The sequence below is a fragment of the Canis lupus genome, chromosome 4, assembly GCF_003254725.2.
Source record: "Canis lupus dingo isolate Sandy chromosome 4, ASM325472v2, whole genome shotgun sequence".
Lineage (NCBI taxonomy): Eukaryota > Metazoa > Chordata > Mammalia > Carnivora > Canidae > Canis > Canis lupus.
The window spans coordinates 66,767,979-66,894,437 of NC_064246.1; the positions used below are offsets into that span (position 1 = coordinate 66,767,979).

The window sequence follows — 126,459 nt, forward strand, 5'->3', positions numbered from 1 at the left end:
GCAGAGTTAGTAATAAGTTAGAATACTGGAATGGAATGAGGGAAAAAAAAGGAAAGAAATCCAAACTTAATTAAATTGACATTTTCCATGATTGTTTTGTGACTTGGGATATATCAATCTTCACTGGTAAGTGAAATGTGATGAGAAATGTCAAGAATGCTAATATTTTTTTGAGGGCTTACTATTTGCAAGGCACCATTTTAATCTTTTATATATATTGTCCCAACAGTCCAATAAGGTGGAAATTATGGCACCCTCATTTTCTAAGATGAGGGAAAGGAAGTTTAGAGAGGTGAAGTCCCAAGATTACACAGCGAAGAAGGGGCAGATCTGGGGTAAACTCAAGCAGTAAGAATCTAGAGGCTTCTCTTTCAACTCCTACTCTTCAATGGCTCTAAATGAAAGAAAAAGAATATTGCCTATCAAACCACTTAAAATCTAGGCAATAACCCATTTCATGAAGTAACACCATGAAATGATTACTCTCATCATGTAACAATTTAAATGGTTTTGCTTCCAACCAAAGATCAATGCTGTATTTTAAGGAGAGGAAAGAGAGTTTTTTAATTCAGTAGGTTTGGACAGTTAGCCCACAAAACATTCAGAATTTGGTGATTATTCTTAATGAGTATTTTTTTTCTTTCAAGAGCTTAATATTTTTACCAAAAAGGAAGATGAAATTTTCTCCAAGTACTCTAACAACTATAAAGGGCTGTCTTAAATTTTTCTAATTTTTCATAGCCTTATTCTATTTAATTCACAAATTTCCCCCTTGCTTTCCCTTCAGTGAATAAACCACTGAACCCAATCTTTTCCTAATTGGCTCACAAGCACCATCTAGTGAAGAAGCAGAATAATTACAGAACAGTTCCTGCTGATGATCACGATTTAATCTGTACTAATTAAGCCTAAATGAGCACCATTTTACCACTGTTCTAAAACAGAATGAGATTTGTTAAGTGTAAACATAATAGCTAAGGTTAAAAATAAGCATTTCAAATTTTGTTGTTTTGAATTTTTAGAAATTGAGAATTAGCTTTCTTTCTTTTTTTTTTAAGATTTTATTTATTCATGAGAGACTGAGAGACAGAGAGAGACAGAGAGGCAGACAAGGCAGAGAAGCAGGCTCCATGCAGGGAGCCCAATGTGGGACTCTATCAGGGGTTCCCAGGATGAGGCCCTGGGCCAAAGGTGGCGTTAAACCACTGAGCCACTGGGCTGCCCCTTGCTTTCTATTTTCAATTCCCATTAGCCTTCCTACTACCAAAGACTATAGGTCTTCAGCCAGCATTTCACTGTACTGATATCCCAGGAGGTGGTTTTGATATTTCATTTTCTATATTCATGCACTACTTTTTTCCTCCCTGTTTTCATTTATCACACTAAAATGACTTTTTTTTTTTTTTAATTCATGAGAGACACACAGAGAGGCATAGACATAGGCAGAGGGAGAAGCAGGATCCTCACAGGAAGCCTAATGTGGAACTTGATCCCAGGACCTCAGGATCACAACCTGAGCAAAAGGCAGACACTCAACCACTGAGCTACCCAGAGGCCCCTAAAATGCCTTTTTAAAATATATTCACCTAACCATTATCAAGAACAACCCCTGCCCTCAAGAAGCTTACCATCCAGCAAACAGACTTTAGGGAAATAAGGTATTACAGATGTTATGATAGAGTCTATGAGCACATAGACTATGTTAATTAGGACAGCGGTCTCCTAGAGAAGAGGCATTTTCCATAGTGGCTGGTCAATGGTATCAATTATTACAGAGATGTCCAAGAAAATGAGTTCTGAGATTTACATTGGGTAATCAGGAGATTGCTATTGACTTTTAAGAGAGTGACTTTAGCTAAATAATTAGGGTAGGAGCCAACAACAAAAGTTTCTGAGGAGTGAAGAGGGTGTGGGCACAAGTAAATCACCCATTTGAGAGCTTGGATTGGTAAAGAAAATAGCTTTTAAGTAGAGAAGATAAACGAATGTCATATCAATGTCTTCTTGTTTCATTTTTCTTTTCTTAGTTCTCTTGTTTTAGAAAACCTTGATAACGTTCCACGATTTAGAGCAGATAAACAAAACTATAATTAAAACCCAAGAGCATATTGGTTAGTCTCCTTAGACTATTATAGAGTTTCAGTTATGCTCTGCCTCTAATAATCAATACATTTTTATATTTAATTTTAATTTTACATTTATTATATAAACAAGTATAGAAAGACAAGTTTATGGGTAACATAGAGGAAGTAGAATGTGGTTTAGCAGAATTATTAGGCTAGTAAAAAGAAGAAAGGAGTCTAAACTATGAGAAACTGCAGAATGAAAGACAACTTTCTGCAAAAACTCAATAAGCTCTGCTATAAAGAAGCAACCACTGTAGGGAACATGGACCATCAGAAGACAAGGAAGATCTCAGACAATAGCAAAGAGAGGACCAGAAATAGAGGCAGGATGGAGATTGTGTGTGGATATGAATAGCCACACCATTAAAAAAGAAGAAAGGAAGAAAAAGAAAACTCAGGAGCAGTCCTGCCCTTAAAAGCAAGTAGGCCATGTCCTAGGAGTGAAGCATAGGGTCCTTCTCACGGGACCACACCAAAACAACAGATTCTGTATTTCCAAAAGGTGAAGAAGCTTTCCAGAAAAATCAGAAGGCTAAACACATGCGTGACGTACATTAAACTGTATTTCTTTGCTTCTTTGTTTAGCAGCCCAAGAGTTCACAAATTACCAGTAGTTCCCAAATTATCAAAGTGTTGTTATCTAAAAGCTAGTTGGCAAATCAGTTCTATGACAACATAGTATTGTGGTTCAGAGTAGAGCCAGACTGCCCAGGTCCAAATTCTGACCCTGTCACCTACTTAATTCATTGGACTCTGAGATTCTACATCTGTAAAATGGGGCACCTACTCAAAGGATTGTTCTCTTTTTTTAAGATTTTATTCATTTATTCATGAGAGATGCACAGAGAGAGGCAGAGACACAGGCAGAGGAAGGAGCAGGCTCCCTGCTGGGAGCCTGATGCAGAACTCCATCCGAGGACCCTGGGATCGCAACCTGAGCCAAAGGCAGATGCTCAACCACCGAGCCACCCAGGTGCCCCAAGGATTGTCCTGCTGTGATTAATGAATTATCACATTGATAGTTTTTACAGTCATGCCTGGCACATAGTGAGTATTCAACAAAGATTAGTTATTATTATAATTAGCATGCTGATAGGAATAGGAGATAGTAAGTAGTTCCTAAAATAGGAGGATCATAGAGCTGTGATTCTGGAAGAGGCCAGGAGAGAAATATATCACCAGGCATTTGGTAAATATATAGGCATACCTTTCTAAATACTTTAGAGAAGACTTTCCTCTAGGGGTTTAACAGAGCACATTTAAATTCCAAAGAGCACAAGAAGCTAAATAAATAAATTAATAAATAAATAATAAATAAATAAATGCTGAATTACATTTTTAAATTCAGTGACCAGATAACAGTAGGAAATGCTATATATTACATCCTTTCTTCTTGGAGCTTTACAATGAATGTTGTCAGTCCCTGTAATTAGAAAAATACCATTGAATTCTGTTTAATCCATCACTTTTGTGACCTTTGAAACCATTTTTCTTTTACCTGTCATTAGCACCACATTTTGAGAAATGTTTCTCCAGGTCAATTACTTCCCAGATATTCTAAATTGAAGAATAAGCAGCAATTAGCCCTGAGGAAATAAAAGTAGAAGCTTTTGATTTCACAACCCTCAGAGGATTATAAAAACGCTATTCATAAATTGAATATTGGCTAAATCATGATTGCCATTCTTGCTCAACCCATTCAGAGTCAGAATAGCAATGTTAAAATAAAACATAAAGCTCCAACACTTCCTTTTTTCTGCTCATGTTCGTAAACCCACTACAAATGATTTTCTGTTTAAGTTAATTATTACATATTTTAATGAAGATAAATGTGAGAACTGCAAAGCTTATTAAAGCATTATAGTTCTGACTTAACTATGGTGATCATTTTGCTGTGTATACAAATATTAAATCCCTCTGCTGTACACCTGAAAATAATATAATGTTGTATGTCAGTTGTACCTCAATTAAAATAAAGTGTTACAGTTCTTTCTTAATAAAGAAGCTTTTAACTATTATTGCATGGAAAAACAGAAATAATATTTATGACAGGAGCCCAGTGATGTTTTTACAATGCATGCTAGTACTCATGGGAACTCTTATTAGTTTTCTTGCTTCTGAAAAGGTCTTTATCCAGGGGTAAGAATTTAAATGGCTGAGGCATTGTGAGGGAGACCACATGCCCTAGTAAGTCTTAGCTTAGCTTCAGCATAGCACTTTTTTTCAAGATTTTATTTATTTATCCATGAGAGACACAGAGAGAGAGGCAGAGACATGGGCAGAGGGAGAAGCAGGCTCCCTGCAAGGAGCCCGATGTGGGACACTATCCCAGTACCCCGGGATCACGACCTGAGCCCAAAGGCAGACGCTCAACCTCTGATCCACCCAGGCATCCCCAGCATAGCACTTTTAACTTTGATTTCCCCTTTTGAAACATCTCATAGAGCTTTTAGAATGCCATTGGCCTACTTTCTTGCCTGCAATACTAGTAAAACACCCAGTCCAGGGCAAAAATGACTAAAGTAAGAAGGTAAAAGAGAAGGTCACTTGTTCAGAATCCCAGTTCATCCATCCATTCATTCATTTCTTTAACAAAAATGTATTGAACACATTCCATGCACCAGAGTATATTTTGTATAAGTATTGAGAGTATTGAGAGTGCTACTGTGGGCAAAAATAAACAGGATCTCTATCTCCTTGGAGCTAAAATCCCAGGTGATACAAATATAATTACATGGAAAAAAAGTTGAGTTGAAATTGCTCTGAAGAGGGTATTGGGTTCTATGAGCACCTTTCCTAAAATAGACTTACTCAGGGGGTTCCAGGACACTTCCCTAAGAAAGTATTAATGGAATTGAGAACTGAAGGAAGAGAAGTAGTTAATTGGATGACAAAAGAAGAGGAAAGACTTGCAGACAGATGTGAATGTGTGGGCAAGGCCCTCTGGCAAGCCAGGGCCAGTTCCTCTCAGCCGCTTCCTAGGAGAGCAACTAACAAACTAACCCTGGCTTCATGGTGAATGACGGAGAGTAGTGTCATGTGTCCAGGGACAGTTGCACATTCGCCCTTGGAGACGGAAATTCCTAGCTTAGAAGAAAAAAAATCGTTATTTAAATAATGTTGAAGTTTCAAGTACCAGGACAGACTGAGAAGAAAGACATCCTGGGGTAAACAGGGTTTCTGTCTGCCAACTCACGCCACCTAGAAGAATGACCACCCGTACTTGCACAAGGGGAATAGAAACAATGAAAAGTAAGAAGAAGGAATTTAAGGAAAAGCGGAAAGGAGACATTGTCAGAACTAAGTCAATGCATATTTTTTCCTTAAAAAAATAATAATAAAAGAAGAAGAAGGAACAAAGTCTGTTATTAATGCTTTGTCATAGCTGTTTCAATCTTCCATTGCTGTATAACAAACCACCCCCTAACTACAAGCTGTTATTCCACAGAATTCTGTTTATTAGGAATCCTGGCAGGGTTCAGCTGGTGATTCTCCTGTTACATGGATATGGCTCATGCAGCTGCCTTCAGCTGCTAAATTCAAGACAACCCCTAATCCTCCAAGACTCTCTCCAGATTGCCTCTCATGATTCAGCCCAAGGTTCCTTAACACATGACCACAAGTTCCCAAAAAGGAACTTCCCACAAGGCCCAGCCACAATGCACAAGCACTTGTCAAGCCTCTGTCCACATGCCACTTGTTAATGCCCATTGGTCAAAGCAAAGCACATGCAGCGAGAGTCAAAGAAGGATTGATTCACAAGTGCAAAAACAAGAGCTCTTGGAATTTCTAAAAATGGTGTCAATCTTTCTCTGTACATGTGCATATTCTATAACCAAAAAAATCATTAAAATTTGTAGCCTGCTCCTTTTATCACACCTGCACACATTCTCTCCACACACCTCCACCCTATGCCAAAAAAGAAGATGGGTTTTCCAAGTGCTTTAATCCCCCATGGCACTAAACTGTGCTCTTTGGAAAAAGCATTAATCTATATGAAAGAATCATTTACCGAATTCATCATTCAAATCATTTGCAAAGTTGGTGAAAAGTGAGTCAACTAATTTTGATATTTGTTGGGAGAAATGGTTGAAATAATTAAATGAGATTTTTAAAAGATTTTATTTATTTATTTATTCATGAGAGACACAGAGAGAGGCAGAGACTTATAGGCAGAGGGAGAAGCAGGCAGTTACATTAGCATCATGACGTGTCATGAGGGAGCTGTATCAGTTAGGTTTCAGTCAGGGAAGCAGAAACACTATGAGTGATAGGAAAGAAGTTTACTACGAATGCACCTTGACACAATTGTGGATGCTGGAGAAAAAGTGAAAGCCTACGAAAGGCCATTGGCTCTGCTTCTGTTCGTGGGCTGAAGTGATCATCAGTGAGCAGGGTTGACAGCCCAACATGAAGTGGGAGAGAGGGAGGACAAACTGGAACCCTACCTGTCTCACACTTAATAACACAGGTGTCTTGCAGAAGCTGGTACTCTTGCCTCAGTCCAAGCACATGGGCTTTGCCCAGAAAGCTAAGAAATTGAAGAAAGGGATACAACAAGAGTGAGAGGAGCTGAGGTCCCAGCTGGTATGCCAAGTCGACAAACAGGCCTAGAATCAGTCACACAGGGTTGCAGCAATACCTGGGAGCCCTGAACAAGCCTCCAGAGTGATATGGCTACTGCTTTGCCTCATCTCCCAAATTTCATGAAATTAATCTTGGGGCCAACCTAGAATCAGACAAGGAAAGAAATTCTAGGAACCGTACTTCCACATTAGCTAAGCTGACACAAAACCACACTGACTGTGGTCACCACCCATCAGAAACAGGCTTGCTTCTTGCCTCATAGACTGACCTTCTGAGATCAACCCAGAAGGCAAAGAAAGCCCCAGACCTTGGAAAAAGATCGAGAAACTAGTACTACTGTGTTACCACTGCCCAGTTTCAAATGATTTCACTATTTTTTTGGAAACGGAGCCTTCCATAATGCAAAGAACAGAGTCCCTCCTTCACTCATGCTCTGACAAAGATGGGTTAAGGAACAGATTGTGAAAAATACTGGCAATGTTATTTTCTTAGTTTACTTTTGAGAGCAGCGTGAGGAAAGCAAGACTCGTCAGTACAAAAATTGACAAATGACTATTGAAAGGCTGTAGAAAAATTTAAAAAATAATAATGATTGTTCTAAGAATCATGACCCCAAGCCTCCTCCCCACAATAACCTGGAAAATGACAGTCCTTTAGCACCAGACTTTTCTCTAGAACATTAATAACTATGAATTAAAAATCTGTGTTGTGTTACATATTTGCGGAGAATTACTTCCTTTGAAATGTCTTATTCAGTTAATTTTCACATGCTATCTCCTCCATTCAAAATGCTGGTTCCTATGTGTCTAATCATATCTTATTTCTCTTCCAAAACACTTCTCTGCAAAAGCTCCCCAGAACTCCCTTCTCGTACCAGGCAACAATAATCATTCTCTTCTATAAGCTACCTCCAGAACTTGCAAATCATTTAATTTTTGCACTTCCACCAAAATATAATTTTGCACTCCATACTTCACTGCAAGGGAACATGCCACATGTATCTATCTGCTCGCTAGCACAGCACATGGCGCACAATAAATAATAGTTAGGCTTGTCATTGCCACTTGATCATATATTTTATAGATAGGAAACCCAATCGAGTCAGTGGTGGGGGAACAGAATTCAAAACATTTCAAACATAAGCAATTTCTTATATCACCTTGTAATCTAGAAAATGACATCCGTGCTACCACTAACTTTCTATGGCATCTTCCAGTTTATTTTTTTTAATATTTTATTTGTTTATTCATGAGAGACACAGAGAGAGAGGCAGAGACAAAGGCAGAGGGAGAAGCAGGTTCCCTTCAGGGAACCCCATGGAATCAGGCCCCTGGAATCAGGCCCCAAGCAGAAGGCAGATGTTCAACCACTGAGCCACCCAGGCATCCCAGCATCTTCCATTTTAAATCACAACTCCTTACTCCACACTTCCCTTTCAAAAATCTCAAGCCAATGATCTCTGGTTCTTTCTTTTTACATCCCCTTCCTCCATACTTGGAATCTAAAAGAACTAGCATAGTTTGGGTTTCACTCATCTCATGAATGTTCCCTTGGTCTCTCCTCTCGGGATTTTCTTCCCCATCTTCCCCAGGCTGAGCAGTGGCCATTTCACCCCTCTCACCCTCTGTTCCATCTGGACAAGCCAGACTCTGGTACATTGGGAACACCTAGTATGCTGAGCTCTACCTGAATGCCCCACGTTGTCCCTTACAGTCTATTCTGATTTCATTCTCAAGTGGTGGCATGAAAATATTAAATCATGGCACTTTTGAACATAGTTATTACCTTCTTTGTTCAGTGTTGCTCAACTTCCTTCATTTCTGGCAGGGTGAGAAAAAATTATTCCAGAGGAGCAAAAGGCTTATGCATAAAATGGGATTCATGGTATTTATTGAAATGACCAAGCACTTGTAATTTAAGAAGAAAAATAGTTAATTGGCAGAAGATATAGTTCTTGTTGTTCCATCTGCCACAGGGTAATTAGAGGAACACTGTGATGTTTTGTGCTCCAATTTCCCCAGTGAAAATACAATTAATAACATACACAGAAATCACTATTTTTCAAAAATATTTCATCAGTACAAAAAAAATTAGACAGGCTATAAATGCTAACTTGTGTTCTCAACAAGACAATAATTATCAAAAGGGCTGTTTGTTGACCTTTCTTTGTTTTAGATGTGCTCCAACTCTGAATGAATGATTTAACTTTTTTGGCTATAGGTTTAATAACAAAGTACCACTGATAAACTGATAGATTAGATGACAGAGCACTTTACATTCCTCACAGGGCAGAGGCCCAAATGAAAAACCTTCCCCAGGGGTGCCTAGGTGGTTGAGCTCAGGTCATGATCCCCAGGTCCTGGGATCTAGTCCTGCATCGTACTCCCACAGGGAGCCTCCTCCTCCTTCTGCCTATGTCTCTGCCTCTCTGTTTATCTCATTAATAAAAAAAATAAAATCTTTTTTAAAAAGCTTCTCCAAAACAACTCAATATCTAAATTTTTAAAAATAAAGGTCTCTGAAGCTCATATTCACTTGGTCTCAGGAGAAATAATTAAGTGGCTCTTCAGAACTTCTTTGCTTGAAGCATTTTAATCAATTCGTTGTAAATTATTTAAATACAGCATTTACTACTTTCTTTGTAGAAATAACATTAATATTCTGTTCTCGGGATCCCTGGGTGGCTCAGGGGTATAGCGCCTGCCTTCGGCCCAGGGCGTGATCCTGGAGTCCCGGGATGAAGTCCCACATGGGGCTCCCTGCATGGGGCCTGCTTCTCCCTCTGCCTGTGTCTCTGTCTCTCTCTCTCTCTCTCTCTTTCATGAATAAATAAATAAAATCTTTTAAAAAAATATTCTCTTCTCATACAAAGGGCTTTAAAAGTTTCACCTCACATATAAATCATGAGAAATTTGCCAAAAATACGTTGAGATTATCATATCCTCCATCTTGTGTATTTCTTCCTTCCCATTGCTATATTGCTTTAAACAATCTTGTAACTTCTTTTATTTCATTTAGGCCAAAGAGATAATCAGAGAATGTCAGTGTACAAAGATATTAGTAACCAAGACTAAGTAAGAGGAATAATACTTCAGAGGATACCAGACTGGACAGATGAAGACCAGGGACCCGACCCACTCCACCCAAACTTTGCTCACTGCTCTCCACCCCAATTTGCCCCTGAATAAAGATGTGCCCCATGAGTAGGAGACAGAAATATCCTGAATTAAGGTCCAGTTTCCATCAACAGGAAAAATGGGAGCTCAGGAAAGGAATTCAGTTCAGTTATAAAGATTTTATTTATTTGAGAGAGAGAGAGAGTGAGTGCATGAGTGGGGGGGGGGGGCAGCAGAGGGAGAGGAAGAAACAGGACGTTTCCCCTGAGCAGGGAACCCAATGTGGGGCTTGATCCCAGGACCCTGAAATCCTGACCTGAGCAGAAGGCAGATGCTTAACCGACTGAGCCACCGAGGTGCCCCTTTAGTTCAGTTATAAAAAATAAAGTCATATTTTGGTACATCTGAGTTTGTGGCTTGGGAGGTGAAAATTCACAGCAAAAAGCTTTGGCCTGACTAGCTATCAGGTAGAAGCTGTGAGAGGTCAAACAGGCATGGAGATGCAGTAAGTAGAATTCTGGAAAGCAAAACCCACAAAGCGTTTTTGGAAATTTTGCTCCAAAGGATCCTTGATGCTGCTCCTAAGTAAGAAGCAACCCCAGGATTTAAGCTTTCATGTATGAGGCAAATGGCAGCAGCTGCTTGGAGACAGAATGGGTAGAGGGACAAATCATGACCAGATAAGCAGCAACTTTTGTCTCACTGTGTAAAAACGGTTGTCACTTTTTTCTTCTAAGAAATTCACATTTCTTCATGTCATTTTGTAAGTGGTTGGCATCTTCTCGCTGAAATTTCAACTGGGTTTTTAAAAAATATATTTAAATGGTTTAGTATGACATGCTTCCTCCCTTTCATAAGTACCATCCTTCCTTTAGCTATTTGTGCTTGACAAACATCCACAGAGCAGTTAAGTGGACCCCCACTGCCAGCCAGGCCTAGGGTGCCATTTGCTATTGTAGGAGGCATTTAAAACTCACAGGATGTGGACAGGGTGGTGCCTAACACAAAATGAGTACTCATTAACTAGGAGCTACTATTACTATTACTCATTGAGCTACTAAAATGAGTAAGAGCAGAGTCTTTCTATTTGGAATTAAAAAAAAAAAAAAGATTAAGATAAACTTCCAGGCAATGAGTCCTAAAGACGTACACGTGGAACACACACAAAAATGCACTTTCCTCTCTCCCTCCCTTCACACTGCATGGTAATATACTTATTAAAATGCCTTTAGGTTTAATTTAGCAAAAGGTGAAATGCTCCAGAAATGTAAGCATCACCAAAAGTGATTCATTATGTAGAAAACAGTAACGCTTTTCATAGTGATGCCATCATCCACCTACTTGTCCTATATTCATCATTAAAATCCACCCATTCAGGATGCTTATGCAGACAGCATTCTGCATGAGATGCATTACAGCAAGGACCAAAGCAGTCCAAGTACCCTAAAATTCTTACGTGTAGAATAAGATTTTCATAAGATTTTCTGTTATAGCCTTTGAATGTTCTATTTGTTTCATTTGCAGTGATGATTCTAATCTTTATATGCCCATGTTTCCAAGTTACTATAATTATACCCAACACTAATGAAGCAGTTATCCCCAATCAGACACAAGGGTGTGGACCTAAAGTATGTCTAAGCTTTCATGCTTATATATACCCCAATGGGACAAAACCACAGAGTCTGCTATAATTTGCAAGAACAAAATTTTCCATGAATCAGTAAAGCCCTGAAAGCTTTAAAAGGCCTTTTCTAGGGATGCCTGGGTGGCTCAGTGGTTGAGCATCTGCTCTTGGCTCAGGGCATGATCCCAGGGTACTGGGATCAAGTCCTGCATCAGGCTCCCACAGGGAGCCTGCTTCACCTTCTGCCTATGTTTCTGCCTGTCTCTCTGTGTCTCTCATGAATAAATAAATGTTTTAAATCTTAAAAAAAAAAAAAAAAAAAAAAAAACTTTAAAAAAAGCTTTCTAGAAGGAGTGATTTCTGAAGCAGTGTTCCAGGAAACTCAGAGAGGAGTGACAAAACATTCTAAGATAAAGCCATGACACTGTTTCATCCCTCTGCAGAAGTTATCTCCTTCCTGCCATAATATAAGACAGTCAGACTTTCTCTGATTTCTCTAGAGGTTTAGAGGTGCCCTTTCAGTTCAAACCCAGTTGTGTGTGTATAGTAGAAGACTGGAATCACAAGGCCTGGATAGAATTAACCAGGCACAGACCCTGCTACATCACTTTACCTCATGGAAGGTGCACGCCCTAACTGGGAGAAAGGGCAAAAAGCCAGGCTGGCTGTTGATGGCAGTTCACTGGCTTTTGGAAAATCAGGTCCATGGGGCACCTGGGTGGCTCATGGCTCAGTGGCTGAGTGTCTGCCTTCGGCTAGTGCGTGCTCCCAGAGCCAGGATCGAGTCCCACATCAGGTTCCCCACAGGGAACCTGCTTCTCCCTCTGCCTGTGTCTCTGCCTCTCTCTCTCTCTCTGTATCTCTCATGAATAAATAAATAAAATCTTGAAAGAGAAAAAAGAAAAAAAAAGAAAATCAGGTCCTGAAAAGGGCTAATTTAGATAAAAGTTCACTGGCTAAATCTAGTTCTACACCTTACCGGAGAAGTTTCCAAGTTTTGTTTTCCCTGTAGTAAGCCAAATCCAAAGTAGGGTGTTATACTATGTGTTGGCAAATCGAACTTCAATGAAAACAAATTTTAAAAATAAAAAAAAAATAAAACCACCTTCAAAAACAAAACAAAAAAAAAAAACCAAAGTAGTGGATGGGGGGAAAAATGGCCTCATTGCAATTTCTGAACGGTCCATTTCATGGGTTTTTACTATTCCCTATATATCAACTCACATGGCTGCTGCGTTTTTCATCTTCCCAAAAGCAACAGGAAGGAGGAGGAGAAGGTTCTTAGATCTTCCTATTCTGTCTTTACAATAGAGGAAAAAGGAACCCCTCCAACCCCTTACCCGAAGTTCTCACTTCTTTTTTCACATCTCTCCATTGTTGGGGAAAGGAATTATCCACCATCATCCCATGTGCCACCTGCATACCCCAAATCCACACCATCTCGATTATTCTCAGTCTGTAACCACTTCTACGACCTGCCATTCTATGGCTTCAACACATACTCCCCCCAAACTCACGGTCCCTAGGTGAACTGGATCCCTCTTCCCCCTCTCCATTCCAGTACCTTTGTGTCACTGTTATCCTCAAGGACCCACACAACGCAGCCCAAGCACCCAAATCTCTGAAGGTCTGATTTGGTCTCAGAGTGAAATTTGAAATATCCAGGGGCAAAGTGGACCCTATATCCTTTAGGCTATCTTTTCATTCATATTATTCTTCAGAAATAGGCTTTTGGAAATAATTGGAAAGCAGAGTTCAAAGTTGTGATCTTTGGCCAGAATATGAAGTACAAATATTGTATATAGAATGAGGTAGTCCTATGCTTTCACAATCCACATGACAGAGATGTAGTATCACCCCACTACTTACAGTTCAAGCTTTTAAAGTTCTCCATAATCATAAGCTGCCCTTTCTCTACCTAGACAATATGGTTTTTCACTCTTCCCCAAAAAAACTATCTAAGACCCAAATATCTTTTTCTACCAGTATCTTAATCATTATACATCAGAGTTTCAAATATTCAACATTCTAATTACTGTCTCATCATCTATATTGCTATTTTATCCAAAAGATTTCCAACCAGAATTACAGTATAACAGGTAAATGTCCATATAACCATGTAAATGGTAAACAGTTTAATTCCTTAGCCCAATATGTAACTACTAAAAGTTTAAGAACAGCAATCTTAAGTGCTTCAAAAATTCAACTGTTAACCATTTCTGCTCCTTTACTAAACTAACCCTTTAAAATTTTCACTTAAAGTTTTTTTTTTTCCTCCTTGTTAATTAAATTAATTCTTCTTTCCTTTGAGAATCTAAAGAGCAGCAGGAATATACAAGTTGCTGACACTGGAGTATAGAGTTTTCGTTGTTTTTTTTCTCTTACCATTCTGACCCAATATTATTTGTTGGCAAACACTCTCAAAAACTGGCAAAAGCTATAAATTAGACATTTGAACTATTCTCCCCTAGCTATCCAAAAGACCTGTCCAACTTTCCAGTACTAAAATGCTTTAATTCACAAGACTTAGGCCTTCAGGGACTTGAAAATTTGCCTCTCAGTCAGATGAACACATGAGTTAAGAGTTATTAATTATACATAATAAGGCTCTGGGATAGGATAAATTGAACTAAACCCTAAAGCTGACTGATACATAAGATATCCCATATTTACGTTGGATGACAAAAGAGCAAAATCTAAAAAGTTAGGGCCATGACTTGGATGGAATCAAAAAAGCCAAGACCCATTATCCAGATTCATTACCAGATACCTAATGGTTACTCTCTGAGTCCATAAATGCCTGAAACGCTCACTGCAGAAAAAGATCAGTCCTCTCTACTCCAATCCCTAGAAAAAATGTAGAGTGAATGATAAAAAGATTTATATGCCAGAAAACTGTCCACAGTTAGACAGAAACATATAATGTACTAAAATCTACACATTTACTTATATACATTTTTTACTTAGATACAGAACTTAAACACAAACTTAAGACAAACTTAAGACAAACAAGAGAAAATAAAGGATTATTGAAAAGGACTAAAAGAGACATCAACATTAGTATTTCACTATCCCCCTGTAATTTTTTTTGGTAACAGCCTGTGGGGTACAATGGATTTTTTTCATTACTTCTATTTTAATAGCAATATATATACTGTGAGCAATACAAGAATACAAAGAAGTCATATCTTCCAGTTTAGCAGAGAAAAAGGCATCTATAAAATGGATAGATGCTTATTTTTGTTGCTATTAGACTCCACTGTAAATAATCCAAGGCCACCAACCTTTAAGAGTATTAGGAAATTATGTATCAAAAAATCAGTTAATATTCTAACCAATAAAGTAAAGTAAAACCAACTGGACCATAAATTTTCAATTCAGTTCTTACAACTGGATGACAAAGGATTAGTGAGCAGCAAAGAATGAGGTCCTAACTTCTGAAAATACAGAAAAATACTATGAATAACAATAAATTCAAGTGTAATTATTTTTAGTTTAAGCTGAATGCAGGAATTATCTCAAAAAAAATCAAATCGCTGCTTTCCAGATATATCTACAACTACTTTGAGAAATGGAAAAGGACATAAATGAATATACTATTTACTTTTTTCTAATAGAGCTTTCATAATATAATTCAGATGAAGTTACTAATACCGGAGATCCATTAGCAAACTGCATTTATCACTTAAAAATTAAAAAGAAGTGTTTTCTGCTTTAAAACACCTGTACACACAAAAAAAATAAAAAATAAAAAAATAAAACACCTGTACACACACACACACACACACACACACACACACCCCTTAATCTCAGGCACAGCAAAACCGAAGCTGGTCAACAAACCAATAGGTACTCTGAGTTGTAAACTGAGTAAACATAAGCACTACAGTAAAAAAAAATTTCACACCAGTTATTTCTTTTTCTGATTCAGAGATAGTTTTTATGTGTTTATAATGATTTCAAGAAACTTAGTACCAAATTAGTTATATAGAGAGACAGATATCCCAAGTATCCATCATACATTCACCCGTGTAGAACTTTTGGCACAGTAGCAAAGTCACAAAGAAAATCTACACTTTTATTGCAAAAAGACATGATCTTTACTGGTGCATAAACAAAGAGGTAGCTAAAAAAAAAAAATGCCACCATTTTTCTCAAATGTTATCAATTACAGAAGACCTCAAAACACATTCTGATTTGGAAAAAAAAAAAATTCTTGCCAACAGTTAAGAGATGGACTAATTTCATCGCTTTCATAGTAGCAAGTCTTCCCCAGATATTAGTTAACAAGCAGAACTATTCCCTTTATCCTTTTGTTACCAGAGATAATTGCTACATCTCTATGCAAACATGATGAACTCATTTTATTAGTCAAATAGTTGAATTACATTCAAGTGCACTTAATACAGTAATACACATTATAAATTGATTAAAATCCAAAAAAGATCTCTGATTGGAAATGGGATTTTCAAAAATACAATACTGATTTCAAATTACACGTTTCATTGGTGTCCTGATGAAACATACAAAGCAAATGATTTGTTTCCAGCATCTCTGAAAGATTATCTAGTCTTTTAATGTATTAAAATAGAAGGCAGAAAATATATCCCTGAAACCTAGAATTGAAAGTACAGTTTGAAAAGCTGAAGCCAATTTGATATGGTTAATTCAGACTATGGTTAAATGGTAAGAGGATAGCTCAGGAGTTGACAAAAGTTTCAAATCAGTAACATCTGTTGAAAAAACATAAATGAAGGTAGCTGTAATGTTTACAGGGTCAGATTTTTCAGATCCACATATAGAATTTAAGTCCTAAGATCCTAAAGACTTGATTTCTTAAAACCCAGCTGACTATTGAGGAAGAATTTTTAAAAATCCAAATGGAACATAACTAAAATGAGGCTGTTCTTTCTCCTTTTATAAAATACTTTTAGAATTCATTACACAACAACTATGCACAGAGGGACATGTAGAATTTTCCATCTTTTTTCAAAATTGAGGCATCAATTCTCCTGAAAAATCCCCGTTTGCTTTTTCTTCAGTCTTCCTTTTCTTCCAAGAACTTTGCTACAGATGTCTATCAGCTGTATCTAATGATCCTTTATTTGCCTGTTCCCACAATGGAAAGAGGTGGCTTTGTCAGACCACAGCTTGGTCTTTAAATTTTACTTCTGGTAGGATTCTCTCACTTTCGCCTGCAGTGCGTCACATGTCTTCTTGGCATCACCTAGAAGCATGGCCGTGTTAGGTTTGTAGAAGATTGGATTGTCCACTGCAGCATAGCCAACACCCAAGGACCTCTTCATAACGATGACCTAAGGAGCAAAGATGAAGGGAGTGAGGGTATTTCACAGACCTGACTAGGACATGACAGACATGCCAACACTGCCTTGCCCTAACTTTGAATAAAGCATGTACTACTACTAAGTCCTGAACACAGAGACTTCTAAAATACACGAGGAGTAGTTTTTAAATGTATGTTTACACTATATTAGCTTTAATTTTTTAAATGTGCCCATACTTATATCCACGACAGAAAAATCATGTTAAAAATACTTTATTGGGATCCCTGGGTGGCTCAGCGGTTGAGTGCCAGCCTTCGGCCCAGGGCGTGATCCTGGAGCCCCAGGATCGAGTCCCACGTCGGGCTTCCTGCATGGAGCCTGCTTCTCCCTCTGCCTGTGTGTCTCTGCTTCTCTCTATCTTTCATGAATAAATAAATAAAATCTTAAAAAAAATATTTTATTTATGAATGATTAAGATTCTGAGTGATTTTCTTCATGCTTTTCTCTATAAAGATTGTGTAACATTTTCTAGTCAGAAAAATAAGCATCTCTCTCTGAATGGGCTTAAGAGAACAAACTGCGTGCATAAGCTTCTGCTACAAATCCTAAGATAAATGTAACTGAGTGGGGAAAATGGTATGATTCTTATTCCATCACTTTAAAGTGTATCAGAAGGTTCCAAGACCAAAGCGCAAAGAGCAATCGAGCCCATCACAAGATAGTACTAATAACTGATATTATGCTCCTACAAAGTAAAATGGAAGAATTAAGCCCATCTCACACACCGGTGTATTATACTCACTTGCAATTACATGAATTATGGATGGTGCTAATCAGTTAAATATCAAGTCAGTTCTCAAGGCAATGAAATACCTTTCTATGGTAGTCTAGGACATGCAATCTATCCAAAAATGGAAGCAGTTTAAATTTACTCACACTTCACACAGCCTTAGTACAGTAATACATTCTATAAACTCTCAAATATTGATGACCAATGCAATAGTTTTTCATCTACACATGAACAAGTGCACATCACCCACAACAAATGTCAAGCTCACATATTTATAATAAAAAGAAACAAAATTAAAGGGAAATGTACATAATCATGACTATTAAAATGCAGATCTGACCTGAGAGCAGTAAAGAGACCTGCCCTCTGCTGAGGCAGTGGATGTGTACAAGCCTGAGTTCTCTATAACCCAGCAGTTAACTTCCACAGAGGTGATGTGCATGAGCAGGCCTTGCTTCCTTATGCCATGTTATAGTTTGGATTTCCAAATCACCTTTCTTCTAGACACTCCATAACAACAACAAATTCCCTTTCAAAAAAATTAAATGAAAAAAATGTGCTCCTCTCCATATATGAAGGCGATGATACTGACTCACTGTCCCAGAGGGAAGCCATCTGCTTCACTGGACTCTATCTGGAAGCCAGCCAGACTCATTCCAAAAACTCACAGCTCTTTTTTCAGCTGTGGTTACAGATTTTGTTAATCCACCCAGATAATATCATCTAGTTCTAATGGTGAGCAGGGCATTCTCTTGGGTTCTCTGATGATCACCAAATAGACAGAAGCTGGATAGCGAGAGCACTACCCCTGCTCTAGCTCCTAGTACTCCTAAGAGGCATCAGCATTTCTCACCAAGTGAACCAGGACAATTCTGTGTGCATGTTTTAAGAGATACTTGATTGTTAGAATGAAACACAAGTCTGAAACTTTACCTGCTTTGATTTCCAGACCTCGAGGACTGGCATGCCTGCAATAATAGAGTTGGGGTCTTCCTGAGCTGCTGAATTCACTGTGTCATTAGCTCCAATCACAAGGACCAAATCAGTGTCTACACCATAAAGGAAAAAAAAGAGAGAGAAAATATAAAACTCAAATGGGTCATTTTCATTTTTTCCAGGCAAATTATAGTGATCTGGACTTCTGGACTCTGAAGTAACAGTAACAGAAGCCAATATTTATAGGACACACACTTATGCCAGGCACTGTACAAAGAGCTTGATTATCAGAGAGGCTCAGTAACTTAGCATGCCACACAGCTAAAAAGCAGTAGGTCCTGCATCTGAACCTGAGCACCCTGACTACAGCTTGCATTATTATACTTCCCCTCCCCTGCATCTGAACCTGAGCACCCTGACTACAGCTTGCATTATTATACTTCCCCTCCCCTCAATGGATCTGACTAATCTAACTTTACAGTTTTTTATTATCTCAAAATGATCTTGCCAGTTATAAGATTTGCATCCCATTTTCATCTTTTAAAATAACCACATAGGATGCTATTTGATGTCTAAAAGAAAATGGTCTAAGCGTCTGTACTGTATTAAAGCTGTGTCCATAATTCCTGGAACTGGCAGGTTTCATACATAATTTAGCAACAGTGAAATCTGAAAGGGGGCATAAAATTAAAATGGCCCAAATTCCCTCTTTAAGGACTACAATATAAATTACCTTAGAACTTTGCCAAAAATGCCATGTGAATGTAGATATACATACAACTTCATTATTTTCCTCTAATAAACAGTATTTTTTTAAGTTTACAGTGGATACTTGCCAGAGGGAACTGGTTTAATTTTAACAAATTGATCTTGAGCCAAATGTCATTAACATTCAACATCTACCCAATGACAGCCAGAACGCACAGCACCTTAACCAGTGAAATCCTAGTACTTTAAGAGAAAACTACTTTATTGATAAGGAATTGGTACAACTGGAAACCAGTAAAATCTCAGATGTCAACAAGAATTAGGCATTAAATTGTCAACAGAAGCAATTTTACAAATGTGGAAACTGAGACTGAGTATCTAGCTCCAAAAGTGAGAGTCAGAACTCAGGTCCCAGGCCAGGTCTCTTCAGAGTCATCCACAACAAGCTCCACTGCCTCCCAAGATTTTTACCACCCTCCCGATCTCCTCATAGGCACAAAACTACCCATGCCGCTTACAAACCAGTTGTACCTTATTCCATTGTCTGTCATTTATTTAACCTCAACTGCACACCTACTAGGAGCAGGTTACTCTTCATCTGACTAGGAGGTCTTCAGTAATCCCACAATCTATGTTCTAAGACTGGCCTCACTTTATTCAGACTAAGAATAAACTTCGCCATCGCCCCCACAACTTACCTGGGAAATCATGGTTGATCTCGTCCATCTCCAACACAATATCATATGGCACCCCAGCCTCCGCCAGCAGCACATTAAGCTGACCAGGCATCCGGCCTGCAACTGGGTGAATTCCAAACCTAGACATGAAACAAATGAACAGCTGTCCTTACATGATGGGCCAAAATGTACAGAGACCCCAACATCACCTCCAAATCTGCACACTTTGTTCTTGGCGCCTCTGCTTTTCCTGGTACTATCTGATCTCTACATGCAGGGCTCAAACTAGTCCGGATATATGATCAATCTACAAATATTGAAGTTGGAGGTTTAATCTCTCAGTATACACAAATGATAACTCCTCTCAAAAAGTAAGTGTAACCTTAGAACCTGACTCTTCATAAGTTTTAAGTACAGTGAATTTCCAACATTAATAAATAATATCACCTTACATTTAATAAGCATTATGTTCTCTCATGATACTTTCTGATAAATCTTGCATCTTTAAAAACTTATGTAAGACAGCCTGGAATTAAACACTTGCCATGAAAAATCAACATTATTCCATCAAAAGCTGACTCCACATTCAACTTTAACCTCTACATTCAAAACTGGAGTAAAATATTATCATGTACAGGAGTTAAAGGCCTGCAATCTTGCAGAGGATGATATGAAGCATTACTCCACTCCCAGGAGAAATGTGATAGCAACATGCTAAAGAGAGAGTAATACACAAATCAGAGTTCCACATTTTTATTAAGGCAAAATAAATCAAAGCATTAAGCAATTTCTTTCAACCACCACCATAATGAGATCTTTGGAGTCATTTCATCCAGGCTCTTGCCCCCCGTATTGATCTGTTTCCTCAGACTAGGCACAGTGCTTGATACATAAGAAAGGCTCAATAGAGAGAGAGAGAGAGAGAGAGAGAGAGAGAGAGAGAGAATCCAGCAAAGAAACGCATGTTATAGTGGTTCTTGGCAGGGATCCATCCAACCTCAGCTTAAATACTTTCCATAACCAGAAACTTATTCCTTCCTGAGGTCTATTCCTTTACTAGACAATCCCAATAATTACATAAAACACACACACACACACACACACACACACACTCATATTCAGCCAAAGGGAACCCCATCTTATTGCTTTCCAAGGTCTATAGATTTGCCATCTGGAGCCTTAATGAGTCTATTCCCTCTTTTATATGTGGACTCCTTTGAGCTAGCCTAGGATGCCTACTAAGCAATCATCCTCAATTCTTTCAACTTTTCAATGCTGACAGGACCTACTGCTGTTCTAGTTGCCTGTTTCTACATTGTCAACATCCAACTCAAACCTCAGTCCTCCAAAGTGAACACAATACACTGGATGTGATCTAGATCCATAAGGCACAGCAAGAAAATCATATCCAGAGATCTTTCGTTGACAATCCCTAAGGCTGCATTAGCATTTACAGCCACCACAACAGATTGCTGGCTCATATAAAAGTTATGGTCCTTTAAGATGCCCTGTTATTTTTCACAGTAACTGCTGCCAAACCAGGCCTCCTCGATTTTAACACAGGTCCTGCTAGAAAGAGATTAAAGCAACACAGGGATTGACCCCTCCCAAAAAGCAGACCTGAAAAGAGCTTTAAAGGGGCCACTTAGGGACACCTGGGTGGCTCAGTGGTTGAGCATCTGCTTTTGGCTCAGGTTGTGATCCCGGGGTCCTGGGATCAAGTCCTGCATCAGGCTCCCTGCAGGAAATCTGCTTCTCCCTCTGCCTCTCTCTCTCTCTCTCTCTCTCTCTCTCTCTCTCTCTATATATATATATATATATATATATATATATATATAATGAATAAATAAATAAAATATTTTTTTAAAAATGGCCATTTATATTGCCCAAATAGCTAATAAGTGATTTTCTACATCTTTAAAAGTGATAATGAAGAGCCTAAATTAGTGGGGGTCTTACAATTAGAGGAAAAAAGACATCAAGTGACAAATATTGTCTTTTACCAAATTCACTTTTATATCATCTTCCTTCTGGGATCACTGAATGTTCCTAAACAACAATTTATGTTTAAAAAAAATAAAAAACAGAAATCTCATGTTAAAAGGAAACAAAACAGTTACTTCTAAGCAGTTATACAACAGATAATCATTTTATTTCTCCCCTTTTTAAAATATATTTTCCCAATTTTCTAAGAGAATGTATACTTTTGTAGGGAGAATCAAACCATGTCATCAAACTTCCAAGGGATAGGAGGACAATCAGATCAATGTCCTTGGCCCAGCAGGATCCTCCCAGCTTCAAAGGCACCAAAGGGAATAGAATGTACATTTTTTATGGTGGAAAAAAATTAACTTCATTTAAAATGAGTTAACACTTCATGCTGTTATATGGTTTTACATTCTACAAATGGATTTTCATATATTATTTCATTCTACCTTTAATCATCTTTAAAAATCTCCATCAAGGAGGGGACGCCTGGGTGGCTCAGCGGTTAAGCACCTGCCTTCAGCCCAGGGCGTGATCCTGAAGTCCCAGGATCGAGTCCCACATCAGGTTCCCTGCATGGAGCCTGCTTCTCTCCCTGCCTATGTCTCTGCCTCTCTCTGTGTCTCTCATGATTAAAAAAATAAAATCTTTTTTAAAAAAATCTCCATCAAGAATAAAATGTAGACCAAATGACACAAGCCCAGTCCTCAGTTAAATAAACAAGGCTATAGAGCTGTATTCCTGTATCTAACAAAAAGAAGCAAGAATGTAGATAAGAGGGGACTGGCATATATTTCGGCACAATGGCTAATGCTGGCTCTTCATGATATGCTAATGTAGTTTGTCCAACGTTTTTAGCACATAGTTAAGCTGGGATTCAAACTCAGAGGTCTTTCTGCCTCAAGAGTCTGAATTTTTAGCTATTACATAATATAGTAGTAGAGTCAAGCAATTGAGAGGTATTTTTGATTAGTTAACAGCTCTGGTTTACTAGTTATGTCGATGTTGGGCCAACTCTCTCTGTCTCAGTTTTCCCACAGAATAGTAACCCATTATTCCTATAAGCCCACATCCTGCCAAAGGCTAGAGAAAATTCTGCATAGAAGAGGCTTGAGAAATATTTGTTTATCTCTGCTTGAATGAGTGAAATAAAGAGTTTCGAAAATCCAATTCACAGTGTTCTTTGAGAATAATTAAGAGCCCAGAAAGTTTCAACAATGCTATGAGCTATAAAACAAAAAATAAACATTTGCGTGAATAGACATAAAGAGAAAAATAAGTCTCAGTATGCAAAGTATCGACCACAGTGTAACACCCAGTACCTGCTGAATGCTTGGGAAGTTGATTCTGAAAAATTACTAAGGGTGGGAATTAGAGATTACCTGAACAGAATGAACTATTTCATCTCTTTCAACTACTTCATCATCTTTCCCCTCAGTAGGCTAGCTGTAGTTTTATTCTAGTGAAAATAAAATTAAGGGCAGTCATTAGTTCATTCCAGACCATTGTCACCCAAACTCACCACCTTATAAAGGTTTTCAGTCTTCTTTTGTTTCATTTAAGATTTTATTTATTTATCTACTTATGACAGAGAAAGAGAGAATACGCGCGTGTGCACGAAGGGGGAGGTAGGGGCAGAGGGAGAAGCAGACTCCCTGCTGAGCCGGGAGCCCCGTACAGGTCTCCATCCCAGGACCCTGGGACCATGCTGTGAGCCAAAGGCAGACACTAACCAACTGAACCACCCGAGCATCCCAGGGTTTTCAGCCCTTCAACCAAAAACTCTTTCATCATTTTGGAGACTATAACAATTTGACACTTGAGTAAAATTTCAAAATGTGCTCTGAAAACAAGCTTTCTTTTTAAATGAGATATTGTTATCTTAATATCATATTCTATACCAAACCAGGGTTTTCAATCAATCTGAAAAACAAAAGTAATGCAAAATACTGACAACTTATGTTCCCCCTCTCCCTGTGGTAATGCAAGCTGTATTCAGTACTGTGTCTCTTTTCAAATGGCCTCGGAACAAGCATTTCTGCAATGTCAAATGGACTCTTTGGTTGAGGTACCTATTTTAAAATTTTAGTGTTTTTTATATGATTTATATATAAAAAATTCAAAAAAATTCTCCAGGAACCAAAGTATATGCTCAATAAATGGGGCTTGTTATTACTGAACCTCAAATATGAATATAAATATCATTTTACTACTTCAATAATAATATAGTATTTTAGGGTGCCTGGCTGGCTCAGTCAGAAGAGTATGCAACTCTTGATCTTGGGAAATGAGCTCGAGCCCCATGATGGATGTGAAGAGACAGAGAGAGAAGGAAAGAATAATAATATAGTACTTTCAGCATGACTATAAAAAACAGACCTAGAAAGCACATTATATTGAAATAACTAAAATATACTCCTAAGTCTGCTGCTTGCATGACTTCAGAAAAAGACAAGTGGAAGTTTCAAAGGTACTTGATTTTGTGAACAAGCACCAGAGTTTTCGAATCAGGACTTTCAACTTTTTCTTCTATGGTGAGGATGGCTGAATCATCCCTTAGGTTCATGTGTAATAACAGAAGCAGTAAAGAAAAGATAAAGCAGACTTAGAGAAGGTAAATCTCACTTAAGTGTAATAAACCATTCAAATTAAAAAAAAAAAAAGGGAAAGACTGAATTTGTGTAATTGCAAAAAGTAAAAAAAAGGACAGAGCACAAAGCAAGGATATGTGGCTTTTAAGGGACACATGACAGTAAAGTATGTAAGAATAATTCAAACATCAAAATAAATAAGGACAGTAATAAAAATTTTAAAAACAATTTTAAAAATATGGATGGTAATAGATTATAACTCACTGGAGAAAATGGGAATTCATAAGTCAAGACTGATGACAGATTCATAAATTGAAAGGGAGGCGGGGAGGGTAGACAGTCCACTGATAAATGTGGTGGGATTAAAACCACCATTTTGTAACCACCATACTAAAGACTGGCTCAGATAAAAATCATCAGCACATGTTCAAACTAGGGAGTAAAGCCTGATGAGGAACAGGATATTTGCAAGATCTTAGAGAGCTCAAACTAGTTTGCCCCTGTTCCCATACCACAACAGGGATACTAAAAAAAAAAATAAAAAAATAAAATATTGGGGGTACCCAGGTGGCTCAGTCAGTTAAGCATCTGCCTTTGGCTTAGGTCATGCTCTCAGGGTCCTGGGATGGAGTCCCACATTGGGCTTTCTGCTCAGTAGGGAGTCTTCAAATGTCTCTGCTCCCTCCCCTCTGTTCATGTTTTCTCTCTCTCTCAAATAAATAAAATCTTTAAAAAAATATTTTTAATTAAAAAAATAAAGACTTCCAAAGAGAAAAAAAAAAAAAAAGACTTTCAGAGAGCTCCTTTACTGAAACCAGCCAATAAGAAGAATGAGTAGTTAGAAATAATTACAGTAGTTAGAAAAATAAGTACATTTTCATCAAGGAGCATTTGATTAAATGGACAGAGTCCATGTTTCTCTTTTCCCAGCTAATAGTTCCTTATAAATACCTAATAAAATGGATTACCAAGATTTACCAAATCTCAGCCAGGAAGAATTTAAATGGAAACCATTATTATGTATTTTAATGCACTGTTTGGTATACACAGGTACTGACGGAGTATTTTAACTCCATGTTCTAAATATGGTATGGAAGACCTAAAGGAGTATGTGCCTCAATAAGGACAGAGATTCCGTAATTAAATTGTGGAGCTGGGATGTGTCATTGTTTAGTAATGACAGAAGAAAATAATTTCAAAAAAAAAAAAAAAAAAAAAAACCTTGTCTTGAAATAAAAAATTTTAGTCTGAAAAAGCCATTTTCCTTTACAAAGACTCTTAGTAATATATCTAACATATCAAATTATATTATCAATCACGATTTTCAATCAAAGTGAATACCAATTTATATTCCAATAATGTCAATTTCAAGCCAATGGCAAGATGGTTCTCTCACATTCATGAAAAGGTACTCTTACTTCTATCACTGACTAGACTCTAAGCAACTAGATTTAGTTCTGGCTTAAAAGGATCAGAAGGTAGTCAGCTAAGCTTCAAGAGAAACACAAAATACCTAATGACTTAGTAAATAACATACTCTTAAGTGCAAAAAGATCAACTGGCTTGAAAAAAGGCAAAAGGTAAAATAAAACGGAAGTTGACCAAATGGTCCTCATTTTCATAAAGCAAAAGAAATGGTCTTCAAATGCACAGAAAAGGATTGGAATTTAAAAAAAAAAAAAGGATTTTCTGTTAACTATTTAAAAACAAATGCCCCAGCTGGAGAAAGTTTCTGTCTTCTTTTCTGTGGTCAGAGAGAAGCTCATTAATGTGAGCTGATGGACCAACCACCAGTTTAGTACAAAAAGGATTCAAGAGTATCTCCTATACGAACACAAAGAATGGCTGGCTGGCTGGCAGTGAACATCATCAAGATAGCTACGGCAGCTGAGATAGCCCTTCATTTAGGGCAGGATCTGGGTGGATTGATTAAAAGCAATGGTCTTAACCACTAGTAAGAGAAAGCAATGAAACTCAGGATTTCCAAAACAACTACAAGAACTCTCTACCTCAATCCAGTGGTACTAACTGCCACAAGTTACTCATTTGTGCTCCCCTGAAATGTTAATAACAAATCTTAAATACCAAAAATTTCTCCTTTCTCCCAATCTTACTGATCACCAATGTTTCCTCCTTCCCCCAGGTCCCAACCTCTCCCCAAAACCGGATTCATAAGACTTAAGAAAGACTTAGAGTCACTGCACTACATGATTTTTAAGATCTGTATTAGCTTCCTATTGCTGCTATAACAAATTACCACATATTTAGTAACTTAAAACAACACAAATTGATTATGTTATTGTTCTGGAGATCAGAGCAGAACATCAGTTTTGCTGCACTAAAGTCAAGGTGTTGGCGAGGCTGCACGTCTTCTGGAGGCTCTAGAGGAAAGGTCATTCCTTGTCTTTTCCAGCTTTTGGAGGCGGCCCCCTTTCCTCAACTCGTGGCTGCACCCTCTGACTTCTGCTCCATTGTCATTATTGTCTTCCTCCGATTCTTTCTTATGACCTCTTCCATGACTCCGACTCCTTCCTCTCTCTTCTGAGGACCCTAGTGATTACACAGACCAACCCAAATAATCCAAGATAGTCTCCCCACCTCAAAATCCTCACCTTAGATCTACAAAGCCTTTTGCCATGTGAAGTAACATGTTCACAGGTTTGTAGGATAATAGGTAGAGTGTTCAGTGCCATTATTCAGCCTACCACAAGCTTCCTTTCTAGTCCTAAAATTTCATGAACCAGGGTTTCTATTTTAGCTGAATAAACAATATATACTGTGTAAATTACTTTTGGATTTCAATTCTGTATGCCTCCCTATTCCAATAATTTTTTTTTAATTTTTAAATTCATTTGTTTGTTTTTAACACTGCCCTCACTTATCTTTAATTGATCCATCTGGCTATCATCTTTATGCTTTAACTGACGTGTCTTGAGCCAAATTTGAAATCAAAGACTTCTAAATGTATTTGTTGTTATTGTAATATTTGATTAGCTACAGACTGCATAAAGACATTATTTCTGTTGAGCTAGTTGTGAAGGCTAAATAATCACAAAGCTAACCAATATGGTATGCCAAATATCCCAAAGGACAGATCATTTTATATCTGTTAGCATAATAATTTATTACACTAAACGTTAAGACTCTAAGATTGGAGAAAAACACATGCAAGGCTCTTACAAGAAAATGCCAGTGTTTTGAGAGAAATAACAGAACACATTGAATTTGTAGAAATATGTATGTGCACATTGATAAGTCATTGTGAGTTTAGAACTATTCTGGCCCATCTAACTGGCTAATCTCCAAAGTATGTATTAAAGTTAATTACAGCAGACATTGGTTTGGCCATGACCAACAATTTCCAGGAACTAATGGCCAAAGCTCATCAATGATCCAACATCATATGAAGAATATCCAGAATTTCAAAATGCAAAGCCTACTAGCCTTTTAGTTCTTCCCTTTGAGCCAGGAAAATTATCTTTATTGTACACATGCTTAACAAAGCAGAATCTGCTGTCCCTGTCCATAAGAAGGTTCTACAGAAGGAAAATAAATACTAAAATGAGATTACACAAAGACTTTCCATGCTCCCAGAACCCTTTCTTGCTGTACCTCCTCCTTATGATGCATGGAACTTGTTTACATGACTGTGCTCGCCAAACTGGGAGCAACACTGAGTACAGAAACCATGTCTCCTTTATCAGTTCCTACAGCAACTGGCACTCCTTATGAGGACTCAAAGGGAAGGACGGAAGAAACGTGTTTTAAGGAACACAGTGTGCCCAGTAAGGTATACTCATAAACCTTCTACATCTCTTTTTAGAGGAAGAATTTAAGGAAGTAGTAAAGAATAGCAGTGAAAGCTCTCGAGTGCTACTGCCCATATTCAGAGCATTTGGACAGTTGGCTTCTTATGCCTCCCTTTACTCTGTGCCCAATGGGATAGAAAATAAACTTCTTCAAAGGATTATTGTGAGATTTTAGTGAGATACTTCATAGAAAGAGTTTTTTATACAAAATACTTTAGACCAATGCCAAGCGCAATAAAACTTTAAAAAGTTAACCTGCAACGGTAATATTCTATTCAAGGACATTTGTGTAATATAAATGCGTGTGTATATTTTTGCAAATAAAGATACATTTTAATGATCATTTACATAAAAATAAATATACATTTTTACATTTAAAAAATTGGTTTGATGTCACTGTTTTCTCAGTTGGTTTTCTAATTTTTAACCCTGAAATTCCAGTAAATATCAATGTAGTCCTAATAAAAGCCAAAAGTTCTTTGCATTCACAACTACATCAAAAGACTAAATAAATTATATAGTCAGGGACACCCAGGTGGCTCAGTGATTGAGCATCTCCCTTCAGCTCAGGTTGTGATCCTGAAGTCTTGGGATCGAGTCCCACATCAGGCTTCCTGCATGGAGTCTGCTTCTCTCTCTGCCTATGTCCCTGCCTCTCTCTGTGTGTGTGTGTCTCTCATGAATAAATAAATAAAATCTTAAAAAAAAGAAATTATATAGTCAATATAGACTGAGGCCAGCAATTGTGAATACTGGACTCACTGGGAACTTAGTCAGAACTAATATTCAGATATACACTTACTTGATAAAGTCAAATTTCCAAAACCATATTTAACCCTTCCACAGATACTGTTACGCAAAATAGTATTGTTTTCTCACCTAACAGATACAACAAAGGTCATCATTCTTTGCTTTAGAGCAAGAAAAATTTCAACACTTTTTTTTTGCTATTTTCCTCTCTCAAATAAGAAAAAGACAGTCTTTTGTGAAACTCTAAAAAACTTTTAGTAATAAAAACTAAGGCCTCAGTGTCTGATTAGAAAATAGACCCAGGCACAGTTCAAAAAAAAGTGGAATAATCTACTCAAATAAAAACAACCCAACCTTCAGAGCCTCTTAAATTAACCAAGAAAGAATAAAAACAAATGAGAGTGTATACACAAGCTGTGTGTAAATATTGTGTGAATTGGATAAAACTCGGTAAAGAAGCAATTCAAAAAAAAACCATACTTTTTAAGCTTCTTTTATAACACAAGGATATAAACCCCACTCTTACACTTTTTCGCAACTTCACATTTCAGACACCACATGTTCTAAAGGGGACACAACAATGTGAATTCCCATGACCGTGGGCCATGGAGACAACATGTCCTAACCAGGGTGCGTTACAGCAGTTGTTCTAGGACATGTGGGACTAGTAAAGAGTATAAAACATTCGCCACATGGATCCTACCACAACTGTTCACATAAACTACATTTTTCTTCTTGCATTATGGAAATATCCAGATTTGGTTCAGCAATAAAACATGAAGAAGAGCCAAGTAACCCAATTCAGCAATAAGCAAAGAAACTGCAGAGTCAACTGGGCCCTTTTCTAGTATTTAGAGTGTTTTCTCCATTTTCCAGCCTCTCACTATTAATAAATACTGCAGAGGATCTGCACATTAAAAAAAAACACAAAATCTTTTTATAACCTTCAACTATTTGGTCCTATGTTTTGCTAGTCACTAAGCAAAATGTGTTTTTATACTCAAGATGTTCAAAGGGTTAATTTCCTTTCTTGTATTGTGTTTTATATTTTCAAATATACATTGACTGCATTTGGGAACTCTGCCCTCCCAATACCATCTTCTCAAAGTTTTCCTAAATATGTTGTTCTAAGCTCCTACGAAGCTGACAAATTAATGAGGAAAAAGACCTAACAAAGGGAAATTTTTTTTAAAGTTTCACTTGTTGAAAGCCTATTTTTTCTTCCCATTTTTAACCATAAACATTTATAAATCAATAAAATCTTAAGAGTCAAAACAGAGGGCTGGGGCATGGGCATGGATGGCTGGCAGCTGCTAGTCAGCCCAAGAACCAGGCGGAGGGATGGCTCTGGGCCTCACTCTGCTGTCCTGGAGCTGCTGCTCCCTCTTGCAGTTACAGACAAGGCACGGTCAAGCTTCTAGACTCAGAACGGGTTTCTGGGAGTCACTTCATTTTTCTCCTTATTCCTCTACTTTAGGATTTCTCAGATTTCTGTCACTTACCAGCCAAAGATCTCCAGTAAAAGAATTTTTTCAAGAGTGATAATAATGATGACATTTCTCAGGGAGAAAGCCATTCAAGTCCTTGAACAGGAATGTCTTAGTCTGTTTGGGCTATAATAGAATATAACAGAATATCATAAACTGGGTGGCTGAACAACAGACATGTCCAGCTCACAGTTCTGGAGGCTGGGAAATCCAAGATCAAGGCCTTAAGAGATTTCTGCCGTGGTCTGGAACTCAATCTGTAATATCTCCAAGCAAGGGAAGCCAGAAGGCAGTGGAATAAAATCTTCAAAGATTGTTAAGAGAATAATTGTCACCATGGAATTGTAAGGTATATAAAAGAGAACCTTTCACTATAGAACTTTTAAAAGATATGGTATTTTTCTCAGACTTATTTCACTTAGCGTAGTATCCTTTAGATCCACCCATGTCATTACAAATGGCAAGATCTAATTCTTTTTGATGGCTGAGTAATATTCCATTGTGCATATACACATATACACCACATCTTTTTTTTTTTTTTTAACACCACATCATCTTTATCCATTCATCAGTCGGTGAATGAGGGCTGCTTTCATAATTTGGCTATTGTTGATAATGCTGCTATGAACATCAGGCTGCACGTATTCCTTTGACTTCGTATTTTTGTGTTCTTTGGGTAACTGCTTAGTGGTGCAATTGTTGGATCGCAGGGTAGTTCTATTTTTAACTCTTTGAGGAGCCTCCATTATGTTCTCCAGAGTAGCTGCACAAGTTTGCAATCCCACCAAAAGTGCAAGAGGGTTCCCCATCCTTTGCATCCTAGCCAACACCTGTTATTCCTTGCATTGTTGATTTTAGGCATTCTGACAGGTATGGGGTGATACCTCATTGTAGTTTTGATTTGCATTTCCCTGACAAACAGTGCTGTTGAGAAGCTTTTCATGTGTCTGTTGGCCATCTGTATGTTTTCTTTGGAAAAGTGTCTATTCACATCTTCTGCCCATTTCTTAACTGGATTGTTTTTTGGGTGTTGAGTTTTAGAAGTTCTTCATGTATTTTAGATACTAACTGAAACAGATTCTTACTTATAGAGAATTGGCGGTTACCAGAGGGGAAGTGGGTGGGAGATGGGTAAAACAGATGATGGGGATTAAGGAGTGCACTTGCTGTGACAAGCACTAGGTGCTGTATGGAAGTGTTGACTTGGGACACCTGATAACTAATATGTACACTGTATGTTATCTAACTGGAATTAAAATAAAAACCTAAAAAATTAAAATAATAAAAATTAAAATTAAAAAAGACTTGAAATAGATCCTAAAGATTCTCCAATCCAACTATTTCCTAAGGCAGGACTCTTCTATTTAGAATTACACCAACTATGTGTGCACTGTATCCTGTCACAAAACAGGCAGGGAGCTCCACAGCAGACATGATGAAGAGTCACTCATTTGGGCTACATACACCATAAGAACTCTTGGATTCTATGTTTGCACATGGCAATGCTCCATTCTGAGGAGGGTCCATGAAGGTAATAAAAAGATGTTACTATATTCAATTATTTTTGTAATCTTACCGTCCATATCACCTGTGAAAAATATGGTGGGCTCTAAAAAGGCAGGTTTCTGTGGTTATCACATTCTCATCAGAACTTCTGATTAACAGCTACAAGTCACTAATTAAAAGCACAAGTTTTGTTTTGTTTTTAAGAAATAACTGTAGTAAATGCAGTTTAGAATAAAACCTTATAAAACATGAAACAGAGCAAATGTTACACAAATTATCCTTACTGGCAAAAAGGCTGGGACCAGCTGGGTAAGGTTAGCTTATTCATCTGAAGAGAAACAGTGGGGGAAAAAATCCTCCTGACCAGACAATTGCTGTCCACCAAAACTAATTAATGAGAAACACTGTAGAATTAACTTTCTGGTGAGGCTTCTTGGGCAAAAGGATAGACACCCACCTCTTTGAAATTGTGAAAGTTCTTAGAAGTGGTGGTTCAGAAGAACTCACTTATACAATTCTGAATAAGAAAAAAAAAGTTCATTTAATTTCCTAGAACTTTCCAACAGCCAGAATTAGAGAAACTTTATGTATCTTTCTTTCTTTTTTTGAAGGCAAATAAGGACTGAACTGCTACTCTGATCTGAAATCTGGTGCTCACATCTATGGCCTTCCCTTCTTCAGGAAAAAAATTATGAATGTTAAAGAGCTTACAAAAATGTCTCAGGGGCACAATTTTTCTAATATAGAATAATGGAAATCTGCTCTATGACTGTGAATGAGAAAATGTTTGACAGAGGGCTAGCATCACATTTTCCATTATATGCATGTAGCCTGTGACACTGAGGTCACCCAAAGAATGAGAAGTCATCTAAGGAGGATCAGGTCAGACAGAAGTGCAAACATCAATGCAGCCCTCTGCAGAACCACATTACAACACTACCCAGTCCCCTCTGAGGATGTTTTTATAGATTGTGCCCAACTTTGGTCTTTTTCCATCACTGAACCAAATCCAGCAAACAAGCCCCGAATAGAAGGTGCATGACAACTGACGTGCTTTTTATTTCAAAATAACCAACAAGACTATGAAGAATGATATCACAGGAACAACTTAAATGCTATTTGCCACTCATGTTCTAAAATACTATATTGTGGCATATTACAGAGAAGTGGTAAAAATCATACATAATTTCATCTTCCCGTCTGAATAAGCCTAATGACGTTGCTGAATGGCTGCTGAAAGGCAATGGCTGGTGAACACCATAAGATGGAAATTGCATGCAAGATACTGAAGAACTGGAACACAAAATGAGCAAAGGACTTTTATTTATTTATACTCTGCCACACGTACGTGAACCTCATTGAAGAATCTCAGCTCAAAAAAAAAAATTTAAAAATTAAAAAAATTTAAAAATTTTAAAAAAAAGAATCTCAGCTCAGAGTTTATTATACCAGAACAAGAAGCCAAAAAATACGCTGATGGTCAGAGGTGCCAGTTTCATCAGAAGCAAGCCTTGCTCCCTCAGACCACCAGAATGCCTGTGACAAGACAGTGAAAGAAATGAGTCCTGGAATGAATGGTACAGCAGAGGCTGTACAAAGCACCTACATCACTCGCTTTCTTTCCACCACACCGATATGCTGTGAGCAGTATACACAGAAAGCCAAAGGTAGTCTGGCCAACAGTCTGAATCTGGGAGGAAGAGGGTTGTTTTCAAAGAGCACAACAGACACCTCTGATCTGAGAAATTACTGGCAATTCTATACAATAGGCTGAACACAGATGTGAGTGGATGTGCATACTTTCTTTTGTTTTCCTCTCTTCCACCAAAAGTTTCATTCATACAACTAATTCCACAAATAACTCCCATTGTAATCACCTTCCTCACACTATGTTTTTCAAAAAGACAGGCTCAGAACAAAGTGCAAAGAAATACATCATATTGTTTCAGAAAACCTGAAGCACTGGCTAATTCATCACCTAATAGTACCAGTGGTAACTCTGAAACTCTGATGCAATAATCTATGCTACAGTTGTCTGTCGTCATTTCAACTAGCATCTGAGCTGGAAACACAATGGGGCTCTAAGTATCTCTGAATCAGAATATCTTAAAGCCTATTAAATAACCTCCCAGGGAAAGTACACTTCACAGGGTCAGGAATTTTCATCTGTGTATTCACAGATGTATTCTCAGGACCTAGAACACTGTCTGGCACAAAACACTGCATAATTATTTGTCCAGTGAATGGTCGTTAACATGAAGAGTCATGTTTAAAAAGAAGGTATCGCAAAGCTGTCATGAAAATGCTTAATAATGTCTTATTTCTTTACTCAAATATGAAATCTTTCATCGGACCAGTATCTACTCTCTTCAGAAGCACATGTGCCTTTATTACTTTAAAAATTTGAATATTCTATCTCTTCCTGAACCCCAATATATAACAAATCTATGAAGGCTAAATTCTGCTTACTTGAATTTAAATTTAATCCATGAACAAAGAAAATCCAGTTAGACTGACAAAATCTATCTTGAAATATCTTCAAGGAATGGATTCCTTAGCAAAACTAATGTATATTTAAACCTGTAGCCATGTCACATGAGACTGAAAAACACTATTAGACCACAAATACCATTGGCAGCTAGATGTATTTAGACAGAAAATGAAAAAAAAAAAAGATTAAATGTTTTTAAAAATCTGCCAAAGAAAAATAAAATGAGTAGCATAAACAGGTTAAAATGTCCCCTGGACAATTAACTGCTCCTCTCCTTTGCATTCTGACCCTCCTTCTACTCTACTTTTCCTAGCACACTATCACATTAAATAGAATGCATTCACGGATTCATTTCTTGATAGGTTTGTTTTCTTGGAAACCACAAACTTTTGAGAGTGGGACTGGGCTTACGCATCCTTTTATCTCAATACCTAGCAATAAATTTCTATCAACAAATTATTAATAGAAAGATATAGTTGAACATTAACAGGAAAGCAATGTGTAACATCAATTAGTCAAATCACAGAAATTGAAAGGTGGTTTCATAAATTCAAAAGACTTGCAATTAATCACTGCTTGATGCTTCAGAAAGGATTCTGAAAAGAAAATCAAGCAGTGATTAATTGCAAAAAGAAAAAAATTTACACATCTTTCCAAGAATTACTCACTGGGAACACCATCTCTGCTTTATAATAAAAAGCACATCCTATCAATCCAACTATTGGGAAATAAAGAGAAAAAAATGCCTGCAATCTTATAGCATAAGATTTTTGTAATAAAATGCTTTTAGAGATCAAGCATAAGTTAGGGAAGTTATAGAGGTGTTCTGGGCCACTGGGAAGCAACAATATACTGGCCACTAAAGAAAGTCTAAGTCCGTGAGCACTCATGAGCCCCTGTCATGAAATGTCATGTGCTTCATTATGTAATCTCAGCTCCCGGTGAGCATGTTATGACTATAGCCAAAGTAAAGGAAAACAAGAGTGTCTCTAAATCAATCATGGGCCATGAAGCCAGACAGACTGTATGACAGATGCAATTTTTCTTGGCACCACTTGGGCATAACTAATTGATGACAATCGTATGTCCACACTGGCACATTTCCATGGGGGATGTGTGCGAATATGTCACCACATCTGGATGCTAGGCATGCTGGGTCCTGAGGCACAAAGATCTACTAGAACCAGAGGCCCAGCAGCTGCGCTCAATGAACACCATGGGAGCTCCACAGGGTGATGAAAGGACTAAATTACTGCAAACTGTAAATACAGATTTATTTCATTAAAACACGAGGTAATGCTGCAGCGATCTCTTGTGCAAACAGACATTCATCTCAAAAAAAAAGAAAGTTAGCATCTATGGATAAACATATTCCTAACTTCATCAAGGAAATCTGCATTTCTCCTAGGAAAAGATAACAATGCACATCAGACAAAAATCAAGAGTTTCTATCACTCCCTTTAAATAAAAAGTCTCCACTCAGAAACTAGAAAGGGAAAATAGAATAATCTACTGTCACTGTGTTAGCAAGAACACTTCTGGAATCTTCCACTTAATACAAACGTGAAATCTGCATAACTTGTTACAAAGCCCATGGAAAATGCAACAGATCACAGTAAAAAAAACAGTGATATGTTAATATATAATTTAATCTTTATTATGAAATTGATCAATGTCAGCTAACTTTTCCTAACTCACAAATAGAGAAATTAGACTGAACAATTTTACTCTGATCCTACATAATAAATTAATAAGGTTATTACTAAAAAATTATTTGAACTATGACAATTATGTGAAATGACGAACACTCATATAATGTCTCATGTTCTGTGCGCAAAATTACTTCAATAAAACACAAATTATAATTGAGATACTATTCATATATGTTTCATTAATACCTCCCATACAGCTTAAGTAATTATTTTTTCCCACACAAGGTGACAGAAATCATCCTAAAATAGCAATTTATGTTATTATGTCCTCATGATCAAAATGAAATCTTAATCAGGTCAGAAACTGCAATTTCATTTGTCTCATCCCTTTTCCTTTCAGGTCATTTTTGCCATCCCTCTTATTCCTTTCCCCTCACATCCTGCTTCCATCAAGCTACCCCACAGTCATGGTGCTCCCCAACATTGCATCCACCTCACCCTGATCTGATTTTCCAAAATGTTGGGTTAACATGGGCTCATCAGTGGGTAATAAGAGAAGTATGTTAGATTAATCATCCCCTTCTCAAAGGATAACTAGGACAGGAAAGGCATCTTTCTCTACTTCATTAAGATTGCCACTCATGTCCTAAATATTAGTGATAATAGAAGGCATTACTAATACATTAGACTTCTCACATGTGGACTGAATAAAGAAAAACAATTTCTTTTTAGGAAAATCATAAAAGATTATTTAACACATTCTTGTGTAGGTCTGCAAATGCTTCAAGTGGCAAGTGTGTGGTTAAAAGGGCAGGCCCATTTAACACTGGATAAGAAAACAGGAACTAGGGACCGAAATGAGACCTTGTATGTGAAAATCAAAAACCGAAGTTGGTGATTTTTCTCATCTTCTATCTTCAATTTTCTAAGATTACACTAAACATAGAAACACAGAAAAGCTGGTCCTACCACAAAATAGTATTTTGACTCTGTCTTTGAAATGCACTAAGGATAGCAGGAAGGCAGAGTGGGGAAGGAGGGAGAGAAGAAAGGACGGAAGAGAAAAAATGCAGCTGCTACTAAAATAAAATGTTAGACCCACTTGAGGCACGCAGGGTGGGGGTAGGGGGGCATAGTCAGCTAAGCACCAGACTCTTGGTTTTAGTTCAGGTCGTGATCTCAGGGCCCTGACCTCAGCTTCATGAGATCAAGGCTCATCAAGGCTCTGCACTCAGCATGAAGTCAGCTTGAGATTCTCTCTCCCTCTCTCTCTCTGTCCCTTCCATTCGTGTGCTCACTCTCTCTCAAATAAATAAATAAATCTTTAAAATAAAAAAGTAAGATGTTAGAAGCACTTATTTCATCATCGAAGTCTCTTCACCACTCTTAATAGCTGGGACACGCAGGATTCTGCACCCAGTCTTGCACAGACACTCTAATTCTGGGCACATGGTTGAGCTTATTTTCTTATTATCTGCCCCAGAAAAAATGCAAGATAGGTGTCAAAAAGGAATTTTCATTAACAGACACTAACACTTCTGTCAGCATACATTAACATTCTGGTGAACAAACGAATTTTATTTAATAATAGAGTTAGCACGTCTCTCTGACTTGTGGTACCATGTCAACGAAAGTGCTAAAGAACCAGCTTCTCTAGCAAAGAAGCAGCAGGTATCCTCCCAGGGAATAACTCCAGACAGTCCCTTCACTGACTGTGCACAGGTCAGATGCAAAGTACTACAACGGTCTGTCACCACTGACCCCATCTTTACATTCCTCAAATCCTTCATCCAAAGTCATGGGGAATAATCTGGAAATGCAGAGTCCTCAACTTCTCCCCTGAGCTCAAGATCCTCCCAAGAGCACAGTTCTGTGCCCAAATGCCAGGCAGCAGGCACGGCGACTGCCCTAATTCTTATTTCAAAAAGTGTATGGTGTTAGGAAAAGAACATCTGCAACAGTTTTTTTCATGGAAGAATAGGAAAGTGAACCCAGTCAGACACTCACCAGCACACAGGATCACCACTGGGTCTCACTCACCCTTCAAAAGACCTCTCATTTGAGATATTTTTCTTCAATCCGAATGAACACAAGAAACCAAAAAGATATATCTTGATGTGGTTTCTAATGCTTTATTTGACCTCCTCCCCCAAATCCAACCAGAAACAGGACTTTTGTTTGTTCCCATTAGTAAAAATCCTGAGACCCAGTATAATAAAGTTTCTCTTTCTGAGATGAGCCTGTATTTAGGTTCTGTGGTCTGAGAGACAGCAAAACTAGGTCACAGGATTGAAGGTAGAATAGGGTTTTTATGACTCGGTTTACTTGTGATTCCATATGTAAAACTCCATCGTAAGAACGTCATCTAAACGCAAGTCCTCAATTTTCCTTTTCTTAAACACACACACACACACACACACACACACACACACACACACACTGCAAGCCTCACACCCCCAGCACTGACCTGACTTTCTTGCCCTGTTCGGAGAGCATCTTCACCAAGTCGGCGATGGGGTACTGCGCTTTGGCTGCACAGAGACCATAGCCTGCAAAGAATATTAAGGACACAGAACAATGTGATTCTTTTATTTTGAAATCTTAGGAACAATAATTTCTGCCTTGATCAAAACATCTTTTTATGCCCAAAAAAAGGCAATCTGTTAACAGGACCAGAAATGAAAGCAAACTTCTGAACTTAAAATATTGGCCTAAATTTCATATTCAAATTCATCTTCTAATGGTCCCTTCTCAATCTTCTGCATGGTCTGTTACTGCTCGGCAGCCCCTCCCCACACACACCATACCACACACACAATTGTGTCTGCACACACACTCAGAGTGGGGGGGGGGGGTTGTGGCTCACGTAAATGTTTTCAAACTATCTTCATACTTGGTTTTGATAACACTACAGCTCCCTGGTTCCCCTCCTTTGTTACTATTCTTCTTTCACATCCTTGAATCCATCTCCTTCTGTTTGCCTTAAACAACAAAACTCCCCAGGGCCTTGGTTTTGCCCCTCACACTCTCCTTGGAAAATCTCAGCCAGTCCCCCGGCTTCAACAAGCATCTGATGACTCCCAATCTGTGTCCAATATCAGCCTGTTGTCTGAGCTCCAGGATGGCATGTCCACTCTCCCATTTCCACCTCAAACTTCATGTCTCCAAAAAAAAGAACTTAAAAATCTCCCCCTCTGCCAAAAGAACTAGAAGCACTCCCTATTTCTGCTGTTATTACAGGTATGACCACAAACTTCAGTCCCCTTCCTTCTCCCTTAAACCCTACTTTCCATCCATCCCCCCTGTACAATCAGTCACACCTTCCCCTGCTGTTCTGCCCCCTGCTTTCTAAATGCCAAGTCTCTGCCCAAGCTGTTCCCCCCGCCTTCCTTCACCCCCAACACCATCTATCCTCCAGGCCCAAAACAAACCCTCACTTCCTGACAACCCTTCTTCACTTCCTCATGATTAAAAACAAAGTGTGTCTACACAGTCCAATTTAGCCCTGATCATAACCCACCTTGCATTGTTTATTGATCTGACTTCTTCCCTAGATAGAAAATGCCTAAAGGGAAAAGAGTATATCCTTTACATCTGTCTACCCCTATACTCCAGCCGTGTTTCTCTAAACCACCTCACATGGGGACAGGTTCATGATGCAGGACTATCCCAGGCAATATAACATATTTGGTTTGTCTGCTCCCACACACTAGTGGACACCAGCATGTCTGCCTGTGAGACAAAAACCCAAAACCACATGCTTCAAATGTCTCTAGAAAAAGATACTGCCCCAGTTGAGGAAGCTTGCACTTGAACATTCAATTCCATGGGTGTCAGCTATTTACATCTCAGCATACAGCAACCAGCAAACCACTCACATGTCAAATCAATAGATTTCCTTTATAGAAAACTCCTATGTAGCATGAGAGAGTTAGGATCTTAAACTGAATGCAACGTATTACCTGTAATATCAGAGCATTCTGTGGTATGATTAAAGGAAAACTGATGGCAGGATGAGCACTGGGTGATATGCTATATGTTAGCAAATTGAACTCAAATTAAAAAAATTTTTTTTAATTTGAAAGATAGAGGAAAAAATTAAAAAATAAAGGAAAACTGAGTTAACCCTCAGAGAATCAGGGAATCGAGGCTGGGAGAGTCAATGACTTGGTCACTGTCACGTCAATTGTTAAGAGGCAAAATTCAGAACAAAACTGAGGTGTTGTCACTCCCAGGCCAAATCCTTTCTACTAGGCAGGTTACCTCATCGTATTGGAAACCACATGGCTCTCAATGATTTTTTAAATATTTACTTTTGAAAAGAAACAGATTAAATTTACTATTTACTGAGTGAGTCTAATGAGTGAACTAGATACTTTCATACACTATATCTAATTTAATATTGACAATAATTCCAAAAACTATCAAGGAGAAAAAAAAGCAAGACTCAAACATGACAAAAACATACATACAGAATCACAGGAAGACATGGCTTGAGCTGGACTACCTTGATTTGTAAGATCTCTATGTAAGTCCTGAAAATATTAACCTAGGCCAAAGATGCTCAACATTTTTTAGTTGGTAATCACAGGGTTGCTTCGATGTTTCCATTATATTTCCAAAACTGAGTAAGCTCCAATTCAACTTTTTCCCTATGATAAAAAACTGTATTAACATAACCAATTCCAGGCAGCCCCAGTGGCTTAGTGGTTTAGCGCCACCTTCAGCCCAGGGTGTGATCCTGGAGACCTGGGATCGAGTCCCACGTCAGGCTCCCTGCATGGAGCCTGCTTCTCCCTCTGCCTGTGTCTCTGCCTCTCTTTCTCTCTCTCTCTGTGTCTCTAATAAATTAATTTAAAAAAAAATAACCAATTCCAACAGCTATTACAGGTTATTTGCTTTTCTTGTTTTTTGTTTTTTTTTTTTTTACCTGGAGTAATAATAATGCTATTAGCTTCTCGAATCATGTCAATTGCATTGTCAAGGTTGATTTCTGTATGTGTGCCAGAAATTTCCATGGGTTTTCCACCAGCTGTTGAAGTGGTGCCATAGCCTCCAAGAATCACATTAGCCAGGGAGCGATTCATTGCCTAGAAAGCAAAATTATTAGCTGTGAGAGTATCCATATAACTTTTTGAAAGTGGTATGAATCCTGTGTATATAAAATTCATAATCATTTTATGAGGTTTACCTGATTATCTAAAAAAAACAAATCACATGGATCACATCTATAAAGTCAACTGTACATGGATATATTTTCAGTAAAAGTTAATTTTTAAAAAAACTTTAAAAAATAATTTAATGGAAAATGACCAATAACATTAAGAAATGAATGAAAAATTCCAATCCATTACTACTGTCTGTGTACTGATTAAGCAAGTTCTACCTCCATAATTACATGTATTTCACCAGAGTAAAAGAGAATGGTATCTATGAGAAATTTTATAAGGTGACTACAGATCCCTCAGGTGAATCTTGCTACCGGCTACAAGCTGTCAAGAGGCAAAGAGAAGGAATTAGAGAGCGATCCACAGCAGAAGTCTGCTGCCCTCTGTCGTCAAGAAAAAGAGAAATGTGAAGTTGATAAGGTCTTATTTTCCAAATCAACTACATACAGCTCCCAGAAGCTGTAACAGAAGCAACTGAGTTCATTATCAGGCTCCTAAAATATTTACTTCCAAAAGGGCAGATGAGTAAGTTGAGACACTGTTTCATTAAAATTCATACCCGTCCTTTTAACTGGAAAAACAATTGGGGGAAAAAAATAAGAATAAGGCATGCTCATTTACAATCATCCAACAATGTGCCACACAAATGCAACAATTGAAAAATGTGACAATAGCCGCACTGGTGTCTAGAACAGTTCATCTGTAGACCTCTGGAGCTGTGGTGGTAAAAGACAAGACAAGAAGCTAGATGGGGGCAGCCCCGGTGGCGCAGCAGTTTAGTGTCGCCTGCAGCCTGGGGCGTGACCCTGGAGACCCTGGATCGAGTCCCACGTCGGGCTCTCTGCATGGAGCCTGCTTCTCCCTCTGCCTGTGTCTCTGCCTCTCATTCTCTCTCTGTGTCTCTATGAATAAATAAAATCTTTAAAAAAAAAAAAAAAGAAGATAGATGGTTTGAGCAATCAAGTGCTTTTAAGAATTCAAATCACTGTACCTAAACAAAGCAGACATTTTTACATGATAATTGGATTTCTCATTTCAGAAAAAAATTTCAAAAAATTATTAAATCCTCTTTTAAGAGCTATAATAAACATATCATTGATCCATTGTTTATACCATGGAAAAGATATGTGTCAATCTATTACTTTAAAAAAAAAAAGACACTGCTTTATTATTAAAGAACAAAAGCACCTGGAGATTTTCAATGATAAGTAACATGTTGGGAGGAAAAAAACTCATGACCATTCATCCAAAGACGGCCAGCCTGCTACCATTATGGAGACATGGACACACACTTGCTGAAGTGGACAGAGGTAGAGGCAGGGAGGAAAAAGAAGCAGAGAAGATGAACAAAGAGCCATACTTGATTAAAGGTAACGTATCAATAACTTAAAGATGATGGATCAAAATGCTGTCAGAATTTTTTAAATTGTTCTTTTGACTTAAACTTATTTCTGGCATAGCATTCATATTTTACAGAACCTAAACGCTAGTAAACTTGTCTAAGATTATTACATACAAAATAAGTATCTTTTTTTTTAAGATTTTATTTATTTTTATTCATGAGAGACACAGAGAGAGAGAGAGAGAGAGAGAGAGGCAGAGACACAGGCAGAGGGAGAAGCAGGCTCCATGCAGGGAGCCCGACATGGGACTTGATTCCGGGTCTCCAGGATCAGGCCCTGGGCTGAAGGCGGTGCTAAACTGCTGAGCCACCCGGGCTGCCCCAAAATAAGTATCTTTAGAATACCTTTACACATTTATGAACAGATAAGAGGATCAGAGAAAAACAAATAATGCTTTTAATTAGGTACACAGTCCCAATCTGACATGAAGACTTAAATTCTTTTTTTAAAAAAGATTTTATTTATTCATGAGAGACACAGAGAGAGAGAGAGAGAGAGAGGCAGAGACACAGGCAGAGGGAGAAGCAGGCTCCATGCAGGGAGCCCGACATGAGACTGGATCCCAGGTCTCCAGGATCAGGCCCTGGGCTGAAGGCAGCACTAAACCACTGAGCCACCCGGGCTGCCCAAGATTTAAATTCTTAACCCAATGTCCTATACTTAAAACCCAAGTCTTACAGAAAATCCAAAGAGCCATACCTGAGACTTCCAAACACTCAATATTTGTTGATTTTGACAAATCCTTTTAGTTTTGAATTAGAGGATTCTGAAATTAAATTACTAGAAATATGTTCTACCAAATGTTTGCCTTAAAAACTAATTAAAAGGACTATTTCAGACAGTGACATATTTCTGTCATAGATAACTTCTTTTAAAAAAGTCAAACAAAGCGGCTACATCACACAGTCCTGCAAAAGGATAGATGACAGAGCAACATGATGTAGAGGGGCAGATATACAAAGATATGACCACTTTATTCCAACTTGGCTTAAAAGGAACCATGCTACACAAAACTAGAGATTCAAAGGGGCACTGGCCCCCTCCAATGTTATAGCAGCATTATTCATAATAGCCAAACTATGGAAAGTGCCCAAATGTTCATCAACAGATGAATGGATAAAGTTATGGTACATATACATAATGGAATACTACTTAACCATCAAAAAGAATGAAATCTTGCCATTTGCAACAACATAGATGGAGCTGGAAAGTATAGTGCTAAAGGAAGTAAGTCAGAGAAAGACAAATACCATATGATTTCACTCATATATGGAATTTAAGAAACAAAACATGAACATAGGGGAAGGGAAGAAAAAAAGAGAACGAGGTGCACACCATAACAGACTCATAACTGTAAAGAACAAACAGGTTTCATGGAGGGAGATGGGCAGGGGATGGACTAGATGGGCGACGGGGATTAAGGAGGGCACTTACAATGAGCACTGGGTTTTGTATATAAGTGATGAATCACTAAACTCTACTCCTGAAACCAATATTACACTGTATGTTAACTAACCAGAATTTAAATAAAAACTTTTAAATAAATAAATAAAAATAAAAGGAACCATTCTTCTCTCCCTGTAAAACTGAATGGAGAAGAAAAGAATTTTTGAGAACATTTAATTAATGTTTACCCACTATCTAATGGCATTTTTGGGAGAAAAAAAGGGAACCACACAGTAGTTTAACAATCAAAGTCAACTTGTTGAACACATATCCACAATTATATCACCATTAAGCTGATTCCATGTGGTCTCTTAAAAATGAAATTATTTTTCATCTCTGAATTTACCATTGCAACATCATATTTTCAACAAATGTTTAGGGTTTATTTAGATCTTTGTTCTGTTCTTCTTCTTCTTCTTCTTTTTTTTTTTTTTTTTTTTGCTTGCTTAAGTGATTAATGAGACTATCCTGTGACCACTGATCCACAGATTGAGGAGTTCCCAGCTTCTAAGACAAAGTATTCACAACACTGTCCAAGACTGTTCCTTTTAAGTTATTAAGCCCAATAATGAAAATTGTATGCTACATTAAAGAGAGCCTTAATTCATATAATTCCTAGCAAACTCTAAGAAAAAAAATCTGAAAACAAAGGAAAGCTCATAAAATAGACAAAACCAAAGCAATAATAATATATACTCCATTTACTATCATCTCTCATTTCAATGCTTTGTGGGTGCTGAAAAATTGACTGCAAAGCAAAAAAAAATTATTTTTGGTTTGGCTTTGATCCACTTCATTCTGTTCTATTTTCATTTGGAAACAAGTAACAAACTGCAAAAATTTGGTCTGAAAATGCTGTTCCATTTTTGCAAGGCCTCTATTTCCCAGGCAATTTGGACACTATCTCAAGTAAATGGACTGTAAAATCACGAAGAGGTTAATGCCTGTAAGACATGTGGACATAAAGTGAATCATTCATTTGAGTTGGTTGCCTGGACACTATCGACATTTTTTGGTTTAATATTGAATATTGTATAACCAAACATGTGGCTCAGAAGACACCCAAAAGAATTCTTTGTCAGAACAAAAATTCAATTTTAGGGATTACCAATTAGCCACTCAGGGAGCATTCCACTGCCTCTCACATAATAAAACCACTCTGTTCTGGTTTGGATTTGCATGTTTCCTCAATAAGTAATAAAATAACAAAGCTAAACACACTAGTAATAATAACAAGATATTGATATATGGTAGTACATTTGTTACCATAACCCATCCAGAGAGGATTCCAAAATATGAAATGAGCAACCAACAAAATATTCATCTAATGTTCACTTAGCAATTATTATATTCATATGAGTGGGCTAGGTGCTCGGTCAGCCTCCATAAACACAAAGGCAAGTAATCAACGGGATCTTAAAGTATCTTCCTTGACAAATTGAATTTAAGTGAAAAAATAAAAATAAATAAAAACATAACAGAAAAAATACATACCTTCCTGTAAAATGAGAATATTTCCTACTCCCAGAATTAGTGTGGGGTTAAATGAACTAATATTTGTAAAGCGCTGAGCGTTAATGCCTACAGTATGTTCATGCCTACTACTATGCCCAATTACAAGCAGCTGTTTTATTTCTACTATTATTATGAACCACTCTGAGCTGCTAAAACACCAGCCCTGAAGAAACAATTTCTTGTAATAAACAAGCACAAGCCAAGAATCAATGAAGATTAATGTGAAAAGTCAGAAATCAGGACAATTTAGAAGGAAAGAAAATTTCTATCTTCAAAATTGAAAAATACAGTAATCTTGTTTTTGTTGTTCCTTTTTTGTTCTGTAATAAGATGTAGGAACAGAAAATATACAGTAAAACAAGCATCCCACACACCACTGGTGAGAGCCTAGCCTGGAGAGTCCTTTGCAGAATTCAGTTCATCGATACGGACAGCCAACAAAAAGCTCTTAGTCCCTTTGGCCAAGTAATTGTACTTATAAAAATGTTACCTAAAGAAATAATCAAAATGCAAAAGGAGGCACGCTGAAGAAAAAAAAAGTACCAGTGAGATAATTAAGCAACGCAGAATGTATCTGAACATATTCTTATGAAAAAGACCAGAATCAGAATATTAAATTTTAAAAGTTAAGTGGTAATGGCATTACAAATGATTTATCCTTTTCTACTTTGTTCCAAATTTCCCCACATTAAACATCTTTTCTTTTGGTAATTGAATTTTTTTTTTTTTGAAAATTAAAGTTTCAACTGTCTTTGAATCTAAATTAATACAGGTTGCTATTATAAACAGAGTGTCTGAACCAGAGTGACCCTTATGGTCACAGGCAGCTATAAAAAGATATTATAGACTATAGGAATACAAAGTATCTGTGGTATGCTGCCAGGAAATGGCATGCCTGAGGTGATGGAAACAGAAAGAAAAAAAAATACAGAAAACATATATAAGAAATATGAAAGAAAAAATATGAGAAAGATGATATAGTTACAGAGGTGCACAGAGAAAAAAGTATCTTCAACAAGTGCCTCTTACTACCTTATTCTAATTTCTGTCACAGAACTGCTACTGTAAGTTTCTGTAGTTGCTATAACCAATAATAAAAGAAATAAGATGAAGAAAGGGAGGGAAAGGAAATAAAAAACCCACAAATCTGGAATATACTGCTGACACATTTAAGAACCTAAGTAAAACCATTTAGGAAAAAAAACAAAGACAAGAAGGCACCATGATGACACTCTGAGAACTAGACACAGGTCCTCCTCACCTCTCCCCCATATCAGAATGCCACTGGCTTTGGTAAAATTCAAATCCTCCCATTTAATTTTAAAATCCAAGTTCTGACCAACCACAAGTTTAAGTAATAATGAAAATTTGCTGCCCCCTGCTGGTCATTCAAATTCACCATATGAAGCAAAGCCAAACTAAGGGTTAACGGTTCATTTTTAGATGCTAAGTGAAGTCAGTCAGTCAGAAAAAGAGAAATACCGTATGATTCCATTCACATGTGGAATTTAAGTACCAAAACAAACAAAGGAAAAAAAGATGACACAAACCAAGAAAAAGACCCTTAATTACAGAGAACCAACTGATGGTTACCTGAGGGGGAGGTGGGCAAGGAGGTGGGGGAAATAGGTGATGGGCACTTATGATGAGCACTAAGTAATGTACAGAATTTTTGAATCACTATATTATACACCCCAAATAAGTAGAACACTGTATGTCAACCATACTGTAATGAAAACAAAAAAATTGGGACGCCTGGGTGGCTCAGCGATTGAGTGCCTGCTTTTGGCTCAGGGCGTGATCCCAGGGTCTGGGATCAAGTCCCACATCAGCCTTCCTGCAAGGAGCCTGCTTCTCCCTCTGCCTATGTTTCTGCCTCTCTCTGTGTCTCTCATGAATAAATAAATAAAATCTTAAAAAAAAAAAAAAAGAAAAGAAAAAAAGTGGTATCTACCATTTGAAAAAGTTTCCTAGTCAAACCTTTAATTATTTGCAAGATATCTTCTTGCCATCCAGAAGAGAATTAGAAACAAAAAGAAAGCTAGGAAATATTTGTTTTCTTAATTTTCTTTTCTTTTTTAAAAAAGAGCATGCTGACCACAAAACTTCAAGAGAGGGACCCTCACAGATGACCAGTGGGAGTGTAAATTGGAGCAAGTTCTCCGGAAACAACACGGTAATAAGTAGAAAGAGCTGATAAAAATGAGCATACTTCTTTCACTTCAAGGAATCGATCCAAAGACAAAAATCAGAAGTGCCAAAGATGTACTTATGTACAAAGAAAAATTAAAAATTCAAACATCATAAAAAGTATCACATTAGAGAAATATTAAGTACATTTTATATATCCATATGATGGATTCATATGAAGTCCCTTAAAATAGTATTTAAAAAGCATTTTGAACAAGAAAATGACAAGAATATAGTAAGATTAAAAGAATAAAATGTAAAACAATATATAGTATAATCAGACAAGTAAATACACAGATGTGTAATACAGAAAGAAACAGAAAGAAAGAAACCAAAATCTGTAGTGCCTATCTCCAGACGGAGGGAGGCAGGTTTTTTATCCTTGTATTTAACTTTCCTGATTATCTACATTTGGGTACTTAAAAAGCCATCTTGAAAATGTATTCAAATGAAACACTGAGATTTCTACTGAAGAAAAAGTAAGAACTGACATAGTCGTTTTTACTGCAAATAAAATAAACATCCTTCTTTTCAGAACACCATTTCCTCTTTGTTCCAACACCTGTTTCTTACCACACACATGATGTAGGACAGGATGGCACCCGAGGAGCCTATGAGCGCCCCAACGATGGTCAGCAGGTTGTTGTTAAGCAGGAAGCCCTCGGCACACAGAGCCCAGCCTGAGTAACTGTTCAGCACAGTGATGACCACGGGCATGTCGGCACCCCCGATGGCAGCTGTTAAAGTCACACCCTAGGATGAAATCCAAAGCAGAAATCAAAATTAATAAATTAAAAATAAAACTTCTGAAACTAGACATCTTGGATCTTAACCATTCTGGTTTTCCAATTAATATATTTACCTTGAAGCTCCACTGCTGGTAATGATGAAGTGCCTCCTAGCTGATCAAGTCTCCCACAGATATAACAGGTGTAAACACTGAACCACTCCCCCTGCCACCCTCAGAAATGGCCCTAAATCCCTAAGAGGCAGTGATGAAAAGCAGACAGAAACTAGAGAGGGGTCTGTGCTCGAAAAAAAGTAACAGCACTGAGCAAATCTCCCAGTTTTTACAGCGTTAACCTAAGGCAGGCCCCTGGTGCTGCCAAAAGAAACAGCTAAAATAGAAATATAAGTCCATAGCTTTGCTATTTGAAGATCCAAGGGTAGGATTTAGGATTACTACCGCAGTTGGAAAGTGAGAAGAGAAACTGCCGAGGAGCAGGCTATGGAGAAGGAGCCCCAAAATCTATGTATGAATTCTGCCCAAATTTCTGGCTCTTTAACTATGCATATGTGGGCAGACTCCGAGCAATCTTCTTAAGGATAAATAATAGATTTCAGCTGCCCCCACCATAAGGGCACCAGATTTAAAATCTGAATGCAGCCAAGTTAGCTGCCTACAAAAAAAAATAAATAAAAAATAATGTTCAAAATTCTTTGGAGGAATACAACAGAATCGAAAGTCTCTCTAGTGCAACCCCAAATCAATAAACATGGTGCAACCCTAAACACAAACATAGAATGATGGGGAGAAAGACTTTTGCTTTTTATTCCACATACATATTTTGAGTTTAAGATGTGAATGTATTCATGTGCCTCTTAAGTCAAAAGCAGTTAAAATAATCCACAATGTATTTTATCTTACTCATTCTCATATAAGCATAAAGTACCTTTAAATATCAAATTCACCTCTTCTCAAAAATAGTAATTCTTAAAGTTTTACGTTCCTATGCTGTTGGTTTTGAGACTTTTTTTTTAATCTCTTCTGCTTTACTGGATAAAAAAATGCCAAAATCATTTTTTTTTCATTTAAAATAAAAATCAGTGCAATACAAGTCAGAAAAACATTGTACTGTCAGTATTCATAAAAAGAATTTTAAGTTACTTTTCAGACTTCTCTTTTGTTTAAGTAGGCTCCATGCTCAGGATGGAGCCCAACACGAGGCTTGAACTTACAACCCTGAGATCAAGACCTAAGCTGAGATCAAGAATCAGATACTTACCTGACTGAGCCACCCAGGCACCCCTACTTCTCAGTTTTTTAAAGTTTCTCTGTCAAAATCAGGCCTCTCAGGATTACATAAAAATAAGTATTATGTTTAACACTGTAAATCTTGAATCAAGCAGCCATCATGTGTTTGATAAGCAATTACTGTATGTCTAATTTTGTGCTAAGCACTATAAATTATTTTAAAAACCTAAAACATAAACCTTGTCTACAATGTAGACTCCAGACTAGACAAACATGAAGGCATCAGTGAATAACAGAGTTGTTCTGCAAAGGAATAATACACTGATATGATAAAATGCTCCATTGTAGCATATAGACAACTGAGAATACTGTATGTATCAAATTACTAAATGTAAAAATTAGAGAGGGAGAAGAGGACCAAACCTATCATGAAGGGCTTTGCTGAACTCCCCCACTGAATTTTCAGGGTTTATTAACTGCATCTCATTTTATGTAATTCTTTAACTTGGTAACATAGCTTCCAATAAATGTGAGCACAGCTAATGGGCAGGGAGTATCTTACGCTTATTGCATAAAACCCAAAGTACTATTTTGTGGGCCTTGTCACAATAGGTAGGCACCTAGGGACACCTGGGTATCTCAGCGGTTGAGCGTCTGCCTTCAGCTCAGGTTGTGATCCCGGAGTCCTGGGATCAAGTCCCACATCGGGCTCCCTTTGTGGAGCCTGCTTCTCCCTCTGCCTGTTTCTGCCTCTCTCTCTCTCTCTCTGTCTCTCACTAATAAATAAAATCTTTAAAATAAATAAATAAATAGGCACCTAATGAACAGAACTGAAACACTTGGCTTTTTAAAATTCCTATTCACCAACACCAGTGAAAAGACCCAGAGCAAAAAGATGTCACACAACAACTTTGAAAGGAACCATTAAATGGAGAGAAACAGTGATTTTCCTCTTACCCTTTTCTGTATTTTCCAGATCCTAAAAAGAACATGTAACATCATTTCAAAACATGTTTATTTCATCAAGGGTCTTGAAGAGAGAGAAATAAGATTAGACCATAATCTAACAAAATACTGCCAGTGCCTGAGTGCTTTCCACTCCTAACTTTCTTACCATGACAGCAGAGAGAGCTGACACAGAGCCCAGACAGGTAATGCCGGTGGTAAAGCTAGGGTCCATCATGAATGGGATTATTCCACCCACACTAGCAGCCAGCAGGCCTGCATTAAGTGCGTGCCTTCCAGGAAGCAGAAGCGGGGCGGATTTCAGGATACCTAGGACCGTGCACAAGTCAGTCAGAACCTAGCACATGTCATTAAACCATTCTCCCTCCCCCGTTCACATACACATACACATACACACACACACACACACACACACACACACACACACACTCTTAAGTGCATGTCATTTAATCCTAAAATACCAAACTTTAATATAAGAATTTTTTAAAAAGGTCCTGAAACATAAAAGCAAAGTAGGGCTCTTACATATAACAAATATTAAAAGTAGGAAAAGAATGGCTCAGCTTAACTGTTCTTTACTTTGATCCCACAACAATTTCTTTACTCTTTGTCACAGAATCTTTAAAAATTGTTTTTTTCCTGTATGACCAACACAGAAGTTAAGTGTGGTTTCATTTAAAACTTCAAAAGAGAGTCCTAGTCCATTAGCATTTCTGATTCTATCAACTGAGCCCAAGGGAGAAGAGCCCTGGTTTGCTAGTTGTTCTTAAAAACAAAGCATGAGACAAGAGCATTGTAAGCTTTCAAGCATTGTAAGCTTGAAGTTCTTTGGTGATCCTTAAGTTTCATGGAAGTTCTCTATTTAATCTTAATGGCTTGATTACTGAGAGGCAGGACCAGATTTTTTAATATCACAAGCCAGTTTCTCTACAGACTCACTTACTCATGAAAACACAAGAAATGGCCTCTGTGAGGTCAGGGGTTTTTTTCCCTACTTTTATTTTCATGGCTGACCTTGGCAGTAGCAAGTTTGCCATACTAGAGCCATAAAATGATTATGTTTTCAAACTAAGTACCACAGAGCGATCTCACAAACTGACCCAACAAGCTTCTCTGTATTCTGGAAAACATATAAAGTTCATTTCTGCGAACTCCACACAGGCATCTCTAAGGATTATGAAGACGTAGTTTTGCTCATATGTTACCAAATGTCAACTAGTCCCTCTACATGAATTTCTGTGCACTTATTTCCTCCACTAGCTGCCTGCAGAAGAAATGGCTTCACAGCTCTGTGAGATTCTTAAGCACCAATAAAGGGAAGCAATCTTGACGTGGAGGAGTTATGTATTCCTGAGTGCTACACAAATTCTTCACGTAACAGGTTCTGGAGTGAAGAATTTTTTTTCATCAATGCAAATCTCTGTGAATGTTTCACTCATCTTGAATCTGTTTTACAATAATGAAGCCATAAAGTTTGAATGATGAATGATGCAAAACATTCATTATGAACTATAACTTCTCTATTAAAAGGAAAGCTGGGAGAATGAGAAGCAGGCAATCAGTTGAGGCTCAAAAGGTCTTATTTTATTTGCTTTGCAGTTTTTGCTGTTGCTTTCAAAGAGCACTCAGCACATGTAAGACAGCACAGAAGCCATCTTCTGACATTGAAATGGGCCCGGAAGCCCCCTACACAACAGCTATTTACCTCTCTGTCACGCTGAATCACTTACCCTGCAGCTTTCCATAGGCAACAAGAGAGCCACTGAATGTGACACCACCGATGTAAGTACCGAGGTAGGCCACGATCTTGGTGAGATTTGCTGCTGAGTCCACAGCAAAATGTGGATATTCTACAATGTACTCAGCAATGCAAGTAAGCACAGCTGCCAAGCCCACTAAACTGTGGAAAGCAGCAACTAATTGAGGTAAATCAGAAATCTGGATCCGTTTGGCAATTGTCAATCCTGTTGGGAAATGAAGGTCAAAGAGAAATTAAAACTCAACAGATCTTTGAGAAGCAACTACAATAAAGACTACACCTGAATAGTATATTCATTAATAAAAAAGACGGAAATCTTGCCATTTGTAACAATACTAATGAACCTTAAGGTAACACTAGGTGAAAAAGAGAGAAATACCGTATGATCTCACTTATAGGTGAAATCTAAAAATTAAAAAAAAAAAAAGAAAACGGGGCATGTGGATGGCTCAGGTGATCCTGAGCCAAATCATCAGGTTTCAGCTCAGATCATGATCTTGGGATTGTGGGGGGAAAAAAAAAAAAAAAAAATCGATGCTCAGCGGGGAGTCTGCTTCTCCCTTTCCTTCTGCTCCTCCCCCTGCTCACTGGCTTGCTCTAATAAATAAAATCTTTAAAAAAAAAGCTCATAGATACAAAAACCAGACTGGTGGTGGCCAGAAACAGGGGATGGGAGGTGGGCAAAATAGGTGAAGCTCTCAGTTACAAAAGAAGCCATAGGGATATAATGTACAGTAGAGTGACTATAATTAGTAATACTGTATTGCCTATTTAAAGTTGCTAAGAGTCGATCCTAAAAGTTCTCATCATAAGAAAAAAAATTCTACAACTATGTATGGTGACAGATGTTTACTAGGCTTACTGTGATCCTTTTGCAATATATACAAATACAGAATCATTATTTCGTACATCTGAAACTAATATGATATTATGCCAATTATACTTCAATTTTAGTTGTTTATTTTTAGAGAGAGAGAACCCAAGTTTGCGGGAAGGGGAAAAGTGGGGGAGAGAGAATCCCAAGCCAGCTTCACGCTCAGCTCCAACTCAGGGCCTGATCATGACCTGTGCTGAAATCAAGAGCCAGACGCTTAACCAACTGAGCCACCCAGGGACCTCAATTATATCTCAATTAAACAAAAAAAAAAAAAAAAAAAAAAAAGACCACGTTTAAGGGTTTCCATCCTTGTCACTAGAAATTATCTGCTTCCTACTATGGGCTAAGTATTCTCTTACAGGGACTACACAGAAGTTTAAGGACACTGGCTATGCATACCCTTTCAAAACAGCAGGTTTTTTTCAACACACCTAAACACGGTCCAACTCCAAAGGTCAAACACTAGCAGATGTTTCTTCTATCACAACCTGCAAATATTCCCCTGACACTTCTTCAGATTACTTGAGGCTCCAATCAAACCCTTACATTCTCCCCACTGTATGAATAACCCAAGCTCTCTTCTCCACAAGCCACCACCTGTTCCCTGAGCACATAAGAAACAGCTGGAATATGAAGAAGGCCTGGGTTTTCAGGTGGGTGGGTGGAAGCCAAGTCCCAAGGCAAAGAAATGCAAATGCCTGGGTAGTAAATGTCCAAATGAGGAGACTGTGAAAGAGCTGCATGGCTCTAAGTAGGTGATATAGGAGGAGTGCGCCTCAGAATATTTCCTAAGATCCTGTCTAAAGGTTTTCCTGCCATGAACCTACAGTACAAACACTCCCCTTCCAGTTTCTGTCCAGGGACTATCAAGAAAGGGCACAAAGCTTCCCTGGGGAAGTATAAAATGAGGCCTAAAGATACTGTCATACTGGTGAATATACAACCACCAGCTCCTCGGGATAAAAACATATGCATAGGGATCCCTGGGTGGCGCAGCGGTTTGGCGCCTGCCTTTGGCCCAGGGCGCGATCCTGGAGACCGGGGATCGAATCCCACATCAGGCTCCCAGTGCATGGAGCCGCCTTCTCCCTCTGCCTATGTCTCTGCCTCTCTCTCTCTCTCTGTGTCCATCATAAATAAATAAAAAATTAACAAAAAAATTAACAAAAACATATGCATGTATAAATATGTATATGAGTTTTTAATGATACAAAGTAGCACATAATTTTCAAATAATAAAATATATGATACTCTTTATTATAAACTCCATGTTGCCAATTGACTTTCACAGAACCGTACTTGTTGACTTTTGCCAAACTCTTGTATCTGTCACGAACCCAGTGTTTGCAACTGATGAAATGAGTGTAGTTCCTACGGGAATGCTGGCTGACATTTTTGCTTGCATTAACAAGACAAAAGTGAAACAAGATAGATGTGAGAACTTCACTCATTGTCAACAATGTGAGCAACAGCTTGAATCTGATAATAGTTTTCAAATATTGGAAGAATATCTGCTCAATATTTTGTAATAGTCACAATGTAATGGCTCCAGACACAGCACACTTTTAAGTTTAAGCTGCATTATTAATATTTTCTCCATCACTTTCTTAGGTCTGGACAATCAACAAAACAAGAAATGAAACCCAGATTTGTAGCATTTGTTGATTTCCATGGTAAAAATGCAACTACCATGGTCAACTTCAAGCTACCAATGTTACGTCATTAAATACAGAGTTGGGAAGACATAGACATAAGCTCACCTTTACACAGTATTTCTAAAAACATAATGTAGGTAATCTCAAAAGCATAGAAAATAGAATCTAACAAATTAAAAAGTTATGAATAATATCATTAGCTGTGTCTAGCATAATTATTTTGGTGAAGAATCAGAGTTGGTAGAGTCCTCATTAAAATACACCCATTTTGAAACATTTAACACTGAGTAACCGTACCAACCATGTCAAAAGAGTGAGCTAAAAAATGGGTATGCGTTCACATGAGAGCAGAATCCCACCAAGTGCTTACCAATGGTCCCGCCCAAAGCCATTGCTCCAGACATCTGAGCTAACAATTCTGGGGATGGTTTTAGGCCTCCAAGGGTGGCTGCCAGGCCTCCAGCCACCCCAATCATGCCCAACGCATTGCCAAGACGAGCTGTTCCCTGGGTGGAAAGGCCGGCCAGGGCACCAACACAGCACAGGCCTGAGCCCAGATACATGATCTTTTTAAATGAAAGAGAAGAGAAAAGAGAGAGAAAGACTATCAAAACTTTTAGTCTATTAGTGAACGGAGGACTTCTCTTGAGAAAACATGATTTCCTAAGAACAATTTTAAATTCGGACTATAATAGAGGGACCAGTATGACTTCTTTGAAAACTTCAATATATTTTCCTATCCATTAGGACTATTAACAAATCAAATATCTTAAATTTGCACTTGCAATTTATGTATATTGGTTTCTTCCAGCTTTGATAGCATGCATAAATGCATATAAAAGCACCTATATTTAAACAGAGTTATCATGGGATCTAGAGCTGACCAAACACTGTAAAGGAGCCACCCCTGATGCTGTAAATGTCAGGGACTGTGCCATATACTTCACTGATGTTATAAGTCAGTCCCAAGAGACCCACAGAGGTTGAAAGAATCATCATGCTCATTTTACAAAAGAGAAAACCAAAGTTTAAAAAGGTTACATAATTCTTCCAAGGCCAAAGATCAGAGAATAGCCAACATGGGATTCAGACATGGGTCTCTATCATCTACCTCTCCAACTCTTCTCAAAAAAGATCTTTAAAAGATTTTTTTCAAAAAAAAAAAAAAGATTTTTTTCATGCAACAAGTAAGAAATGTTGGAAACAGCAGAAACCAGGGGAGACAGGATTCTTCTGCTGTCAGAGCAGTTGCATTCTCGTGATAGTCACTGAAAAGTTCAACTTGATTATTTCCACTTTTCTATATAATATTCATTTTTGCACTGTCTTTTTTAAATGAACTGACACAGTATCTGATTACAAGAGATGATGTACTGAATGTGTGGGGGAAGAAAGTAATAAGTAAGTAGGAAAAGGACTAATAGTATTTAGCAGAAAAATTTCAAATTTTGTTACTGATTATTTCACTGCATGCCTACAACAATCCAGCCAGGTACATAAAGAGGATAGTAATAACCTTCTTGCCCTTTTTACATGTTGAAAAATTGAGAAACCAACAGGTAAACCCATGCTAGCACATTCAGTTAGCAAACAAATGTTTCTAGAATCCAGGGTCCTGATTCTTAGAGGACAGGCATGCTCTATTTGACCAAGACGTTTCTAGAATTATTATTTTATTTGCTTGATAGAGCCTGAATTTTGGTAATGATCATGTTAAATCTAGTTGGAAAGAAAACACAGTGACAAAAATTTAAATTCTCAAAACAGCCTCTTACTTGTTCAATGTTATAACCACTGTAGAGGGCAGCTAAATATCCTCCAACAAAGGTACTAGCAGGGAGCAGATACAGGTAATTGTATTCTGGGGGATCCGTGGGACGCTTGAACATATCCAGCATTCTCTGGGTCACCAGAAAGCCACCTTATCAAAGTAAATATAAAACAGAAAAGAGGTATTTTGATCAGCATGATTCTTAAACAGGTATATTCTATTTTAAGCATATCTTTATCACCTAGGGATAAATATATTAAGTAACAGTTTAGGACCTCAAAATTAAAACTTATTCTATTACTCAAGCCAGTTTCATCGAATGTGAGAACCCTTTATTCAGGAATAAAACTTGCAATCAGAGTCCAAAACCAACGATTTCTGCATGACAAGTAAATCGGCATTCAAACAGCTTGGGAATGCAAAAAATCAAAGGCTAGTATTTTTTTCTAATAGGTTATTCCATTTGTTAAACCTACAGTAAGTGATAAAAGGGAAAAAATGCCGTATCAACAGGCACCAGATTTCTTGGACACATTAAGTAATTTTTAGCTACAAAATAGCATTGACGGAGTTTACATAAGTGATGTGCTAGGCTTTCAGTTTTCAGAAACATGGACTAGGATAAGGCAAAAAGCTAAAATTTTATCTAAAAGCATACTCATTTACAGATGTTATGGTGATAACTACAAGTTAACTTAATTCAAAACTATGCATTCAATAACTTTCCAGTTAACTTGTAGCAAGACAATCATTTTGCTTGTTTATTTTGGGGCATTAGGAAAGAAGGTGTTCTTTTATCAAATAGTTTCTATAAATTACAAATGGGCAAAATAATTTTTCTTCACAGAGAGCATTTATGGTCCAGGTGAAACAATTTTTAAAGGCATGATAAAATTCTCAAAATCCAAATGTCTAAAAAAGTCCGTATGTCTATTCTATATGAACTTATATTTGCTTCTCATGTCTTCATTAAAAATAGCACTCTGGGGGCACCTAACAAGCTCAGTAGGATGGGCATGTGAATTTTGATCTCAGGGTCGTGAATTCGAGCCCTACACTGGGTATAGAGCTTACTTAAATAAATATTTTTTTTTAAAAATAGTACTCTGGGTTCTTTTACCACCATTGCCAGTGTACCTGCAATGTTGACTGAGGAAATAAATGTAGCAAGAGCAGCAAGGCCCTGAGAAGTTGTGGAAGGATACAAATGTCCTCCCATCAGCGCCAGTCCACCAACTGCAGTCAGCCCTAGGAAGAAAGAATCAAGGTGGTGAATAATAGAGATGAGGCCACATTAAATGTCACAGCTATAGGGATCCCTGGGTGGCGCAGCGGTTTGGCGCCTGCCTTTGGCCCAGGGCGTGATCCTGGAGACCCGGGATCGAATCCCACGTCGGGCTCCCGGTGCATGGAGCCTGCTTCTCCCTCTGCCTGTGTCTCTGCCTCTCTCTCTCTCACTGTGTGCCTATCATAAATAAATTTAAAAAAAAAAAAATGTCACAGCTATAGGATCTCACGTGTATAGACACAAAGGAGAAAGTTCTCAAGCGCTATTGTCACTGAAGTACTATTGTGGTCAAAGAGTTAACAAAATCTTTTCCCCTTTTGCATAAAAATTTGGCCTTCTGCTAACTTTCTAGCCCTGTTTTCCCTGATAAAGATATAAATCAATTATGTTATTAGAGAAGAATTAAAAGGGGACTGCTGGTGGATAAACTGCTTCTGCACTCAAAGGAACTACGCATGAACTCTAAGTATATGATGGTGAAGCCATAACTTGGAGCTTTCCCAAGTACAGTGCCATTGGAATTAGCCATGGTCCCCTCAGAGACCCTGGAAGCTGTGCGAGTGAGGCTTCCAAGCTAGGGCAGGTCCCACACCTGCCTGGTGTGAGTCTCCTGCCTCAGATCTGAGCATTCCTGGGGGCCTAAGAGACTAGCTCCCGAGCAGCTGTGGGGACCGTTGCATGGACCACTATGAAGACTCACGCCAAAAAGAAACACCTGACGCTATGCTACCCTGGCTGTCCAGCTGCGTTTTCCATTCCAAAGGCTTCACAGTGAATCTGATGACAGGTATGGCCTCCTGCAGACTTGCTAGGCTGAATGTTTAGATGAATCTAAGAAGAGCCCCTAAAGGATGCTGCACTTATGATTCTGTGGTATCAGAGGAATCCTTTCTCTAAAGTTAATTACAATTGAAAGAAATAACAATGGCTCGGCACTGCTTGAAATAAGAGCAGCCCAACGGCCTGCCACATGGCTCAGCCCCTCACTTCTAGCCTCACCCCTGCCTCCTCTGGGACCCCAAATCACCACAACCACCACCTCAGATGCCAAGCCATACAACTTGTAAACAAACACTTTTAGAAACCCCATTGAAAGTAGTTGGAAAGCTGAATAAGCCCACGAAAACCTAAGGTGAGGGAAAAAAAGCGAGGAACAAACCTGAGATTGCGTTAGTCACAGACATCAGTGGTGAGTGGAGGGCAGGGGTCACTCCCCAGACAGTGTGGTAGCCCACGATGCCGGCCAAGCCAAACGTGGTCACCATCTGGGAAAAGGCTAAATTGGGCGCCACAAGGCCCAAACCCAGTATCCCAGTGAGACCTACAGAGAGAGAAGAGTGTGAGCTGACATCCAATTATCTCAAGATTAAAAGCACACACACCCACACCACAAACAAACATGTGAAATAGTCAATGCTTTTAAATTCTACACCCAATAATGAGATTTTTTACACATTTCACAATTGGGTTCCAGGCGAAGGTGGGGAGGTTGAAGGTATTACGAACAAAACTCAACTTCCTGACCACGACCTCCCAAAACAAAATGAGCTGTAAGGATCTAGTAAAATTTATGAGTCACCTTAGTAACAATTTCCCCATTGTCCTCTTCCCTGTTTTAACTTTCACTGACAATGCCACATGTGTTTATACAAGTGTTTTCGTTCCAGAATTATAGACCTATACAGGATCTACGAAAGCATTTTCTACTTGGGCAAGACACGACCTTTACAAGACAGGACTTTTTTGAAGCCAATTTCACGTCACTCAGCTTTGGCTGAGGAAGAGGGATTTTAAAAAGAGTAGGAAGGATTTCATTCACTCCAGCACCTCCCCAAAACATATGGCTTCCACCCACCCGGGACAGAAGTTTTGCAATTGCTCCTGAATCTGGACTGGATTGCTGGCCAGGGCAGTCAGCTCCAGCCTCAACACCAAGTCAGCAAACAGGGTTTTACAAAGAAAAGGAAAAAAAATACAAATTAAATTAAGAATGTGCAGAATACAAACAGTCAGCTCCGAACATACATCTTTAATTATTGCCTTTCCTAATAGCAAACATGTGGATGGCTGTTCTGCAACAGAAGGAAGGGTTACCTAGTGGTCAGTAAAAACAGAATGCTAATGGGGGACCAGGGAGATGGAATTCAACTTTCTTGAATAATGTACTTTTTTCCCTTGATGTAAAGTATTTATAAATGGCACACTAGGGGCACCCAGGTGGCTCAGTGCCTGAGCATCTGCCTTTGGCTCAGGTCATGATCCCAGGGTCCTGGGATCGAGTCCCGCATCGGGTTCCCCACAGGAGCCTGCTTCTCCCTCTGCCTGTGTCTCTGCCTCTATGTGTCTCATGAATAAATAAATAAAATCTTAAAAAAAAAAAAAAAGGAATATTTTTTCATAAGCCAGACTGCCTCACTCAAATCGTGGGCCTACTGCTTGCCAGCTATGTGATCTCAGGCAAGTTACTTAACTTCTCTGTGCTATAGGATCATCATCTGTAAAACTATTAACCCTCTCTGTCCTCATCTGGAAAAAGAAAATAATAATATGCCCACCTCACTGAGGTCTTGTAAGGAGTAAACAGGTTAAGGCATATGAAGTCTTTAGCACAATGCCTGGCATTCATGAAATGACCATGTTAATCCAGAAGCACTAAATTATCATAATCTGGAGTCCATTTTTTGTTGGGCATCTAAGAAATCACATATCTGAAGGCTTTTTATCAACTCTTTAATAAACTAATATCTTTTCTATAGCATGTTTAATAATGTCTAATATGCTATTTCTACAGTCTTTATAACAAAGGAAAGAGATAACAGGGTCATCTCCCCACCATCTCTTGTGTGCTCAAACCATGCCTGAACAGTAGACACAGGTAGAAAGATTCCAGCCATTTCCTTAAAGGCATGTGTGCTGGCTTCCTATAAGCCACCGTGGAGCCCATTTGTTTTACAATCTTGTCTTCTAAACACACACATACATATTCATGATCTGTATCCTGTGAGCTCAATAATTCATGGCTTACTGACTTAGGTTGATGGATGGAAGTTTTTTTGGGGACTGGAGAAGATGGAAATTTTGAGATGCCGGGAGCAGCCACGTTTGTGAGTCACCCTTTCACTGTGACTCTGTCTGTGGGCTAGGTGGGCTGGGACCCTCTAGGGCCCAGTTGGGCTCCCACTAGCTAGGGATGTTTTTTACTTTTATGCTCAGTAAAACTTGTGACTAAAGGTTAAAAAAAAAAAAAAAAAAGGTAGAGAAAAAAAGGGAAAAGAAAGCAAATCATATTCTTTGAAGAATGCTATTCAAATAGATTCCTAACACACACATAAAAGAAAAATACTGGTTTTTATTATAAAGAAGGAAGTTTAAATATAAGGCCATTCCTTATTCACTAAAATATGCTAATGTCCTATCTATTAAAAAGCAATAAACCTTGACTTAACAAACAAGGGAAAAATCTAGGAGGAAAAAAAACCATCAGATGTGCCTCACTGTATATCCTTACCAAGAGCAAAGAGAAATGGAAATTTACAGTCCTTTCAAGAATCCTCGGCAGGTATAATATAATTATCTGGTTTCTTTTTTTTTTTTTTTTTAACAAGTTAAGTGCAAGTAGGGACACTGCCCCATTTATTCACCATGTTCGCAACTAGAGGCTTTTCAGTCATTTTGCTGAGACTTGCTCTTTATTCAGGAGAGTTACATATTTCTTGTTCAAACATCTGGGCTCGCATGGGAATTTGGAGAATGCTGAGGCTACAAGAATTGTGTGCCTGGTGCTGGTCCTTAATGCTTTATAGTTTGCTTTTGTTTTGTGTTTGCTTTGGCTCTAAGTAGATCTAAATACTTTTAATTCATTCTATGAGGAGAAGCCAATTTAAAACCAAATGTCCATATTTCACTCTAACAATTCATAACCAAAATGAATATTTATCACTATTTTACAATGACTGTGTAATGTGTTCATACAGATGAACTAAAAAGCAAAGAATCTGTGTTAAATTGTGAAGAAAGAAATGAAAACTTAAAAACTGAATTTTTTTACCAGGTGAAGAACTTAGGATGTTAGACCATCAGTCAGGGCTATTCCTGTCTCATACCGTTTACTCTTCAATGCAAACATGTGGCCCCCAGTCTTACCCATGTGCAGATGATCACAACTGATTTTTATAACTCGTAAAGATAAATAAATAACCACATTTATAGGCACTTAAACACAATCTGGCACACACTCGATGTATTTGATGTAAGGTAAAACTATTAACAGCCATATTTGAAATGTTTTCTATGAAAGAAAAGCATTAACAGCCTGTATATGCTTTTACACATTCACTCTAGTAACCAGCAAGTGCCAAGTGCCTGTATCTCTGGGGTCAACCATCAATGCAGTCTCCAAAGCTGTGGAGGACAGACTAATAACACATTAACAAAAACTTGTTTCCACCAGGCCCACTTCCTAATGGAATCCAAAGGAGAACAACAGGATTTCATTCACCAATTTTGCCAATTAATGCATTTCTTACAAAATCCAAATAATCAGGACTCAACCCTCATGAATGTGGTCCTCACCTGCTGTATATCCAGAAGCCGTAGACATCGTCTTCCTAAAGGGGGTGACGGTAGCTGCTTTCTCAGCTTCCAGCTCAGCTACCGTCTTCGGTTTTACTGGGGCACCTTGAGGAATATTTTTGGGGGTGGGAGCGGGGAAAATCACTTCACCATCCTAATAGAAATTAGAAAAACAGAATTTTTTCAACAGTCAACCCAGCATTTCAAAAACACAGAAGATAGTGACAGTCCTGGGGGGGGGGTGTTGCTCTTTTTAAATATAATTTTTTTAGGGTCAGCCCTGGTGGCTCAGCAGTTTAGCACTGCCTTCAGCCCAGGCGTGATCATGGAGACCCGGGATCGAGTCCCATGTTGGGCTCCCTATATGGAGCCCGCTTCTCCCTCTGCCTGTGTCTCTGCCTCTCTCCCTCTCTCTGTGTCTCTCATGAATAAATAAATAAATAAAATCTTTTAAAAATAATTAATTAATTAATTAATTATTTTTTTTAAGATTTATTGTTAAGCAATCTCTATACCCAACATGGGGGTTGAACTTACAACCCCAAGATCAAGAGTCATACGCTCTACTGTCTGAGCCAGCCAGGTGCCCCTTAAATATAATCTTAAATAAATTCATGACATTTATAACTTACTTTATAAAAATACATATGTATATATAAATATTTGTTTGTTGCATGCATAGATATACAATTTCTATGTGCACAGAACATATATGGAAAAATATAGATCAATCCCCTAAAAGATAATAGGTAGCAGAGGGAAAGTTTAATTTTTACTTTATTAAGTTCTGTTTGTTTCTGTTTTTCAAAAGCAGCGCATATTTTCGATCAGCTCATGTGTATCTAAGCCTCTGTGATATTCTTACTGATTTTCTCTGTGAAATTGTTCTGCATTTCTAAACAATTTTCACTGGCATAAACCCAACAAATGAACACATTACTAGATGATACCTCAATTCCAAAATAGGATCCTTTCATAAATAGAAGTCCTAAAACTCAGGAAGGAACAGGTCTCTTTACTTACTTACCTTCATCACTACAGTTCCTCTAATGACATGACCCATTGTACCAAAGTCAAAGTCGTCTTTCACTTCAAAATAAAAATTATCTTTGTCAGGGCTGATGGCCTTCAGGAGCTTGGTGATGTTGTTGGAATACAGGGTACTGGCCTGAGTGGCCATTCGGCTGGGAAGGTCTGTGTAGCCTATGTGAGTAACTCCCTACATGAACAAAAATACAGTCAGAAAGGTCTAGTTCTATCAGTTCACATTCCTTCTAGGATACTTCTCAGTCATAGTCAAGGCTAAATTGTGAAATTATAGATCTTTATAAACATATACACATCTCACAAGTACAGATTTCAAAAAGAGCTTTCTTTAAATATGCCTATTTTTAATTTTAAAAATTTTCAGGCCTCAGTTTCTCTGAATCCTTAAACGAATAAACACTCTCTTACAAAGCACTAAAGACATGGGAGTTACTTTATAGATAGAAGAAGCTGTTTGCTGTACCTTATGAACATAAAGTTCTCCTGGCTTAGTAGTTTCAAAGTTTCCGCCAGCCTCAGCAGCCAAATCCACAACAACTGAACCTTCCTTCATTGACTCAATCATTTCTTTACTAAATAAAACTGGAGCTTTTTTACCTAATAAAATCAAAGAAAACAGTACAAATTATACTATACTTCTTAAAACTCTCCTAATTATTACTGTAGTCTCTGGATACTCAAAAATTTAACATCTGAAATTTTAACTCTTTCAAGATACCCCAAAAGTTCATCACAGAGGTGAAATCGGTCATCCTCCTAGGAGGAACTACAGTAAGTATGAACTCCAAAGTCAATATGCAGGAGGGAGCCATCTAGCCAGCAAGCCAGCCTTGCCGTTTACTTACTCAGCATGGAAATCCCAGCGCTCTTCTTCCATACTGGTTTATATCCAGGACCACTCATGAAGACAAACATTTTGTCTATTGTTTTTTTTTAAATGCATAACAGTAAGCTATTAAAGAAGCTATGCGCACCTAAATTGGACAATTCATAAAGCTCACAGATGTCAAGGGAATATTCAATAGTAATTTATGAATTACAAAATGGAATATTTCCAAATATCATAACAAACTTCACCATATTTTCCTACATGTTATATTAATCTTCATTTAACACAGGATACAGTCAAGGAGAGACAGGGAAATGCCATAAAATGAAGACAACAGGAAATCCCAATTTGGGATTGGGATTGGAAAACACTCATATACTTTTTTTCCCCCTTAACACTATTTATTCGGCTTCTGAGGAGTCAAGCCCTGGTGCTCAGAATATACTGGCAGGTAAACAGAAAAGATCCCTGTTCTTACGGAACAATCTAGTCATGAGATAGTTCACTTTTTAAATTTATTCACTAATTCTTATATAGAAGATAAAGCACCAGGCAGCCTGGGTGGCTCAGTGGTTTAGCGCCACCTTTAGCCCAGGGCGTGATTCTGAAGACCCGAGATTGAGTCCCACATCGGGCTCCCTGCATGGAGCCTGCTTCTCCCTCTGCCTGTGTCTCTGCCTCTCACTCTCTCTCTGTCTCTCATGAATAAATAAAATCTTAAAAAAAAAAAAAGAAGATGATGATAAAGCACCAAACACAAGGATTTTTTAAGCTAAAGTATATTAGTTATGTTCAACGTGGCCCACACTGTCAGTATATTACCATGTTCATTTCACAGAACGATACATACATCAGCCAAAAGACAAAGGAAATAAACTTGAGACTGACAGTAGGAAAGCAGATAGTTAAGAGCCAAAGTATCTTATCTCCTCTTTTAGAAAGTTTTCAACTCTGTGTTTACAGGATTTTAGTGAAAACATCACCAATTTTATAAATGAAAATTAACATACGATAAAATTTGCACTATAATAATCTGCTTTTCAATCTACTTGTTTGGAATACATGCAATTCAAAAAAGAAAAATAAAGATTTGTAGCACATGTGGGAAAAAACGTTGTAAAGGCACAAATGGGTATTTATATAGTATCTCTCTCTATCTCGATGCAAACTTCATAATTACAAGTTAAAGTCCAAATCCCAAGCCTCCTATTACTGAAGGCCTTCCTCCCTGAGTATAAGCATTCTTTCTCACATTCTCTCTCATTACTACCCCACTGGACCTTCTGCTCCAGCCACAAGGAGCTAGCTGCCACATGGTTTTTTGGATAATCTTTTGGATCACCATGAAATTTCAAGAATGAGAAGATATTTTCCCCAAAGACAACACTCTGAAGTCCTAGTGGTTTCATCACTTCTCAAAATTCTCTGGAACTATTCCTTTCCTCTACTCTCCACACTACAATCCAACAAAGCCATCTTGAACATTTAAATTTCACTCAAACATGAGAATTTGGGGATGCAAACAACATACGTCTGAGGACTCTTCCCCTCTCACCCCTAAAAAGGGCAGGCTGCTTAGCTCCACAACAGTTTAAAGCTAGGACCAATTGGTTGCATCCAGAGAAACTGGCAAATTTAAAGTGCCAATGTGTACTTTCTAGATGTTTACAATCATCTACCTTCCCCTTCTGCAGTCCACAGCCTCTTCTCCATTAACCACCCTCTTGTTTGCTACAGCATCTCCTCACATCTAATTTTTTCCCTCCGGTCTTAGGCTGATATGATTTAAAGCATATTAACCTGTGATTTAGGTCCAGGTCCACCCCCCTTGACTTCTAACTGCACCAACTTTACAGCCATCAACTTTGCAAATCTGTTTTGGCATCTAATCCTCCTGTTCTAAAAATTCTGGATTCCTTCTTCTTTTCTGCCCACCTATAGCTAAGGATCAGTTCCTGGACTGTAATCCTACTGACTTCACAAGACCTCAAGTGCCCAAAACCATTCAGGCTCCCTAGAAAACATCTGATATACTACTTACTTGTCTTCGATTTTACTCACTCAACCTTCACCAAACAATTATGCGGTAGCTGACACAACTTTAAATGCACAGACACACACACATAAACATGCATGCATCTTAACAAAGATAATAAGTGTTCTGTCTGTACTGTCACTCAAGTTCTATCACTTTTAAAAGAATAGGATATTCTTTCACATAAAATAATTTATTTAGTCAAATAACTAGAGGGGGAGTTAAAATGTATTTAAGTCACAAAGGAACATTTAGAATACATGAAACTATTTTCAGTAAAATGCACACAAGGAAATAGTATGGATAGGCTGCTGCCATGAGGTAGAACAATTTTATATATATATGAACGTTTCATATAGATTTATATACATACGTAAAATACTACATATACTATATAGTTTCTAGTAAATTCTACATCATGTAATGTTTAACCATAGCAGGATATCTTTTGGAGTGGTAAGAATATTTTCTTCTTTGTACTTTTTCCTTATCCCCTAAATTTTCTATAAGAGCCAGTTTTAATTCTATAATTAAAAAAAAATCCTTAAAGGCTACAGGGAATATAATGATGACTATAACAGTGCAGCTGGCTTTAAGCATTCACATGTGGATTAATTTTTTGAAAATTCTGAAAAGTACAGAAATGAAAATTGAAAACAGAAGGGAAAAAAAGAGAGCCAAAAGAGGAGCAGGGTAGTACATAAAAGTTCCAAATGAGCAAGTCCTCAAAAGAATAGTTCAAGAAGAGGAAAGACTGAGAAGGCATTTCAAAATACTATCTTACCCTGATGGCCTACTAGGGTAAAAACCTAACATATGATAAATATGGCATCACGAAATGGAAGGAACAAAAAGGAGTAAGATGATCAGTAGGGGGCGGGGGGTAGAATATACCCAAACCTAATATCAGACTTCAAGTTAAACCCTAAACTAGGGACGCCCAGGTGGCTCATCAGTTGGGCACCTGCCTTTGGCACAGGTCATGATCCTGGTATTGGGGATCAAGTCCCACATTGGGCTCCCTGAGAGGAGCCTGCTTCTCCCTCTGCCTATGTCTCTGCCTCTCTCTCTCAGTCTGTGTCTGTCATGAATAAATAAATAAATTTTTAAAAATTGCCCTAAACTCTATAGATCAGAATGAATTATAAAAGAGAATCAACCTCTGGGGCACCTGGCTGGCTCAGTCAGAAGAGAATGTGACTCTTGATTTTAGGGTTGTGAGTTCAAGCCCCATGTTGGGTATAGAGATTACTTAAATAAAACTTTTAAAAAGAGAGAAAGAATCAACCCATAGAAAAAAAGAAAAAAGAAAAACCCTGATGAATATTTCTCTAGTCTTTGAATTAAAAAGTATTTCTTAAGGCAACAGGGAAAATAGGGAAAGCATCAATAGATTTAAATATGAAATATGTATATATTACAGTCCTCAAAAATCAATGACAAGAAATTAATAAAAAGCTCACAGTATTTAAATTTACAAAAATAAAACACTAAGATCCTAATACATGAAAAACAAATTCAAATGGTCAATTCTAAGAGAAATGGCAACAAACTTAAAAAAAAAAAATGTTCACCCTCAGTATGAATCAGAGTTACAAAAAGTGAGATACTTTTTTTTGCCTCTCAAAATGAAAGACTCAAAAAAATCATAATAATGGGGGCATCTGGCTGGCTCACTCAGTAGAGCATGCGACTCATGATCTTGGGTTTATAAATTCAAGCCCAAAACTGAGTGTAGAGATTGCTTAAAAATAAAATCTTTTTAAAAATCATTAATAATGTTGAAATGAAACAATTAGCTGGATGATCTATTTATGAGATTATGAACTGCACAAGTTTCAGGAAAGCCAACATGTATCAACTGGTCAAAAATATTGATATCTACTCATCCAATAATTCTACATCTAAGATTTGATTAATCCAGGGGAAATAAATAAAAATATACTCACACTCTAGAATAACATAGAAAAAAGGGTAGGCCATTTTTAATTGACAAAATGTCAAGTTAAATGAAGAGCCCAACTTTGGGGAAACCATTAAATAAAATACGGTGCATTCTAAAAAGAAAATTCTACAAAACCACTATATTTACAATGATTTCTTAATGACTCATTAAGTTATATGAAGGAGAAAAGTTACAATATACTATTAAATGGGGAAAATAAGAATGAAATTGTATTCTGATTCAACTGATAAAAATGCATGGAAAAAGACTAAAAGGAAATGGTAAAACATTAACAGTATTTCTTCCTGAGTAGAGAGATTACGGCTGAGCTTTACTTTCTACTTTGTACTTTCCTGCATTTCCAAAAGTCACATACTACTTTTATTAAAAAATAATAATAATAGTGGGGCACTGGGGCAGCTCAGTGGTTGAGCGTCTGCCTTTGCCTCAGGTATGATTCTGGGGTCCCAGGATGGAGTCCCACATCAGGCCCCCCACAGGGAGTCTGCCTATCTATCGCTCATGAGTAAGTAAATAAAATCCTTAAAAAATTAAAAAAAAAACAATAGTAAAGTACCCCTGCATAACCACAACCAGTTTCTTCTGTAGGTCGAGTTGTACTAGAAGAGGGGCACCTGAGCGGCTTCATCTGTTGAAGCAGCCAATTCTTGGTTTTGGCTCAGGTCATGATCTCAGGGTTATGGGACTGATCTGGAGTTGGGCTCCACACTCAGCATGGAGTTTGCTTGTCCTTCTCCCTCTATTCTTTTCCCCAACTCACATACTCTCTCTCTCAAATAAATAAATATTTCTTAAAAAAAAGAGTTGCACTAGAATTAAAACAACTTAAAAATGGCACTAGACCAATATAGTTACTTATCAATTGAAAATTGCTACAGCAAATGAAGCCTACCCAGGACAGCCTTTCAAAAAGTACTTCTAAAACACTTCCAGAGTGAGACAGAGACCAAACTACGGATGGATAGGAAACAGGAAGATTTTTACATGATAAAACATGGAGAAGAATATATCCAATGTTTAGTTCAAATCCTTCAAATATAAAGACATGTCCCATATGCCCCAGAGACAGCCTGGTATAGAGTCTAGATAGAAGAATAAAACATAAAATGATCATATCAGATGTTTCAAGACATAACTGTAGAAGTCAGAAGAGTTAATGCGGTGCCTGGGCAGCTCAGTCGGTTGGGAGTCTGCCTTCAGCTTGCGTTGTGGTCCCAGGGTCCTGGGATCCAGCCCTACATTGGGCTCCCTGCTCCATGGAGAGCCTGCTTCTCCCTCTCCCTCTGCCCCTCTCTACCCACCCCCACTTGCTCACGTGTTCTCTCTTTCTCACTCTCTCACTCTACTCAAATAAATAAATAAAATCTAAAAAGAAAAAAAAAGTCGGGGATCCCTGAGTGGCTCAGTAGTTTAGCGCCTGCCTTTGGCCCAGGGCGTGATCCTGGAGTCCCAGGATTGAGTCCCACATCAGGTTCCCTGCTTCTCCCTCTGCCTGTGTCTCTGCCTCTCTCATGAATAGATGAATAAAATCTTTAAGAAAAAATAAATAAATAAAATAAAAATAAAAAGTCAGAAGGGTTAATTAAAAAGGCAGATAAGAGTTATTTTTAAGGGATCCCTGGGTGGCGCAGCGGTTTAGCGCCTGCCTTTGGCCCAGGGCGCGATCCTGGAGATCCGGGATCGAATCCCACGTTGGGCTTCCAGTGCATGGAGCCTGCTTCTCCCTCTGCCTGTGTCTCTGCCTCTCTCTCTGTGTGTGACTATCATAAATAAATAAAAATTTTTTTAAAAAAAGTTATTTTTAAAAAAGCAGGTACAACTGGGCTTTCTCCTTTGACTTCTCATTTCGGTTAATTTTACAATTTTTTCTGCAAAACATAAGATACACAAAAAGACCAAAATTGTTACATTTCCTCAAACTACCTCCCCTCAAAACAATAATGCCAACAAAAAATGTAAAAATAGAGAAACTTTTTTATGTATTTCTTGGTACAATGCAAGCTTGGGTAAAATATCTGGCAGGATATCCAACTTCATGAAATATTTCTTGGTTCCTTCTGGTTCTTGGACATTACATTCCCTGGTAAAATTATTCTGTTCCCTCCCAATTGGGGACATTTATTTCTGTACTTTAGCCAAGAGAATGGCAGGACATCGTGCATTCACAGTCATTGTTCAAACATTCATTCATTCATTCACTCAACTAATAATTTATTGCCTACCATGTGCAGGCTGGGTAGGAAGGAAAATTTCCCTGATAGCTCTGAAGACTAATATTTTAGGACTGCAAGAAGTTGCATTCAAAAGTAGCAGTTTTCTTATCTAAAATAGCTGAGGTATGTAAAGCAGTCATCTAAAAATCTGTAGTTTCCCAACTGGTTGGCCATTATTTAGGTTGAGTAGGGCTGGCACAGATTAGAGTAAGGTATCCCTGAATCTCTGTGTACATCATGAAATAACTGTAGACTGAAAAAATGCCTCACATGTGCATCATTTCTAGATGTATGCATGTATGGTTGTGATCCATACAAATTCCTTCTTAAATATGATTGAATTTATAAAACTCATTGAATTCTTTTCAAGAAATTCATAGAATTATTTTCATACTCATATTTTCTCATTAAATGAATATTAAGATCAAGTTTAAAAAGTATTAAAATTAAGAAACTTCTAGAGGTGCCTGAGTTGGTTAAGCATCTAACTCTTGATTTCTGCTTGGATCATGATCTCAGGGTTGTGAGAATGAGCCCCATATCCGGCTCCATGTGCAGTGAGGTGTCTAATTGAGATTTTCTCTCATCCTCTCCTTTTGCTACATGACTCCATGCTTGCTCTCTCTCTCCAAAAATAAATCTTTAAAAAAAAAGAACTTCTAGAAAAATTACTCATTTCTAAAAACAGCTTTAGAGGCACCTGGCCGGCTTACTCAGAAGAGCATGTGACTCTTGATCTCAGGATCACCCACACTGGGTGTAGAGATTACTTCAAAAAAAAAAAAAAAAAAAAGGAAGAAAGAAAATAAAAATCACTTTAACAACTATAACTAGATAGCAAAAGAATATTTCATTGGCCTCTCTACAAGACTAAATTCAAAAAGAGTGATTTAGCTTAAACTAAATACCAATGGGTAAAGATATACCAGAAAGTTTTACAATATATTATACCTCACTGAATGAATCAGGCCCAATATGATCATCTGAAATCAGTAAATTCTCAGATTCCATCTTACTGAGAAAAGAATCAAGCCCTCACAGACAAAATAATAACCACACCCAAAAAAAAATTAAGGGGAAACCACTAAAAATATAAAGAACAAGAACACCAAGATGAAATGGTTTTACCACAATTTTTTTTTTTACCACAAAATTTTATAATGATTCCAAAAAGCACTTAGTATTATTTACTGGGATGATTCAAGAGCATGTGATCAGATGAGGAAATTCCTGAATTTCTAGCCTATAAGGCATCAAATTAAGACAAGCTCAAGAAAAACCCTCTGCTGGGATCCCTGGGTAGCTCGGGGGTTTAGCACCTGCCTTTGGCCCAGGACGTGATCCTGAAGTCCCAGGATCAAATCCCACATGGGGCTCCCTGCATGGAGCCTGCTTCTCCCTCTGCCTGTGTCTCTGCCTCTCTCTCTCTCTCTCTCTCTCTCTTTGTGTGTGTCTCTCATGAATAAATAAAATCTTAAAAAAAAAAAAAGAAAAACCCTCTGCTTTAACAAGATCATAGTATATTTAACAAGATAGTAGCAAAGAGATTAAAAATACAAATTATAGAATACATTTATCCAAACCAAAACAGAGCACTAAGATGACAAGGTTAATTTTTAAAGTAATGCATATTATGCATTGACTCAATGGAAAATATAGCACATAAAGATATTCTGAACTACAACATTTGCACATAAAGAAATGTCATTATAATCTAACACAATTTTGCACTGAGCACTGCTGTTTACCCAGTGCCCACTTCGTCCTCTTGTCACTACTCTGATTTCCATTTTCTCCACATCAATGAACTTCAGGAGAAATGATCTCAGAAACCATTTCAGAAGCAGGCTTGGCTGGCCTAAGGGTAATCTCACAACCTTATTAGTGACTGGTTCAGAAATTCAGATGTAAGCCAAGGAGCATCTCATTGCCCTGTCTCTGTGAATTGGCTCGGAGATGGGCACTAACCCAATTAAGGCCAGTAAGGACAAGGGAAAGTGGGACACCTGGGTGGCTCAGTGGTTGAGCATCTCCTTTTGGCTCAGGTTGTGATCCTGGGGTCCTGGGATCGAGCTCGGCATCAGGCTCCATGGGGAAGAGCCTGCTTTTTCCCTTTGCATGTTTCTGCCTCTCTGTGTGTCTCTCGTGAATAAATAAATAAAATCTTTAAAAGAGAGAGAGAAAGAGAACAAGGGAAAGTTTGCTAAGGGCTTCTGAAAAAGAAGTCTCCTTGCTCTTCAGGAGGGAACCATCGGAACTGACCTGTCTTGCACTCTGGATTTTGTGTTATACACACCAGAGGTCTCAAACCACGGCTGCCTTATATATCACTGAGGATACGGCCAATTCACAGAGCAGGGCAAGGTCAGAGAACACAGGGAGAGCACAGCTAAAGCCCCCTGATATCAGCACACCTATCCACACTTATGACTGTACTTTCTTCAGAGACATAACCCAAGAAATCTCCTTTCTTGTTATTTAAAGATTTTATTTATTTATTTATTTATTTATTTATTTATTTATTTATTTATTTATTTATTTATTTATTTGAAACAGAAAGACAAGAGTGAGCAAGCATGAGCAGGGGAAGCAGCAGAGAAAGGAGAAGCAAACTCCCCACTGATCAGGGTGCCTAACACAAGGCTCAATCCCACAAACCTGGGATCATGATCTGAGCCGAAGGCAGACGCTTAACCACTGAGCCACCCAGGCACTCCAAGAAATCTCCTTTCTTGTTTAAGGCAGAATGTGTTGGAATTTCTGCTTCTGGCAGCCAAACTTATCCTAACCGATATACACCAAAGGCTCTTTTGGAATTCCAAAACCACAGATGGGGTTAAAGCACTGCATCTTAAGCTATAAAAATGCTACAGAAAAGGACAAATTGGTTTTTTTATGCATATATGTATACCTATGAGAAAAACAGATAATTGATTATGTAATAGACAGGAGGTGGCAAGAAACTGCTGAATATCTGATCCACTGATCCATCATCTACTGGGTCTGTGATTTAGCCAGCCTCACGGTGCACGGAGCAACATACTGACTCAACCTCTCTATCTATGTTATCGCTGGCTAGGCTATAGACAGCTCTGTTCATGAATAGAGATTCTGACCCATGCTTAAAAGAGTCAAGCAGAGTACTTTACATGTGAGTTCTATCCATAAAACTAGAGAAAAATTTTCTCTACACAATTATTTGTATAAGGAACCAGAGAGAAAGTCAGGCCAGCAAAACCTTGGCTTTCACAAATCGAATGCTGTAAGATATTTCTAAATGTAATACTTACGAAATATGATTAGTCAACAGCATATTTCAGCAAATTAGAGAAATCCCTAAAGATTGGTTTGAAGAAAAAAACCTAAAAACAAGCTTTTACCTAATTATTAAAGGACACATTTATAAAAATTAAGGATTATCTTAATAATTTACCTCTCATAGCTGCAAAATTCTGTATAAATAAAAATCAATTAGTCAAGATTTTACCAGGGCTCCATAAGCAATGGGAATTCTTAAAAAACTAAAGCAGCCTACTGCTTAATAGCCTACTTAAATGGTAGCACAGATAGGAAATGTATAATATTCTTATATAAATTGTAATTCTTTGTGTTCCTTCCAACACATGTTTAGATGTACCTTTGCTACCAAAATGCCTCAAAAATTGAAGCAATGAAGATTTATTACATGTTCTAATTTTCCTAGTTTTATACAATAATTAAAAGATTTTTTTAAAGATTTTATTTATTTATTCATGAGAGACACAGAGACAGAGAGAGAGAGAGAGAGGCAGAGACACAGGCAGAGGGAGAAGCAGGCTCCATGCAGGGAGCCCGACGTGGGACTCGATCCCAGATCTCCAGGATCAGGCCCTGGGCTGAAGGTGGCGGCACTAAACCACTGAGCCACCCGGGCTGCCCCATAAAAGATTATTTTTAAAAGTAAAAATAATACTGTTTATTTCCCATGTTATTCAATTTAGGTCAGAATGGGATTAATTGACAAAACAGCCTTAATGAAATGCACATCTTCAGAAAATACAGTTTTTCAGGACCGTCTCAGACATTTCATACAGTCCTTGAGAATGTCTGAGCTTCCTATTTAAAAAGTCAACGGGCACCTGGGTGGCTCAGTCAATGAAGTATCTGAAACTTAATTTTGGCTCAGGTCATGATCTCAGGGGCATGAGATGGAGCCCCAAGTTGGACTTCATGCTCAGCAAGGAGTCAGCTTGAGATTCTCCCTCTCTCTCTCTCTGCCCCTCCCCCAGCTTACACATGAGTGTACACTCTCTCTCTCTCTCTCAAATCTCTTTTAAAAATTTAACTTTCAGTCCCAAGCAGCATCTGCAAGACCAGGCATCCACCAATGGCAGAAAAGAGGATGATGCTCTATATGCCAGGCCCTACACTGGATTTTTTTTTTCTTCATCAGGAATCAGAGATTCAGAGAGACACACTAGCTAGCTATTAAGCCATGGAACTAGAATCTGAATCTACTCTATTAGGCCCTAAATCCAAGATCTGATCCCCAGTGACTGGATTAAACATAGACAGACAAAATTACAAAGTGAGAAAAAGGAAAACACTAATAGCTGTTCACCAAAATCCATGTGTGTTTTAGGCTGAACTGTGTCCCCCGAAAATTCATATGTTGAAACCCTAACCCCTAGTACCTTAAAATAGGACTATATTTGGAGATACGGCCCTTAAAGAGGTGATTAAGTTAAAATGAGGCAATTAAACTGGGCCTTAATCCAATCTGACCAATATCCTTAAAGTAAGAGAAAATATGGATACAAAGAGACTAAGACCATGTGAGAACACAGCAGGAAGAGAACCATCTACCAGCCAAGGACAGGACTCAGAAGAAACCAAACCTGCCTACATCTTGACCTGGGACCTCCAACCTCTAGACTGTGAGAAAATAAACTTCAGTTGTTTAAGGTGGGATTTTGTTATGGCAGCCTTAGCAAAGCAACACAGCATTCTGTTCTTCCTGGGCACACAGCAAGGCAACAACTCCCAGCTTCCTTCACAGTTAGCTTTGGCCATGTGACTAAGTCTTAGCCAAAGAAATGGAGCAGGAGTGGTATGTGTTATTTCTAGATGTCTAATGCACATTCCTCTACTTCTCTTTCCCTTCAGGCTGGCTGGAGGACAGATAGTGCCTAGAATGCCCTTTAGTGCCTCACAATGATGATGGCAACACTGTCATACCCAAATCCCCATGTGAAGGAGAGTTGTCCACCAATGTGTCCACCACCCATTACTGTTAACTGAGCAAGAAGTAAACTTCTATAATGTCTGAGCTTTTGCACTGCTTTCTTATAGCAGCTAGACCACCCTAACACGGAGGCACAAGAAAGCATAGTGAGAGTAGAAAGAAGGAAATCCTTGTGGTGGGCCACACTAGCTGTTAGCAGTAATTCCATCCGGGGGTTCTTCTCCAGAGACAGCCTCAGCCTCCCAATCCTTTTCAATTCAGGGACTGCCAGAGAGAGGAACACAATGCTTCTAATCTTGCAACATACTTTTGGAGAAATAACAGAACAAACCAGAATATAATTCTGTGCCATAAATTTTCCTAACAGAACATTTGTTAAATTTGGCCCAATAACTCACTAAGTGTGCTCAAACACACTCTAAGAAGTCATGACTGATAAATGGTAATGGAACACTCCCCAATCTTGGCATCTTCCTCTTGATGACAAGTTGCCCTGTCCGTGTTGAAAGCTACCAAGAGGTGTGTAGACAGCCTGTGGTTACCAACCCTTGATGTTGCAACATTTAAGTGTCTTCCTCTGTCCTTCAAAATTCTCAAAACAAATGAAACTTTGTAGAAGTAATATTACAAAATTCCATACAGTCATACAATACGTGTAAGGGAGGGGAGGAAGACAGATGAATTAGATCAGTTAGTAAAAAAACAATAAATAACTCAAAAAAAGTCGGAAACGACTGATCTATAGAGCTCTGTACTACTGTAAGACCATTATGGTTACAGAGAAGGAAAAGACCAATCTGATAAATGAAACTTTATTCTAGGCAAAAACTCTGTAGAGGCATCAAAACAATATTATCTTTGTAGAATTTCATAGATGGAAAGTACATCACTGTATCAATCATTCTCTTGCCTGAAAGAACAAGTTTGAACATTACTGTGGAAAACTATTGTTTTGTACTATATTTCTATTCTTTGGGATAGATAGATTTCAAAAAGACAAGTAATGTCAGATGGAGACCCAATGCTGATTTTCCAGGAGACAGCAAAATCTCTCCAGTTTAGTGTCATACGCGTAAGGCCTTTGCACATTGGGGAAAACAGCTCCTCCCAATTCTCCAGAGTCATATAAAATTATCACAAGCATCCTTTGAGGTATGTATTCTATAGACCTTATCTAATATAGATAAAAACTATTGTTTCTATAATCTGGATTGTGCCTAAAAAGAGATCCATATATTTATGGCCTAAGGTATTACCATTCCTAATCAAGCAATGAATATCTTCCTTCTGAGCTGATAGACACTAACTCCTCGACAGACCTCCTACTACGTCCTAATTCTATCTCCTGAGAGGCCTGCCTAACTACCTCAAATTGCAAACTTGGCAAGTGTCCTAGTTCCGAAAAGTGAAGGAAGGCAGGTTCCCAGTTTTAAGTTAGCGTTTGCAGTGTTTCTATCCACAAGTGAGCCAACAGAGTGTTCTCTCTCTCTCATTCCTTGAATAGCACTAGAAAAATAAGAGTCTATAACCACTAAGACCTAAGAAAGGCACCCAGAATGATGCAAGGCTCTATGGTAAGCACCCTGCATGACAGTAAGAAGCCTGATTCTTGGGATCCCTGGGTGGCGCATCGGTTTGGCGCCTGCCTTTGGCCCAGGGCGCGATCCTGGAGACCCAGGATCGAATCCCACGTCGGGCTCCCGGTGCATGGAGCCTGCTTCTCCCTCTGCCTATGTCTCTGCCTCTCTCTCTCTCTCTCTCTCTCTCTCTCTCTGTGTGACTATCATAAATAAATAAATAATTAATTAAAAAAAAAAAAAGAAGCCTGATTCTTGTGCTGCATGCCCAGGGAGACGGGGCCTTAACTAAGGGGGATGAGACTGGGAGTCCTGGGATTCCAAGCCTCAGGCAGAGTGCTGTGAATGCAGAAAGAAGAGTGTTTATGGCTGAGTAAGAGACAGCAGAAACTATGGAGGAAGTGGTAACTGGGTTAAGCAGGATTTCGAAGGGCAGGGATAGCATTCCAAAGAGAAGGAAAAATATGTGCAAAGGTCTGAAAGTCCTTGGCCTATTTGAAAAGATCATAGCAGCCAGCACTACTGAAATCAGGCCCAAGAGTGAGAAATTAGTTTAACATGAGGTCCAAAGGCTAAATCAGAACTAGGAACTAGGGCACCTGGGTGGCTCAGTGGTTGAGCATCTGCCTTTGGCTCAGGTCATGATCCCAGAGTCCTAGGATTGAGCTCTGCATCAGGCTCCCTGTGGGCTATGGTGGTGTGCTTCTCCCTCTGCCTGTGTTTCTGACTCTCTCTGTGTCTCTCATGAATAAATAAATAAAATCTTAAAAAAAAAAAAAAAAAAAAAAACAGAACAAACTAGGAACTAAAAGGCAACAGATACATTACTAAGGAGCATGAACTTTACAGCACAGCGCTCAGGGATTGTGACCCAAGCCTGATCACTTTAGGTGCCTCTATCCAATGACGCTGGGAACACACGCGGTCCAAGTCATTGCCATTTGCTAAACAAAACCCCAGGCTCTCCAGTAGCTATAGTTCACTTGCAAAATAAGGGCAAGACCTGAGAGGGGTGAAGGGGAGAATGGGAATGCTGGAGGAGCCTATGATGCTTACAAGTTTGCAGTGAGGCAGTCATCAGGAAGGTTTTAAATGAAGAAGGTTGTCTGTCAGAGTAAATTTAGCACGTGCACCACAGTACTCCTAATTCTTACTGGAATTTAGGTGAAATGTGCCTAACACAGACACAGCGCTAAACTACTATGATTCCTCCTCACCTTCCCTAAATTACCAATCCCATTTTCAACCTGATTCTGTCTGTTTCATATTAAATATTCCTGGTCTAGGTAAAGTCTCTCTGAAAGGGTTCCTGAACAATAAAGATGCTGAAAAATCTGCTGAGTCTCAAAAAGTTTAGCAGAAAAGATTACGAGCACAGCCTGAACATGACCAGAAGGTGGGGCTGCCTTACTTTCTAATAGTAGCCCCAAAGGAAAGTTGGGGGCTTTTCCCGTGTATGCACAGCACTACAAAACAAGACTTATCAGCCCTATCCTGAAGCTACCTATGTCACATGACACTCTAGTCTCTAACTCTTCACTCAACCCAATCTAGGGAGTTCAGACAATGGAACAAGTACGTGATACAAAATACCAGGTGGGTGGCACCTAGGTGGCTCAGTGGTTGAACGTCTGCCTTTGGCTCAGGTGGTGCTCCTAGGGTCAAGTGCTCCTGGGATCCCGTGATCCCATGCTCCTAGGATCAAGTCCCTGCTTCTCCCTCTGTTTATGTCTCTACCTCTTTCTGTATATCTCTCATGAATAAATAAATACAATCTTTTAAAAAAAAATACCAGATGGCTTACTAGCAAGCTACAGAAATCTTTCATCCACATAAAACCTCCATAAATGCAATGTATTGTTCTCTCAAGCCCACAGACTGAGTGCCCCTTGGAGGAACAAAAATTTGCCAAGTCCATAAGGTTGCTACCTGAAGCTAGCTGACTACCCATGCCCCCTCGGTGTTCTTATCCACAACAGATCTTTAGTGTCACCTGCCAAGCACCCGTGTCCAAGCAAAGTCAGCATGACGGTTTCTGACATTTGACTTAATCCCCTTTGGATCCACTCAAGGAAAACTTGAGAACAGCTTCCATTCCAAGAGTCTTTCAGGAGCTCAACACACCATCAGGCGACCCACATAAAAGCTCAGGACATAAACCAGTAAAGGTACAATGCCGAAGACAGTTTTTCAAAGGGCACTTGTGCCTTTATAGAGTATTTTCATCTTTTTGTTTTAAACACTCATGCTTTCAGGTCTTGGTCCCCCAGGAATAGGAAAGATCTTTAGAAAGGTCATCTTCTTCCTTATAATATTCTCATTAACTTTTCATTTTTCTTTTTTTCTTTTTTTTTTTTTTTTGGTTTTCAAAAAATAGTAACAGAAAGACCAGCCCTCTGAGTACCAGCTCTGGACCAGTCCACTGGTTAAGGACTTTGGCTAACTTGAACATGCTCTGAGGAGATCATGGCTTCAGAAAAGACAGAAAACACTAAAGGCTCAGTGGAACAGATTAGCAAAATGTCTTCAACGAATCCTCTTTAAGACTATTACACAATTTGACCTTTTAGCAAAGTACACTTACTATAAAGTAATTATTAAAAAAATATTATTAGGAAGTGTAGGTCCTAAAAGTCGGTATGCATTTTATATAAGAAGTCTTGAGTTCTATTGCTTACTTTAAGCTTTATAATCATTAATAATTCTATATACTGTGTCCAAATTATCCTATGTCCAATAAGAGCATCACTTGACCAAAAACAAGCTTATGGCCACATCATTTACTCCGTGAGGAAATGTTTTAGCACCCTCTACTGGCCACTTGTCTTATCTAGTCAACTCATAACCTCTCCCCAGTGTGCAGCTAACTTCCAAAGGTCAGATGGTGGCTACAGCAAAGGCCACGCCATCCTTCCTTCAAAGCCACCTGTGCAACAGCTGGGCCAGAAGCCAACACCACAAAAGGAAAGGACAAACTCCTTAAATGCTCTCCTGCCACTACTTGTTCACGAGTCCTATCATACTGGCTGATTTCACCACCACCACCCTGAGCCCTTGGCTTGCCTAATCTGCATCCACTTCCAGTAACCCATCCGGCCTCATTTCTACACTCACAGACTCTTCTATGGGCTGAGCCTATACCACTAGCCCATCCCATCTGCTTCATCTAGCCAGCTCTGGTGGAATGCGGGGTCTGGGCTTACCTATCTGGTATCACCCAGGTAAACAGAAGACAGAAAGAAGAGCTTAGGGGAGAGATTTTCCCCTACACACTCATAGATATGATGTCAATCAACTGCCCGCCCTTGCGTGTATACTATTCATCTTGGGGGTTTGGAGGAAGATGCCAGAAGAGAACTTCTCCTCTCCCACAACCTCATGACAAAACACACAGTCCCCTAGAGAAAGCAAGGCTCCTTTAGTAGGATCTAACACAAGTAACCATTAAAGCTGTAAGCTCTCATTATCTGGCCAACTTCCTTTCATAAACAAAAATATCAGAGTCAGCACAGTATTCATCATTCAGTAACAGGAGGAAGAAGAGGAAGGGTGAGACTATAAAAAGTTTTCGGAGCATTTCTTCACTCCCAAGTCTTGCTAGAATAAGCTACTGCTTACTGATTAATAAATTCTTACTGGTTTGGGATCAATCATCTACTGAGTGAAAAATATTCTTTACAAGAGGATGTGGTAAAGGACTGAAAAGTAATTCCTGCCATCAAAGAGCTTGCAATTTGGTTGCAAAGACCAAACATGCCAAAGGAAATAATTAAAAAGTGATAAAGTGTTGTTTCCTTTAGTAAAAAATATATATCGGAAATTCCACAAACACACACACACACACACACAGTCCCCTTCTCTTTCTCTCTCATGTATAGAAAAATGATTAAAATATTAATAATGGTCATCTCTGCAGTAATTTCAGGACTGTACTTTTTTCTTCATATTTTTCAGTACTGTAGGAACGTCCTACAATAAGAATGTAGTATCTTAAAAAGAGAACAGAAGTTAAAAACCAATTTATCAAAGGTATAAACAAAGGAAACTGCTTACAAATATAATATGGTATACAGAGTATGATCTATGAAGACAGTTACATAAAAGTATATGGAAAAAAGACTGGAAGAAAATAGATCCCACTATTAATGATAGTTTTTCTCTAGGGGCTACAGTGATTTTTGTCCTTTCTGCCTTCCATGCACTTTCTCATTTCCTAGAAAGTAAGTCATTCTTTACTTAAAAGAAATTCAAATGTCAAACAACTTTCACCCTCATTTTAAAATACCATTAGTAAAAGTGCTTTACTGATAACCATGCACTTAACAACATACCTGGAATAAGTGCTGTGCTGATGAGGATATCCACCTCCTTGCACTGTTGAGCAAAGAGTTTCATTTCAGCCTCGATGAACTCTTTGGACATCTCCTTTGCATATCCTCCTTGTCCCTCCCCAGATTCCTTCAAGTCCACCTCCAAGGGCTCAGCACCAAGAGACTTAAATTGCTCCAAAGCTGCAGCTCTGGTGATAATTGAAGTGAAAGCAGTGGTTATTTTAGGCCCTTAAGAAAAGTCAAGATCATCTTTTATATATACATTTTGGGTTTTTTTCAGTTTTTATTTAAATTCCAGTTAGTCAACCTTCAGTATATATTAGTTTCAGGTGTACAATATATAGTGATTCAACACTTCCATACAACACCTGGTGCTCATCACAAGTGCCCTCCTTAATTTCCATCACCTATTTCCCCATCCCCCCATCCATGGTAATCATCAGTTTGTTCTCTATAGTTAAAAGTCTATTATTTGTTTGCCTCTCTTTTTTCCCTTTGCTTGTTTGTTCACATGTGAGTAAAATCATATGGTATTTGTCTTTCTCTGGCTGACTTCTTTCACTTAGCAGAATACACTGTAGCTCCATCTATGTCATTGCAAATGGCAAGATTTCATTCTTTTTTATGGCTATTGTAGATAATAGGCTGCTATAGACATTAGGGTGCATGTATTCCTTTAAATTAGTATTTTTGGAGAAAAAAAGAATTAGTATTTTTGTATTCTCTGGGTAATGACCTAGTAGTGCAATTGCTATTTTTAACCTTTTGAGGAACTTCCATACTGTTTCCCACAGTGGTTGCACCAGCTTGCATTCCCACCAACAGCGCAAGAAGGTTCCTTTTTCCCCCCACATCCTCGCCAACACCTGTTGTTTCTTCTGTTGTTTAACCATTCTGACAGGTGTGAGGTGATACATCATTGTAGTTTTGATCTACAATTCCCTGATGTTCATTGCTGTTGAGCATCTTTTCATGTGTCTGTTAGCCATCTACATATCGTCTTTGGGAAAATATTTATTCATGTCTTCTGCCCATTTTTTAATTGGATTGTTTGGTTTTGGGGTACTGAGTTTTAAGAAGAGCAAACTATATAAGCAAAACTGGAGACTTTCTTTTGATATCTCTGACTGGCCTATTTCAATTATTTCCAAAAGTATGTACCACTTCTATATTTTTTTTCTGGAAAAATAAAAACTATAGGGAATTCCAATTTCTTCTTACTTCAGTTACAAGGGAATTTCACTACTGATAACTTCAACAATCAATTATGTTTCTTGGGCCCCCACTGTCAATGATGATGTAAACTCTGACCTACATTAAGATTTTATTTCATTCAAAACACTCAGGTTGAGGGGTTTTTTTTATTTTTAGGTTGAGGCTTTCATTTGTAAATGTTCTGAATTATGGGAATTCCTCTCTCATGAATGACCCTTATAAGTATTTTAACAAAGTGATTTTTGTCCCTAGTCTTCATTAAATTGTGTTTGAAAAAAACAACCTGTAAACAGTATTTTAAAATGTGACGAGCCAACACATTTAAATTATGTAAAAATACATTCAGTTTAAAAAAATAAACACTAGGGGCACCTGGGTTGCTCATTTAAGCATCTGCCTTCAGTTAGGTCATGATCCCAGGGTCTTGGGATCAAGTCCTGCATCAGGCTCCCTGCTCAGCCAGGAGTCTTCTTCTCCCTATCTCTCTGCCTGCTGCTCCACCTACCTGTGCTCACGCCCTCTCTGTGTCAAAATATTAATAAAATATTTTTATAATTAAAAAAACAAAAAAGAAACAGTACCATGAACTGTGTACTGGTCGGATAATCAGCCAACAAAGATCTCATCTCTGTGGTGGACAGTATGATTAACCTGCCAACATCTACCCCACTACAATAAGTACCAAACTGCCCTGATGACAATAACTTCAGGTGCTTGTTAAAACTTTAAATTCACAGGCCCCGTCCAAGACCCAGTGAATTAAAATCTTGAGCAAAAAGGCCAGAAGCTTTATTCTTAGCAAGAGCTACAGGTAATTCTGGCCATCAGGGAAGTTTGGGAAACTGTCATCTGAGTCCCTCAGTCCGGAGCAATTGTCACAGTCAGAGAACAGATACAAAGGGTAGGACACAGTTGAGCAAGAGCTTCTCACCCTTTTCTGCTGGCTTGAACAAGGACGCTTGTAGCCCAGATTGCCTGGGGAGGCCAACATGTGACACAGGGAAATTAGCCAAAGCTGAGGACAACAGAAAGAACAGAAAGAACCTGGTCCTGGATGGCACCAATGAACCGCTGACTCAAGTATGAAAGAGGGAGTCCTTCCCAGGAGTTTTCTTTTAGGAGAGCTAATACAGTTTCTTAGAGCTTAAGCCAGTTTGAGTGTTTTCTATTCCTTACAGCCAAAAGGATACTGCTGTTTACAAAGTTTTAGAAATGGCTACTATTTTTAATGAAATAAGATAAATTTAAAAGGATATCAAAAATAAAATGACATATGTATGTGAGTGATCACAATTTTGTTCAAAAGGTATCTACATAAATATCTGTAAGAAATGATGCCAAAAAATCATTAGCAATTATATCTAGCTGGGAAAATTCTAAAAGGTATCTTTACTTTCTTCTTTATGTGTCTCTATATTTTTCAATAATGAACAAGTATAATCAGAAACATAAATGCTATTTTGGAATCTTTGCCTTCAAATTAATTATCATTAATAACAAGTAACAAATTGTAAGATGTGAGTATTTTGGACCCCAATTTCCATTTCTAGGAATTTATCCTAAGGAAATAATGAAATATCTCCAAATACATATGTTTTTACATATATGTACATGCAGTATTGTTTATATACACCAAAAATATCCATTTATAGAGGACTAATTAAATAAGTCACTGTACTTCCACACAGAGGAATCCTATGCAACCATTAAATATATTTGTGGGTAAGTAAAGATCTTCCCGATCTACTGTTAAGTTAAAAAAAAAAAAAGAAAGAACAGTTAAACAGTACTATTAGTAAATATTTTTAATTAATGTGTAGAAATATGGGACACCTGGGTGGCTCAGTGGTTGAGCATCTGCCTTTGGCTCAGGATGTGAGCCTGGTCCCAGGATCGAGTCCCACACTGGGCTCCTTGCATGGAGCCTGCTTCTTCCTCTGCCTGTGTCTCTACCTCTCTCTCTGTGTCTCTCATGAATAAATAAAATCTTTAAGAAAAAAAAATAATGCGTAGAAAAGGGAACATATCCTAAGATGCTAACAGTTCTTTCCAGGGAATAGGCTATTTTATTTTCACTTTTTGTACTATTTTATATTTTTCTGAATTGGGGGAATAAGCATGTATTATGTTTATGATAAGAAAGGAAATGTTATAAAATTGATTATATCTCCTTATAATATGCAAAATAGGGCTAATTATCCCCACATCATAGAGTTTTGTAAAGAACAAAACAAAACAAAGCATATAGCACAAAGCATATACCTGGAAGATGGTAAGCATTAGTACCCATGTCTAAAAACTACAGCTCCTGACTTGCCAATTATTTCTGTGAATAAAGCTTTATAAGAACACACACACAAAAAGGAGATAAAAAAGTAAAGCTATTATATTTCTAAACTTCTCAATATAGGGATTAGGTAGGATGCTCCCTATTGTTACAAGGGGAATCTCCTAGTTATTGTTTGAAAAAAATTTAAAAATCACAACCCTTTAGTATCACTGGGCAATGAGCGACATGTCCTTGGGTTTTTAAGATGTTTATCTGAAAATATGTATTATGCAATCTTCCAACAAGAATTTATAACTAAGTATGCCTTCTAATACATTTGGATTTTATATTTATATATACCAACCCCTAGTCTCAAAATAGTGATTAAGGAGCTATAATCCTGGGCAGCCCGGGTGGCTCAGTGGTTTAGCACCACCTTCAGCCCAGGGTGTGATCCTGGAGACCCAGGATTGAGTCCCACATCGGGCTCCCTACATGGAGCCTGCCTCTCCCTTTGCCTGTGTCTGTGCCTCCCTCTCTCTCTCTTTCTCTCTCTCTCTCTCTCTCTGTCTCTCATGAATAAATAAATAAAATCTTTAAAAAAAAAAAAAGGAGCTATAATCCTTAGAAAAGTATCCTATCAGTTCAGCCACATCTTCGTTGTGTACTTGAGCTATCCTAATAAACGATTAATGGCATTAAGCAATAGCTACCCTCAAGGTATCAGCTCTGTACAAAATCTAAACCAATGACATAAAAATATCTAATAAATTTTCAGTAGCTGACCCAACATCAAGTTTCAAATCAACTCTAAGTCAAATACACACATGTCCACTTTAATTTTATTGTCACTACAATGAAAACTTGCACAACCTCCTCTCTGGGTTTGGGTGTCTTCAAAGACTTCACATCAGCAAACATTAAAAATTAAAAGACAGCACTAATGACAAGTTTGACTCTGGCTATCCCTGGCTTGCATCCTGGTTACTTCAAAAATGCTTTTTCTCATGTCAGCAGGACAGCCTTCTATCCATACATCACTTCTCTAAACTCCAGTTAAGCACTGGAAACCATATTCAATGAAACATTCCTTATTCCAGAAACTCACATTCTTTCCAACTTTGAATAGCTGCAAATTTTTTTGGTCATTCTATATTCAAGATTAGCCAGGGTATAATTCTTCTACTGATCTCAGCTCATATAACTACATGTTTCAACCTCAAAATAGTATTCATACATATAAATGATAGCAATTCTCAATAAGCATTTAATAAAATCAGTATCTAATATCTTCTGAAAGGAAGGACAATTTTAATCAAACTTTTCTTTAAAGAATTCTAGAAAACACTGATATGTCAGTATCATACAATGAACATAATTGAGTACTTTCACCTATGGGCTCTACTCTTGCCTAATCAGCTTTATCTGCTTCCATTCATACAATGCAGAGCATACTCTTCACCTCCCTGCCCCGTCTTCTCCAAAATATCTCCTATGTTGACTTTATTTTTTTAAGATTTTATTTATTCATCTTAGAAAGAGACAGTGAAAGCAGGGGAGGGGCAGACAGAGAAAGAACCTGAAGCAGACTCTGCACTAAGCATGGAGCCCAACGCAGGGTTCAATCCCACAACTGCAAGTCCATGACCTGGCTGGAACCAAGAGTCGGATGTTCAACCAACGGAGCCACCTAATGCCCCTATGCTGACTCTTTTAAAAGTAAACTTTACACCCAATGTGGAGCTCAGACTCACAAGTCCAAGATCAACAGTCGCATGCTCTACAACTGAGTCAGCCAGGTGCCCCCAAAATATCTCCTATACTACTCTCTTTCTTCAAACTCACAGATATGTTGGTTCACATCCTACCTGACTTATAAATGCATTCTGAACAGAAACAGGACACGGTAGCAACATATTACAAACTCAGGACAGGAATAACTCTGGTCTCACTGCTAATCCACATAAAGAAACAAAACTGAACGTGAGTTGTTCATTTTCAATTCCTCTGCTTTTTAAATTATTTCTGCTATATTTAGTCCGGGTCCTTAAATTTTTTTTCCACTCAGTAATATTATTTTTCCACTTTGAGTTAACTTTGGAGGAGAAAGATTTTTTTTAAGATTTTATTTATTTATTCATGAGAGGCACAGAGAGAGAGAGAGAGAGAGAGAGGCAGAGATACAGGCAGAGGGAGAAGCAGGCTCCATGCAGGAGCCTGATGTGGGACTCAATCCTAAGACTCCAGGATCACACCCAGAGCCAAAGGCAGGCGCTAAACCACTGAGCCACCCAGGGATCCCCTGAGAAACATTTTTTAAATGTGAAGAGCTTATAAAGCAGTTTTCAATGTATAACTTCCATTTATAAATTCTAAAGACAGCATAGCATCCACCTGAAACAAAATCTTTTCCCTTAAAAGCAATCACTAGTAAAGCACTTACCTGGTGTCAAATCCTCGAACAATTGCACCCATCGACTTTGCTGCACCTGCAGAAGCAAGCCCAGCAACACCACCACCAACTATCAGAATCTAGGGGGGAAAAGGCAGAACGGAATGTTTTAATTAAAGTTCGTCATCAACTAATTATGAAAAACCATCAGCTAATAACAATCAGCGAGTGGTACACTGAGTGCTACACGATTAATTCAGTAATACATCAGGTGGTGCTGATAGTGGTGATCAGCCCTCAAATATACTGAGTGGCTAGATAACGCTTTAACTGAACCACCACTATTTTTAAAAATGTATCAAAGGAACAACTGCTGGCAAAGGCCCACAGCCTTCACTCAAAACAGTCAGACAACCAACATCTCCATGTGGAAGCCACATACAGCATGATGAGCAGTACATATAGGTTAAAGATTACCAGGTCTTCTCCAGTGTATAAAAGCTACCTGTACTGAAATAAATTCCCAGTGTAGCATTCTAGCTACCTCTCCCCTCTCAGAGGTTAAGGTTTCTCTATGTTCATAAAATATCAAAATAAGTTTCTTTTTTTTTTTTCAAAATAAGTTTCAAAGATGGGTACAACTTTGCCGAAATATCTACCCTATATTTAGAGTTCAAATGCTTCTGAAAGAATAGCAGGTGACCAACTACGGAATTGTGAACCAACATGAATGAACTGCACCCAAAATCCAAAGCAATCTAACAAATCTCCCTAACCATGGAAGGGTCAGAGCCAAGAAAACCAAAGGATTCCTCAGAAACAAGAGTCTCCCCGCCTTCTAAGAAACACAATAAGGGCAGTGTTGTCTCTAGTCTGGAATGGGCCTTCCAGAGAAAAGTTCTATTATACTTCCCAGTCAATTAAGGCAACTCCTTGTTGCTGTGTAAAAAAAAGAAAAAGCCACCCACAGAAACAGTGAAGCTTATAAATTCCCACCTACCCATCATGCCCACATCTCCTTCTGCCTCTTTAAGAAGCCTAGTCAAACCATGCTCTGGTGGCCCCTAAGCAGTGTTTCAGAGCTCATGTGAATTGACCTTGATGGTGATTGTTTGGGGGCCAAAGGGTGGGGGGAGGAGGGTTACTCCACAGGAAAGGGGACAAGGAGGGACCAAGAGGGCTCTGGGCTCCAACGCACCAACCCCACTCCACGCTATGAGAATGTGAAATAAAAATAAAATAAGTAAAAATCACAGGACTAGACCAAGTTATCCTGAAGCAAGAAATAACAACAAAAACCCATAATTTAAAAGACATAATTGCACAATAATAAAGCCATGTAGATCTTACAACAGGAATTTATTCTTTCTCTGCAGCATGGGAAGAAAAAGAGGGATTAAAGGTCAGTCAAATCTTGACTTGCCTACCAACTAGTTCCGGGTGACCCTGAGCAAGCTGCTTAGGATCTATAATAAAGCAAAGCCTCCCACATGGCAGTTAAATTAAATGTTGGAATCTAAAGCACTGATTGCTAACTGGCACACCAAAGACTTAAGAAACAGGGGAAAGGCATGGGAAAGGAATGACCTTTAGGAATGTTCTTAATCACCAGGGTGCCTGGGTGGCTCAGTTAGTTAAGTGTCCAACTCTTGATTCCCTTAAATGTCATGATCTCAGAGTCATGAGATTGAGCCCTGTGTCAGTCTCTGCACTCAGCAGGGAGTCTGCTTAAAATTTTCTCTTGCCGGGATGCCTGGGTGGCCCAGTGGTTGAGCGTCTGCCTTTGGCTCAGGTTGTGATCCCAGGGTCCCAGGATCAAGTCTCACATTGGGCTCCCCAGCAGGCAACTTGCTTCTCCCTCTGTCTCTGCCCCTCTCTCTGTCTCTCTCATGAATAAACAAAATCTTAAAAAATAAAAAATCTCTCACCCTTTCCCCCTGACCCTTCTCCCACTCACACATATACTCTGTCTCAATCTCTCAATAAATCAATAAATAAAATCTTAGGGGGAAAAAAAAAAGGAATGTTCTTAATTTCCAGTCATTTAATCTATTCCTTGGCTCTGCCTCCCCATCTCAGTTAAGGGCACTAACTGTGCACACAATTGTTCAAGCCAAAACAGAGAGGTCATCTTGAGGCTTCCCTTTGCACACGTTTCCACCTCCAATCCATTAGCAAGTACTCTTGGTGTTAACCCCCAAAGACCTCCCAATCCATCTCCTTCTATACAGCTCTATTGCCACTCCCTTCCCAGGGCACTATTTCCACAATCAATTCCAAATAGATCTTGCTTTCACTCTTCCCCCTACTATCCATTCTCCCACAGAACTTCCAGATGATTTTTTTAAATCTTCATGAGCTACTAGTAAATATGTATATAAATTAGTCTCTGTCCCCTGTTCCTAAGTGAGAAAAGCACTAGGAACATTTTTTATTCTATTATCTGGTCTTTGACCCCAGTTCATGACAAAAAAGTTCCTAAATCCCTTGGAATCTCAAGGATCATAGCAGTATCTTTTGTTCTACTGAGCTGACTCTTGGTGGGCTCCCTGGATGACAGCTGATCCAGAAAATCTAAGGTTAGCAGCTAAGAATTTTTAGCCCCACCTCCCATTCTCCAGAGAGAAGGGAGGGAAAAGTTGTGCCCCTATGATGAAGCCCCTTTGAAAATCCCAAAAGTACAGGGCTTGAAGAGCTTCCAGGTTGGTGAATGCATGGAGGTATGAGGAGAGTGGTATGTCCAAAGAGGGCATGGAAGCTCCACGTCCCTTCCCACATACCCTGCCTCAGGCATTTCTTCCATCTGTATGATCATCTGTATCCTTTATCATATCCTTCTATAACAGACCAGTAAACAGGGAGAAAACTATTTTCCTGAGTTCTGTGAGCAGTTCCAGCAAATTAACTGACCCCAAGGAAGGGGTCCTGAGAATGTCTGAATGATTTATAGTCAATCTGCAGAAGCACAGGTAACAACCTGGACTTGCGATTGGCATGTGAAGGGGCGAGGAGGACAGTCCTGGGACTGAGCCCTTCACCTGTAGATCTGACACAATCTCCAGGTAGACAGTGTTAGAATCGAGTTAAGTTAGAATGTAGGACACCCCACTGGTGTCACAGAATTGCATGGTGTGGAGAAACCCCCACACATTTGATTACCAGAAGTGTCAAAAGTGAAGTGTTCTACATCAAAGTAAAGGAGAGACATGAGCAAAAATGAGTTTTTCCAAACAATTCTGAATCAGATACTTCCCTCATCTGTAAGAGTATCTGAGCAAGACCTGAAAGAGAAGCCCAACATCATCCAGCCCCAACCTACCTTTCTACCACCAGATTACTCTCTATCTCTTTCACCACACTCCAGACCAATCGCCTTTTTTTATTCTTCTCCTTCTCATCTCAGCACTTCATATGTGCTCTTCCCTTTCCCTGGAATCCTAAATACCTGGTTTCTTTCTTGCCATCCTTTAGGCCTCGGCTCAAATATCAAAGGAGATTTCCCATTGCCACAGTGAAAGCAGCTTGTTCCCAGGACTCACTACCCCATCATCCTGTTCATTTCTTATATTTTTTTTAAAGATTTTATTTATTTATTCATGAGAGACACACACAGAGAGAGGCAGAGACACAGGCAGAGGGAGAAGCAGGCTCCATGCAGGGAGCCCGACATGGGACTCCATCCCGGGTCTCCAGGATCAGGCCCTGGGCTGAAGGCGGCACTAAACTGCTGAGCCACCCGGGCTGCCCTGAAACTTACACTCTTGTAGGGGCCTCAAACAAATAAATATATGAGATTACTTTAAACATAAAAGAAATGAGTGTAAATTTCACATGGCAGGGATCTTGTTTACCTTATTCATTCAATAGCTCTCAGGACAGTACCTGACATATTGCAAGCCATCAAATGACGGACTGGTAGCTCATTCTAGACAAGTAAGAACCCTCCATATTTATAGGAAACCCAAATAAAATATTATTCGATCTACCTTGATAGTTACCATGAAACTATTTCTGACATGTAACCACAGTCCCTTAAGCTGCAATTTAAATGTTCAGTAAAGCCAGTCTCTTTTCGACCTTCTAAAGAATGATTGATTCTCCTTCCTTTAAGCCTCTTGGTTTCTGTTTCACTTTTTAATCTCGTATATATTCAATGTTCCTCTCAGTTTCCGCATACTTGAGGAAAGAGTCTAACCGAAACTGAGTAGCAGATTTGTTCATCAAAGCATTCAGCCAGTTTAAAAACAGCATTCAGTTTCTGGCCATCATGCATGCCAGACCTATCCTTATGAACCTGACAAAGAAGTCAAATGTAATCACTCCAGAGGCACCTGACTGGCTCAGTCGAAGAGCAGGGGGCTCTTGGTCTCCAGGTCATGAGTTCGAGCCCCACGTTGGATGTATAGATTACTTGAATAAATAAGTAAATAAACTCAAAAAAATAATAATCACTGCACATAGCACATCTCTGTGCCTCCCGTTGCTAAATGTACTTGCTATATAACCTGGCCTCCACTTAAACCACTTGCCATCTTCCTCACCTGGCCCGTTCTTAAAGCAATATATCACTAGATTCCTCAAAGCTGTCAATATCTTTTTTTTTTCATTTTTTTTCTAGATTTATTTCATATGAGTTTATATAACAAAGTACTTAAGAACTGGAAGCACTGAGTAAACCTTAAACCTGTACCTACAGACATACTCTTCAGTCTTATTTCCTATCCCCAGACAATGTGCTTATATTATCATTTAATGTATGTAGAGTTGAAGGATTACAATGTAATCTATTTTTTCACCTAGCCACCCCCACCTCTCATGGACTGCTCCTCTCTGCTTTCAATCTTGATTAAAGAAACCACACCCTTTCCCTCTGCCAAGTACCTGAATTATGCCACCCCCCGCCCCCCTCCACTCTTAACCCTTTTTTTTTTTTTTTTTTGAAAGTGAAAAAACTAAGACAGTCTTTTTCTATGAACGAAATGTCACAGTTGGGAAATCAAGAGTTTGCTAAACTAAGACAATCTTTCCTCTGAATCAAGTGTCACAACATTAGAAGTGGAAATCAAGAATTTACTGAATGGTATTTTGAAACTTTTTTAAAAAATTAGTAATAAACACACTAAACAGAATAAGTTACCCAAAACCCCTTTGAAAATTCAAGCTAGTAAGTCAAAATCAAAAACAAAAACCTAGAACTTCCAGAAATGCCCAAATTCCTGTTGTCAAGCAATCATAAGCAGCTCTGAGGCTCCACGAAATATTTGTATGTGCCAGAGGGTTATCAGCGTGAAGTTAACACAGAACAAAACTTCTTAAATAACTGTATTTTAGTACTTACTACACATACCCTCACCTTTAATTAAGTCATACTATGAAGAAACATTAAAAGTCTCACCTACCTTAGCTGGAGGAACTTTTCCAGCAGCTGTGATCTGACCAGTAAAAAACCGCCCAAAATGATTTGCTGCTAGGACAACAGCTTTATAACTGAAAAAGTAAATAAATATTTCCATAAAATGGAAGATTTTAGACTCATATTAAGTCACAAATTAAACTTTCATAGTCAAAAAATAATCGCTAACATTGTATAGTACCTACTACATGTCAAAAACCGTTCTCAGTACCACATGTATACCCGCTCCTTTAACCACCCCAACAATCTCATGGAAAGGTACAGTTATTGCTTCATTTCACAGGTGAGTACACAGAGATGAAGAGACTTGAGAGTCACTTGGCTAGCAAATGACAGAACCCAAAGCCTAACCACAGCATCCTGCCACCAGAGGCACGCTCTCTCACCCATGATGCTCCCTGGCCTCTTCACAGAAAAATACTGCACAAGGTGAGTTGGGGTGAAAAATGCTAACAATGGTTTACATTGGGTGCTGAAACCACAGATATTTCAAACTTTCTGTTTTACTTCATTATACTGTTCAAATTTTCTTTGAGGATTATGCACTGTTCATATAACAGGACAAAACTTCAAAATGAAAAAAAATCAGATTTAGCTATATGCTTGTACCTCATAAAATTCCACCCTCAGAACAAAAAACCCTTCATTTGATCACTAATGGTTGAAAGCATGGGATTCTGAGACAGAGTACCTTCAGTGCAGGTCCCAATTCTAGCTTTGTGACCTTACATACATTTCTGTAACTGTCTGACCCTTGGTGCCCTCATCTATAAGAGCATCTGTCTATTAGTGTCGTTATGAGGACTACATGAAATAATGCAGGTAAAGAGCTTAGCACAAAGCCTTCAACAGTAACTGCTTGGTAAATATTAGTGTTTTTGGCTAAAGAAACTCTCTGTGCAACAAAAACTAGTAAAATATACAATCTTTCCACAATCAGATATTTTCAACATATTAGACTAATTTCATTTTCAGAACATTTTATACTTAAAAGGCACTTCTGTACACTCTCATGGGATAACATACATAGAATTAAAATCGTAATGCAACTATGTAATAAGATCTACCTGCTAGCTGACAATAAAACATTTCCCTGATTCTATTTTTTATAAAATAATACCTGATACAATAATTGATGCAAAAGCATAAAATGGCAACCACTATTACTTTAAATTAAGTCATATTACAGCAGGTAAACAGTATTATAGAGATCACATTACGTGTTGGTCTTATTTCTGAATCCAAGTGATAGAAATTTTCAGAAAGCAAACATAATAAAGATTCAAAGGCCATGTAAGAAACTGGAATTAATAGTTTAAAAGATTCAGTTACTATACTGAAAAAATAACAAAAATGATACAGATTACACAGGAAATGTACATGAAAATGCTGGTGGTGGGCAAAAGTGTTAACAGTTTGTCCTTTTTTGATAAGAGCAAAAAAGCTCAGAATGAACATCAGCAAACTGAAGGAGTGGTTCTTCACTGTAATATGGCCATGTGTGTGAGTTAGATAATGATTTATCACATATTGTGTGGATAAGTAGCTAGAAGATTCACCTCAAACAGTACTCTACACATCTATCAGCTCAGGATATAAGAGAGTGATTCTTTAAATTGTGCCCCACGGATCCCCAAAGGCTCAAATATCAGCCAACTCTGGAGCCATTCTGGGTCGGCTAGGGGATAAACATGTTTCTGGACACCCCTCCATCCCCCAATTCAAGCAAGGCCACTCTGCTCTTATTAGATTTGTTTATATTGCCTCATAATATTTCATTTCTACAAAAGATTCTACAGTTAGAAGCCACTGATCTAAAGCCACTGGCTTTGACAACCTTTCATACATGTGCATTTCACAAGACAAAATCAACAGCACTATTAAAAGATTACACTGTACACTTTCTATAGAAAATTTTTAAGTCCCACAATACATAATGTAACTTTTCTACAAACTAAATAATATGGCAAAAATTTTGTCCTCTGGTATATACTTTGTATTACAAAAAATATCTGAATCAATCATTTGCCATATTATAATAAGGATAACAAAATATGTTTTTAACCTGTCCATTTTGTTTTCTGCTTTTCTATCAAAAATGAACACTTGAAACCCAAAGTAGAATCTATTTGCTCTATTGGCCTATTTGATATGCTACACCTCAGATAGAAAACCTTCAGTTCACGTGTCAGGTTGTAGAAGACTCTATTCAAATTAGTCTCTCAAACACTGATTATTTAAATTATTTTGATTTGTTGGTGCCTCGTTCATATTAGCAAATTGTCACTACCAATAGCTTTCATGCTTAAAATCTAATTCAACCAGTCTCTTGTAGAAGAGTTTATTTCATAAGCATCACCAATTTCCAGATTTTTCCCACTGGCTAGGCAGTCAGCAATACACTACACTCATAGAGCTATTCCCATCCCTACCCAGGGCAGGCATGATTCCTCAGCCAGAGCCACATTCCTCGAGCAGAATGCACCTTAGTCTCCTCTCAACACAGGGCTCCAGCCAGTGTACTGGGAATGCACGAGTGGCGGACAAAGATAAGACATATTAGCCCTCAGTTAGCAATATGGGTTTTTTTTTTAAGATTTTATTTATTTATTCATGAGAGATACAGAGAGGCAGACACACAGGCAGAGAGAGAAACAGGCTTGCTGCCGGGAGCCCGACATGAGACTTGAACTCCCAGATCCAGAACTCCAGGATCATGCCCTGAGCCAGAGGCAGACGCTCAACCACTGAGCCACCCAGGCGTCCCACAGTATGGGTTTTGACACCTGATGAAACTCCCTCAAGCCCAGACATTTTCCCTATTCATTAAATATCATGAATTTACCTAAGCGTGCTCACTTCGGCAGCACATATACTGAATTTACCTAAGCAACCTAATTAAAATGGTAAATGCTAATATGCATATGCTGGGTTGAACCATATGAAACTGCCAATACCCAACCATCTTTTACTTGTAAAAAAAAATTTGTGGTAACTAAACTTACTGTGGTAATCATTTCACAATAAACTAACATATTGAATTAATATGTTTATGTCTTAAACATATAGAATGTTACAAGTCAATCATATCTCAAAAAAACTTGAAAAATAGCCATTCCACCTAATATACCTGTATACACACATATCCACACATATATGCGAGAGTGTATTCCTCAAATAATTTCACAACCATTTGCTCTAATGGAAGGCAATAATGCTTCTACTCATGAAGACTAAAAATGAATGTAGAAGAGACTGCAATATGAAGAATTACTTCCTATAACTAAGAAACAGTAAGATGAGCCTTAAAAAATAAGCACACTCTTGGGGCACAAGGGTGGCTCAGTGGTTGGGCGTCTGCCTTTCGCTCCGGTCATGATCCCAGGGTTCTGGGATCAAGTCCCACATCAGGCTTCCCACAGGGAGCCTGCTTCTCCCTCTGCCTATGTCTTTGCCTCCTCTCTCTGTCTCATGAATAAATAAAAATCTTAAAAAAAAAAAAATAAGCACACTCTCAAAAAGCAGCAATCTCCAACAATTATTACAAGTAAAATCACTGTCAGAAGAGCCACAATGAGCAAATTTCTAGAGTACCATTGTGCTTTTGTTCAACTGAAATGGAAAAGAATCAACATACCCAGCAATGTTGGCCATGGAGCTTAGTGCATCATATCCCTGAGCAATTGTGACTCTTGGAACCTGGTCCATTGCCAAAACTGTAGTTTTTCTTTTAGAAAGTTTATTTAGCAAGTCTGGATTTTGGGCAGGGTAAATAAAGCTAATCAGTGTTCCCGATGTCTTTAAAAGGTCGGCTTCATGAACACCTAATGTTGGATTAACCATGGGGGCTCGCACCTAGAGGAAAAAAAGTCACATTGGTGATTAAAAATATAAATACCTTTATCATATTTTTAAGTAAACAAGGACAATTTAAATAATACGCCATGATGGAAATAACACTCCGGAAGTAATCTTTCAGCAATAAATTTCTGACTAAATTCCTAAACAAGGTAAGCAGCACAAATATCTTTGCCATCTGTCCTCTGACTGATGACCTATGAACTGGTCTGAGCAGAGAGCGTGCTATTATTCTGGTAAGATTAATATATTAGGATAAACATGCAGGGAGTTTTTGTCGTGTGTCCAAAGATTCAATTCTTGCAAATTTTGGCAAGCACCAACATTTGGAGCAGAAAGAAGTTAAGAACATTTTAACCGAGGCACCTGGGTGGCTCAGTAGATGAGTGTCAGCCTTTGGCTCAGGGCATGATCTTGGGGTTCTGGGACCAAGTCCTGCATCCAGCTCCCCACAGAGAGCCTGCTTTTCTCTCTGCCTATGTCTCTGCCTCTCTCTGTGTCTCTCATGAATAAATAAAATCTTTAAAAATAAGAAAATAAAAATAAATAAATTTTTAAAAAGAGTATTTTAACCTAAAATCTCCACTACATACATATATGTCACCTTAAAATTTCAGGCGAATATTTATAGATGAACACAATTCAAACTAGTACCCTTGCTAAATTGAGACTAAGCAAAAAGCTATAATATATTCTGTTACGTGAAAAGTATCAAATAAGCCCATGAACACATACACCATATGTTTGAAAGTTTCGGATGTCCACATCTTGAATCAATTTTCTTTTAATTCCACTTAAAAAGTATTTTAAAATGTGGCTCTTATTTTTTTTTTTTTAAATTTCTTATAGCCATTTTCAGGGACCTTAATGACTTCAATGTCTTTAAGGCTCGTAACATGGCTTTACTATCACCAGCTTTTCCTAAGTTCCTACAGAACACATTCAGGTAAGCAGATTCATTGGCTGGCTTTTAAAATGTGTTTTATAACTAAGTTTAAAAACCAATCTTCAAGGGACACCTGGGTGGCTCAGTGGTTGACCATCTGCCTTCAACTCAGGGCGTGACCCCAGGGTCCTCGGATCAAGTCCCGCATTAGGTTCCCTGAAGGGAGCCTGCTTCTCCCTCTGCCTGTATCTCTGTCTCTCATGAATAAATAAATAAAATCTTAAAAAAAAAAAAATCAATCTTCAGTTAACATGTATCATTTCCTTAGCTCTCATTTCTCAAAAGTGCTTTTAGGCAAGTAAGCCCAAGAAATTTAACAGCTAAGGGACTTATATTTTAAAAGGAAACAGAAACACAAACACTAGGGCAATACTCTCATTTCACAGCATTTCATCTCAATTTACCTATGAGACACCTTTATTTGTTACTCCCATTTTGGCTGTTGCTCTGGTGATGCATATGATTTTAATTAAGGTTCTGGACTTTAATTAAGACTCTCTGGCAAGGTCTATTTTTCCTCAGTGAGAATCTATAATACAGATTTAATAAAAATTAAAGGACAACTTTGAATTAATTCTACTGGCCCCTATCAAATGGTCAGCTGAGACTGCTGGCATCTAAGTGAGTTAAGTCAATAGAATGTTTCCCTGAATGTGCTTCTTGGATCACTAGTTCCTCAGGATATTAACAGGCTTGACAAAAAATAGGCCAAATAGTTAATTAATGCAAGCATAAAGTTATGTTTCTATATTACAAGATTTCTCAGCGCTTTTAACATGCTCATGCACACTATGAATCTCTAATAAGAACACAAAGCATTTCCAAAACTTATGTGTGCCCTACCAACCCCTGATTGTGGGACACCTTGTTTTTGACCCTTAGAGCATATACTGGAATGAATTGTACTTATTCTTCTATTTACCCTAAGCTCTTTTGCTATACTAAGTTATCAAATATCTGTACACCTGAACACCCTAAAAGCTTTAGCTGAATTACGACTTACCTACATACCATAAATTTTACTATTAATTTCTGTAGCGAAAAAAAAATTTATGTCTTCTGCAAAGATCACTAAGACCCCACCAAGGTATTCGGTAGAGTTTAAAAAAACAAACAAAAAACAATTGTGTGAATTGAATACACACATTAAGAAAAGCTGGTCTTCCCTGAAAAAGTAAGGAGCTTCTTTTAGTCTAATGATCATTCTTTACAATCCCTATTTGCCTCCTTGTCTTGGTTGCAGAAGGCTTAGGGTTTAAGTTAATGCTCACTTCCAGTAATTATCTCTACCAGACTTGTGACACAAACTCTTCCTTTCTGATTGTTTATTTCAGATTTTAAGTCTAAAGTTCTTCACCTAAATTTCTAGCATATCCTAAGACCTTTCAATATAGTAAGTAAGGCTACTCCCCACTCAGCCCCATGCCACTTTCTCCAGGACAGCCCTGCCCTCACTAGAAATTGCATTTATGTCAGTTCCATCACTGTTCCTCCTTCCAGGTACATTCAGTACATTCAGGAATTCCATGCATTTTTTTTTCCTATTCCAGTAGCAGTTAAATACTCACCTGTGGGTATTTTGGATCTATATGAACCATGAAGTGCAAATGCTCCCTAGACAGTAAGAAGGGAATTTCCACATGACAAATGTAAAAACGAAAATCACTTTCTCCTCTCATGGTTAAACAAAGATCATACTGCCTGATAAAAGTTCTACTGGAATATGAAGAATATTCACAACATGCAACCATTTCTCTGGGAAAAGGCATTGTTTGAAAATATGAAGAAACATAACAATAGAATAATTCAATTTTTCTAAATGTTTTTTAAAAATCAGCATGCCAGGGGTGCCTGGGTGGTTAAGTCAGTTAAGCGTCTGCCCTCGGTTCAGGTCATCATCCCAAGGTCCTGGGATTGAGCCTAGTGTCCAGCTCCCTGCTCAGCGGGCAATCTGCTTCGCCCTCTCTCCCTCTTCCCTGCTCCTGCTCTCTCTCACATGTGCTCTCTCCCTCAAATAAATAAATGAAACCTTAAAAAATAAAAAATAAACAAATAAAAGTCAGCATGCCATAAATGATTGGGGAAAGGAATAATTACTTTGACCACCAAATCAGAAGCCATCACTTCCTTCACCCCTTGGATCTGGGCACCTGCTGCTCTGTAGTGATCATCAGAAAACTTGGAAGCTTCACCAGCACCCGATTCCACAACAACACTAAAACCCTGCTTGACCAAGGCCTGAACACCAGCAGGAGACAATGCCACCCGCTTCTCATTTTGGAAAATCTCCTTGGGGACACCAACAGTCAATTGCTTATATGGAATTCCTACAAAGGCAAAAAACAAAACAAAAAAAAAAAAAAAAAAGAAAGAAATTTAGTGAAAAAACAACAACATAAAAACAAAACTGAGCAGTTTGTCCAAAATACACTGCACATACAAGTTACTATTCAAAATAATGTTCGGGCTGCATAATCATAATTTTTTGATACACAGGAAATACTATGCTCACTCTCTTGAAAATTCCAAATTTCATTTAACCAAATGGCTCTCTTCAAAGTACATGACTAAATTAGTTTATTCTTAAAAAAAAGAATAGGTTGTGAGACATCAATCAACATGCTAATTCCACTCTTCAAACTAACGCTCAGGGATTTATGGTCTCCTTGTCCTTACCTTTATGGAAGATAGAAGTAATTTGCTGTTTTGAAGAACCACCCTATACTAAACATTTTGTTGGCCCCCACACTCAAAGCTTCTTTCCTGGCAACCTGGCCACAGGCAATTCCTCATAGATTTCCAAATGTTGTATCCTGAGACCCTACCTTCTTGGCCACAGCTAATTAGACCGGGGATCAACAGCTAGGTCAAAAATAATAGTCTACAGAACTCAAACATACTTAGAAAGGGAACTGCCTGAGGACACTCTATGTTGGCCAGTGACGACCCAATCCATTCAGGTTCTTTCTCGGGGGTCTGAACACGAGACCAACAGAAAAGGACAGAGGGAGTAAATTTGTAAGCTAGGAGCTATAGGAGCTATTTGTAAGCAACCATAAGATAATCAAAAGGAGGCAGACAGCAACAGGAGTAGAAACATCAGTAGTGGAGATACAAATAGGGAAGATGAGACACAACTATGAAATCCAGAATAACATTCCACTTTTCTAAGAAGTAAATGAAAGGTTTCCTGGACTTCTGTACAGGAAAGCACACATACAATAAACCTTCATCACAAAATATAGCCTGATGTGCTCCTCTGTTCCTTGCAACCCAAAAGACCCTGTATGATATACACAGTTAAAGTATTTATATGTGGTTCTGAACAGCTTTAGCTAAAGTACATTAGTTGCTTGCATTGTTTTACTCAACATGTGGGCATAAATAGACTTTTTTAAAATAAAGATCTGCTTCTATATGTTTTACTAAAGCAAGGAAATCTACTCTTACAACCTAAACTCTGAATAAAAAAATCATCTCTACAGAATAACAATAATTATTAAGTGACACCTTAGAGAAATGAAGTCAACCTAAAAAATACCTTCGTTTGAACACAGTCTTAGACCCCATTCTCCATAAGCACTAATAACTGATAGCAAGCCAAAGGAAAACATTTGCTAAATCTTACCCTCTACTTGAAAGACAGGGAGGAAAATAATAGAAGGCTGGAAAATATTTCGGATTGACGTGCAAAGTTAAATCTCATAAACATTTGGAATTTAATCTGACAACCTCAAATTACCTAGCCTTATATACCATAAGTCAAGGAAGCTACCAAAGAAAATGAAGTCTCATCAAACAGATTTAGGAGCCAACCAGAAAGGGCATCCACTTGGCCAAACAGGAAACAATCTGAGCATGAAAGGGAATAATTAATTGCAATGTAAAACACATCTAAATGCATTCGTTAGGATACTCAAAAAATATATATCTTTTTTTTAAGATTTTATTTATTTATTCATGAGAGAGAGAGAGAGAGAGAGAGAGAGGCAAAGACACAGGCAGAGGGAGAAGCAAGCTCCATGCAGGGAGCCTGACATGGGACTCATCCCGGGTCTCCAGGATCACCCGAAGGCAGCGCTAAACTGCTGAGCCACCCGGGCTGCCCTAGATCTTTTTTTTAAAAGCTTCACTGGTCAACTTTAGCAGATGTGTGTAAGCAAAATAAGGGTATCCCAAAGATATCCACATTCTAATCCTCAGCAACTGTGAATATGTTAGGCTATATAGCAAAAGAGAATTAAGGTAGCAGACAGAATTAAAGTTGATAATCAAATGACACTAAAATAAGGAGATTATCCTGGGTTATCCGGGTGGGCCCACTGTATTCACAAAGGTCCTTAACTATGCAAGAAGAAGAGAGAACAGTCAGTGAAACAGTAACTTGAAGGTGCTATGCTGCTGGCTTTGAAGATGGAAGCAGCGGCCACGAGCCAAAGAATACAAGCAGTTTCCAAAAGCTGGACAAGGTAAGGAAAAAGACCTCCTCTAAAGCCTCAGGAAGGAATAGAGCCCTGCCAATACCTTGATATAAACCTAGTAAGAGCCATTCCAGGCTTTGGCCTCCAGGAGTACAAGATAATGAGTTTGTATTATATGAAGCTGGTATATTTGTGATCACTTATGACAGCAAAAATAGAAATTACTTAAGGGAACCAAGACATTATTACCAAAACCAGTGAATAATGGGACAGAATCAAACATTTATCCCACCTCACCACTGCAACCTCAAGGTAACTAAATAACAGAAAGTTTTTCTTTATGGAAAAATTGTAGCTAAAAAATGAAGATTAAATGATAGAGTATCACCATTAAAAAAAAATAAAAAAAACATAAAATCATGGATTTAGTTAATGACCATGAAATGGCTATATAGCCTTTCAGTGAAAAACTGATGGGAACTTCTTAATAGATTAATTATCAACAACACTAACCTTACCGGTTAATTTTCTTGATATGATACAAACAATCACACACAGCATCACCTATGAAGTATTCTTGCCCAAAAAAGCAAACCTGAGTCTAATCAAACCCCTAGATCGAAATGGTACAGGAAATACAAGGGACAGAGAAACTGGTTAAATTAGACCGAAGGAATTCAGTCAGCCAAATCCAGTACATGATATTCTGCAGGGCGACAACTACATTGTTCAACAAATAAACTAAAAAGGAAAAAAAAAAAAAGGAAACACAGAAATCAAAAGAGACCTAAGACATACAGTAACCAAATACAACATGTGAGCCCTGTTTGGATCATTATTTAGATAAAGCAACTAAAAAAAAGAAAGAAAGAATTGAAAAAATATGACTACTAACTAGAATTACTTCTCATGCTTTTCAATGTGGTACTGAAATTGTGGTTATATATTTTTAAAATAGAATCCTTATCTTTTAGGTATAAAAAAGTAATTATCTAGGAAATAGTTAAGAACTAGAAACTGAATAAACACGTCTCCTGCATAGTCAATATAGAGATCTTGATGTCCGTGCCTTTGCTAACGAGGACAATTCTCATGTCCTCAATACAGCTACTTACTTTTATTTTATACACAATTTTATCATGCTTGGATAATCTGGCTTTCCAGAACACCTAAAATAAAAATCTGAAGATAAAGTTGAGAGCTCTTGGTGGCAGGTACTCTGCAACAGTCACTTGCCAACAGTCACAAGAAACGAGGCTGTGAATTCTATGAAAGATAGACATAAGAACTCAAAAAGCATAGCAGTCTAGGGATCCTGAATGCAGAATCCCATAAACTTAAATTAAAAAGAAGGGCATTATTCCATGTGGCAAAGACTTCCTGTGGCCCCCTCTAATATCTAGCCTGTCCTTCCACCTTAGTTACAGAACACCAATTTCAGTGAAGTATGTGGCCATCTAGAACAAAAGCCCTCTTTTATTTCTAAGTGTCCCTTACAACTATATAATGGCCATCTCTCTGAGTTTTGGCCAAAAAGGTATAGACAGAGTTCTAAGAGGGCCTTTATGCAAAATGCATAAAGGCATCTCACTCAGCTTAGGAAGCCTTTGTTGAGCTTCATCCTTTGGGCCTGCAAGCCAGAACAGAAGCAGGTAGGGATCTAGCAGGGAAGGCCTTGTAGGCTACTGAAAGACTTCAGCTCTTACTCTGCACAGGCTAAGACACTAGTGGCAAATTTTGAGTTTAAAAGTGCATGATCTTTCATTTTAAAAAGATGATGCGGTCATGTATAGAACAGACTACAGCAGGGGCAGTGGCAGAAAGCATAGAGTGTGTTTAGAAGACTAGCACAATAGTCTCAGTGACAGAGGATGGTGGTGTGGAACAGGATGATGATAGTGGTGATGGTGAGAACAGACCAGATACAAGGCAGAGCTGACCCATGCCGACTGTGAAGATCTAGGATGATTCCCCAGGTTTCTGACCTGAGTAACTGAGATGAAGTTGCCATTCACTAAATTAAGAAGAATTACTTCAGATTATATAATACTTAGTTGTTAATTCTTGAGCATAGATGAGCCATTTATGGTACAATTCCTCAATACTGACAAGGAAAGAGGAAGAGCTGCTGGGAGAAATGGTTACTATGAGCAACAGTTTCCTGGGCACAACTCAACTGGTTTATCATTTCTCTTTTTCTATTTTCTTTTCTTCTCTATTAGCACTGACAATCAGGAACTTCTATACATGGAAAATATTTTTAAAAAACACTCATTACATTTTTTTAACGCAAAATAATGACTCACAAACACCAGGCTATGAAACTGCATCACTTTTCCTTTTATCAATCATCAGGAGATCTATTAGCTCCTATGACTTGTCAGTTTGATTTATATACATGGAAGTGAGATTTTACCTGGTTTTACAGGGGCTTTACACCACAGTGCCTGATGAGTATGAAATGTTCGTAAAAAATCCTTCTTCCCAGGTATAACCTTACAGGACCCCAAACTGCTACGTAAAGGACACGAACAGCCAGTCACCACGGTTTTCAGTAGATTCGCCATGTTCATATAAGCTCCCAACTTTCCAAATCCCAAATTTCCTTGAGGATAAATCACTAAAAGGAAAGAAAATAAAATATTTATGTGCTAAGAAAAACATACTTTGTGGTTTGAACATCAAAACATTTTTAAAAATACTAATTCCAAAAGCATGGACTATAACAGTTGTATGTGGGCATCTACAATGAATTTATTTGCCGAGTCCTTTGCTTACAGAAGATGCTTCAAAAGTTCATTTCCGATTTAGATATTTAAAACTTGGAATCCATTTTCCCACTTAAATTGTGGTTATAAACTCACTATTCAATTCTAAGCCCCAATCACCTAAGTCTAACTGATCCTTACTGTAGCTGGAAAGCTAAAAAAGAAACTTACTATAGAGTCCAATTACATCTTATATGGAAGTTATCTTCTAAGTCTATATGAGCAGCAAGAATTGCATAGTTACCCTTGAATTTCCTTTAAATTGTCTATAATACTAAATCATATAGTAGCAACCTATTTAGCCACCATGTTGTACAGAAAACACTGGCAACCTATTCAGTGCAGCAAGATGCTTATCCTGTAAGACCCCCTGAATTGAGACTGAGTGAACATGAGATACGTGTTTGCCAAGGGCACATCTCAAGAAAATTAAACACGTGTGGGATATGACTCCAATTTTAAATAAGAAAGAAAAACGCCATTATCACGTAAGTTTGCGCTCATAGGTATAGGTGTAACAAGGAATTCTTCCATCAGTGGTTCTCACAAGTGGCCACTTTTTACAAGCTCTAACTGGGTGGATGGAGTGTCACTGACCTCTATTATTATTGACCTAAGCTTCAGTGGTTACCTCCACTGCTCTCCATGGGAGATCCCCAGGGGTGCATGGAAGGCACTCCTACCATTCACTCAATTCCCAACGTTAGCCCATCCTTCCTTCCTTCCTTCCTTCCCTTCAAAATCAGGAAGAACTCTAACAGTCAAGCTCAGCTAACTCCACCAACTACACCTTTAGTCTCTGCCCCATCAAGTGGGCCCTCATGGGGCCCAACACCCAATCCCAGCAAACCATAAACATTCTTCCAGCATCCAGGGGAAGAAGGGTCTAGCTCACTCAGAACTGCGGCTACAACTCCCTGAAGCAACTTCTTACAAATACCAGAAAGCTACACTGGGAATGGAAATCCTTAATCCAGATGGTGCTTATTCTTAAAATGCCTTTTAATTCAACAAACATGTATAGAGGGCTGAGTCAGAGGCACAGCCGTTAGAAGCATCTGTAGAATCAAACTGGAATAGGTCACACACTTTGAGATAAGAAAAGTCAACAAGTAATAATATTACAAAGCAGAGTAGGGCAAGTCCAAAGTTCTTTGAGGGCTCAGAAAAAGAAAAGAAGCACATTTGAGATGGAGGGAGTAATATGAAAAAAAGCTAAGGAAGAAGTATGCAAGATGGGCTCAGGAATGCAATCAAAAATATATGAATAATGCTTTGTACTTGAATAGGTTTTATATTTTCAGCGTTTCTCCATGTCCTTTCATTTCAACCCCAAGCATTCCTGAGTCCCATAAATATTCTCATTTATTCATGGGTCACTTCTATGGTTAGCCATGGCTAAGAACGGAGAGCAAGGGTTTGAAATCCAACCACATATTCAAAACATTCACTGAATCTATGCCAAGAGCCTAGGGAGATACAAAAATAAGTAAAAGATATATACAAAGATATAAAAAAGATACCAAGATATAAAAAATTCTTGCCCTGAGGGAGATTTGTCCTACCACTACCAATGCCCAACCTTCCTACTTACCCTAGTTTCTCTTCTTGGATCATCCCACCCCACCCCCCAACAACCACCGTCCTCATGGGGCTGAGGAGGTTTACCCAGACCTCAACAGGGAGAGAACAAAGCTAGCTATAATAGAGCCTGTGTATTGTCTAAGTTTACCACTCACTCCTTGTTTGACCTTAAACTCTCTCACCTCAGTCTGCTCATCAATAAAAGTATATAGGAAAACTGGTTGGTAAGACCCCATTAGGCTCTAAAAGTTTTATGATTAGATGACATTTTATAATGCTTTAAAGCTGAAGTCCTATTTTGTGGAATCTAGAAAAACTGCCGTGCCCACTTGGAAAATGGTAATTTGATGCTGAACAGATCCCTGGCATCAGAAATCAGTTAAAGCTAAGGCCCTCAGAGGCTGCTCTTGCCCAAAAATTCCACTTAATTCAAGTTATGACCATACAGGACAGTGATCAGAAAGTAGTTTACTGGCAAGAACAATCCCTACCATTAACCCTAATTCAAATATAAATGACCCCGAAGGATATTCAGAGAATCCCTGAACCATGTTATCACAGACAGGTACTTATTTACATTGAAGACAGAATACTACCTTGATGATCACACCTGTCCCTCTCTTCACTTAAAAAGCTCTTTGCTATTTTATTATCCATATACTTCTATGGCTTTGAAGCAATGGGGGAAAACTTTACAACTCAAAATTGAAAAAAAAAAATTAGCGTATCATTCATATGGCAGTGTAACGTAAGTTACTTGGGCAACTATCTCCCCTAATAGATTCTAAAATTCTTGAGAGCATTGAAAGCAGAGAGAGGACAGCCTAGAGGCCAACAAGGTGACCGGTGGGTTAAAGCCCCCATTCTGCAATCTATTAGTTGGGTCCTTGGCAAGTGAGTCATGAACTTCTCTGAACCTGATTTCCTCCTGTTTAAAATGAGGATAATAACAGCACCTGTGTTATAGGTTTGTGAGGATTAAAAGGACACAGTATCTTTACTGCTATTACTATTCACTTTGGTATTACCTCCAGCTGGCCAGGTGCCTTGCACAAAACAAGAAAACAGCAAGTATTTTTTTGACTGAATGAATGAATAATTAGACTAGGTAACCTGAAATCTAAGTATCTAGGGAACACAGTCTCCAGTGTTTCAGGAAATTTCCTTTGAAAATGAAATGCTGTGTAGTCTTACGGAAAACTGATTCATTCCATCAGCAAAGGTAAATGGCCTGAGCATGAGCACACTTGCTGATAAGAAAGTAATCCTAAACTGTCCATTTAATACAATCAAAAAAAAAAAAAAACAAAAACAAAAAAACAGCCGGTTTGCAAATAAAAGGGGTGCGATGGAGAAGAGGGGAGCATTTTAAATAAAAGCACGCAAGCCCCATCCGAACGGAGTCTGCCCTACAAGACTCCTTACAAGGAGATCCCTTCAGAGCAGCCCCGAACCACAGGGCGAATAAAGGACGCGGGCAATCGTAAACAAGTCACGCTTTCAAAGCGAAACATACCACCCAAGGACACAATACCCTACAGCAGCTTCCAGCCGCAGCGGCGCGGCGCGGCCTCGCCCAAAGCCCCCGGGACCGCCCCTTCTCCGGCCACTGAGCCGCGGCGCCTGGCACCCTCGCGGGACCGCTATTTATAACCTTCCCTCCAGGCCGCTTGGCCGAGGCCGAGTCATTGTCATTCCGCCCCCGGGCTGGCGGCCGCCCCCGCTGCCTCCGGGGCACCGACCCCGGGCCCAAGGTCCCCCGTGTGGGGTGTGGGGTGTGGCGCGCCGCCCGCCGCCCGCCCGGACCTCCGCGCCCGCCGCTGGAGCGCGCCGCCGCCTAGGTCTCCCGCCGGCCGCCGACCCCCCACCCCCAAGGCGCCAGCACACTTCGGGGCGTCCGGCTGCCGCTCCCCTGGGTGCACCCTCTATCAAAAGTCCTCTGTGACCTCCCCCCCACCTCCCATCTCGCGGGCCGAATAACCCCGTGCGACGCCGCTGTCCCCAAAGCTCCAAGATCTGCACCTGCACAGCTGCCCGCGCCCCGGCCCCCCCACTCCCGTCCACGTCGCCCCGGCCAGAGCGCGGGAGGAGGGCCCCCGAGGCACCCAAGCCTCCGGCCTGCGGGCGCCCGCGTGCACCCCGCCCCCTTCTGCTCCGGGACGGGTCCCCGCCGGCGGCCCAGCGCCCCCCCCCCCCCCCGCCGCGCCCCGATCGCGCGCCCGGGCTGCGCGGGCTGCGGGCGCCGCTCACCTCGGCGGGGAGGCCGGGCGGCCGTGGGCGCGCCGCGGGGGGACGCCGCGCTGGCGGACCCGGCTCCTGCTCCTGCTCCGGCTCCGGCTCCGGCTCCGGCCCTCCGCCAGGCGCCTCCAACCCGGAAGAACAGCCCCAAGCCCGCGGCGGCGGCCACGTGACGGCGGCGCACCCCCAGCCCCCGAGCGCCCCCTCCCTCGCCCCGCGACCCCTCCCCTCCAGGCCGGCCCGCAGCTGGGCCGCGGCGCCCGCCGCCCTCTCCCGGCCGGGCCGCGACCTCGCCCGACGCCCCCCGCCGCCGAGCCCGAGGCTCGGTACCCCAGGGCCCTCCCTCCTCGGGGGCACCGAAACCTCTTTGTCTGGGGCTCGACCCGCCGCCCCCGCCCCCGCCCCGCCTCCGTCCTTGTCAATCAAACCTGCAGCCCCGCCGCGGCCGCGGGGCTGTTCGGGGCTCGGCCCCCTCCCGCCGCAGAGCCAGGTCCCCGGCGTGGCTTCCTCTCTCCGGGCCCACCGCGGCAAGGACGAGGGCAGCGTAGGGCTCCTCTTTCGCGGCCTTTCCTCTAGCTCTCTAGGAAAAAATCACAGCTTCTGTAACAGAAGAGGACCCAGCGGGGGGTGGGAGGCGGCCGCGGGCGGTGGAGGGCGGGGCCGAGGGCGTTGTTTGCCCATCCTGCCGGGAGACGTGGAGTTAAATTCCTCGGGAGCCGTGTCAGGGCCCGAAAATTAACACACTTCTACGTGCCGGTCCCCCCACGGCCGGCCCCGAGAAAGCCGTGGGCTGCCGGTGGTAGTGACAGCCGGCGGCGAGAGCGCCCTGGGGGGAGATGAAGAGGCCTGACAAGGCCTGGGTGGATTTCAGCAAAACTACTGAATAGACCCCAGACCTAAGTCCCTGCTTGTCCTCTGCACGCAGTTCTGTTAGTCTGCGAGTGTCTCCTGATTAAAAGTGGGAAGAATCAAACGTAGACTAGAAAACGGTTCACCTACCCAAAGCTGAATCATCATCAAGTGTCAGCATGGTCTCTGCTTTGCACTTTGAGTGAAATATTTAAGGTAGGCAATTCAGATATTTCTTGGAAAGAAGAAAAGAAAGAAAGAAAGAAAGAAAGAAAGAAAGAAAGAAAGAAAGTCAGAGAAACCCTTCCTTTAAGAACATCTCTTGTGTTTCACCAGCATAAAAGGTCATTCAACTAATGAATTCCCACTGACATCCAAAGGATGTGAAGGGAAAACTGCCCTTCTCCTAAAAAAGTTCACAGACAAGGAAGGGCACAAGCCCCATATTTTTAAAAATATAGTGGGGCTCTCTGCTCCTTCCTGTTCGACAGACAGCCGCATCTTCTGGTGCAGGGCCAGCCGCGTCCCCGAGACACGATGGTGAAGGTCAGAGTGAACGGATTTGGCCGTATTGGGCGCCTGGTCACCAGGGCTGCTTTTAACTCTGCCAAAGTGGATACTGTCGCCATCAATGACCCCTTCATTGATCTCAACTACATGGTGTACATGCTCCAGTATGATTCTACCCACAGCAAATTCCATGGCACAGTCAAGGCTGAGAACGGGAGACTTGGCATCAACAGGAAGTCCATCTTCATCTTCCAGGAGCGAGATCCCACCAACATCAAATGGGGTGATGCTGGTGCTGAGTATGTTGTGGAGTCCATTGGGGTCTTCGCCACCATGGAGAAGGCTGGGGCTCACTTGACAGGCAGGGCCAAGAGGGTCATCATCTCTGCTCCTTCTGCTGATGCCCCCATGTTTGTGATGGGCGGGAGCCACGAGAAGTAGGACAACCCCCTCAAGATTGTCAGCAATGCCTCCTACACCACCAACTGCTTGGCTCCTCTAGCCAAAGTAATCCATGACCCCTTCGGCATCGTGGAGGGCCTCATGACCACCGTCCAGGCCATCACTGCCACCCAGAAGATCGTGCATGGCCCCTCTGGGAAGCTGTGGCATGACTGCTGAGGGGCTGCCCAGAACATCATCCCTGCTTCCAATGGCGCCACCAAGACTGTGGACAAGGTCATCCCTGAGCTGAATGGGAAGCTCACTGGCATGGCCTTCCGTGTCCCCACCCCTAATGTGTCAGTTGTGGATCTGACCTGCTGCCTGGAGAAAGCTGCCGAATAGACGACATCAAGAAGGTAGTGAAGCAGGCATCGGAGGGCCCCCTCAAGGGCATCCTGGGCTACAGTGAGGACCAGGTTGTCTCCTGCAACTTCAACACTGACACCCACTTTTCCACCTTCGACGCCAGGGCTGGCTTTGCCCTCAATGACCACTTCGTCAAGCTCATTTCCTGGTATGACAATGAATTCGGCTACAGCAACCGGGTGGTGGACCACATGGTCCACATGGCCTCCAAGAAGGAAGAGCCTCCTGGACCACCAGCCCCAGCAAGAACAAGAGGAAGAGAGAGGCCCTCAGCTGCTGGGGAGTCCCTGCCCCAACTTAATCCCCCAACACACTGAGAATCTCCTGACCTCCAATTTACATCCCAGACCCCAAGGAAGGGGAGGCGCTTGGGGAGCCCTACCTTGTCATGTACCATCAATAAAGTATACTGTACCCAGCCAAAAAAAAAAAAAAAAGGAAAAAAAATATATATATAATGGGAGGAAGGGGGCACCTCCAGGGTTCAGTCAGTTAAGCACAGGACTCTTGATTTGGGCTCAGGTCATGACCTCATGGTTTGTGAAACTGAATCCAGCATCTGCTCCCAGCTAAGGGAGGAGTCTGCTTGAGATTCTCTCTCTCCCTCTGCCCCTGACCCCACTCATGTGCTCTCTCTTTCTCTCTCTCTCTCAATAAATTTTTTTAAAAATAAAATCTTTGGGGCACCTGAGTGCCTCAGTGGGTTAAGCCTCTGACTCTTGGTTTCGGCTCAGGTCATGATCTCAAGGTCATGATATCATGGAGTCACACTCCACGCTGACTATGGGGTCTGCTTGGGTTTCTCTATCCTTCTCTTCTCCTCCATGCACAGGATCTCTTTTTCTCTCAAACAAATAAATAATTTTTTAAAAATAATAAAAACTATAATGAACTATGATAAATGTAACCATAGATTACATTTCAAGATATGGCGGTTTCAATGAAGCAGAAGTAATTAATAAGGATTAAAACTAAGCCCCTGGGATCCCTGGGTGGCACAGCGGTTTGGCGCCTGCCTTTGGCCCAGGGATCGAATCCCACGTCGGGCTCCCGGTGCATGGAGCCTGCTTCTCCCTCTGCCTATGTCTCTGCCTCTCTCTCTCTCTCTCTCTCTCTCTCTCTCTCTGTGACTATCATAAATAAAAAAAACATTTAAAAAAATAAAATTAAAATAAAGCTAAGCCCCTTTCATGATATATGTAAGTCAAATCATTATGCTGTACACCTTATACACATACAGTGCTACATGTTAATTATATCTCAATAAAACTAGGGAAAACAGGGCAGCCCTGGTGGCTCAGTGGTTTAGTGCCACCTTCAGCCCAGGGCATGATCCTGGAGACCCCAGATCAAGTCCCACGTCAGGCTCCCTGCATGGAGCCTGCTTCTCCCTCTGCCTATGTCTCTCTCTGCCTCTCTCTCTCTCTCTCTCTCTATTTCTCATGAGTAAATAAACAAAATCTTAAAAAAAAAAAAAGACTAGGGAAAACAAATACTTGTTTTAAAACACTGGGGGTAAGGGTTTGCTGCTTTTCTCTTTCAAGGCTTAAAAATCAGTGGTTTCCAACTGAGGACAATTTTGTCCAACAGTGTCTGGAGACATTTTGGTCATCACACTGCAAAGAGGAGGCATCTAAGGGGTAGAGACTACGGATGGTGCTAACTACTCTACATTATACAGCTCCTTACAACAAAGACTTATCTGGGCCCAAACATCAACAGTGCTAAAGCTGAGAAACCTAGGTGTAAATGAATGCTCAGTGGGTTATTTAATTTCACCTTATGATTATATTACATCGGAACAAATCCAAAGATGACATACCATTTTTCACTTTTTCTGTTAAACAGTAAGTATATGGTAATTTTTTAAATTCATTCTTCTCATTTGTCCAACATAACTTGGTGCCTTTGCTCCAATTGAAAACATTTGTCATTTGGAAGGTTCTGTTTTAGGCCCTAATTTCCTCCGTAGTAATTACAAAATATTCACAGGAGTCCCCCAAGAAAATTGTATTAAGTTCCAAAAGTTAGTAAGTTAGTTGCTTTTGAATCTTAGAAAATACCTTGTATGGGCAGCCCAGTGGCTCAGTAGTTTGAGCGCCTGCCTTCAGGCCAGGGTGTGATCCTGGAGTCCTAGGATCGGGCCCCATGTTGGGCTCCCTGCGTGGAGCCTGCTTCTTCCTCTGCCTGTGTCTCTGCCTCTCTCTCTCTGTGTGTCTATCATGAATAAATAAATAAAATCTTAAAAAAAAAAAGACCTTGTATAAAATTTTTGCAAAAATCTTACACCCCCTCTTAGGTTTTGTCCACATTGATATCCACTTCTTCTTCCTTAGCTTTCTCCAACCCCAGTCCCCATTTAGAAAAATACCTCTCCTCTCGGGATGCCTGGTGGTTCAGTCCATTAAGTTGCCAACTCTTGATTTTGGCTCAGGTCATGATCTCCGAGTCTTGGGATGGAGCCCCATGTTAGGCTTCCTGCTCAGAGGGAGTCTGCTTCTCTCCCTCTATATTTGCCTCTCTGCCCGCTTGTGTGATATTCAGCATTAATTGGAAGAGGATCAAGGAAAACAGACATTAAATAGCCAGCACAAAGCTAAGTAATTGGCAGTTTGTTTAAATAAAACCAGTTTGAGGGGTGCCTGCATGGCTCAGTCGCTTAAGCATCTGCCTTCAGCTCAGGTCATGATCCCAGAGTCCCAGGATCAAGCGGAGCATAAGGCTCCCTGCTCAGCAGGAAGTCTGCTTTTCCCTCTCCCACTGTCCCTCCCCCCACTCATTTCCTCCCTCTCAAATAAATAAAATCTTAAAAAATAATAAAAAAATTTAAAAACCCAGTTTGCATTTAGAATTGTTTAGAACTCAGCATACCTTTGTGGATATTGTTCTTTGCACATAGTAAGTGACAATAATAAAAAGAAAAATCTAGAGTTTTTGTTTTGTTTTAGAACATAAAAAATAATTTATCTAATGATACCTTTGGGGACCTGGGAAGATGGGGAGATGGGGGGGGTCTATTAGTATCTTAGGAATGCTAAAACAAATTGCTACAAACTAGGTGGCTTAAAACAACAGAAATGCATTCCTTCAGAGTTCTGGAGGCCAGAAGTCTGATATCTAGGTGTCAGCAGACTTGATTCCTCTGGGAGTTCTGAGTGAGAAACCAACCTACACCCTTCTATCTTGTGAAGAAGCTACTAGTTGTCAGCAATCTCTTGGTGTTCCTTGACTTATAGACACAAGACTCCCAATCTCTGCCTCCTTACCACGTTGCCACTCTGTGCCCAAATCTCCACGTCCTTTCTCTTTTAAAGACACCAGCCAGGGCAGCCCTGGTGGCGCAGTGGTTTAGTGCCGCCTGCAGCCTGGGGTGTGATCCTGGAGACCCAGGATGGAGTCCCATGTCAGGCTCCTTGCATGGAGCCTGCTTCTCCCTCAGCCTGTGTCTCTGTTCCCCTCTCTCTCTGAATAAATAAATAAATAAATATTTTAAAAAAATAAAAATAAAGACACCAGCCAGTGGCATTAAGGTCCACCCTAAATCCAAGGTGATTTTATCTCAAGATCCTCAACTAATTACAACTACAAAGGCTGTATTTCTAAATAACGATGATGATGAGTTTGGAGGGGATGATATTTAACCCACTGCAGGGGCTTTCTGTGTTTGTGAGGGTACTAACTACAATGTAAAGAGGAGTAGTTGTTTGCTTTTAAAAAACATACATAGATTTACCAGTTCTTGAGTTTAAAGTGAAAATCCAATTTGGGGGAAATTCAGGTGAAAGAAATTTTGTATTAATAATTAGAAGAATGGGGATGCCTGGGTGGTTCAGCAGTTAAGCATCTGCTTTCAGCTCAGGGCGTGATCCTGGAGTCCTAGGATGGAGTCCCACATCCATCCCACATCGGGCTCCCTGCATGGAGCTTGCTTCTCCCTCTACCTATGTCTCTCTCTCTCTCTCTCTCTCATGAATAAATAAATAAATAAAATCTTTAAAAAATAATTAGAATGTCCTAATATATTTGTTTTGCTTTTTTTTTAAGTTTAAAAAAGATTTTTTAGTACTCTCTACACCCAACATGGGGCTCAAACTTATAACAAGATTAAGAGTCATACGCTCCTCTGATTGAGCCAACCAGGCGCCCCTTGTTTTGTTTTCTTAATAAAGACTTGACCTGGGGCACCTGGGTAGTCCAGTTAAGCATCTGCCTTCAGCTTGGGTCATGGTCTTTGGGTCCAGGATTGAGCTCCGCATGGGGCTCTCGGCTTGGTGAGGAGTCTACATCTCTCTCTCACTCTCCCTCTGTGCTCTAGCCACTTCTCTCTCTCAAATAAATAAATAAATAAAACCTTAAAAAATGAAAAGAAAAACTCTCCATTTCCCCAGCCCTTCGGGGAGAGACAGTCTTGGCTGGGTCGCCTCTCATTAAACCCTTAAAATAAAGTCTCTATCAAATGGCATTTTTCCTTCAATTTTTAAACATATATAACTATATATTACATAGTTACCACTCTCAAACTACTTCATTATAAAACTAATAGCGGTTAACATGTTCATATTTAATTTTAAATATTGCATTTTGATAAAAACTCTAGTTCAGATAGTTTTTTTAATAGGCTTGTGAAACAATCTCTTTGTAGGGTTTTTTTTTTTATGCTAGATGTACTCAACACAAAAGCAAACACCAAAATTTCTAACCTTTGCTGATTGTGGACATTCCTCTCTAGTTTAACCTCCTACTTCTTTAACCATTCATTCTCAGTTCTTTTGCCAAGTAAACATGCAAATGTTTCAAATGTTCCCCTGGCTTTCTTTCCCTTTAACTCGAGTATTTTTTTTTCCTGGCAGCCCAATGTCAACTGTGCCATGACAACTTCCAGAGCTTAGTGTCCAGCCCAAACCTCTCTCTTGAGACCCATGTAGCCAATTGCCTGCTGGTCATTTCCACTGAGATACCCAGAGATATTTTAAACAGGAGAAAATTCTCTCTTATTCCTCTCCTTTTAGCTATAATAAAATACTTACTGCTTTCTAAATGTACATAGCTGTTCTACACTCCCTAGCCATTTTATATGTTTTTTTCTTCAGTCTGGAGTGCTCTCCTCGTTTTCCCTATTCTTTCCAGACTTGTGTCTCAGGCTTGTCTCTTATTTCTCTGAACTAGCACAGTGCTTGGCACAGAATAGATGCTAAATAACTGTTTTGCAGGTTGTCATAAAGAGGGAAAAAAAACTAGTGTAAGAAGATGTGTCCCAGGGTCTGGCATATAATAGATCCTCAGAAGTGTGTCCAATTTAATTTTGGCAAAGATGCAAGAGCAATTCAGTGGAGGAAAAGCAGCCTTTTCGAGAAATGGTGTTGAAGTGACTGGACATCCTTAGGCAACAAACACTCCACCCAATCCTAAGTCTCACAGTTTATACAGTAATTATAAATCAGAATGGAATACAGTCTTTTTTTAAAAGATTTTATTTATTTATTCATAGAGACACAGACAGAGAGAGAGAGGCAGAGACACAGGCAGAGGGAGAAGCAGGCTCCATGCAAGGAGCCCGACGTGGGACTCGATCCAGGGTGTCCAGGATCACGCCCTGGGCTGCAGGCGGCGCTAAACCGCTGTGCCACCGGGGCTGCCCTGGAATACAGTCTTAAAGTTAAAATTGTTACCAGCTAGACCCCAAGACTTGGCCTTTACTGCCCACTCACTCTTACCCACTAACATCTGTCTTACATTTTCCCCTCAGCTCTTCTTTCAGGCTTTCCTCTAGATTCAGGCAAATGAAACCAGAAACCACCCCCCAGGTGATGGTAACTGCCCTAACACAATCTCCCTGCCGGCCAGCCCACCAAGATCATCTAAGCTAAACCTGACTCGCACGCACCTGTGTAGATGGACCAGGGTCCTGACCTAGGGAATGACCTATAATTACCTTCACTTCATTATAATACTAAAATCTCTGCCCAAGGAAGAGCCTCAGCCTCATTCACATAACATACAATGTATGTATAGTCATGTTTCCTTAAGGAGCATGTATTACCTAATGCCCTCCTGTACACAGGATAACAAGGCTTCTCTATGTAAATATTCATCTTAACCCTAAACAAAAGGAACTCATTCACCCTCTCACCTTTGGAATCCATTCCCTATGATCTCATTCGCTACAAATTGAAAGGTTTCTCTGCACAACACTCAACCTGGTGCAATTTCTGACTCACCAAAGAGCAAACTCACTTTGGTTTTGTTACAAAACCATAAAACCTTTTTAAAAAATAAGAGAAAAATCTTCAGGATCTAGGGAACAGCTTGACACCAATTGCATGATTTATAAAAGGAAAAATTGACAAATTGCATTTCATCAAAATGAGAAAACCTGCTAAAGACCAGGTTAGGAGAATAAAAAGACAAGTTACTAAATGGGAGAAAATACTTGCAAAACACTATCTACAAAGGGTGTATATGTAGAATATATAAAGAACTCTTAAAACTCAACAATTTTTTAAAATTCCAAATAGAAAGTGGGCAGGGGTTCCTGGCTCGCTCAGTTGGAGGAGGATGGAACTTTTTTTTTTTTTCGGACAGAAAGCAAGAGAGAGAGTATTAAGGGGGGTGCAGAGAGAGACGAAAACTCCCCACTGAGCAGGGAACCCAATATGGGACTCGATCCCAGATCCCAGATCCCAAGACCCCGGGGATCATGACCTGAGCCAAAGACAGACACTTAACTGACTCACCCAGGTGTCCAGGAGGATGCATCTCTTGATCTCAGGGTTATGAATCTGTCTGGCTTCATTAGACAATCAACACATATTTGTTAAGAGGAAGAAAAGTGTAGTGAGGGCCCTATAAGAGTTGAAACATAAAGAAGATTCAGTTGACCCTTGAAAAATGTAGAGGTTAGGAGCACTGATCCTCTCTCATCCCCTATAATTGAAAATCTATAATTGAAAATCCCCTATAATTGAAAATATAACTTTTGACTCCCACAAAGCTTAACTAAGAGCCAACAGTTGATCAGAAACCTTACCAATAACATAAACAGTCAATTAACATGTTTTGTATACGTATTGTATACTTTATTCTTACAATAAACTAGAGAAAAGGAAATGTTAAGAAAATCATAACAAAGAGAAAATACATTTATAGTACCATATGATATTTATTGAAAAAAATCTGCATATAAGTGGGCCTGTATAGTTCAAAGCCATGTTATTCAAAGATCAACTGTACTGGCTTTGACCTTGTGCCAATAAAAAGAGCAGTATGTAGACTGTGCCAGAGAGATAGGGAAATAGAACACATCAGGAGAGCAAAGGACCTCTTACTTGATATTTATACATTAAACATTGATGTTCCTAATTGTCTTTTGAATGCCCAATTTGGACTCTGAAAATAGCATTTCTAGTTATTACATTACCTTGTTGTTAGCCAGCAAGCACTTCAGTTCAATTAGATGAACTGTGCAATTAGTAGAATGTTGCCTATTGTAATGATTCACCTAGAACTTCCCCTAAAATTTTCAACTCAGATCTCATGTTCTGACCACCACTTTCTTTCCAACTCCCTCTTTCATACTCTTGATTCCTTTTTCCTTACAATCTATCATTTATCTTTCATTTTCAATCCTTTCTCTATCTAGCTTAAGCCATGAGCAGCCCCTCAGCCCCTTCTGACTTTACTCTTCTGCCTTAACTGCATAATGATATTTCACTCCCACTAACAGGCTTCTCAAATCCTACATCAGGTTGTCAAGAGTTACTAGAGGAAAAAACATCACAAAATTGTTCGGAGCGTTACCCCTGCAAATCCCCAGTCTTCAATCTCAGCTGGACTTTTTGCAGCACCCAGCAGTTCTGTGGACTGGCCCCATTCCTAAGCAGTTTCCTCTCCCAGAGCAGCATTTGCAACCATTGCCACTTTCCTCAAACTCCCTCTCTATATGTCTCCCACCCTCACAGTAAAGACATTTCCTCCCTTTTCACTGAGAACATGGAGATCATCTTAAGTTTCCAGCACCCTCCCTCTCCTGCAATTTCTCTGCACCTGCTTCCATTTCTTAGAGAAATATTTTCCCCCCATTCAAAGTTTTTTCTGCTACTTATACTCTGAATTTGTGGCCTGCCTCCTCCTCTGGTCCTTTATTCCCTCAGTTTCCCTTTTTCCCCCTGATATTTTCCTTTTCCTCCTCATTGTCTTTAGCTAACAAATGCATCTTTCTCCCATCTTAAAAAAAAAAAAAAAAAACTATAATGGCGACAAAGCATCTTTAACACACTTGTTTTACAAACTTCCCATATCTCTCCCATGTATTTTACTATCAGGTTTAGAACTGTCAATATTTCCTAATACTGACAATTGCTTGTACCCAAATCACTCGCAAATCTATATTATTCCATTTGCAAATATCATGAGAATACCCATTTATTAATTTACAGTGAGAAATATAACTCAGATAGGTTGCCTGCATCTCTGTGGCCCATTTATTCTGGAGATAAAGTGTAATATTGTTTCAGTCTGTGAACTCTGGACTTAACAGAACTGGGTTGCCCACTATTTATGTGATCTTAGGCAAGTTAATTAAGTTCTCCAAATCTCAGTGTTTTCATCTATCACATGAGATAAGTAATAGTACCTACCTCATGGGATTGTTTAGAAGATTAAATGAGGTAATTAAATGGGATAACCCATATAAAGTGTTTACTTAGAACACAGTATGTGCTAAATATTAGCTATTATTGTTGTTCTTTTCAAAAAGCAAATTTAGATAGATAATTGGAGGTCACTTGGTATAGCTGGTTCCCAGAGGCAGTTGTTCAGCTGTTTAGTGGCCTCAGGAAGTAAGTACTTGCCAAGGTAAGTAGAGTGCTCAAGCTCAGAGAAGGTGCACTTTAACAGATTCTTCATAATCCTAAATTTTATTGGGCCTCTTTATAATATACAACACTCATGGTCTTCCCCTTTCTTATATTCTGTTCTCCACTGCCTTCTCTCAGTTTTAGTCCTATGTAAACAGAATAAACAGATTCCTCTTATCCAACCCAGCCATTAAATTTATGCTTCTCTTTCCTCTTCTGCCTCTATCTGCTTTCCCGAAATCAACTCATTTCTCCTGTGGCTTTCAGCTATCAAATATCTAACTCTAGGCAATATCTCTCCGAACTCTAAGTCCATAATTTACGTGTCCCTTGAACAGCTCCACTTGGATGCTCCAGATGCCAAATGAAATGTCTGAAATGGAGCTAGTGAGAGTCCCCTCTTTCACTGAACCTGCTCCCCTCCGGTATACCCACTTTTGGAGACTGAAGTATCAAGGTCAGAATCCTAGGAGTCATCCTTATTTCTGGCTTCTCAGTAAGCCTCACATACACTTGTCAATTTCTTCAGCAACGTTTCTTGAATTTAGCCCTTTTCTCCAACCTCACTATCACTATCTTAGTCACCATCATCATTTGCCTCTGGAATTTCTGCTATAACCATCACAGGTCTTCCTGCTTCTAAGTCTCAGACAACTTACAGCTACTAATCTCACACCCTTCCTTAGCCTCAGCACTAGAACAGTGTCTGGCACAAAGTAGACATGCAATAAACATTTACTGAATGAGGGGTTCTTGGGTGGCTCAGCCAGTTAAGCAACTGACTCTTGATCTCAGCTCAAGTCTCGATCTCAGGGTCACGAGTTCAAGCCCTGTGTTGGGCTCCACACTGAGTAAGGAGTCTACTTAAAAAATTTTTTTCTTTTTACTGAATGAGTAAGTGAATAAATGAACCTCTGTCCTCATGGAATTATAGTTTAGCTAAGAGATCAACATTAAACAAGTAAGCATAACAGATGTTGGAGAGATCCCAAACAGCATTCCTGGCTACCTCAGACTCAAAGAGGATTGGAGCCTTGATCCAGATAGGAGTCAAGTGCTGACTGGCTTGGACTACATTTCATAGCAGGCCCAAGAGACTAGGAGTAGAAGATAATTTACAGAAATGAGGCCCAAGAGAACAAACATGTCAGCTAATTCCTCTCTCTCTCTTAATGATGCCCCCACTAATTTATGATATATATGTTGCCATGATAATTTGGGCAGGGAGGAGTGAACTGAACTAGCTAGGAGTATGTACAGAGTAATGGAATAAGATGGAACATCTTATTTATATGAGTTCAGCTTTAAAAGCCTTTAAAAAACCTTTAGAGATAATTTAGATTTACAAGCAGTTATAAAAAATAATATGGAGAGAGCCACACGGGTGAAACATTGGTTAAGCATCTGACTCTTGGTTTCAGCTCAGGTCATGATCTCAGGGTCTGAGATCAAGCCTCACATTGGGCTCCACATGGAGTCTGCCTAAGATTCACTCTCCCTCTCCCTCTGTCTCTGCCACTTTCACTCACTCTCTCTCTCTTAAATAAATGAATAAATCTTTTTTTTTAAAGAAAAATATGAAGAGCTCTTATTCATTCTTCACTCAGTTTCCCCCAATGGTAATATCTTACATAACTATGTATACCTCTAATACAATATCACATCCAGGAAATTGGCAGTGTGTTTAGCTTAGTTATATATGCACTCATTTGTGTATGTGTATACACACATACATGTATTAAGTTCTTTTTTTTTTTTAAGAGACACAGAGAGAGAGAGACAGAGACATAGGCAGAAGGAGAAGCAGGCTTCCAGTGGGGAGCCTGATGCGGAACCCCATCCCAGGACCTTGGGATCAAAACCTGAGCCAAAGGCAGATGCTCAACCACTGAGCCACCCAGGTGCCCCTACCTGTATTTAGTTCTATACAATTTTATCATATGTGTAGATTCATGTGAGCACCACCACAGTTGAAAACAAAAGAATTCCATTACAAAGATTCCTCATAGCACCCACCCTTTTAACAGCCACACTACTTCCCTCTGAACCCCAGCCGCTCCGTAATCCCTGGCAACCACTAAGCTATTTTCCATCTTTATAATTTTGTCATATCAAGGTTGGATAAACCGAATCACACAATAGCCTTTTGAGATTGGCTTTTTTTCCCATTCAGTAGAATTCTTATGAGAGCCATCAAAGTTGCTGTGTATCTCAGTAGTTGTCCTTTTTCTTGCTGAGTAGTATTCTATGCACCACAGTTTAACCATTCATCATTAAAAAACATGTAGGTTGTTTCCAGTTTGGGAACAGTAGAAATGAAGCTGTAATTAAAATTTGGGTACAGGGTTTTGCATGAACATAAGTCTTCCATTTCTTTGGGATAAATGCTTAGTTTGAGCTGCTTTGACAAAATACCACAGACTGGGTGGATTAGAGAACAAATTTATTTCTCACATTTTGGGAGGCTGGGAAGTCTAAGATCAGGTGCCAGCATGATCAGGTGTTGGTAAGAGCCCTCTTCCTCAAAGAGTTAAAAATAGTTCTGCCCTACACCCAGCAATTGCACTGCTGGGATTTACCCCAAAGATACAGATGCATGAAACGCCAGGACACCTGCACCCCGATGTTTCTTTTCTTTTTTTAATTTTTATTTATTGTTTATGATAGTCACAGAGAGAGAGAGAGAAGAGAGAGAGAGGCAGAAACACAGGCAGAGGGAGAAGCAGGCTCCATGCACCGGGAGCCCGACGTGGGATTCGATCCCGGGTCTCCAGGATCGCGCCCTGGGCCAAAGGCAGGCGCCAAACCGCTGCGCCACCCAGGGATCCCCACCCCAATGTTTCTAGCAGCATTGTCCACAATAGCCAAACTGTGGAAAGAGCCTCGGTGTCCATCGAAAGATGAATGAATAAAGAAGCTGTGGTCTATGTATACAATGGAATATTCCTCAGCCATTAGAAACGACAAATACCCACCATTTGCTTCGAGGTGGATGGAACTGGAGGGTATTATGCTGAGTGAAGTAAGTCAGTCGGAGAAGGACAAATATTATATGGTCTCATTCATTTGGGGAATATAAATAATAGTGAAAGGGAATAGAGGGGAAGGGAGAAGAAATGGGTAGGAAATATCAGAAAGGGAGACAGAACATGGAAGACTCCTAACTCTGGGAAACCAACTAGGGGTGGTGGAAGGGGAGGAGGGCGGGGAGTGGGGATGACTGGTTGGCGGGCACTGAGGGGGGCACTTGATGGGATGAGCACTGGGTGTTATTCTGTATGTTGGCAAATTGAACACCAATAAAAAATAAATTTATTATTTAAAAAAAAAAGAGCCCTCTTCCTGGTTTGCAGATGACCATCTTTTTGCTGTCCTCACATGGTGCAAAAGGAGAGGTCTCTGGTATCTTTCTTTTCTTATAAGAGGCCCATTATGGAGGCTCTATCCTCAAGACCTCATCTGAACCTAATTACCTCCAAATATCATAATGGGGATTACAGATTCCACACATGAATTTGGAGGAGACACAAACATTCATAGCATTCTGCCCTTCTTTAAAAACTCAGGCCCTTCTGACATGCAAGTTATATTCATTCCATCCATGGAGCCCAAAAAGTCTTTAGCTCATTCCAGCACCACACCAAAAATCTAAAGTCCAAAATCTCATGTAAATATTATCTAGGGGCCCCCAGGTAACCCAGTTGGTTGAGTGTCCAACTCTTGATCTCCGCTCAGGTCTCTATCTCACGGTCACAAGTTTGAGCCTTACACTGGGCTCCACACCTGGGGGTGGAGCCTACTAAATAAATAAATAAATATCATTAAGTTAGATATGGATGAGATTCAAGGTACTATTCATTCCGAGGTCAGATTCCCATCCAGCTGTGAAGCTATGAAACCAGTTGTGTGCTTCCAAAATACAATGATGGGACAGGCATAGGACAGACATTCCCATTCCAAAAGGGAAATAGAAAAGGAGGGGTGACAGATCCTAAGCAAATCTGAAACCTACTAGCAAATTCCATGGTATCTTAATATTCAAAACCAATCCTCAGATTTGTCTCCCATGATTATGAAGGCTGAAAAGACCCATGATTTGCTGTTTGCAAACTGGGGACCCAGGAAAGCTAGTGGTATAGTGCCAGTCCACATCTGAAGGCCTGAAAACCAGAGCACAAATGGTTTAAGTTTCAGTCCGAGGCCAGAAGACCAATGTCCTAGCCCAAGCAATCAGATAGGGTGATGTCATTCTCCCTTCCTTTTCCTTGTTGCTCTCTTTAGGCCCTCACTGGATAAGAGGACACTTTGGTCCATGGGATGCCCAGATATCTGGCCAAATATATCTGGGCATGTCTGGGAGAGATTAGCATTCAGATCAGTAGACTGAGTAAATCAGATGGCTCTCCCCAAAATGCAATTTCTGGGTTGTATAGTCATATAGTTTTAAAGGAAACTACCAGAATTTATAGTCCCACCAGCAATGTACGAGTGACTCTCTTTCTAGTTTCTCTAGCATTTGGTGTTGTCACTATTTTCTACTTTAGCCATTGTGATAAATAGATAGTGAAATCTCATTTGGGTTTTAATTTTCATTTACCTGATAGCTAATGATGTTGAACATTTTTCCCCCATGGGCTTAAATGCCATCTGTACTTTCTCTTCAGTGAAATGTCTGTTCATGTATTTTGCCCATTTCCTAACTGGATTATTCTTTCACAGTTGGGGTTTGAGAGTTCTTCATATATTCTAGATACAAGTCTTTTTTAAAAAAATATTTATTTATTAAAGAGAGAGAGTGCATAGGCAAGGTGGAGGGAAGGACTAGCAGGGGGAAAAGCAGGCTCCCCACTGAGCAGAGAGTCTGGCAAGAAGCTCAATTGCAGAACCCTGAGACCATGACCTGAGCTGAAGGCGGACACCCAACCAACTGAGCCACCAGGTACCCCTTGTGTCTGGTGTTGGGAGAGGTCAGTGTGAATGAAGTCTTTTGTCAGTATGTGGCTTACACATATTTTCCCCCCATATTTATGAAAACTTTCTTCTATTAGCTGGACTTGAAAGGCTGCACTTTCTACTTTCATATGGCCCAATGATGATCTTGAAGCCATTAAGTTATGGTAGGTTTATGAAAACCAATCTTCTTTTTTTTTTTAAATTTCATCTCTTAATTTAAATCTTTCAAAAAGTAAAAAATAAAACCAGTCTTCTTCTTTTTTTTTAAATATTCATCTCTTAATTTAAATCTTTCAAAAAGTGTAAGAGAAAACCAGTCTTTTTTTTTTTTATCATCACTATTCTGGTGACCCAATAAAAAGCTGTATTGCAGGTGATTCCTATCACTGTTAAAAGCCTATTAGGTACCAAGTACTCGGCTAAGATCTAAGGCTGTAGAAATGAAAAAGGGCCCTGCGGGTGGAGTACCTGACTGGATCAGTTGGTAGAGCATTCAACTCTTTTTTTATTTATTTATTTATTTATTTATTTATGATAGTCACAGAGAGAGAGAGAGGCAGAGACACAGGCAGAGGGAGAAGCAGGCTCCATGCACCGGGAGCCCGACGTGGGATTCGATCCCGGGTCTCCAGGATCGCGCCCTGGGCCAAAGGCAGGCGCCAAACCGCTGCGCCACCCAGGGATCCCGAGCATTCAACTCTTGATCATGGGGATGTAAGTTTAAGACCCACAATGGATGTACAGCTTACTTTAAAAAAAGGTGTCCTCTGGGATCCCTGGGTGGCACAGCGGTTTGGCGCCTGCCTTTGGCCCAGGGTGCGATCCTGGAGACCCGGGATCGAATCCCACATCGGGCTCCCGGTGCATGGAGCCTGCCTCTCTCTCTCTCTCTCTCTCTCTCTGTGACTATCATAAATAAATAAAAATTAAAAAAAAAGGGTGTCCTCTGACTTCAGAAATAGCTTAACGAAGAGGATAAAGGATAGAACAAATATTAACAATCCAGCATACTAAATGCCAAGACACAGTTTTTCCAAGATATAACTATCATAAGGGAGGCATCGAAGATTAGACAGCTTGGAGAAGTCTTCCTGGAAAACACCTTTCAAACCCAGTTTAAGGAAACAAATCCTTTCCATGGTTTACAGCAAGTCCTTTTTGCATATTATAAGACATTTTCCAATGACCCAAGTTTATCCCTACCCTCATAAATCAATAAGAAACGTGTAAATGTAGAGAAACAGCTTTTTGGATAGTTCTTTCCAGAGTCCTATATGGTACTCATGTTGGTGTGTGACTGACCTTCTGGCATTTTTAAAGTAATCTCTGTCCCCAATGTGGGGCTTGAATTTACAAGCCCAAGATCAAGAGTTGCACGCTCTACTGAGGCGCCTAGGTGGCTCAAGCCTGCTTAAGATTTTTTCTCTCCCTCTCCTCCTCCTCTCTGCCT

General features: G+C 39.2%; 1 protein-coding gene, 1 non-coding gene and 1 pseudogene across 5 annotated transcripts; 1 reads left to right on the forward strand and 2 right to left on the reverse strand.

Annotated features, from left to right (window-relative positions):
• Positions 1-15,517: 15,517 nt before the first annotated feature.
• On the reverse strand, positions 15,518-111,324 carry NNT (nicotinamide nucleotide transhydrogenase). 4 transcript variants are annotated; one of them, XM_025434974.3, is made up of 22 exons: positions 109,461-111,324; positions 104,859-105,062; positions 100,119-100,348; positions 96,855-97,072; positions 93,204-93,291; positions 87,856-87,944; positions 81,929-82,116; positions 64,217-64,350; positions 63,734-63,925; positions 62,707-62,860; positions 59,294-59,455; positions 57,984-58,094; positions 56,851-56,996; positions 55,446-55,641; positions 52,515-52,748; positions 50,933-51,093; positions 48,417-48,596; positions 41,052-41,211; positions 38,589-38,670; positions 19,871-19,989; positions 18,462-18,577; positions 15,518-16,768 (listed from the first exon to the last, which is right to left on the reverse strand). In XM_025434974.3, exons 2-22 carry the CDS (start codon positions 105,013-105,015, stop codon positions 16,619-16,621), a joined length of 3,267 nt encoding a protein of 1,088 aa, XP_025290759.1. In that variant the 5' UTR covers positions 105,016-105,062; positions 109,461-111,324; the 3' UTR covers positions 15,518-16,618. The 4 variants fall into 4 exon arrangements, with proteins under 4 accessions (XP_025290759.1, XP_025290758.1, XP_035571390.1 ...); XM_025434973.3 differs by lacking the exon at positions 109,461-111,324 and adding an exon at positions 109,045-109,208; XM_035715497.2 differs by lacking the exon at positions 109,461-111,324 and adding an exon at positions 108,817-108,933.
• LOC112652046 (small nucleolar RNA SNORA33) lies at positions 97,917-98,045 on the reverse strand. The gene has a single exon (XR_003131213.1). It is a non-coding gene; the product is annotated as a small nucleolar RNA SNORA33 (small nucleolar RNA).
• LOC125754998 (glyceraldehyde-3-phosphate dehydrogenase-like) lies at positions 110,148-111,518 on the forward strand (annotated as a pseudogene).
• Positions 111,519-126,459: the final 14,941 nt, after the last annotated feature.

Excerpts from the sequence above, each read along its gene's own strand:
- NNT (XM_025434974.3), bottom strand. The coding sequence starts at position 105,015 with ATGAACATGGCGAATCTACTGAAAACCGTGGTGACTGGCTGTTCGTGT. Across the intron at positions 64,351-81,928 it reads CAGCACAGCACTTATTCCAG|GTAAAAAAGCTCCAGTTTTA; the intron begins GTATGTTGTTAA and ends TGATTTTATTAG. Across the intron at positions 63,926-64,216 it reads GAGAACTTTATGTTCATAAG|GGAGTTACTCACATAGGCTA; the intron begins GTACAGCAAACA and ends TTGTTCATGTAG.